The sequence below is a fragment of the Tripterygium wilfordii genome, chromosome 2 (genome assembly GCF_013401445.1).
Source record: "Tripterygium wilfordii isolate XIE 37 chromosome 2, ASM1340144v1, whole genome shotgun sequence".
NCBI classification, from domain to species: domain Eukaryota; kingdom Viridiplantae; phylum Streptophyta; class Magnoliopsida; order Celastrales; family Celastraceae; genus Tripterygium; species Tripterygium wilfordii.
Window position 1 is genome coordinate 2523968 of NC_052233.1, and position 131580 is coordinate 2655547.

Here is a 131580-nt window from a genome sequence, read left to right on the forward strand (position 1 = left end):
GTCTCTGTTCTTTGTCATCATCTGTTTGAGAGTGCAATTCTAAATTGGTTCGTCTAAGTCCATTAGTATTGAAGTGTTGCTTACTAGTGGTTTGCGGAGCGTTGTATCTTGGGAAGAGTCTGTCCGGAGAGCTTGGCACCAGTGCTTGGGACATTTCTCTTTAAGGAGATTCGCGAAAGGCGTACCTCGCTCCCACAATTCCTATTAGCAGTTTACGGTTTTGGTATTTTAATTTAAGCATCAATTTTTGAGTTCATATATGATAATGTTACTGTTTCTGGTTAATGTTACTGTTTTATTTCTGTAGCTTGTTTACTGTTCAGGCAATATAAATATTATCTGGTTTATTGCATGTTATATTCCAACAACTTCAACATCGAGTTTCACACAAGAGGGCAGTGAATTGTATCCGCAAATTCCAATTGAAATCCCTTTTTCAAATTTAAACAAATTAATGGCAATTAACAAATAGTACACAAATTTGGACTCTATTGATTATCTTAATCAATATTCAATCCAATGCAAGATGTGATAGAATATAGTGAATGATCAAATATCAAATAATCAATAATTGCACAAAACAAATTTTCAAACAACACATTGCGCACAGATTTTTCAACTCAGATTTCACCTATCAAATGATGTCGAAATGCAACGAAATTTTATATGCAATGTCAAAACACCTTAATAAACACTATATCAAAATTTCAGATCAAAATTCAAATTTTAAGGTGGCCTGCTAATCTCGGACAGATTAAGGTTTTGAAAATCCTGCAGTTTGAAACAAGTAGTAAATAGAAGCAAGTAAACAAGGAAATCAACACAACGATTTATAGTAGTTCGGAGACCCTTCTCCTACGTCTACCACCTAGATTCACCAACCTAGGATTTTCCTAACTCCACTAAGGTGTGGTTTTAAGAGACCCACAAAGCTCCTTACACCAAGGGTTTCTAAGAACTCCCTCAAACTTCAATGTTTGTAATTTGCCCTAACAAAGGGACTTTCTCAATAGGGTTTTCAGCCAAGGTTCTCACAGCTAGCACTAAGCTATTTAAGTGAAGAACTCTCAATAACAACAATCACACACTCACGGGTACGATTTACAAGTAGGTAAGGTGACGTGATTTTGGGAGAAGTAACACCTTGAGCCTAAGTAGAAGCACCCTCTCTTTGCAGCAGCAAAATAGTGAGAAGGCCTTGAGTAGTGGCTTAGGAAGAAGCTGGGATTTCAGTAGACAATGGATGCTTGAAAGCTTGAAAGCTTTGAACAAAGTTCTCTCTTGATTGCAAATGCTTCTCCAAGTTTAATGAAAGAGAAGACCCCTCCTTTGTGTCAATGCTCTCCCATGCTTGCAGCCATTGGATTAAACTTCAAGATTTGATCTTTACCATTCATTGCAGCTCCTAATCTTGGCCATTGATGATTTGAGCAAACAAATCTCCACCATAGAGCATATAGATGTTGGAAGCTTGAGAGAAAAAGGTAGAAGCTTTCTTCCATATGTGTTGTCACAAGCACAACCCTTGGATAAATGTATGTCTTCAAATCTTGACCATTTAAACTCTCTTTAATTCTCAGCCATGGATGCACATTGTACTATGCCATCTTGTCCCTTCATTTTGGCTCCAAGACTCAAAAAGTGAACCCTAGGCAAGGGCCTTGTTTGGTTGCACCAAACAAAGAATATACCACTTCTAATAGAGAGTACAAGGCTTGTCCCACATGTTTGTATATTTTTGGTAAAAACCTTGTTGGACGAGTCTCCTCCAAGTATTTTCCTTCTCTCCTTCTTTTCTTGACATTCACGAGATGGTACTCCTGCAAATGTTTCAATCGATCGATTTTCCTCTCGGGTATAGAATTTTACACATATTCATTTCATGCCTTTTTTACTCCAATGACTACTTGAATACCTTCCATATGATCTCAATGTTTAGCCCTAAGGCTCGTTTTGATCATCACGTCAAGTCCTTAGTGGTAAGTTGGTGAATTTAGGATTTTTCATAGTTTCCTAATGCTTCAAGCTCATTCTCAGAAATCGACTTCGAAAATCTTGAACATACTCAATTCTAAGTCATATGAGACCACAATGATGATTAACCTACAAGGAAATAGGAGGTAGAACTCCCCAATTGCATGTAAGTTCAAAGAGCTTCATATGAAGCGCATAGGTTAATTAAATTAGAAAAACAATCCAGAAAATTCATATTACTGCGTGATAAATCATTTTATATGTATTAGAATGTTCATATAAAATTTCATAACCATCGGAAATCATTTGGTCACTCAACCTAGCAAATAGGTCACTAATAGTGAAAACAGATATATTCGAAGTGTAAATTCAATGTCATTTTACAAACTCAGTGTAAATGACCTTTTCTCTTAAACTTTACTAATTCAAATATGTTCATAATAATGAAACTAAGATGCACACAAAATTTCATTTAAATCGGAGTTCATTTGGTTCACCACGTTCACAAAGAACACATATGCACAAAATTAGGTAAAACCTAATTTTAACAGAATTTAAGCATATGACCAAATATATATGTGATGCACTTAATTTCTCATGATTATAGTCCTAGAACATATATTAGACCTTTATGTGCATGTGGTTCAAGTTTCAAGTCATTTGGACCTTGGTTAAAATATGATAATTGGAAAATTAGAATAATGCTTGAGACACCCAAAATTTGACCCCCAAAAGATCCCCATTTAATGTGGAGGGTTGGATGTGAAGTGGGCCCTATATGTGTGTTTTTAATCAATGGCTCTTTTAATGCCACATAGATTTGGGGAACTTTTGGGGGTCAAATTTTGGGGGTCTCTAGCATTGTCCATACTCTAACTTAGTCCATTCTAGTTCATTTGCAATTATGAGTTTCCAGCAATATATCAAGCATGAGTAAATGTCAAATCCACATAGTATTAGGCAAAAGCCTCACTTAAATCATGTGATCATGTAAGATAATCAATAAAATATATTCATTTAAATTCTATTCATATAAATCAAATATTGCTTTAATGTTTCAATATCATTTACAAATGATTTAATATCATCAAAATTAGATGTGTAGGACCATAGGTCCAGCACAACCTGCCAAAGGAGCCATGGAGATGGTCACAAAGGACCCTCAAACTCATTTTGTATCAGCTAGCAATTTATAAAAGATATTCATTTTAGTATATACAGGCGAACATTGTTAAACTATTTTCAAAATAATAAAGAATGTTACAATTTGTAGTTACATACCAATGGACACAACTCCTCTCTTACAACTTCTTTTCAACTTCTTTTTTAACTTCTCTTGGACAACTTCTTTTAGGACACGTACAACACTTCCCATAAGGTGTGTTTTTATCTTTAAATAGACTAGTCCAAGAGATTAAAAAAAAAAATCATCTCAAAAACTCTCAAAACTTGGATTGTATCCTTACAAAATAGAATTCCAAGCACTAGCTTGTTAAAACTTTGTTTTTCTTGGTCATTCTTGGTTGTTCTTCCTTTGTGCATAAGGCCGAACATAAAACGTTAAATACGTGATGCTTCATCGTATCTTGGAAGTGTATTTGCTGCTATCTTATGCACACCAATTGGGGGAGGCAAATAACATTGTAAGGAAAAATGTTAATTCGTGCCTTGAAGTAAAATCTGCATAATCCAAATTCTTTCTTAACAATCTTAAAGTGTTATTTATATGGCTGGATCATTGAGAGAATTTACTACAGATTTTGTCAAATTAGAGTGGTTTGATGGCTCTAATTTCCGTTGTTTGACAAAAGAAGATGCATTTCCTTTTGGCAAGTCTCAAAGTTGTGTATGTACTCACCACTACAAAGTCAACGCAAGGAGATGAAGAAACCGTGGAGCAAACTCATGGAAGGCTCAAATGAGAGCAAGACGACTACATATGCAAGGGTCACATTTGCAATGTCCGATGCTCTCTTCGACATCTATCAAAGCAAGGATGCTGCCAATGAATTATGGGACCCATTGAAAACTAGTATCTTAGCGAAGATACTACAAGTAAAAAGTTTTTTGTTGGTAAATTCATGAATTACAAAATGGTAGATGGTAGATCTATTATGGAACAAGTTCATGAGATTATGCATATTCTTAACCAATTCACTCAACACAAAATGAATATGGATGAGTCCATTTTCGTTTCTTTCATCATAGAAAAACTCCTTCCATCATGGAAAGATGTCAAGAAATCTTTAAAACACAAAAAGGATGACATGACTTTGATCAACTTGGACAACATTTCCAAGTTGAGGAGGCATTTAGAAGCAATCAAAGTGGAATTGAAGAACACTCTTCAAAGGTTCATATGACGGAAGAAGGCCAAATCTCAAAGCAAGACACATCACTCAAAGACGATGGAAATAAGAAAAGGAAGAATAATTCTAAGTTCAAAAACAACAAAAAGCCGAAGGGTATATGCTTCCATTGTTAGAAAAGTAGTCATTTCAAGAAGAATTGCTATAGCTTCAAAAAGAAACAAGAAGAAAAGAAGCCAAAAGATAACAACTTCTGGAGCAATAGGCATGTTTGTAAAAACTAGTCTATATTCTCTAAGTATGTGCCAGTAAAAAATAGCAATGTGGTTTATATGGACAACTTTGTGTTGGACCTATGGTCCTATATGTCTAATTTTGATGATATTAAATCATTTATAAATGATAATGAAACATTAAAGCAATATTTGATTTATATGAATTGAATTTAAATGACTATATTTTTGAGATAGTGCTGGAAATTAAGTTTTGAAAACAAACATACATGTACTAAGTTAGAGCATCAATTTTCCAATTATCATATCTTAACCAACTTAGGTCCAAATGACTTGAAACTTGAACCACATGCACATGAAGGTTTAATATATGTTCTATGACTATAATCATGAGAAATTAAGTGCATCACATATATTTGGTCATATGCTTAAATTCCGCCAAAACTAGGTTTTACCTAATTTTGTGCATATGTGTTCTTTGTGAACGTGGTGAACCAAATGAACTCCAATTTAAATGAAATTTCGTGTGCATCTTAGTTTCATCACTATGAACATATTTGATTTAGAAAAGTTCAAGAGAAAAGGTCATTTACACTGAGTTTGCAAAATGACTTTGAATTTACACTTAGAATTTATCGGTTTCACTATTAGTGATCTAATTGCTTGGTTGAGTGACCAAACGATTTCCGATTGTTATGAAATTTTATATGGACATTCTAATACATATAAAATGATTTATCATGCAGTAATATGAATTTTCTGGGTTGTTTTTCTAATGTAATTAACCTATGCGCTCTATATGAAGCTCTCTGAGCTTACAAGCAATTGGGGAGTTCTACCTCCTATTTCCTTGTAGGTTAATCATCATTGTGGTCTCATATGGCTCAGAATTCAGTATGTTCAAGAGTGGTCGAAGTCCTGTTTCTAAGAATGAGCTTGAAGCTCTAGGAAACTATGAAAAATCCTATATTTGCCAACTTTCCACTAAGGCATTTAATCAAGTTGAATGAATCCAACATTGAGGCTATTGGTTGTGGTCTTCATGGAGATACAACTCTTTTCAAACATATGGAACAAACCTTGTCCTCTCTATCATTAGTGATATATTCTTGTTTGACATTTTCACTCAAGACATGTGCTACCAAGAAAGTTAGGTTGGTGCAATCAAACAAGATCATTGACATTTTTACTCAAGACATGTGCTACCAAGAAAGTTAGGATTGGTGCAATCAAACAAGATTCTTGACATTTTCACTCAAGACATGTGCTACCAAGAAAGTTAGGATTGGTGCAATCAAACAAGATCCTTGACATTTTCACTCAAGACATGTGCTACCAAGAAAGTTAGGTTGGTACAATCAAACAAGATCCTTGACTAAGAGATCACTTTTGAAGTCTTTGATTCAAAATGAAGGGACAAGATGGCATAGTACAATCTACATCCATGGTTGAGAATTAAAGAGAGTTTGAATGGTCAAGATTTGAAGACATACATTGATCAAAGGGTTGTGCTTGTGACAACATTTATGGAAGAAAGGTACAACTTGACTTCTCTCAAGCTTCCAACGTCTATATGCTCTATGGTGGAGATTTGTTTGCTCAAATCATCAATGACCAAGATTAGGAGCTGCAATGGATGGTAGAGATCAACTCTTGAAGTTTGATCCAATGGCTGCAAGCATAGGAGAGAATTGCCTTTAAAAGAGGATCTTCCCTTTCATACAACTTGGAGAAGCAAATTGAAAATTATCCTTGAGAGAAACCTCTTGCTATCAAGTTCATCAATCATCAAGCTTTCTTGCTATTTGCTACAACAATCTTCTCCAATACAAGCCTCTACAATCAAGGACTTCTCACTACTCTTGCTTTTGCAAAAGGGAAGTTCCTATATCCTTTAGGCTTTGTTTACTTACAATCTAAAACCTCTCTTGTTCTTAAAATCCTATCTTTGAGAGTGTTGCTGTAATCTTGAGAGTTCCACACCAAATACCTTTGAGGTAACCTGTGAGAACCTTGGCTGAAAATCCCATTGAGAAATTCCCTTTGTTAGGGGAAATTGTAAACATTGAAGTTTGAGGGAGTTCTTAGAAACCCTTGGTGTAAGGAGTTTTGTGGGTCTCTTAAAACCACACCTTAGTGGATTTCTTTGTTTACTTGTTTATATTTACTACTTGTTTCAAACTGCAGGATTTTCAAAACCCTAATCTGTCCGAGATTAGCAGACTGCCTTAAACTTTGAATTTTGATCTGAAATTTTGATATGTGTTTATTAAGGTGTTGTGACATTGCATATAAAATTTCGTTGCATTTCGACATCATTTGATAGGTAAAATCTGAGTTGAAAAATCTGTGTGCAGTGTGTTGCTTGAAAATCTGTTTTGTGCAATTCTTGATTATTTGATATTTGGTCATTCACTATATTGTATCACATCTTGCATTGGATTGAATATTGATTAGGAAAATCATTAGAGTCCAAATTTGTGTGCTACTTGTTAATTGCCATTAATTTGTTTAAATTGAAAAAGGGATTCCAATTGGAATTTGGGGACACAATTCACCTCCCCTTCTTGTGTTAAACTCGATCCGTCACTTTGGTACCACTAAAATCAAAGGTAAGGATGAAGTTATTCTAGAATTCACAAGTGGTGAGACTTTAACCCTTGTCAATGTGTGCCATGTTCCTTCCATTAGGAAGAATCTTGTTTCTGGTAGTTTACATAGCAAGCATGGTTTCAAGCTTGTATTTGAGTTCGACAAGTTTGTCTTTTCTAAGGGTGATGTCTTTGTGGGAAAGGGTTATTTGTATGAGGGGATGTTTAATCTTAATATTAATAAGAATATTGTTTCTCTTTATATGGTTGATTCATTATTTTTATGGCATAATCGATTAGGGCATATAAATGTTACTAAATTAAATAGTATGGCTAACATGGAATTAATTCCTACATGCACTAGTTATATGAATGAAAAGTGTAGTATTTGTATGAAAACAAAAATGACAAGAAAGCCTTTTTTTAAAGTTAATAGAATATCTACTTTACTTGAATTATTGTATAGTGATGTATATGATTTACATGGCAATCCTTGATAGGAATAGTATGTTAAAGGCCATTATTTTATGTAATATTCAAAATCGATTTATTTATTTGAATAAAATATATTTAGCATTTAAAATGAGAAAAGGCATATTGGCATCAGTGTCTTTTATTCTATATGGTATATGAATTGGTGTGTAGAGTCTAAGCTTACACACGGAAGATCAATTCATAAGTTCCTATCTAAAATAAGTAAGCGATCATGGCTAAGACAGAATTGGACAAACCGTCGGCTTGGCTGTGGTATAGTATTTAAGTATACCTATCTTGGTTACGGAGAGCGGCAAAACTTGAACTTACTATACCAGTACACTTGGAGTGTATTGATCAGGACTACGGGTGAGTCAATTTTCCTAGTCTGACTATATGGAAAATTGTACACTTACACAAACGTTATAGAATTGTTCATATTCTTAATTTATTAAAGATTATTGGTACATGTGCATTTAATGTACGGAACTTTCATTTACTAAAGGGTGAGGTCTTTTTGTACAGGCCAACAAACACCAAGTGAGTTGGGCCACCACATTAATTGTACGATGGAAAATAATCTGTTAATAAAATTCACGTCCAATTATGGATTGATGATACCCTCTTGAGAATGCTTATAGGATTTGAGATTGTGTCAAAACCCTGCAGGTGGATTTTAATTAATCCGACACATTCAAATAAGTTAAGCGGTGAGATCAAGAAAATATTTAAAGATGTCAATTAAATATTATATGTCAGTGGCATATTTAATTGACGGATATCTATAACTTAACGTGAGGAATTTATGAACAAGTATAACAAAAGGCTCAGATTTAATTTGAGATAAAACGGGGAGTGCAATTATAATATTTTAGTGGAATATATTATAATTTATGAATTATAATTATGTCCATGGGTTTGGGCTGATAATTAAATTCATAGGAAGCCCATGTTTTATTTTTCCTAGTTGGTCCCCACTGTAGCCCAAAGGCCCAATACTAGAAGATACAGGAAAACCAAAACGGACCGGAATTAGGAGAGGGAGAGGCTTAGGGGCCGGCCCACCTAGGGAGAAAACCCTAGGTGTGGCCAAACCCTATAAATACACACATAGTGTGTGTTTTGTTAAAAAAAAGTTTTGAGACACCATTTGGCCTCTCTACTCTCTAATCGTTTCCACTAGTTTTGGTTTGTGTTCTTCAGGTTCTTGGAGAAAAGAGACCACCCTCTCAATCCAAGTTTGGGAATTGGTGCATACGGTGGAAGATCCGCAGGTTTGAGCTTAGTATCAAACTCGCTGACTCCATCCTTCGTTCCTGATTATTAGAGATCAAATCAGAGAGATCTCAAGGTATATAATCTACTTGCAATTAATTGATATATGGTTTATGCTATGGTGATTAGTATTTGATAAGAAATTTTTGAAACTTGTCTAGCTATCGTTTATGCCTATGAGGTCCTTATATGCTTCCGCTGCGTTGCACGTTTCCTACAATCCTATAAGAGGTGTGTAAAAAAAAGTTGTTACATTTATTGATGATTTTTTCATATATTGCTATGTTTATTTAATGCATACGAAAGATGAAATCCCTGAAAAATTTAAGATTTTTAAGGCAAAAGTTGAGAATCAACTTGACACTAAAATAAAATGTATAAAGTCGGATAAAGGAGGTGAATATCAATTCCCTTCTTATTGTGAATCAATTGGATTGATTCATGAGACTTCCATAGCTCATAACCCACAACAAAATGGTCTAGCCGAAAGGAAAATTTTCGAAAAATAGGACTTTGGTTGAAGTGGTTAATGCCATGTTATCTAATTCGGGACTAAATAATGGCTATTGGGGGAAGCTTTATTAACGGCTTGTCATATTTTAAACAAGGTCCCATTAAAAAGGACTACTACAATCCCTTATGAGCTACGGAAGAAAAGAAAGCCAAATTTAAAATATCTAAAGGTGTTGAACAACTAATTCCACACATATTCCATATGGAACCAAGACAATCCTATTGGATTGCAAGTCTGAAACAATAATAAGAACATCCCCTTCTAAAATGAAATCTTGAAAATGGATAGCGATATCAAGTTCAATGTCAAAAAGAACGCATGCCGCTTCAGAAAATAAGCTTCCTCCCGCCATTGGAATATTCTTATAACTTGAGGCTAAGATTCTGCCCAAGGAATCTCTAATAAGAGCCCCTACTCCAGCTTTGAAATATGAAGGAGAACAGGCAACATCCACATTTACTATCAGCCCGCAAATGGGGGATGGAGCCAGCGACCGATGATAGGTTGACAAGCAATGTAGGAAGCCTTGCTAACGGTAAGATCATATTTGAGCATTGTGACCTTAAGAAAACACTTGAGAGATCGGAAATATTATGATCATTATGTACCAACTTGTTCCTCGCAAGCCAAATAAAATAGTACAGTCTGAAGCAATCTTCAAGAGTTTCTTTAGTAAGAGAGATAGCCATTTGAGCGACACAGGAAAGAGGGGAGAGAGCCAAACCAACCATATACGAACCAATCCTAGATATAATTAAGTTATACATCAATTTATACAATGATTTACTTATACATCAGATAACAAAATTATACTATGCCATGCAAACGAAGGCTTATAGTACAAAAATTAATTGCTTAAATCTATTGGAACATAACTTATGAATTTTGTCCTAGGTGTTAATTAATTAGTCCTATTAAATATTTGAATTATTTTAAAGATATAAAAGAAAAAAAAAAGAGACTTATTAAAAGGGGAAAAAAAAACTAAGATTTAGAGATAGTTTCTCGGAAATCAAAGATGAGAGGGTTTGCCAAAATTTCATGTCCTTCCAATACTCTGTTAGATTTAGAACCCTCACTCAACTTGAACTCTAAAAACTCTCTTTTCCTAATCACTGCCAACTATCTTCCCCCCCTGTTTTTTAATCCAAGACCAATTACACGTGTCACCAAGGGACAGTGAAACGTCATCAAGCCTACGTTTCAAAACTAGAACGGACCTTACCTTTACCTTATTCGTTCTGCTTTGTGGGCTCCACAACCCAACTATAATTTCAATTAAGCCCGGTTGGAATCCGGTCCATCACGAAATTCCCAAAGTTAATCCCTAATAATTTATATTATTCGAAATACTCTGTCTACTTGATAATTCTCTTAAACAAATAGTATATTGACTTGTATAAATTATTAAATAGAAATTCACGAAACCCACGGAATTCAATTGAGAGGCGCAATGGAGGGAGGCGTTGGTGCAGCAGGAGGAGGAGCACAGTACAATCCACGCACAGTGGAAGACGTTTTTAGGGATTTCAATGGCCGCCGAGCCGGCTTGATCAAGGCTCTCACCACCGGTACTCTCCAATTTCGTTGCTTATTGTTTTGAATTTCCTGGCGTGGACTTGTATGGGGTTCTCAGGTTTCGTTTTCTGCCGTTAATTTAGAGGAACTTTGTTTTTTCGAATATCGATTTTAACCGTTTTCGGCTTTGAAGTTGTGCCGTGGAGGAGATCAATTGTGTCGAATGTCAGTTTCTGCCTTTATTTCTGAAACTACTTTTGTAGATTTTGCTACTTCTTTCGGTGTCCCCTTTTTTTTGCTGTTTGTTATTTCTTTTGTGATTCTTTAATGTTTTATTTTCAGAATTGCTTCTGTAGAGTATATGCTGGAGGGCTTTAGCGGTTTTACTATAAATATTTTTGTTTTCTGCTCCTAAATGTGCTCCCCTTTGTTATTTCCCTCTTGTTATATGATTATTCCGGCATTTTTTCTAGGGTTCTTGAGAAACCTTTAGGATGATGGGTATAGAGATTTGTCGTAATTTCTCCCACAGGGGCGGGGACATGCAAGATCTACGCAAACCTTATCCCCACATAATTTGTGGCGAGGCTATTTCAGAACACTTGACCTCTATGTTACACCCTTGCAATGTACAATAGTATGTGTATCATGGAGTGATTTTTGGCTAAAGTCATTTTCTTTTTTTCATTTTGTTTCTCCTCCCCTAATGTTTTCTTCAAATAAAATAGAGCAAAATTCATATATGGGTTATCTAAGTGTAAGTCTTGTTTTCAAAATAAGAGTTCCTTGAGTATGTGGCTTGTTGTTGCAGATGTTGAAGACTTTTATCAGCAGTGTGATCCAGGTGAGATTTACTTTCTGCTTAGACCGATAAATTGCTTTATATATTGTTTTTACTGACTTTTCTTTTATCGTTTATTGATGTATGAAATACATCATTCCTTGAGTTCCTTAAGGAATATTGACATTTTGGCTTTATATATCTTCTGACTGTTTCTTGAAAAATGTATGTTGTTTTTTTTGTGAGTTATCATTTGTCTCATTGATTTATGGCATACATTCTGGTAGAAACATTACGAACAAATCAGGGCATGAAGTGACTTTTCTTTTTTTGGCGTTTGGCTTTGTATTAGATTTAGTAATTGGATTTTGGTTGGAGCTACCATAGTTTTGCAATGCGTATGTTGTCATAGGTTCCCACATCATCAATAGAGATGTGCCCTGCGTACCACCAACAAAGCCCCCAACCCCACAATATATATATATATATATACAGGTTTTCTCTGATACGGGAACAAAGAACGGGACTAATTTACGGGACTATTTTATTGGCCGTTAGATTAATCAAATGGCACACGTTTTTCTTTTATTTTTTTTCCTTCTGGCTCACTTCTCTCTCATATGACAGTCCCTCTCTCATCAAACCCTCTCTCCACTTTTTGTTTCCTTCTGTCTCGCTTCTCTCTCTCCACTAACAGTCCCTCTCTCATCAAACACTCTCTCTACAACCTGCAATATATTGATGGCTTGAACTTGTAATATATTGATGGTTTTATAATGTAATCACTTGAACTTGAAATCAGTTGAATACGTACATGCCCTTATCATATGAATCTTTCTTATTTTGATATAAAAACATACTTCTCTCAAATGTAAGGCTTTTGCAATAACAGATTAATCTTGCTGGTATATATTTTGGGTTACAAAACAGGTTGGAAAACCATAAATGTAGATGTCAACAACACAATCAACCTCTCCAAAGCCAATTATCCAGCAACAAAACAAAAGGATTCCCTAACAACAATCTCCTGCAGGAATAAACCAAATATCTTTTAAATTAGGTACAAATTGAAGAGGGGAAGAATTTATACTATCCTATTTCGGTACAAACAGATAAAGAAAAATTTATACTCTTCCATTTATACACTTTCGATTCCGGCGATTGGGTCATCTGGATAGCTCGATTTGGTCTCCATGATAGAGAGAAATCGCAACTGAGGAGTTGTGATAGGGCCTCTGGGTTGTTCCCTTCTCAAGTCGACCTTATCTTCGACCCAAATCAATCGGAATCGCGAAATGGAGAAATCTGACCCAAATTGACCTAAACTGCATATCACTGTTCGTGTTCAAGAGCTGCTCAATCTTTGCGTATCATAGTTCCAGCGTTTATCTTGATTTTTCAGTATAGCTTCGATTTCTCCGGTGTGCACAAATCAAGGGATGCTCAGGTAGAGAGAGTGTTTGATGAGAGAGGGACTGTTAGAGGAGAGAGAGAAGTGAGACAGAAGGAAACAAAAAGTAGAGAGAGGGTTTGATGAGAGAGGGACTGTCAGAGGAGAGAGAAGTGAGACTAAAGGAAAAGAAATAAAAGAAAAATGTGTTCCGTGTGATTAATCTAACGGTCAATAAAATAGTCCCGTAAATTGGTCCCGTTTTTTGGTCCCGTATCAGAGAAAACCTGAAAATGACGACAAAGGTAAACTAGTGTCGAACATTTGTTTCTTGGTCTTCGAAGCAAATGGATAAAAAAATCTGCTCTTACGGTTTGACCCGTTTCGCTGGCTACCTTATGATTCAACTTTTCTGTAGTATTTTTCTTGTTTCAGTGTTTTGTTTTTTATTCATTCTCTAAGCTTTGCTTACTTGCATGGCATATTAAAATTCCGTATACTAAAATTTATTTTTGAATTTTTTACCAAATATATTGATCAACGAGAAGACATTAATATTGTATCCCCATAACCGCAAGTAGCAGTGGAAGAGGTCTATCACGTCCATCATTAACAAACTATTGCCAGTATGCCAATTTCAAAAGGTGTAACCATATATCCTTTCATGGCATAGAACTTAGCTTCTTTCCCTTAAAAGTAGTTCTTTTTTTTTCTCTCTTTCCACTTGACCCCAAAAAGAGACTATTACTAATATAATGGCATTTGCTGTGTTTTCTGTTTTGCTAATTGACTCACATAAATACTTTTTAAACTTCTTCTTCGTCAACCAAGTTCAACCGCCTAAGAAAAGTCTCACGATTGTAGTAGCCATGAAGTGTGTAAAAACCCACTTACAATGTGAAGGGGTGTGTCTTGTAGTTTCCTCTTCACACTGTTAACACCCATTTGCAAAATGAACTTCCCTTCTTAAGATTGTTAACACTTATGATTCTTTCCTAATAAGCCTTCGTAGCAAGGAAAGTTATGTTGTTGGGATTCTTTTCTTCCTTTGGCTTTCCATGGGTAATCATTCGTTCCAACTCTATCGGAGGAGTTAGAAGAGCCAAATAATTCTCTTTTATGTCAAAAATTTGTGAACTTCACATTTTATCCATATCTGAAAAGGCATTAAATCACCAAATTAATCTACAGGGAATGAGAGCCCGATATAATGGTGGTATGAATCACCTTGGAGGTTGTGTATTATTTCATCACTCTAGACTTTTTGACTTCAATGTCATGGATGGTTGTTGACTGAAATCTACTATTAGAGTTACATAGAACTTAAAGAAATGGATGATTTCTACGCTCAAAGGGTAGCAGGTGTTTATTACCTGTCACTGAAGAATTAAGGAAGATGATGGTTTTCGAAAAGGCGTTTTAATACTAGAGTTAGGTGAAAGGCTCAATTGGGTGAAAGATTGATCTGTAGATGGTTTTTGGGAACAGCTATATGGCTTCTTTTTTTGTGCAATGTACAGTAGAATGAGAGACAAAAAGAATCTAGGGAGCATGCCAGAGAACAGTCCCCCATGAATTCAAGAGATTCATTTATATGCATTTGCTGCTTGATAAACCTAGACAAGGTAGCCTAGTGGTGAGGGAATGGAACTCGACAACCAGTCATAAACTTGGACCCCTTGGATTTGAGTCTAACCTATGCATCTTGGATTTAAAATGACTTGTTGTTTCTGAGTGGCAGCTAGTATCCGGGGTTTACTTTGTTAAGTCGGGTTCAATTTTGTCCCACCTTGGAGAGGTTCCATATTTTGACAAAAACATTTATTGGCTGCTTGACGGTTCCAATTCCACTTTGTCTAATGTTCTTAAATAGAAATTAGTCTGTCTATAAACTTTTGGCAAGACCAAGGTAAAATATTGGTGCGAAGAGACATTCTTGGATGTATTAAATATGAAAGTGATAGGCTAATGCTTGGCAATCAAAATGAAGCCATGTAAACATACGAATTAAACTTAAAGTAAAACCATAACGATCAGAACATACAAGGTAACGTCCCAAGTGGGTCCCATGTAATGACCTTTTTTTGTTCGGTCTTGTCTCTAAAACCTAAACTGTTTATTGTCTAGCCTCATGGAGTGTGGATGGTGATCATTGTAAACCCATCTACACTTACCAAGTGTCATGAGCACAAGCTGAAAAGAGTCCAAATTTTCTTTTGGGTTGTGGTTTTCAGATTTATTAATTTGGCAGTTCCAATGTTCAGACTTTTTAATTTCAGATTTCCAGTTCTTTTTCTGCTAAAGTTAGGCATATGGTGTCTTGGAGAAGATAGTTATGTCTGAACTATTAATTGCTTCAAATTGAAATTCCTTCTCTCTGGATTTTGCTCTCTTCTCTAGTTCTGTTCTCTCTCTATGTGTGTGCGTGTGTGTGTGTTTTTCTACCCTTCAATTCACTGTGCTGAAATTACTGGTGACTCTTTTGCCATAGTACTTCCTGGCACTTTCAGGTCTTCAGTATGCCTTTGTTGTTTTTACTTTTTAATTATGTACGTTTTTTTTTTGTGACAGCATTAATGTTTGTATCTTCATGATTTCCATAATTCCATCTGCCCTTTGCGTCTAGACAAATTGAACCTGAGAAGAAGCATTTAATGTCATTGCCTTTACATAATTATTTTCTACCTGTGAACCCTTTTGTTGGTCTATTTTTACTATATTTGGGGGTATGTTTTGTAATTTGCAGAGAAGGAGAATCTGTGTTTGTATGGCTTTCCTAGTGAACAATGGGAAGTCAATTTGCCCGCTGAAGAAGTTCCTCCTGAGCTCCCGGAGCCTGCATTGGGTATCAACTTCGCTAGAGATGGGATGCAAGAGAAGGACTGGTTATCTTTAGTTGCTGTGCATGGCGATGCATGGTTGCTTGCTGTGGCTTTCTATTTTGGAGCCAGATTTGGATTCGATAAGGCTGACAGGTATTCATAATTTTTCTGTTGAATGCTTCTTCCATATTCCAGCTTGGTATTTCCTCTCATGCATACATCCTCTTATGTCAGTGGTTAATCTGGAGGAAGTCAGAGGAAATCCTTCCCGATTCATCTTCAAACTTGTTTGGTTGCCTCTTTCATTCCAAAAAAAAAAAAAAACAACTTATTTGGTTGCCTCATTATGTTGATGTCATTGTTCATGTTAGTTTTGAATTCAAAATTTATTTTCTTGGTGTGTTGCTGACATGTTGATTTCCTTTCTGATTTTTTTTCCAAATCTTTCTAACCAAACTGGCTTGGTTCCTTTGGTCAAATTGTGACTGCTGTCTGTTTAGTTGATTGATCACGGTCACTATCAATTGAATTACATATAATAATTTCTTCTTTGTTTTGTGGGCTTGATGCAGTTGACATATATTCCTATTCTGGGTAATTTAAAAACACACTGTTGAACTCTGGTGAATTGTGTCACAACAAGTGATGCTTCATCTTCTGATAATTATGTGGACTTAGTCTTGAAGACAGTTAATCAAAGTCATACAAGCATGGATTGCATAGATTTCCGAGTGTAGTTTCTATTTATGAAGAGATCGGTTGTGTCCTCAAGTGGTTAAATATATATTTGAAACTTCTTGCTCATCTAATTTTTGTATAGTAGTTCTCTTTAACTGCCTGAATATGATGCTCTGCACTTAGAATGTGTTGGTCCTGATGCAGGAAGCGATTATTTACAATGATAAATGAACTCCCAACAATTTTTGAAGTTGTGACTGGTAGCGCAAAGAAACAATCAAAGGAAAAGTCATCTGTCTCAAATCACAGCAGCAGCAAATCCAAGTCAAATTCTAAAGTGGTAAAAGAGGACTTTCTGTACTCGAGTTAGCAATATTATTTTGTTTAGTTTCATTAAAGCAAATATTCTGTGATTTTCAAATGTCAAGACTTTGGTATCTCTTTCCTATTATATAATATTTGCTTTTTAAACTCTGTTAATTATAAATCCAACTCACCTGATGGTGGAAATGGAAAATTATGTCATTTCTATGACTGGGCTGCACTAGTACGTGATTAAGGATATTTATTTTATTAAGAAATAGCCATAAAATAACTTACAATCTTCAGATGACCTCAAACTTTCTCGATGATGTTTGTACTTCGTATTTGAAGTAGCCAAGTAGGTTTGTTTTCTAGTGTTGTAAAGGTAGCATAATTAAGCAATGATGTATTTGCTTTTCCAAGTATGACTTTGCCTTTGTTTTTGCTTAGGAATACATCCATTTATTCTCTTTAATCCTAACTGAATGGTCTACTTTTGTTCTATGGGTTATATAAACACAGAAGACATCTGAATCTCAAGCAAAGTATGTAAAAGCATTGCAGCCAAAGGATGAAGACGAGGGCTTTGACGAGGAAGACGAGGATGAACATGGAGAGACATCATGCGGGGCTTGTGGTGAGAGCTATGGGGCAGATGAATTCTGGATATGCTGTGACATATGTGAGAAGTGGTTCCATGGCAAGTGTGTGAAGATCACCCCTGCTAGGGCTGAGCATATCAAGCAATACAAGTGCCCATCGTGCAGCAGCAACAAGAGAGGTCGCAGTTAATATGGCCAAGGGATGTTCTCTTCCTTTGTAGACTTCTTTAGTGGACTGTTATGTTGGGCATGTTAAACTTTCCTAGAACAATTTTTAGCGCAACATGCAAACGGTTGCTTTTAGTACACTAGACCTCAGTTTTCTGCGTGCTTAGTTTTAGTTCTGTGAAGATGTTACTTGTCTTGAGCTAGAAATGTTTAGCTGTTGTCTCTTCTAACTTTTTATCAGAATCAAATTGACGGCCTTTTCCCTTCCGCGTCATGAAGTTATACCTTTTAATTTGTTGGCATTAACTTAATTGAGGCAGTTTTGGTTGTAGGCTAGGTATGATCTGGTTAGCCAAATTTATAAGATTTGCTGGTCTAAGACTCTAGCTTCTTGATTGAGTTTTTGTTGGTGAATGCTGAGGTATATTTCCCAAGAATGGGATCAAAATCAAGTTGGCATGTCCCAGTTGCTGGCTCATTAGAGGAAACTTTGAAGTTATCCAAAATGGATGTTCATCCTAACCATCAACAAATCAGAATTTTCTTGTTCTTACCAGCTTCTTCTGTTTATTGCCCAAACGAAACTAGTGTCGAAATAAGCAATAAAAGCTCAGGTGCAAGGTAAGATGTTAAAAGTGAAAATTATTTATTTATTTATAAGAAAAAACCTGCAAGCACTTGACATGGATTAACATACTTAGCTGCCCAGGCTAACAAGAAACAAACAAAAATTATAAAAACAGATAAGAGATTGTTCATGGTGTCAAAACCTCTTGATTCTTGCTTGAGAGCCCGTTTGAGGAACTCTCGGGTTGTGATCATTGTTGTTGCAGACATTGACATGACAGCACATCTCGGCCACAATATAATAAGTCAATCAACCTTTTGTTGTTGTAGACAACAAATCCTTCGATTTGGGGATTGTAGGAAGATCAACGGAATGCCTTTGAATAACTGAGAGATCTAAAGATCGGAGATTTTCTATAACTTTGGACTAGGCTGCAACTCAGTGGCTCTGCAACTGCATGAGGGAGTTTCGACAACAAGGGCCAAATCTCCTCGGCTTCATAGTCATAAATCAGGAGATAGAAAATGGATTTTTTTGTCTCAATCAAACCAAAAGGGAAAACTATGATCTATTGAGGAAATCGCCGGTAAAAGGACTTGGAAGATCCTCTCCCCGAGGGCCCAAATTGTTTAGGTTGGAAGCAAATGGAAGACTCAATCTTGGATTTGGCTTCTTCGGTTATGATGGTGGCACAAAGAATTGATAAATCTTTGATAAAGGAGCCTCAGAAGGTGGGGTTGTCCAAGTTGTGGGCACTGTTGGCAAAGTGAATTCTCTGGCCAACTTTAGAAAACACAAATACCTTGTCAAAACATGATTCTTGCACGATCGAAAAAATATAGCAGTGGTAAGGGGAACAATGGCTATATTTTCTCTGGAAAAGGCACTAACAAGGGTAAAGGTAAAGCTGTCATGACGGGATTCAAAATTCAAAACAAATCTATGAATGGGCCAGCTCAAGGAGTTCTTGAAAAACACTTCCAAGCCCACAAAAAACTTTGGAAGGCTAAATCTGATAATAATGGCCCCAGTAACACTCTTAAGCCCACCAACACTGGCCCTAGTCATAGCCCAGCCCAAGAAGACCTCTAAATCTCCAGAAGCTACTTCGTCCCTCTTTGTGATATCGACCACGAAGGCCATAACTGTGAGGTTGGGGAGAACACTCTAATAGAGGTGGAAAGGAGTGAGAATGATCTGGTTTATGATTTGGAAGGGGCTAGTGAGGGTTTATATGATGATTTTTCAATGGAGGATGTCCAAAGAAATTCTTCATGTACTTTGCTAGTGGATGACTAAAATTCTTTCTATAGCTGTAACGTCCCGACCCAGGATGCGTTACTTTTGGTATCCTCTTAATCAATCTCCTAATCTCCAAATTAATTCAATCATTAGATCACCCAAAAATTTCGACAGCATCTCCACATAATACGGAGGATGCCAACCTGGAGTAACACGCAGTAATTTCACAAATATATTCTCAACCTAGGCAAGGCCTCCGGCCATCTAACAATTCATATCACAATTTAAATTCTCAATTCTAAGCAGGGCCTCAGACCACCTAACATTCATAGCATCAATCAATTCTCACATCTAAGCAGGGCCTCAGGCCACCTAACAGTCACACATAATTTCTCCACACAACAACATATATAATTCAACATCCAGCCCAAATAGCAATCCAGCATACATAAGAAATCGTCAGGACATGAAGTCCACAAACCCGGTTCGGGAGTCCCGATCACACGGAGTACCCTCCCTACTGTCCATCCCATCATCGAATAGGGATATCACACAATATCTCAACTAAGAAACATAGATACGACAAAATAGTAATAACATATATCAAATTTAGAACTAGCAGTCCTATCACTCTCCAGGGGTCCATCCATGTCACGCACCCTCCTCTAGATCCGCGACCGTGGTACCAGAACTAGACTCACCTACGAGGAGGGAATAGGAGAAAGAAAAGGGTGAGCGAAAGGCCCAGTAGGGAATAATAAAGAGTAAGTGAATAATATAAGGCTGAAATATTAAAGAAAGGCACAAATGCAACAATATGATAGCTAACATCATGTACACCAAACACAAATAGATAACCACACCATACGAGATCCTAACTTGGCCTACCGGCATCCCTACACATATTGGGACCCTGAACAGCCCAACGGCATCATCGCATGGTGTTTCAAGCACATATGGAATCCTGATTCGGCCCACCGGCATTCCCATAGTCATGGGAACCCTGAACAGCCCAATGACATTCCACATTTCACATCAATCACAACTAGGAGATATCCAGGTCCATACCTGACATCTTCCATGCAATTTCAATGCATGTCCAACATGGTTATGCAATAGGGTAAACCTACAACCTACATATATACATATACTACTATATGATGCATGTTCAAGAGTAATTCATGCTCAATGGAAGATTGAACACGTAAGGTATGTAATATAATTCAAATCATATAATAAAGATATCACAAAGTGGGGTTATTCTCCCTCAGGCACAAATTAAGGTGAGAACGCATCATAATGAACAATGGGGAAGGATAAATATTCTCAATAGGAATACACATTCAAGAGAATAACAAAGGGTGGAATTTCCCTACCTCGAACTCCAAAAATTGGCTATGTAAATCAATACTCAACCTTGACTTTTCCCGGCCTCAACCAACCTATTATTCGATAAACCCATCCTCCAATCAATATACAAACAACTTCAATTGCACATATCTAACACAAATTAATCCAATAAATCAAGAACTCATTACCTTCTCTTACCCAAAACTTCCCAAATTCTTGAACTTTACCTACTCAAGCTTGCTACTCCAATCCACAATAGAATCTAGCAATACAACCATAAACAAGTCTAAATCAACCTATTAGATCATTAATTTCATCTAATTTAAAGAATTTCCCCCAAATCTACAAAACCTATGAAACCCTAGAATCTCAAATCACCCAATCTTTAAATACTAGCTTTTAGGTTTAAGAAACTTACCAAGGTTGTAGAAACAAGTAGAGGGAAGGGATTCAAGCTTCCTTTAGGCCTCAAATGATGTAGGAACCCATGGATTTGAGTTTGGGTTCAAACCTTGAAAGATTAGAACAAAGAGAGGAATTTAAGAATATGTAAGCTAGAGAGAGAAGTTAGGAATCCAACTTGAAACAACTTGAAAGAGAGTAATCTTACCTTGGTTGATGATCTTATATTGATGGGAGGGAGGAAATTTGAGAGAAAATGAGGTTTAGGGTTTGTTTTGGTCGGTTATTTTGAAAGAAACCCGAAAATGGGTGTTTAAAACAACTTCTCGGGTGAAAAATTTAAGCAGGTGTCCGGAAACCTATGCTAAAAATTCACCTGTATCAGTTTTTTCTATATCTGTCCGGACGGCTTTTAAAAACTGTCCGGACGGTTACCCCTGTAGTAAAAAATTTCAGTTTTAAAACCACTCGTACACCCCCCAAATCACTCGGTATTAATTTCTAATGATTATATATATATATATATATATATATATATATATATATATATATACTCAACACGTGTTTATCATACCTAATTTCTAAAAGAAATGAAGTTCGCGGTATTACAATAGCCGTGTGAAGGAGACGTTCACTTCTTTGACCCCTACAATCGACCAGATAGTTCCTTTTGATGATTCTTGCTCGTCTCCTATGCCTTTGGCTATTGACACTTCAAATTGCAGAGAAACTGGTAACGATTCAGAGGTGTATTACATCCAAAACGCTTATTTCAGTACCAAATGGCTTGTGCAGAAGTTCTCGCAAATGAAAAAAACCCTTGACATTTCTTGCTATGGTATGGAGAAGGAGGCCTATGTCTTTTTGATGGAATTAGAGAAGCGGAGAAAGAAAGACCAAGAGAGGAAACTGTCGAACCAACTGGCTAGTCCAAGGAAAGTCCTCGATAAGAAGAGAGAATTGAAAAGGCTTGAATGCTTCATCAAATATGAAAAGAATCCTACAAAAAGGGGAGCTGGATTAGAAGGCAGCAAGGGGTAGTAATTTTCTATGTCTACCAAAAGTATCAGTTATAATGTTAGGGGGCTCAATGACCATGTTAAAAGGGCTTCAATTAAGCACTTTCTCAATCATTGGAAGTGTTAGGTACTTTGTCTCCAAGAAACCAAAGTTGAGGTTTTCAATTTGGCTCCGTACCAACAAGTGGGTCAACAAGTGGTGTTGCTATTCTCTGGAGAAGTAATAATGTAAACCTTCAAAGACATCACATAGGAAATTTTCTATCTCTGCTATTTTTACTTATGCTTTTGATAATTTTTGTTGGGCTTTTACTGGTGTTTATGGTCCGACTACTAACATCAGTCATAGTGTTCTTTGGGATGAGATTTCTCAATTTAGAACCACTTGGCAAGGTCCTTGGGTTATTGGTGGGGATTTCAATGATGTGGTCTACACTCATGAGAGATTAGGAGGAGACAACAAAGACTCTTATCAGAATGAGGACTTTTCAGCAACTTATCTTCAACCATAGTTTGAGGAATCCTTCTTTTTTTAATGGTGATTTCACCTGGTCGAATATGAGATCTAATGCTTCTCTTTCTAGGCTGGACATATTCCTGTTCTCTTTGGATTGGGAAGACCACTTTGGTTGCATCAAGCAATCTCTTCTTCCCATACCTCTCTCCGATCATCATCCATCAGTCTTGAATGTTGTACCGTTAAATGGGGTCTTGCGCCTTTTCGATTTCAAAATTTTTGGCTTCAGAACCAGAATCTTGAGGAGTTCATTAGAGAGTGGTGGTCCTCTTGCCAACCCATTGGTTTCCTAGTTTTTAGCTAGCGGCAAAGCTTAAATTCATCAAGGCAAAACTCAAACTGTGGAATCAGAGCACTCATGGCAACATCGGTCTTTAAATTGACTCTTTGATTAGTGAGATTGAGGGCCTTGACATTGCTGAACAACAACTTGGGGATCTCATTGAGTTTTATAGAGCTAAAAGTGAATCCAATACAAGTTAGCTTTCAAGACTTTTACGGTTGAAGGAGCTTTTCTGGAAGCAAAAATCTAGAATCCAATGGTTGCAGACTAGAGATAAGAATACTAAGTTCTTTCACAAAATGGCCACAACCCATAGGAATCGAAATCACATCAAATCTCTTCGTGTGAATGGTGTTACTGTGGAGAATGAAAGTGCCATTAAATTTGGTATTACTGAGTTTTACGAAAATCTGTTTCATGAAAATGTTAGTTGAAGACCTTCCATAGATGAGCTTCCTTTGGAAAAAATTAGTGAGGATGATGCGTCTTGGTTGGAGAGACCTTTTGATAAAGATGAAGTAAAGGCTGCCCTGGATGATTGCAATGGGGAGAAGTCCCTAGGCCCCGATGGGTTACCATGGAGTTTTTCAAGAAGTTTTGATATATTATGAAAGCTGATGTTCTTTTATTCTTCTTTGAATTCCACAACAATGCAGAATTTTTCGAGGTCTTAAATACTACCTTCATCACCTTAATTATTAAAGATTATCGTCCCATTAGCCTTCTGGGCAGCGTTTATTAATGGTTGGCTAAAGTGTTCACCAGAGGGCTTAGAAAGGTCATAGGCAAGGTCAATAACCCAACTCAGCATGCTTATGTGGAGGGTAGACAAATTCTTGACGCATCCTTAATCGTGAACGACCTGGTGGGCTTCTGCTCAAAAGCAAAAAGTGCTGGTCGGATGTGCAAGTTGGATATGGAAAAAGCTTTTGACAACCTGAATTGGGAGTTTCTACTCAAAGTGATGGAGTAGAAAGGCTTCAAGCATAAATGACTCTCTTGGATAAGGAAATGCAATGCTTCGGCCTCCTTTGCTGTTTTAGTGAATAGAGCTGCTTGTAATTTTTTCAGATCTTCAAAAGGTGTCAGACAAGGAAATCCGCTCTCCTCTTTCCTTTTTATTCTTGCCATGGATATTTTAAGTGTGATGCTTGATAGGGCGGTGACCCATGGTTTCTTAGAGGGGGCAAAGATAAGCAATAACAATGGTGAACCTACTCTATACTGACGATACTTTGGTCTTTTGTGGAGCCAGTGAGGACCAAATTCTCAACCTTAGAGTAATTCTTTTGGGTTTTGAGATTGTTTATGGTCTCAAAGTTAACCTTGGAAAAAGTAATATAATTCCTATTGGTTCAGTCACTAATACCGAGGATCTTGCTGCCATCTTGGGTTGTGGTGCCATTAATCTCCCTACTCAGTATCTTGGTCTTACTTTGGGTGCCAAATTTAAAGACTCAAGCATTTGGGAACCAATAATAGGAAATTTTGATTAAAAGCTTGCTGGTTGGAAAGGAAACCTCTTGTTCAAAGCGGGTAGATTGACTTTAATCAAAAGTACCCTTACAAGTCTTCCAATATATCTAATGCCCCTTTTTCCTATGTCGGCTCATGTGGTAAAAAGAATTGATGATATCAATGTAGATTCCTCTGGTGAGACACCATTGAGCATAGAAGATTTCACTTGATTAAGTGGGAAACTATAAAACTTCTTAGGGATAATGGAGGCTTGCGAATTCTCTCCTTGGCTGTTTTGAACAAAGCCCTACTGAGAAAGTGGTTTTGGAGGTTCTGTATCGGTAGAAATCAGTTGTGGAGGCAGGTTGTTGCCATTAAATATGGTCTTTCCAGTAGGGGCTGGATCTCTAATATGCCGGGTGGTGTACATGGTACTGGACTTTGGAAGAACATTATGAAAGGTTGGTCTTATTGGTTTGCTCATACTTGTTTCAAAGCTGGTCACGAGGACTCCATTAGTTTTTGGGAGGATCGTTGGATAGCGAATTCCCTCTTAAAATAGCTCTTCCCTGACATTTTCAATTTGACTATCAACAAGGAAGCAACTGTCAAAGAGTCACTCATTTTATCTGACACTGGCTATAGCTGGGATATCAATTTCATTAGAAACATTCAAGATTGGGAAATGGACACATTGGTGAATTAGCTTCAGAGTTAATACCAGGGTGTGGAAGACAAACTATGCTGGCGGCTTACAAATGACTATTGCTTTACTATTTGTTCTTACTACAAGTATCTTATCTTAGCAAAGCTTCACCTTGGGGACTCTAGCTTCTCTTGGCCTTGTGTTTGGAAGCGCTAGGCTCCTCCAAAAGTGAGTTTCTTTTGTTGGTAAGTGGTTTGGGGTAAATTCTCACTTTAGATAACCTGCAGAAAAAGGGATTTCATATGATTAATCGGTGTATCCTTTGCAGGGAAAATTCTGAATCCATCGATCATCTCTTGTTGCATTGTATCTAGTCCCGAAACATATGGAATATCTTTTGCAAGCTTTCTGGGCTGGTTTGGGTTCCTAAGAGCAGTGTCAGGGCTGAGCTATTAGCTTGGAGCAATTTGTCCACCCTTAATACAAAGAAGAAGAATTTGCAATTGGTTCCTATGGCCATTCTTTGGTGCTTATGGAATGAAAGGAATAGGAGGACCTTTGACGACAATATAAAATCTTTTGTTAATGTTGTTACTGCAACAGCCTTCTTGAGGCTATTTCTATTGCCTCCTCGTAATTGGATGCACTTTCTTGGTGCCTTTGAATAAAATTACTTTGATATGAATATCTCTTGATTTATTCTATGTAATATTCATTGTAATTATCCCTTCATTACCATGATTTAGTTTCCATGTGTGGTAAGGAAACTCTTCACATGTACATGTATATATGATTGACTCATATCATCAATACAATTACATAAGATTCATACGAACCATTGAATTCTTCAGTAAGTTGTTAGGAAAAACATTTATAAAAAATAAAAGACATTGGTTTCAACTCACATATCAAGCGAATCTATTTTGAGACACACTCTCATAGGCTGAATGCGTGGTAATTGGTTTATGTTGAAAAAGAGATATCATTGTGCTAGAGTTTTATCATGTAAGAGGAAGCATAATATTACAGTACGGTGAGTTCCTCATTTATATACAACTTAAAAGCTTATATTTTTTTGGAGTCATCATTTGCCCATACGACATATGAATGTGTTAGAGATTTATCATGTACGACTACTACTATTACAGTGCAATGGATGAGTTCTTAATTTATATACAATGCTTAAAAGCTTATATTTCTTTTTGAGTCATCTCCATGTGCAGGCTCTCTAATTGTCTCAACGTGTTAGAGATGTGCTCGTGTTAGAGATGTGCTAGAGATTTACCATGTAAGGCGAATCTTAATATTATAATCTTCCCCATTTATATACGTATGATATTCAAAATGTTTAAATTTATACCTCAGTTTCCATTTGTTTGTTCTGCCAATCCTTCTGGTTTATTTGTGCAAAAACTCTCTCTCTCATATACGACTGATTGTTCAGGATGAGTGGATATTATACCCTACCGCCACTCCTATCCCTCCTTCAACCACCACCATAGCCACTACCACCGCCAGCGCCATATCCCCCACCACCACCACCACCACCACCACCTTACTCCTACCTTTACCCTCTACCACCTCCGTCTACCTATCCACAACACTACTATGGACATCACCTCCCATACCCCACCTTCCAATACCCTTTACTTTACCAACAACCACTTCACAACCCTTACTTTTATCATCATACCTTCCCTCAGCCTCCACCACCTCCACCTGCCCTACCATTCCCACCACCTTTGTAACACCTGCCCTCACCACAACAGATTTCACCGACACCCCACACCACAAATACCTCTGTCACCACCTATACAACCCTTATCACCTCCACCACCACCACCACCACAACCACTCCCACAACATCTTCCACAAAAGCCATCACTACCAACCCAGCCTAACTCTAACCAATGGTGGTCGTCCCTCTTCCCCCATTGTGTCGATGTAGATGAAGACACCTCCTAAGGCCAACAACTCAAGACTGATAATTGGCCGGGACATTTGTTGCGGAGCAATCAAGGGTCAGTAAAGAGACTTGTTGTTGTAGACAACAAATCCTTCGATTTGGAGATTGTAGGAAGATCAACGGACTGACTTCGAATAATTGAGAAATCTAAAGGTCGGATATTTTCTATAACAATAGACCATGCTGTAACTCAGTGGCTCTGCAACTGCATGAGGGAGTTTCTACAGCAAAGGCCAAATCTCCTCGGCTTCATAATTATAGATCAAGAGATAGAAAATGGATTTTTCTGTCTCAATCAAACCAAAGTGGAAAACTATGGTCTATTGAGGAAATCTCGGGTAAAAGGACTTGGAAGATCCTCATCCCTGAGGGCCCAAATGGTTTAGGTTGGAAGCAAATGGAAGACTCAATCTTGGATTTGGCTTCTTCGGTTATGATGGTGACACAAAGAATTGATAAATCTTTGATGAAGGAGCCTCAGAAGGTGGGGTTGTCCAAGTTGTGGTCACTGCTAGCAAAGTGAATTCTCTGCCAACTTTAGAAAACACAAATACCTTGTTGGAAAATGATTCTTGAACAATCTGAAAAGATAGCAGTGGTAAGGGGAACGATGACTCTGTTTTCTTTGAAAAAGTCACTGACAAGGGTAAAGGTAAAGTTTCCATGACGTACCACGAGATTCAAAATTCAAAACAAATTTATGAATGGGCCAGCCCGAGGAGTTCTTGAAAAACACTTCCAAGCCCACAAAAAAACTCTACAAAGCTAAATCTGATAATAGTAGCCCCAGTAACACTCTTAAGCCCACCAACGCTGGCCGTAGTCATAGCCCAACCCAAGAAAACCTCCAAATCTCCAGAAGTTACTTTGTCCCTCTTTGTGATATTGACCACGAAGGCCACAACGGTGAGGTTGGGAAGAACGCTCTAATAGAGGTGGAAAGGAGTTAGAATGAGTTGGTTTATGATTTAGAAGGGGCTAGTGAGGGTTTATATGATGATTTTTCAATGGAGGATGTCCAAAGAAATCCTTCATGTACTTCATTAGTGGATGACTAAAATTCTTTCTATGGTTGTGCGGAGGAGATGTTCACTTCTTTGACCCTTACAATCGACTAGATAGTTTCTTTTGATGATTCTTGCTCGTCTCTTTTGCCTTTAACTATTGACACTTCAAACTATAGAGAAATAGGTAACGATTCAGAGGCGTATTACATCCAAAACGCTGATTTCAATACCAAATGGCTTGTGCAGAAGTTCTGGCAAATGAAAAAAACCCCTTGACATTTCCTGCTATGGTAATGGAGAAGGAGGCCTATGTCTTTTTGATGGAATTAGAGAAGCGGAGAAAGAAAGACCAGGAGAGGAAATTGTCAGACCAACTGGCTAGTCCAAGGAAAGTCCTCGATAAGAACATAGAATTGAAAAGGCTTGAATACTTTATTTAATATGGAAAGAATCCTGCAAAAAGGGGAGCTGGATTAGGAGGCAGCAAGGGGTAGTAATTTTCTATGTCTACCAAAATTATCAGTTGGAATGTTAGGGGGCTCAATGACCATGTTAAAAGGGCTTCAATTGAGCACTTTCTTAATAATTGGAAGTGTCAGGTTCTTTGTCTCCAAGAAACCAAAGTTGAGGTTTTCAATTTGGCTCCTTACCAGCAAGTGGGACAGCAGGAGGTGTTGCTATTCTCTGGAAAAGTAATCATGTCAACCTTCAAAGACATCACATAGGGAAGTTTTCTATCTCTGCTATTTTTACTTCTATTTCTGATAATTTTTGTTGGGCTTTTATTGGTGTTTATGGTCCGATTATTAACATCAGCCATAGTGTTCTTTTGGATGAGATTTCTCAATTTAGAACCACTTGGCAAGGTCCTTGGATTATTGGTGGGGATTTCAATGATGTGGTCTACACTCATAAGAGTTCAGGAGGAGACAACAGAGATTCTATCATAATGAGGACTTTTCAATGACTTATCTTCAACCATAGTTTGAGGAATCCTTCTCTTTCTAATGGTGATTTCACCTAGTCGAATATGAGATCTAATGCTTCTCTTTCTAGGCTGGACATATTCCTGTTCTCTTTGGATTGGGAAGACCATTTTGGTTGCAATCTCTTCTTCCCAGACCTCTCTCAGATCATCATCCTATCATTCTTGAATGTGGTACCATTAAATGGGGTCTTGCACCTTTTCGATTTCAAAATTTTTGGCTCTAGAACCAAAATCTTGAGGAGTTAATTAGAGAGTGGTGGTCCTCTTGTCAACCCATTGGTTTCGCTAGTTTTTAGCTAGCGGCAAAGCTTAAATTCATCAAGACAAAACTTAAACAGTGGAATCAACGTACTTATGGCAACATCGGTCTTCAAATTGACTCTTTGGTTAGTGAGATTGAGGGCCTTGACATTGCTGAACAACAAACTTGGGAATCTCATTGAGTTTTATAGAGCTAAAAGTGAGTCCAATAAAAGTTAGCTTTCAAGACTTTTATGGATGGAGGAACTTTCCTGGAAGCAAAAGTCTAGAATCCAATGGTTGTAGCCTAGAGGTAAGAATACTAAGTTCTTTCACAAAATGGCCAACGCCCTTAGGAATCAAATCACATCAAATGTCTTCGTGTGAATGGTGTTACTGTGGAGAATGAAAGTGCCATTAAATTTGGTATTACTAAGTTTTACAAAAATTTGTTTCATGAAAATGTTAGTTGGAGACCTTCCATAGATGAGCTTCCTTTGGACAAAATTAGTGAGGATGATGTGTCTTGGTTGGAGAGACCTTTTGATAAAGATGAAGTAAAGGTTTCCCTGGATGATTGCAATGGGGAGAAGTCCCAAGGCCCCGATGGGCTACCATGAAGTTTTTCAAGAAGTTTTGGCATATTGTGAAAACTGATGTTCTTTTATTCTTCTTTGAATTCCACAACAATGCATAATTTTTTGAGGTCTTAAATACTACCTTTGTCACCCTAATTATTAAAGATTATCGTCCCATTAGCCTTCTGGGCAACGTTTATAAATGGCTGGCTAATGTGTTCACCAGAGGGCTTAGAAAGGTCATTGGCAAGGTCAATAACCCAGCTCAACATGCTTATGTGGAGGGTAGACAAATTCTCGATGCATCCTTAATCGTGAATGAGTTGGTGGACTTCTGCTCAAAAACAAAAAGTGATGGTCGGATGTGTAAGTTGGATATGGAAAAAGCTTTTGACAACCTGAATTGGGAGTTTCTACTCAAAGTGATGGAGAAGAAAGGCTTCAAGCATAAATGGCTCCTTTGGATAAGGAAATGCAATGCTTCAGCCTCCTTTGCTGTTTTAGTGAATGGAGCTGCTTCTGATTTTTTCATTTCCTAAGGTGTCAAACAAGGAAATCCACTCTCCTCTTTCCTTTTTATTCTTGCCATGGATATTTTAAGTGTGATGCTTGATAGGACGGTGAGCAATGGTTTCTTAGAAGGGGCAAAGATAAGCAATAATAGTGGTGAAGTTTGCATTTCAAACCTACTCTATGATGACGATACTTTGGTCTTAAGTCTACCAACGCTGGCCCTAGTCATAGCCCAACCCAAGAATACCTGTTAATCTCGAGAAGCTACTTCGTCCCTCTTTGTGAGATCGACCACGAAGGCCATAAAGGTGAGGTTGGGGAGAATGCTCTAATAGAGGTGTAAAGGAGTGAGAATGATCTGGTTTATGATTTGGAAGATGCTAGTGAGGGTTTATATGATAATTTTTCAATGGAGGATGTCCAATGAAATCCTTCATGTACTTCATCAGTGGATGACTAAAATTCTTTCTATAGCCGTGTGGAGGAGACGTTCACTTCTTTGACCTCTGTAATTGACCAGATAGTTCCTTTTGATGATTCTTACTCGTCTTCTATGCCTTTAGCTGTTGACACTTCAAATTGTAGAGAAACTGGTAACGATTCAGAGGTGTATTACATCCAAAATGCTTATTTCAGTACCAAATGGCTTGTGCAGAAGTTCTCGCAAATGAAAAAAACCCTAGACATTTCCTACCATGGTATGGAGAAGGATGCCTATGTCTTTTTGATGGAATAAAAGAAGCGGAGAAAGAAAGACCAGGAGAGGAAACAGTCGGACCAACTGGCTAGTCCAAGGAAAGTTTCCAATGAGAAAAGAGAATTGAAAATGCTTGAATGCTTTATCAAATATGGAAAGAATCCCGCAAAAAGGGGAGCTGGATTAGAAGGCAGCAAAGGGCAATAATTTTCTATGTCTACCAAAATTATCAGTTGGAATGTTAGGGGGCTCAACGACCAGGTTAAAAGGGCTTCAATTAATCATTTTCTCAATAATTGAAAGTGTCAGGTTCTTTGTCTCCAAGAAACCAAAGTTGAGGTTTTCAATTTGGCTCGATTTAGATCTATATGGGGTTGGAAAGATGGTAGTTATATCTCCTTACTAGCAAGTGGGACAGCAGGTGGTGTTGCTATTCTCTGGAGAAGTAATCATGTCAACCTTCAAAGACATCACATAGGGAAGTTTTCTATCTCTGTTATTTTTACTTCTATTTTCGATAATTTTTGTTGGGCTTTTATTGGTGTTTATGGTCCGACTACTAACATCAGCCATAGTGTTCTTTGGGATGAGATTTCTCAATTTAGAACCACTTGGCAAGGTCCTTGGGTTGTTGATGGGGATTTCAATGATGTGGTCTACATTCATGAGAGATCAATAGGAGACAACAAAGATTCTATCAGAATGAGGACATTTCAATAGTTTATCTTCAACCGTAGTTTGAGGAATCCTTCTCTTTCTAATGGTGATTTCACCTGGTTGAATATGAGATCTAATGCTTCTCATTCTAGGCTAGACATATTCCTATTCTCTTTGGATTGGGAAGACCACTTTGGTTGCATCAAGCAATCTCTTCTTCCCAGACCTCTCTCAGATCATCATCCTATCAGTCTTGAATGTGGTACCATTAAATTAGGTATTGCGCCTTTTCGATTTCAAAATTTTGGCTCCAGAACCAAAATCTTGAGGAGTTAATTAGAGAGTAGTGGTCCTCTTGCCAACCCATTGGTTTCGTTAGTTTTTAGCTAGCGGAAAAACTTAAATTCATCAAGGCAAAACTCAAACAGTGAAATCAGAGTACTTATGGCAACATCGATCTTCAAATTGACTCTCTGGTTAGTGAGATTGAGGGCCTTAACATTGCTGAACAACAACTTGGGTATCTCATTGAGTTTTATAGAGCTAAAAGAGAGTCCAATAAAAGTTACCTTTCAAGACTTTTATGGCAGGAGGAACTTTGCTGGATGCAAAAATCTAGAATCCAATGGCTGGCAGTTAGAGATAAGAATACTAAATTCTTACACATAATGGCCACTGCCCCTAGGAATCGAAATCACATCAAATCTCTTCGTATGAATGGTGTTACTGTGGAGAATGAAAGTGCCATTAAATTTGGTATTACTGAGTTTTACAAAAATCTGTTTCATGAAAATGTTAGTTGAAGACCTTCCATAGATGAGCTTCCTTTGGACAAAATTAGTGGGGATGATGCGTCTTGGTTGGAGAGACCCTTTGATAAAGATGAAGTAAAGGCTGCACTGGATGATTGCAATGGGGAGAGGTCTCAAGGCCCCAATGGGTTACCATGGAGTTTTTCAAGAAGTTTTGACATATTGTGAAAGCTTATGTTCTTTTATTCTTCTCTGAATTCCACAACAATGCAGAATTTGTCGAGGTTTTAAATACTACCTTCATCACCCTCATTATTAAAGATTATCGTCCCATTAGCCTTCTGGGCAGCGTTTATAAATGGTTGGCGAAAGTGGTATTGTGAAAATTCACAAGCGTACGATTCGCACAATAGTAATAATGATAAGTAAGATCGTTTCCCACAGAGATTGATTGAAATTCACTAAGTACGAATTATGATTGACCCTAAATTCTATTTGAATAATTGAAAACTGATTTTCTAATTAAACTATAACTAGAAATTAAAACCTGAGCAATTAAAAGTCGGTAACTTGAAATCAAGAGAAAGAGTGCTAGGGCATCTAATTTCACCATCACCAATCCTACTCTACTCCTTTGGTAAACTAATTCTAATTATTATCCATGTTGACAGTCGATTTTCCTAACATATTCAACACTCCATTCTTGGTTATATTGAAGTACCTTTACTAGCAATTCCTGTTATTCCTAACACTCGAATTCAACTAATAAAAATCCATTAAGCTCTAGGGACAATCATGTAGCAACCACATAGGCCGTGCCCCTATATTCCTGTGGTTCATGTAACCTATGGTATCTATTATCAGAAGCATAAATCTAAACATCTCCTTCCAATCTCAGTTCAGAATATCAAATCATTCAAATATTGATAAGGTATTTGAAAGTATTAAACACACCAATAGATACTCAACATGAAAATAATAACTATTAATTAGCATAACCAAAATTATAGAATATTCATGGCTCGGTTACATTAGAGCTCTAGCAAAAGAGTTTAGCCACTCATGCTGTAAGAAACAAGAAAACTAAATAATAACAATTCATGAAACTAAGAACACAAGAGAACAAAGAAAAGCTAGAGAGAATTGTGGCTCTCCCACCTCCCCAAACTGCTGCACGTGCACCTCCTTTTATACTCAATACAAGCTTCCTTCAATTCTCACTTCTAGTTGAATTTTGATTTCCTAATTCAGTTACAAAGCAAACTTCCTTCTTTATAATTTCTAATGCCAATCGGACACACTTGTTTGACTTCTCTTTGGTTTCCTTCTTTTGCTTTGTCTCACGTGCACTTTTCTTATTTCCTCAAATTCATATTCTTTCCTTGTCTTTCTAGCCGCCTATAACTCCCCTTCTACTATGAGTGGCTTCTTTGGTGGGCTTCAATGATCAAACATGAAATAAGTCATTTTCAACATTTTGCATAGCTTAGCCTGCCAAACAAACCCACAATTCTTTATGCAATAATCATCTTAATTCCAATGAAAAAGAGACAAAACTAGTGTAAGGTGAGGTATAAAAATAGATAAAATATGATGTTAACAGGATTTTCTACTCAAAGTGAAGGAGAAGAAAGGCTTCAAGCATAAATGGCTCTCTTGGATAAGGAAATGCAATGCTTCAGCCTGCTTTGCTGTTTTAGTGAATGGATCTGGTTCTGATTTTTTCGTATCTTCAAAAGGTGTTAAACAAGGAAATCTGCTCTCCTCTTTCCTTTTTATTCTTGCCATGGATATTTTAAGTGTGATGCTTGATAGGACGGTGAACCATGGTTTCTTAGAAGGGGCAAAGATAAGCAATAATAGTGGTGAAGTTTGCATTTCAAACCTACTCTATGCTGACGATACTTTGGTATTTTGTGGAGCCAATGAGGATCAAATTCTCAACCTTAGAGTAATTCTTTTGGGTTTTGAGTCTGTTTCTGGTCTCAAAGTTAACCTTGGAAAAAGTAATATAATTCCTATTGGTTCGTTCACTAATACTGAGGATCTTGCTAGCATCTTGGCATGAGGTACCATTAACCTCCCTACTCAGTATCTTGGCCTTACTTTAGGTGCCAAATTTAAAGACTCAAGCATTTGGGAACCAATAATAGGAAATTTTGACCAAAAGCTTGTTGGTTGGAAAGGAAACCTCTTGTTCAAAGCGGGTAGATTGACTTTAATCAAAAGTACTCTTACAAGTCTTCCAATATATCTAATGTCCCTTTTTCCTATGCCGGCTCATGTGGTAAAAAGAATTGACGATAGCCAATGTAGATTCCTTTGGAGAGACACCATTGAGCATAAAAGATTTCACTTGATTAAGTGGGATACAATAAAATTTCCTAGGGACAATGGAAGCTTGCGAATTCTCTCCTTGGTTGTTTTGAACCAAGCGCTACTGGGAAAGTGGTTTTGGAGGTTCTGTATTGGTAGAAATCAGTTGTGGAGGCAGGTTATTGCCATTAAATATAGCCTTTCCAGTAGGGGATGGATGGATCTCTAATATGCCAAGCGGTTTACATGGTACTGGACTTTGGAAGAACATTATGAAGGGTTGGTCTTATTGGTTTGCTCATACTTGTTTCAAAGCTGGTCACGAGGACTCCATTAGTTTTTGGGAGGATCGTTGGATAGTGAATTCCCTCTTAAACCAACTCTTCCCTGACATTTTCAATTTGACTATCAACAAGGAAGCAACTGTCAAAGAGTCGCTCATTTTATCTGACTCTGGCTATAGCTGGGATATCAATTTCATTAGAAACATTCAAGATTGGGAAATGGACACAATGCTAAATTTCTGGGACTTGATTTATAGCTTCAGAGTCAATACCAGGGTGTGGAAGACAAACTATGCTGGCAGCTTACAAATGACTATTGCTTTACTATTAGTTCTTACTACAAGTATCTTATCTTAGCAAAGCTTCACCTTGGGGACTCTAGCTTCTCTTGGCCTTGTGTTTGGAAGCCCTAGGCTCCTCCAAAAGTCATTTTATTTTGTAGGGTAGTGGTTTGGGGTAAAATTCTCACTTTAGATAACCTGTAGAAAAAGAGGTTTCTTATGATTAATCGGTGTATCCTTCGCAGGGAAAATTCTGAACCCATTGATCATCTCTTGTTGTATTGTATTTGGTCCCGAAATATATGAAATATCTTTTGCAAGTTTGCTGGGCTGGCTTGGGTTCCATAGCAACGTTAGGGCTGAGCTATTAGCTTGGAGCAATCTGTCCACCCTTAATACAAAGAAGAAGAATTTGCAACTGGTTCCTATGACCATTCTTTGGTGCTTATGGAATGAAAGGAATAGGAGGACCTTTGACGACAATATAAAATCTTTTGTTAATGTTGTTACTGCAACAGCCTTCTTGAGGCTATTTCTATTGCCTCCTCGTAATTTGGTGCCCTTTCTTGGTGCCTTTGAATAAAATTATTTTCCTTTCAAAAAAAATAAATTTTATAGCCCATGTCACGTTGGTGGTAATCAATAAAAAATAAAAATCTATTTGTATGGTAGTTTTTTTAACTCTTAAAACATATATATGGTAATACTAACTTGATTATAATAATTTTATTAGTGTGTATATAGATGATTAGATCCTTATCCTTACTTTAGACCCTATGTAAGAATTCTTGTATATATATGAGAGAGAGAGGAATTTTTCTATGCGCACTTAAAATACACATTACTTTTTAAGGGTGTAGATGAGTGAAATGATAAGTGAGACCGATGATTTTGGGTCCCACATGTTTTAAAACATAAATACGTCTTTTAAGTGCGCATAGAAAAATTCTTATATATTTTACATTAAAAAAAACTTATCAAAATAATAGACTCTTTTAAAGTCTTTACTTAATATAGGAATTCTTATATGCGCACTTAAATGACGCACTTAAAATACGTACATATATTTTCACCATTGATTTGAAACATATGATACTCAAAGCAGTGGAACTGACTCGCCATTTCACTCATCTACACCTTAAAAAGTGGTGTGTATTTTAAGTGCGCAAGATAGATGTTCATAGGAGAATTCCTCATTGGTTAATTATTTAAAATATAAACATCCAAAACTAGAAATTAAAACTTCGAACTACAAAATAATTTTGCAATTTAAATCTAAATCTAAATGTTAAGATAATTTTATTATTTTTTATTCTATTTAATTCACTCAAATAAGATTGATGGTTCCAACACCATCGAATTGAAATACCTTATTTGATCCGTTTGAAAAATCAGTGAGGAGAGATTAAAACTACCATTATTTTTCATTGACCAAATATATAATTTACGTTTCATTTTTTTAATGTATTTCCAATTGAAGCTAGATTATCCTTTAACAAATTACAAATTATACTACAAACGTAGATACAAGTTAACAACATTCTCCAGAAATTTGTCCTAAGCTATTTTTGAGACTGACAAATATAATAACTTCCTCAAAAGTAATGATGTCTACAATCAATTTCATTTTTTGAGATAAAAAATAACTTACCAATCGATCGGTTATTGACAATTTCATCAGTTATTTCGGGATTTCAATGGATTTTTCGATCAATCCTCACTAACAATATCTTTGACGATAACCGATCAATCGGTTCGATTCGAACGGTTAATTTGGACAGCGCTACTTAAAACTATTTATATAAACTTTTGATCCGCAAACAATCGGAAGGCTTTTATTTTGTATCCATTTCCTTTCTTCCTCATCAAATCTTCATCAGCTCCATCCCCAAACAATCGGTTTTGGATGATTGCATCTTCACCCACTTGTCTAACTCAACAAAAAACAATCCGACTATTCCGGCTGCTTCCCCTGTGAGTTCCCATTAGGAGGGCTCAGCGTCTAGCGATGCATGGAAGAAGCATTTTTAAGACGGCAGCCAACCACAATGGTTCTCTATATCAACTCATATATAACAAGATATGATAAAGACCGAAAATACCAAACAAAAGTTAAGTATCTTATGCCATACAGGAAAAATAAAAATTTCAACAGAATCCCACCAAACCAAGTTAAATTTACTCCGTCAATCTACAGACCTCAAACTATGGACTGAACTCACCTTTAAAAGATGATAAATTCCTGACCGCGTTCCCCAAATCAAATAGTCATAATCATGGAGTAAAAGATAATTTAGTTGGTCCTCCTGCATAAACTCCTCAACTAATATGCACATCTGTGATACTTGCCCTAGATACCGATTCTTTTCGCATTTCCACTAAAGCTTTTGCTACGGTTAGTCCAGCCTGTAAAACAGCAAGGCAGCCAGAGGTAGCATGAGATGAAGAGATAACAGCCCTCTTATGAGACAGATAGGATGAGGCAATCAAACGAAATTCAAAAGGCGCCCAAGGAGGGTGTTTGAACCATACCCAAAAATGCACGGTAAGGAAACTGTGACTTTCACTGCTATATTCTGCATTTAGCGGGAAAAAAAAAAGTTTGCACTAACCCAAAAGAAAAATCTTTGAACCCATACCCCAAAAACCTAAAATATGCTCCACAGACAAGCTTATTGTTTTACAGGGACATAAAGGATAAAAATGAAAATGGAAATTTATTACATGAAATGAATTTTAGAACTAAGCCGATAAGCTCAAGTGAAATCAAGATCGCCTATGTAACAATCTTGGAATTAGACATGGACTAGGACTGCAGATGCAAATGAACCTTCTCATATTACAATCTACGAAAGCATTTTTACACCATGTGACCCATAAGAAATCAAATAACAAGTATGTCCTTTTTTCCCCTCTTTCTTTCTTTGAATGTAATTTTTTTTTATTGTAGACAAACAAGGTAAAAACCAGAGAGCTCCAAATAGGTGATGTTGGGAGGCTCAAGAACATAATTACTGTGGAAAGTATACCAAAGCTTAAGACACAGTAAAGATATCAAAATTTAGACTCCTCCGAGTTGAAATCCTGCTTCCAAATCATAATAAGTAGGTGGATAATTCAAACATTAGCAATATCTTTTCTCAATGTTAAAAGCAATTTAATGGCCTAGTAAAAAAAAAAGGAAAAGCAGAAAAAACATTGTCTGAAAGCTTGAGTGCTTACATTGAGTCCAGATGGTTCTAACCAACCAGCTCATCAAAACCGCGTTATCTGCTGTGGCATGTGAGAAGCAGTTGTCTGTGAAGCCAACTGTTCAGAACTGGCCGGTCTTATCAGGTGGTTAGCAACAACTGGATTGCTCGGTCCCTGTCTGATAATCTCTTTAGGATTATTTGTATTCATTTCTGAGGGTGAAGATCCCATGAGTGCATGTACCTGGACTCAACATTTTGCACATTGAGGAAAAGGCTTTAGCAGCCTTTGACCAAAGTATACAAATTAAACCAAGGTAGCGGCAGTTAATTTTACCATAGCAAGACGCTTCTTGTGAAGATCACTTGATACCTGCATATTGAATCCAACTAGTCAGAATATATCTCTAAGTACATCAATACAACTCAATTATAAGAATTTTTTCTTGTTTTATAAACATTAAAAACATACCCTATAGACCTGATGTGACGAGAGAGGGGGAGAGAGGGGGAGAGAGAGAGAGAGAGATTAACAGGCATTAAGAGTTGAGACTTTGTTGTGTGTTAAAATTGAATAGAGATATTATTAAAAATATGGACAAGCTCGAAGAGATATATAAACTTAGCTATCGCTACATGGAACATGTTCATACCATCTTAAACGGTTTCCTCGCAACTTATCTTCAATTGGTGTTACTCCTACCTTAGATCTCTTAATCTCATTTTCTATTCTATATTTCCTAGTGTGACCACACATCCAATAAAACATTCGTGTTTCTACCACATGCATTTTTTGGATATATTCTCTTAATAGCCCAAAACTCAAAACCATAGATCATCACAGGTTGTATAGTTTGAGCTATAGAATTTTTACTTCAATCTTAAATGAATCATTCAGTCGCATAAAACCCCAAATGCATTCCTCCACTTCATCCACCAGTTTTTAATCCTACTAACTATATCCTCACTCACTAATGTCTCCATCATCTTGAAAATCGAGCCAAGATATTTACGTTACTTTTTGTTACTTCTCTCCCATCTAATTCGATTTTTTGTTCGTTCCCTTGTTTGCTTTTACTAAACTTACATTTCATAAATTCACTTTTAGTTTTATTTAATTTAAATCATTTGGACTCTGAGGCTTACCTCTATATTTCGAGTTTTGAGTTTAACTCTTAATATTGTCTCATCCACTAGAACTATATCATCCGCAAACAACATGCACCAAAATACCTAGCCTTAGTGTCGACCCTTGGGGCAAACCTATTGTGATGGTAAATTCCCCTGTAACTCCTCCATTAGTCTTAACACTAGCTACGGCTCCTTCATACATATCCTCGATCACAGTAATATAACTAATTGCTCTTTTCTCTAAAACCCACCACATTACTTCCTAGGCACCTATCATGTCTTCTCCGAGTCTAAAATTACTAAAGGAGGTCTTTTTCTTTGTCTATATTTTCTTAAGTCCACTTAATAAAAATATTGCCTCCATTGTGGATTGTCCCAAACTCCCAGCGTAAAACCAAATTGGTTTTCAGAATATCGTAGATACCGATCTCAAACTTCGTTCCAAAACTCTTTTCCAAAATTTCAATATGTGGCTTATAAGCTTGGTACCCCTATAATTAGTACAACTTTGGATATCACATTTGTTCTTGTATATAAGTACTATAGTGTTTCTCCTCCATTCATCAGGCATCCTACAAGTTTTAATAACTTGAATAAATAGCTTAGTTAGTCATACTAATATATTATACCTATATCACCTACGTATTTCCACACTTCAATTGGAATTCCATCAGATCTCTAGGCTTTACCCCTTTCATCTCCCAAGTAATTTTATGTGCATAAAAAAATGATAAACCAATATTTGAAACTTCAAGAAAAGAAGTCAAGTGCTTACTGGTTTTCTTTGGTACTTCTGCTCCTCAGTCGAATATCCTGGGATGCTCAACTTCCAATTTTTCTCTGCACAAAGGGTATCCTTAATCAGGGTAAGGCTTCATCGGCAACAAATGAATTAAGATAAGCAAATGTACTGATACCATTCTGATTTGAACTCAAGCACTAATATATCTTGCAATCCTAAGCTATAAAAGTAAAGCACCAAGAAAAGGGATATGCACTTCGGCCACCTTTCATTCTAGGAAACTGCTTTCCATATAAGTAAAACAAATTACTCAGTACTTTTTTATTTTTCGAATTGAAAGAACAAGAATTCTCAATAAAAATAAAATGAAATTAGCACTAAGCCTTGCTCGTCCCTTTTGAGCTCATATGGGAATCATTACCCCATCCATTTATTCTAGAGGAGGAGCTGCAAAAGAAGCATAACAGAAGTAGATTTATCAAAGGAACTCATGCTAGGATTTTGTAACTGACACTTGGAGCTGAGAGCAGCGAATCTCATAGTCAAATCAGCTATGCGAACTGAGAAATTTAGAAAGTCAAATTTCTCGTAAGGAAACCATCTGATGATAGAACCAAATACACAGGATAGCACTTCAACATAGCAGCACAGATATAATTGACTTTTTCTAATGATTCCTAGGCTCGCCTTTTAGTTCCTTGATTTGATCCAACAATTATAATTGTAAACATAAATATGAATACAATTCTCATTCCTTCCCACAATGTCGTAAAAGTGTGATAGTTCTGCTAGTCCAAGTCCTTAGAGTGTGATAGTTCTGTTAATCCAAGCCCAAACTTACACCACCACAAACATTTAATTCTCAGGATTCACAACCAAGTCATATTTATGCAGATCGAGAAAATCACGTTCGGATACTCTCCCTGCCATAGATGCATGTCACCCGCGCTCGATGAACATGCACATCAAGCGAGAGTTCACGCGGTCCTAAATTAAGTCTAAGAGTATAAAGTTGTAGTATTCACAACCAATACATATTTCAGCAGATAAGCAAATTTGGTCCACCTAGAGGAAAAGCACAATGCCCTGATAGTTCTTTAATTGTTCTATTTGCCTGCCAGAAGCACACAGATATAATCACATCACTAAGAGTTAAGAGTTAAGAATTAAAATTTACCCTAACTGAGGAGTCATCATTGACAAGAGTTCATAATCAATGTGCACCTAATAACTGCAAGACATGAGCTCCAACAATTGCATTCTAAAGAGCTAGAGTTTGTTTCTTGTGTAAAGAAAATGAAGGCTTCTCTCCGCTGGAAGGAATATGGAGTACAAAATGGCAGAAAACCTACTTTAACCTAAGCAAGGTGTAACTAGGCCACTGTCAGTACAATAACAAGACAACAAGGTTTCTTCTCATAACTCATTGCAGTGGTTGCCAAACCCAAGGAAAATTTTTCAATAGTCCCAGAGCAACAGCTCACTTTTATCAAATACATGTAGGATCCACTAGCCAATCCCATCAATGCAACTCACATGAATCTGAACAGAGGGAATATTGCACGAGGATTACCAACAAGTTCCTGGATCACAAGACCCCTTGCATACTTAGCTATATTTGTGGAGACAAAAATTTGCTCTAAAATCTCCATGTGAACACATCACCATCCAAAACAACTATTGGCTATGGCAGGGACCAGGATCGGGATCATTTGTCAAGCATGAGTTCTACTAAATAACAAATACTTTCTACATATCAAATCATATATTTCTAATTTACTTTTCTGCCATAAAACAAAGCAATACTGAGGGATTTTATGCTCCTTAGTTACATGTTTCCAGCTTTTTGCTTTTCAGATCGTCCAATTTGTAAAATTTAATAAAGTATCCCACCAATGCTGTACCCACATTTCTATCCATGCTAAATACATATTTACTAATCAGAAAAAAGAAAATAAAAATAAACAAATAGATAGATAAGAAAAATCAAATTTGCCTTCTATAACATATTGGATGAGTCTCTTATCTGTCACATTAGAGTTTATCTGTTACATTAGAGTTCATTAACAGATCCGTGCCTTTACTTCTTTTTAATTGCCATTCACACAAGTATATTCACAAATTCACTTCCAATATATGCGTATGTGTGTGAGTGTGTATTCCAATTGATAACTACGTAGCCCAAATCCAAAATAGTTAAACCAGTGATGAGCAACGAGTCAATGACCCTTATCATATTCTTATACAAATGTATATCATTTACTCAAGCGATGTATTGCAACGCAGTACCAACCTAAGTGTAGCAATAAATCCTTGGACTCAATAGTTGAAGAGTTTCTGTGCTTAGCCAAAGTGCAAGCGAAGGTGGTCACCTGCAATTAAAAAAAGAAAAAGAATATTTTTCTTGTGAAAGAATATCTTACTCTTAGCAAAACTGACTGTATGGTTAGCAAAAAAGGGATGAAATATGAATCTATGTATGTCCAATCTCTCTTAAAATTTTCTGATGTCTAAATGATAAAAGTTAATTTACACCAACAAGAGAAACAATTCCCTGGATAATTAAGCAAGTAACCACAAAACAACAGCACAAAATAATCCTAAAAATGCACTACATAAATGGCAGTGACAGATTGTTTTCAATATTGATCACATCGACTACAAAAGTTTGCTGGATGAAGACATATCAGATAAGCTTACTATCTCTCAACTTGGATGGCAACCTAGGCCAAATAAGTTATCTGTTGTCACTTGTCAGTGGTTTATGATCAATCTTAATCTCAAAAATAAGATATCATGTCTGTTGCCATATGAAATACTATCTAACTTGTTAGGCAATTCTATCACGGTAGAATATTCAAAATATGCGGTGCACTTCCAATCACCAAAAAAAAGGAGCACGTCTATATATTATTTATGCTTTTTTGTTAGGCACTGACAAATAATAAATATTCTACAAGGAAAAATGTCAGATATGTTAGCAATCCTCACAGAGTCGATGAAGTCATCAGCAATTTCCAAAAGACGATCTTCAACTTCGGGATCCAGCTTTCCCTGTGGATCCACCTGACCATAACCGAAGAACCATTAATTACCATAGTGATGATATGAAAGGAAAAAGGACCCTAACCAAAAATTATATTTTAAAAAACCAATAAGAATAAAGTAGAATGCAAAATATACCTGTGAAACCAAATCCTGTATCTTTCTCTTCCCAACGAGTTGATTTGTTGCTTCTGTGCCATGACTTGAACTCCCTCCAGGTGTAGTCGTGCCAGACGCAGTAGCATCTGGCTGTGATCCCGTCAAACTAAGAGACTTCTGTCCCGCAGGTCCTTGCATCCTTGGAGACTGCTGCTGATGCATGGGCATTTGTTGTTGAATCTGTTGCTGTAATTGAATTTGTTGTTGCTGTTGTTGATGTTGAATTTGTTGCTGTTGCTGTTGCTGCTGCTGCTGCAGTTGTAGTTGCTGCTGCTGACTGAGCTGCAGGTGCCCCATTGGTGACTGCTGTTGCACTAGCTGGGATAATTGCTGTGCGTTCAAGGACATTGAATTTGGGTGTAACTGCGAAGATGAAGCCAATTGCTGCTGCAAGAGAACCTGTGACTGCCTCTGGTGTTGTTGAAGACGGAATGAAGGTGATCCAGGACCAGAAATTGCTGGCATTTGCTTCAACCATTGCTGGTGTGACAAAGAGTTCTGCATCAAAGCTGGCTGTCCATTCTGAGCCAGCCCAGACAGTTGGGAGTTCATGAAAGCCAGTGATGATGTCCTTGGTAAGTTTTGAAGCTACAATTATTGAATATGAATTCCCAGTTAATTATAAAGGTGGATTCACTAAAAACACTAACAGGGAGGGGGAAAAAAGCAAACAAAGCAAAGCAAAAACTTACGACACAGGTTTTAGGCATTAAATAGTCTGAACTATAATTTCACACTGATGTTAAATGCTGCAGCTCAAATATCACCTTTGAGCAAAAAAGGGCAAATTATTTTTTTTTCCGTAAAGAAACTTTATTGGAAACAAAGAAACATATCACGACGAATAAAATATGTTATGATCACAAAACGTAACAAAGATCAACTCACAAAGTGATCAATTTTTGGGTTGATTGAGGTGATCCAACCTCATATTAGGGTTAATTCAAGGAAATCTGGCCTCCTTAATATTTTTATTCATAAAGGTAATGCCTTATATAGTGGTCATCACCAACCAAAGTACAACAGGAAATAAATTAGCAAATCATACAAATATGTCGATCCCAATTTAGAGGTCCTAGGAAAGGGAAAAATAGCAAGGTCATTGATTCTTTATTCATGGCCTAGAATCACCTATAATCCCAACTCACATTCCTTCCCTCTTCAAAAACATTATCCTCGAGGTTTGTGTTTGGAGATTCAAATATTCAACACCTGAAAACTAGGCAAAACCAAACCAATGCCTTGGATAATTTCAATTCATCCCAATAAGCACTCATCAAGACAGACTTTGGATACCCTTCTTGATGCTAAGAACACATATTCAACAAATTTCTTGACAATTCAAAAACAAGATCATCATATTCCACTACATAAGATAGGGTTATTTTCTTCCTTTTACTTGAAATTGAGTTGTTTTTTTTTTTTTTCCGTGGACTCGTCTCCTACCATTGGTGTCACATTTCTCTCCTTTTCTTTTTCCACCATTAATATTGGCGTGAAGGTATTCTCCTCAACTTTCACCTTCTCAATCTTTGACATCGACTTGTTTGGCAATCCATTTTCTCTATCTGTTCCTGTAAGGTAGAGATTTTGCTTACCAATACTTCTTGTTTTTTGAATCGAGATATCAGGATCCGCAAGGAAAGATTCATTGGTTTCATGACCGATTTTTGTTGATATCTTATTGATCTTGATGCTCATCTTCTCGTCCGGCCTCCTAGATGAACTATCGACTTTGGCCTTTGTTTCTTTTTCTTGCACACACTTTTCCACTATCGTCTTTATCATCTTATCTAGCAAGCTTGTGATTCTGGCTAACTTATGGTTGATCTGATCCCACTGTTGATCGGCTATGCCTCGCTCCAACACCAATTGTTACCACAAAAAATTCTAACGCGCGATCAGCTCGAAAGTTTTATCAATTTTTGGGTTGTTTGAGGTGACCCAACCTCCTATTAGGGTTCATTCGAGGAAACCTAGCCTCCTTCAAACATACGTTTGATTAAACGATTCCTCCATATTTTTATTCATAAAGGTAATGCCTTATATATAGGTCATCACCAACCACATTACAATTCGAACCCAATTAAAGCTCCGAGGAAGAAAGCAAAATAAATCACTAATACTATTAATTAACCAAACAAATAGCTACTCAATTAATTCGTTATTCAAAGTTTAGAATGACCCATAATCCCAACTTGGAACAAAAAACAAGGACCAAAACAAGAGAGTTCCCAACAAGAACACCCAACGACCTAGGACTATGCCCCTTTAAACTAAAGTTATGAAAGAAATTATTACAATATCCAGATAACCATAGTTTTACACTAGCAAGCCAATTTTCTATGAAATGGTTTTGTGAAGCTTTTTTGTCAGAAAATATATGTTGTTCCTTTTAAGCCAGAAGGCGGTCATCTGCAAGCTCAGAAGAAATCTTCTTTTAGTTCTTTTCATACCAAGCCAGCCCAAGCTATAAACTCAGACACCAAGCTACACTAGAGAGCCAATTGATCCAAATCAGGTGCCACTTAGTGCTCCAGATCTGTCTTGTCCAAAGTAATGAAGAAAGATGTGGCTAAGTGACTGTCCATTTTACACAAATAGCATCTGTTGGTGAGGGTGACCTCTTTCTATATATAATTTATGGTCAGAATTTTTTTTCCATACGGCTACCCACATGAAGGAAGACACTCTGGGAGAGAATTCGATATCCAACTCCAACGGATATCTGGCCTGCCCACATTGTGTTTATCTCTAGCAAGCTCGTCATAAGAAGATTTAACTGCAAATCGTACCTAATTCCCAGTCACGCACAAATCTAGAGAAGCTGATATTTCAACAAATAACTAGATCCAGCGGAAGAGAGGGTGGTCACTGATTAGAGTCCTTTTCTATAGCAAGATTGAAAAGAGTTGGCAATTTAGATTTAAGAGAGGAAGTGCCAACCCAAACATCAAACCAGAGCCTGACTTTGTTCCCCCTATGTACCTTAAGGTAATACATTTTCCCAACCATTCCCCTGCCTACCTTTAAGTCCCTATTGGAGAGCAATGGATATATTATACAAGCAGTAATATGTTTGTGGTTTATCAATAACATTGTCAAGGAAACATATTTAACCAAAAATCACCCACACTGCATCAAAAGACAGCATGAGAATGCGAACTTAAAAACCAAGATTCTAAAAGAGATTTTTCTTTTATACATTGTTGATGCTGCTAAAGTATTGGGCATTTCTATCAATGAAATAAGTGCGCAAACAATGTAGGAGTGCTTCTGTATAACTATGCACAATGAAACATTATTAACTCAAGCCAAAATTACCAAATAATGCTTATGGTAATTGAGAGGCTTTAGAACTTAAGAAGTTGAGCATAGAGGATCTACTATTCTTAATATAAGTACGAATTTTGCAAGTTCTATGTATGTGAATTGATTACAAGCAAAAAATGTAAGGATATATGGGTAATCCAAGGCAGATAAAGCGCATCAAAATTTACCAAGCATTTGTCACTTTGGTATCTGAGAAATTCAAAAATATGAATATAAGTAGACTTGCACGCCAATGGGATATCCTAAAGAAACCATTCCACGACAAGAGTAAGACGAGATTGAACAGCAAAATGTAGTTTCCTGCAGGAGAGAGAGGGGGAGGATATATAGATGCACAAGCATATGCACTCACATACACACCCACACATGTTTCTTCATCGTAATGAGAGTATACTTATACCTGAGAAGATGTGGGCAGATTTTGTTGTGACAGTTGCTGCCTCATTTGTCCAGGGTTCATCCGCTGTTGAGAATATGGAAGAGTACCATTAGGTCTTAGTTGTGAGGTCAAATTGAGTGAACCCATCATTCCCATTGCTTGCATTCCCTGTGATGGCTGGCCAGCAGAATTACCAAGAAGAAATTGAGACCCTTGGACTAACCCAGCTTTCTGCCTCGGCTACAATCAGAAGCTTAAGTTTCCTTAGAGACCATAATCCTTTGCATTATGAAACAATATATGTATAAAGTGCTAATTATTGCAAAGTCAACCACCCCAATACATTATTCAATTAAAAAAGTATGGCATGTCAACAACAATCCATTACACAATAATGATGATGATGATGATGATGATGATCAAAGAATTCATCAGTGATAGAAAATCTTGGTTCACTTGGATTAAAATTTCCTATGTAGTTGATTATACTTGCATTATATAGAAAGGCACATATACGAGTGATTAAAATACATAAAGCAGCCTTGAAATATTCCATCAATTCATGGATAACACTTGGATAACAAAAATCTGGTCCAAAACTCACATTGTTGTAATCAGTATTATTAACTGTTAGTGTATTCCTGTTTGCACATCATTCACTTGGCTAGAAGCCTAGAACTATAACCTTGTAGGTATTAGATTGCTAAACACAAAATAAGACCCCAGCATAGCTTCCAAACACAAATCACCCACTGGAAAACCAGAAACTCTATGCTAAACAAGATAGCACACATATGCATACGATTACCAACTACAAATATTTCTTCACGCATTCACAGCTGAGCCAAATTTCTCTTCCGAAAGGCAAAAACAATTACTTCAAAACCACAAAACATCAAATGCAAAGATATCATAATGCACCAATAAGAAAATTCAAAGTATTCTCTGACTCTCTAACAACTAAGATATATCACAATATCTATCCTAAAATCAACTACTATTTCCGAATCAAAATTACAAAACCAAATAATTCTTCCGACTAGCATTGGCTATCAAAAATTTCACAAGGTAGGATGAGAAAAAGTGGTAAGAACTCAATTGATTACCGAGGCTAGTAGCTGGGGCTGCAAGTTCAATTGAGCAGCAGCAGCACCTGTGAGCATTGGCAGGTGCCCGTTCTGGCCCATAAGTGCTGACCGTTGCAAATTGGACCCACCCATCTGCTGATTCTGTTGTTGAACAGTAGGAGAGCCACCAAAATTCATTTGCCCATATATCCCCTGTTGTTGCTGCTGTCTCAGAATGGTGCCTAATTGTGCCTGCTGCTGCTGTGCGTTCATCTCCTGGTTTAAGCGAGACATTGATGGTGATCGCTGGAGGGATTGCGCAATTTGGTAGCTATTGGCGTTCCGGGATTGCACAATTTGGGGTTGTTGCTGCTGCTGTTGTTGTTGTTGAGAGAGAGGAGGGAGAGCTGGAGAGGATATTTGTTGTTGCTGTTGCGCTTGTTGTTGTTGTTGGACGTCGAGGGAGGGAGAAGGGATTTGTGGGTTTTGAGGGATATTTGCGACATTTGTCACGTTTGATGCGGCTGGTTGTTGTTGCGGTGGCGGCGTCGGCGCTGGTGCTTGAGACGGTGTTTGCGGTTGTGGTGGTGGTGGTGGCGTGGATGCTGTGGATGGGTCCATTGATTTGGGGGATAAGGTTGAATTTTCCTCCATCACAATCCTTCTTCCCTAAATTTGACTTTCTAGGCCTTGCCTTCTCTGCTAATCAATTATGATCTCGCGAGTTTATTTTCTTCTATGAACAGTGTGTTCTTCGACGGAAAGCTTAGACTTTGAGGTTTGACGAAGAAAGAGGAGTGAGGGAGGGAAGATAATATCTGGGCCGTACATGTCAGCGATTGGACCAGGTGGCACGTGGAATGGTGGGGTCACAGGATCAAGTTGAAGTCAAATAATAAGTTGGAAATCACTAGGCTTTTATTGGTACGGTTACCGTTACCAAACACGGAATATCGTTACCATATTGATTCTTTCGGTAACTCAAAAAATGTAACCATTACCATTACCGATGGTCGGTATACCGATCGATCGGTAACGGTAAGTCGATAATTGGTAAATTTACCAATTCTTAAAACCTATTTAAAAAGGAGAAAAAAAAAATGCATCAAGTAGCATTGTGCTTAATAGTCATTGTATGAGATTACAACACTTTCATCTTGCCTACAATATCAATAATAAAATTGATAGATTAATGAGAAGGATCATTGTGCTACATGTAAATCAGAGAAAATACCTATCAATTGGAGAAAAAAAGAAAGGAGAATTCACATAACTTTATTCCAACAATCTATAACAGAAAATCTTTTATTTCATTAATTTTTAATATTTTTAGTATCCGAAGTGTTTTAAACTCCATAGCAGAAAAGTTAGAAGAAACAAGATAAATAAAAGATAAAAGACCATAACGGAAAGGGAGAAGAAAAGCCAGTAATCAAAACCAACAAAGCATTTTATTATGTAACAAACACTGCTTTAAAGTTAATGAAATTGCTACGAGTGATATATAAATGATAACCCTAAAAATAATCAATGGTCTAGATTAAATTAGATCAATCTAATGGTCATAATTAAATAAAACTAAAACTAAAATTAAAACTAACAATAATATTAATATATATTTAATATATATGTCGGTAATCGGGAAATTTACAGGTTTTGAACTTTGCTTACCGTTACCGTTACCGAAGTCATCGGTAAATTTACTGTACCGAACAATTGGTAACGGTATACCAGTCTTCTGCTATTTTTGGTAACCAATACGTCGGTAATGGTATACCAATGGATAATTTACCATACCAATAACAGCCCTAGAAATCACATAGGACTCCAATCCTTGCTCCAATTAGGAATTAGGGTTTAAAATTTAGAATTTAAAATTTAAATAAATTGTTTGCTGATAGGGTACTTGCCCTCCATCAGTTATCATTACCTTGAATTCTGCAGTTTTTTCCAATTGTCATCCCATTTGCTTAACTAATTTTGAACTCACAAAATTATGAGTAATACCTGAATCTATTAAAACTATGACTGGATGAGTCTTTACAGTTCCTTCAACCTTCATAGTTTTAACTTCCTGGAAATCAGCTATTCCATAATAGGCACAAACACTGAGTTCCATTTGCATAGCAGTAGGCTGTGACTCCTCAACTACATTTGTCTCCCTGTCATCATTTTCATCTTCAAAATTAACTTCCAACAACAACAATTGTTTCTTAGCACACTGATGCCCTCTGTCATATTTTTCATTACAATAGAAACAAAGACCTTTCAACCTCTTCTCCTGATATTCTTCTGAAGATAATTTTTTAACAGAACTATCTGGATTGAATCTCTTAAGTGGCACATCGGCATGTTTTGGTAAAACAGTAGATATTGTTTGATTTCTTGAATGTACTGTTTTAGGCAACAAATTGCGACTATTACTATTCAACTTAGAATCAATCTGTAATGCAATAGCAATAGCATCATGAACAGACTCTGGTTTCCACAATTTCACATCATATCTAAGCTCATCCTTCAAACCACCCAAGAAACAATTCTTCAACATTTCAGGACTTAGACCAACAGCTCTAGTAGCTAACCTCCTAAATTCTCTCACATAATCTTTTAAACTACCAGTTTGTTGCAGTTTGAACAATGCTTCCATACTATTATCAAATTCAGTAGGACCATACTCTCTACAAAAAATTTTTGTAAAATCTTCCCACCGAGGAGTAGTATGTATGTAGTCAACCCAATGAAACCACTGAAGCACCTCATTTTCAAGATTAAAAGAGCATACCAGTACCTTCTGTTGTTCAGGAGTCCCATAGAAATTGAAATATTGCTCAGCTTTGTAGATCCACACAACTGGGTCATCTCCTTCTGAAAAACGAGGGAAATCAAGTTTGTGCCAATTTCCTCTCGGTTGAACTCCTCGTAGTTCTTGGATTTCACCCTTCTTGTTAGCACGTGCCAACCCTAACTCACTGCGTTCGTCATCTTCAACAAGAAGTGAATCTTGTTTGTTCAAATCCATCTTTCCTTTTGGCTCCTTGACTGGCAATCGCGCATCCAGCTTTGCATCGACCATGGCCGAAAACTTAGCGATGTCTCCAAGAATGGTATCCAAAGTTGCTGATAATTTCTCCATATTAGCTTCCATTGTAGACATGCGATTATCCATTGTTGATCTGGTATTCTTACGAGTCATATACAGGCAGGGAATTCGAGGATCAACGGCTTCGATACCAATTGATACACTCTTGCATCCTGGACCTTGTATAACAAGAAATGGTGAAGAGGGAAGAAGAAGAGAAAGAACAATTGTCTATTATCAAGTCTGTTCATACAAAACTAACTTCCCGCTAATATACTTCCTAAACCCACTTAACTATCCTGGACAGGTGGCACCACAACCACCTTTGGATGATAGACCCCATACAGTATACGTGTCAACATCCTATATACTGGATCCTATCACATCGTCGTCGGAATCACAAAATCACTGTCAAACCCGTTTAAGAGAGAGAAAGAGGAGAGAGAGAAAAAATCGTGAAAACAAGAGGGTGTTTTTGAAAAATTTAAAAAGTTTTGGTATTTAATTAATTAATTCATCTTTTCACTGTAGTCCCTACAGTTTTTACAGAAATGCCATTGTACCTTTATAAGACATATACACGTATTAAACTTAAAAAAAACGTAACTAATTCCATTTAACTCCGATTAAGGTGATTCTTGTCCCAAAAATTTTCTTTTTAAATCCCCCACTTATGAAAAATATTTTCAGATTTTTATCTTAATTTAATTTTGATTTTCCTCAAATCCCGGTTCACAATCATCGAGGTTCACTCCACCTCGATCAACGCGTCAAAAAACTATGAATAGTGTAAAAATCAGGTCAGGATATTACAAAAGGTAACCTAGTTGCATATTCATTTAGCAAGGAGAGTAGTACTCTAGCATGTGTGGAGATGGTTATAATTGAAGAGCTCCCATTTAGGTTTGTGGAAGGGATAGGATTTAAACGATTTATGAAAGAGGTCTAACCTAAATTTGATCCACCATCTCATTCAACTGTTGCTAGGAAAGTTTGGAGTGTTTATCTAGATCGTAAGGCTACCTTCAAAAGTATCCTCTCTGCCAACAACCAAAGAGTCTCTCTTACTACTGATACGTGGACTTCGATTCAAAACATCAACTATATGGCTCTAACGGCCCATTTCATTGATGACGATTGGAAGTTGCATAAAAAAATTCTGAACTTTTGTCAAATTACCAACCACAAAGGTGATGCCATTGTGAAACCTATTGAGAAGTGTTGGAGTCACAGTTGACAATGCATCAGCTAACGACGATGCTATTAGGTATGTTGCAAGACAATTGAGGCATTGGAAAACTTTACAATTTGAGGGGGATCTTTTACACATGAGGTGTTGTGCACATATCATCAATCTAATTGTTTTAGATGGATTGAGTGAAATGCATAGCTCAATTAAGAGTATTTGCAAAGATTTTAAGTTTACAAGATCCTCTCCATTGAGGTTGGAAAAGTTTCGACAATGTTTAGTGTTGGAGAAAATTGATAGCAAAGGTCTTATGCCTTTGGAGTGCAAAACTAGGTGGAATTCAATTTATATGATGTTAGAGGCAGCGTTGAAGGTGCAAAGGGCCTTTGAGAGATTGGAGGAGGAGTCCACTGATTATGTGTGCTATTTTGATAGTAATGATAATGATGATGAGAATCAGCTTAGTAAGAGAAGAAGGGTTGATGATGTAAGAAGGAAACTCATGCCTCCTAGTGCCTCAGATTGGTCTTTTGCTAGGGCTTTTGTGAAGTTTCCAAAATTCTATGATGCAACTTTGAAGCTTAGTTCCTACAAAATGGTGATAGCTAATGTGCCTTTCCATGAGATTTATATGATGACTGATGCATTGAAAAAAGCAATGAGAAGTGATGATGAATTCTTAAAGAAGGTTGCAACTTCAATGAAAGCAAAGTTTGACAAGTATTGAGATAATATCAAAGATATCAACCAAGTTGTGGTTTTGGCAATAGTTCTTGATCCTCATTACAAAATGGACCTAGTCCAATGGGGATTTAAATTCTTTGAAGATGAACCAACAATGGTTGAAGGGTTGGTGTGTAGAGTGAAAACTCTCTTATTCAACATGTATGAAGATTATAAAGAGGATACTTCGGGAGTTGCTCAATGGAATATGGAGGCTACTAATGAGAATGAGAGAAATGTAAATGAAGAGGAGGGAGATGCAAATTTGGAGTTGTTTATGAGAAGAAGAAAACAGAGAGATAGGGTTCAAATTAGAAATGAAGTTGATAAGTATTTATTGGAGGCGGCCAAGAACCCTAAAAATCTTGGATTTAATTTATTGGATTGGTAGAAAGAAAACCAGTTAAGGTATCCAATCCTATCCAAGATTGCTAGGGATATATTTGCTGCTCCGTTGTCAAGTGTGCCTTCAGAATCAGTATTTAGTGTTGGGAAGCGAGTTGTGAATCCTTTTCGGGCTTGTTTGACTCCCAAAACAGTGGAGAACCTCATTTGCTGCAATGATTGGATCTGATGTGAACCTTTTGACTTCTACAAAGAACCCACTGAAGATGCAATTGAATTATATGAATGGTGCAAGCAAATAGAAAAAGGTTTGTCCTTAACTGCTATTGTCTACTAATTATAGTCTTCTAATGTTCTATTAATTATAATCATATATGTCAAAAACTAGTAAAACCAACAATATTGAATTTTCAAAACTATTACCAGTACTGATGTTAGCGATAAAAATATCATACCGAAGAATTAATAACGGTATACCACCGTATTGTCTTGCTCGGTAACCAAAGGCTTGGTAATGATACAATATTTCAGTAAATACTGTTACAATAATACCCCTACTTAGACCAATAAAACAATCCGGATCGATTCAAAATCGCAAAATTGGTAAGATAGTACAATCTTAGTTTCTAATTTTACAATCTTACAATCCAATTTTACAACATAATTATTGTGCTTTAGGTTTTGCATCTCGCTTTTCATAGTTCTTTGAAGGTCTTAGAAAATTACACTTTTGTGTCATATTAACATGTCCATAAGTAGCATTGGCTCGATAGCTCGAGTTTAGGCCTATACCAGATGTCCAAAGAACATGCTTGTAGGATGTCCTTGTCGATTAACAAAAAAAAATGTCCATAAATAAATAATAACCATATTTTAATTTTTATTATCTTTTGAATATTATATTATGCTAATTATTTGTATAGAAATAAGATTTTGTATTTATTCTTTTTTCAAATTTTATAAAATCTTGTAATTTAACGATTATATTTTGGTGGCCTTCCATCGATCTTATATATATATTGTAAATACATATTAGTTGGTTAAAACAATTTTTGTTAGTTGTAATTGCTTTTGTTGAGCTGGCACATTAGCTTACGTGGCTTAGTTAAGTCAGTGCATTATAGTATATTAGTCTGTAAAACCTGGTCATTGGCAATTATGAATATACATGAGTAAAGTTCTTCTTCAAGTTTCCTTCCCTGTTCTCTATATTCTTCTTCCTTGTTTCTCCATCTTCTTTGCTAAGGTTTATGTTAGAATAGGGGTTTAAAAATTGGTATCAGAGGTTTCGATCCAATTTTTGACCTAGTTTTCCCTACCTGTGCATGCCGCGCCATCAAACTCGTCTTGCTACCATGAATACTCGATTTGCAACAATTGAAATTGCGTTGGAACAATTATCTGTGATTGTCTAGAAAATTCATCCAAAATGGATGAAGATCCATTGTAGTCTAGGATCGATAATCTGCGAAGGGATCTTCTTAAGCAGAATGAGGAGCATATTGAATTGGTATATGATAAGTTGCATCGTGATCTATTGAAGCAAAAAGAAGTTGAATTAGGTTATGTGGATGAAGAGAATAGATCCGAATCTAGTCTGAAGTGTCTAGTCAAGAGAATGGAAGGGCAAGATTGATAGGTATGATAATATCTAGTGTTTTGGTAGAAATATTCCCCTCTTAAGCTTCCTTTAAATAAATAATGAGTGTATTTATGTTTTGATTTGTATTTTTGATAGGTTGATTGCGGTTTGGATGAAAAGTGATGAAAAAAGGGCTGAACTGAAGAAAATGTCCACCGACCTTCGTGTGTTCAAATACTTGTAACTTTTTGTCACGTTATCGGAATCAAGCGAAATAAAAGGAATTGGAAACTAGACATCTCAAGCTTTCCGTAGACGCTAAAATCGTGCAAATCGGACATCGTATGGAGATTTTGGAATCATTCCACGCCTAGGCGCAATATTTGTGCACGCCCAGTATCACTCCTGCACGCCCAGTCCAGCGAGTTGGGGCGTGAATTTGAAGTTGTGCACGCCTAGGATTGCGCCTAGGATTGCGCCTAGGCGTGCGCCTAGGCGTGGTGCACCTAGGCGTGAATACAACGCGCCTAGGCGCAAAAGACAGTTTTTGAGATGTTTTAATTCGCGAACTTGCTGAGCCGGACGACACTTTTAGACCTAGAACTGATTTTCTGGGGAGCGAAACCAGAGGGGGAAGGCGACTCTTGGAGCTAGGAGAAGAGATTCTTCAGCTCAACTTGGATCTACTCAACTAATTGGGTTTATTCATGATTTTCTCATCTCTCCTTTTGTGTTTTTCTCTCATTATGTGTAACTAAATCTCTTGTGCCAAGGCTAGGTTGAAGCCTTGGGTTTGATGACTTTGTTTATGACTTGATTTACATATATATGAGTTGATTTGGGTATAAATCTTGTGTTTCTATGTTTGATTGCAATTTCTTCATGCTTGTGGTGTTTGGCCAACACCTAGGTTTTTTGGATGAAATTGTTTGGAGAATTTGCTTAGACAATAATATGTCAAGTAGATTATGCTTCTTGAAACACTTGATTATGAATGTGTCTCCCTTTAATTAGGTGATAATTTGTATGAATCATAATCTCCATAGAACTTCATGAATTCCTATGCATGTTTAGACCAATAGGATGGCTAGAATGTATTTAGGAATATCCGACCTAGACCAATAAGATGGCTAGTAATCGATTTTAGGGAGATTCGGCTTAAGTGCGCTAAAACCGACTTAGGTACGGATTCGTTATGCCCGAATTAGCAAATATGTGTGTGAATTTATGTCATTCCAAGTCATTTCCCAAGGGGGATTCCGAAGCCTTGGTGTTCATCTCATATTCGTTAAATCATCTCATTTGCATTAGTTGCATCCTCATTCTAAGAAAATACCAAAAACACTTTGCTCTTTGCTTGTTTTAGTTTAATTACCAAACCAAACAATCTTGAGTTGAACTTTACTTTTGTTTGCATTGTCCATACGTACATACAAATATACATTTGGATTAGATATAACACCGTCCCTGTGGATTCGACCCTTGCTTATCATTGTGCTGTAGTCGCCGACTAGTACACTTGCTAGTAAGGTTAATTTAGACCCAACAAGTTTATGGCGCCGTTGCCGGGGACGGTTGCTTATATTTGATCCATTCTTGTTTATATACATAGATACTTACATACTTAGTTTAGCTCTTTCTTACTTGATAATTAGTGATCCTTATACTTTTCTTTCTTGTTTGTAGTTCATGCAAGGAAGGCGTTCTCAAGATACAGAAATTCTTCCTTTCGATCTAGACTTGGAACGTGCACGAAGGAACAAGAGAGACAAGGATTTTCTTGAGGAGAAATCTTCCACTCGTTCTATCTCTCCTCCTATATCCAGCTCTAGTTCATCTAGTGACAACATTTTGGGAGAACATTCTGAACAAGAGAGCATGGCTGAAAATCGTGAGGAAGTTGGCAATAATGCCAACAATGCAAATGCTCCGGTCACCATCATGGACTACTCTATGCCACAATTCTCTACTAGACAATCTTGCATCATATTACCAACCATTCCGCCAAATCTATCTTATGAGCTTAAATGTCATGTGATTAACATGCTCCCATCATTCTCAGGAGTGGAAAATCAAGATGCTAGTGATCACATTGATAATTTTCTAGAAATTTGTGGCACTCAAAAAATTCAAGGCATATCTGAAGAGTTCATACGGTTGAAGTTATTCCCTTTTTCTCTTAAGGAAAGTGCTAAGATCTGGTTCAAGACTTTGCCACCAAATTCTATCACTTCTTGGGATCAACTTTCTGCTAAGTTTATTCAGAAGTTCTATACTCAGTCAAGGACACAGAGGCTTCGGGATCAGATTTTTCATTTCAGGCAGAACAAGGGAGAACCACTTTTTAAGGCTTGGGAGCGATATAAAACTTTATTGATTGGTTGCCCACATCATCAATTCTTGCCATGGCAGATTATATCATACTTTTACCAACATCTGGTTGATGAATGCCGCCATAGGTTAGATGCAGCTGCTGGAGGAAATATTATGGCTAAGGAACCGACTGAAGCCAATGAAATTATTGAGACTGTGGTGGCAAATTCCTCACAATGGGATAATCGTGATCTTGATGCTCCTAGACACATGGTTTATGAGGCTAGTGCTTCAAATTCAGAGATGACATCTGTGGCTAGGAAATTGGATGCGGTAGTGACTTTGCTGACCAGAAATCTGGAGCCTTGTGGAATTTGTGGAGGCACCGATCATCCTACTCATGTATGTTCTAGAAGTGGGACATTTCTTGAAGCGGAAGTTAATGCAGTTCAACCTTTTCATAGGCAGCAGAATGATCCCTTTTCTCACACATATAACCCAGGATGGAAGAATCATCCCAATTTCTCCTATGCTTCACCCCAGAATTTCAATCAAGGGCCCAGACCTTGGCAAGCTCCACGACAAGAACCACCTTCTCAAGATGCAAGGAAGTTTACTATGGAGGACCTTATTTCCCAGCTTGCTCAATCACAAGTCACAATGCAACATTCCCAAGCAGAGATGAGCAAGTCAATGACTCAGTTGTAACAAACTGTTTCCAGTAATACTCAATCTATCGCAAAGCTTGAAATGCAAGTAGGACAACTTGCTCATGCCTTGAGTGAAAGACAGCCAGGAAAGCTGCCGAGTCAACCTGAGGTAAATCCTAAGCAGTATGAGGATGCTAATGCTATTACTGTTTTGCGAAGTGGGAAAAATGTGGATAACAAGATTGAGTATAAAAAGCTTGAAGGTGAGAATCATGATGAGCCTATAGTGGTGGAGCCAAGTGCTTCCAAAATACCTCATGTTGAGAAGGAAAAGCCGGAAGTAGAAGAGTATGTTCCAAAAGTGTCTTTTCCATCTCGTCTTGCCCCAGCTAAGAAAAGCAAGTATAATCGGGATATTTTTGAAGTTTTGAAGAAAGTGGAGATTAATATTCCACTCATTGAGGCAATTAAGTCTATTCCCGCATATGCAAAATTTTTGAAGGAGTTGTGCACTAACAAAAGGAAGATAGGTGATCATGAAGAAGTATTTCTCTCCGAAGAAACGAGTGCTATTTTACAAAAGAAGCTCCCGCCCAAATTAAAAGATCCGGGTAGCTTTACCATTCCTTGTATTATTGGAGAGAAAGAAATTGAAAAGGCCTTGATGAATCTTGGTGCAAGTGTAAATATCATGCCTTATTCTGTTTACACTACTTTGAAGATAGGTGAGTTGAAACCAACTTCAGTCACTCTCCAACTAGCTGATCGCTCTTTAGTGCATCCTTTTGGGTTAGTTGAAGATGTTTTAGTAAAGGTGGGTTATTTTGTTATTCCGGTGGATTTTCTGGTGCTTGATATGGAGGGTGAACCTAATCCGACAAGAGATGTACCACTCATTCTAGGCCGCGGTTTTATGGCTACCACAAAGACCATTATAGATGTGGAAAAGGGCATGCTCACAATGACAGTCTTTGACAAGACCATTGAGTTCAAAATCTTTAAGGCTATGAAGAGTCCGGATGTCATTAGAGAATGCCTTCATGTTGATATGGTAGGCCATGAGAGAGTGAATTTATTGACAAAAACGGCTTCAAGTGATGAGGTTGTGGAATATGTGGTTGGTGATAGCATTGAAAGCAAAAGGACCCCATCATCGCCAATATCCAACGAGCTCGTGGCTACTTCCCTTGTTACTAGCAAGCTATCTCCAACTTTCAAAGGCGTGCGGACAAGAGCAAGGAAGTTGAAAAAGGCACGGTCCAAAACAATGTTGAGAGGTAAAGCAAGTGCTCCTTTTGAGACATTGAAATTGTCTATCCATGGTACTTTCACGATAACGAATTCTAAGATAGAGAAAGGGTGGAAATTTGTGGCTCGCCAACTTGAATTCTGTGGGCCAAATGTTTCGCGGATTCTGAATGGAAAGTATCCTATGCACCATCCTCCTTGATTTGTTTTCCAAGAATTGTTGTGAAGGTGTTGAGGCTTGTGGTGATTTCTCCAAATCAGGTTGTCTCTCTCCTTATCTAAAACAAGTGTTGTGCTTAAGCTTTCTCCCTCCCTTTATTTATTTCCATTGACGACCATGCATGTTCTTAAAGTTTGGGGTGAGAGTTTGCTTAAATTGTTAAGTGTTGATGCATTCTTGATTGATTTTGTAGGTACAACTACGTCTGGCTGAAGACATTAAACTTAGCGCTACTTGGGAGGCAACCCAATGAAGAAAGTTTAAATTTCTGGGCATTATGTTTATAGCCAGACCACGCCTAGGCGCGTATTGTGCACGCCTAGGCGCGTATTGTGCACGCCTAGGCGCGTATTGTGCACGCCTAGGCGCACCTTATACACGCCTAGGCGTGTGTGTTTAAAAAAAAAAAAAAAAAAAAAGGTTCATATGCAAAAGAGGGTGCGTGAAGATGTTGAAGAATTGTGGCCAGGCCAGTACCCCAATCCACTCGATGCATGACTCTAACCCCCAGGTTGTATTGTTTCAGCTTGTCCTCTTTTTAGTGCATTATTACATTGTTATGTTTTGCATTGAGGACAATGCATTCTTTAAAGTGTGGGGTGGTGGACTGCATATGGATTATCTTGTGCGAAATTTCACATGATTTTTGTAGTAGCTGAATTTTAAAAAAAAAATGAAAAATTTGAAAATTTTCAGTGCTTGAATTTTGCATATTGATGGGAGTTTTCTATTGAATTGAGTGCTATACTGAAATGCAGCTGATCTTGGTTTGTGGAACCCATCTTATCCTTCTATATGCTTGTCGTCTACTCTATTGGATAATCACTTGAATTCACTTGCACGAGAATGTGTGCTTGTGGGGTATGACTTGGTGAATAGATGTTAAATGTGGACTTTCTCTAAGATGATCTAGAACACCATGTTAGTGATATTCTTGGCATTAGTTAATTACATGCATGTTAAAAAAAAAAAAAAAATAAATAAATAATAAAATGATGATGATTAAAAGCATGTTCCGCTCTTGTGATCTTGCTGAGTAACCGGGGCTCTTGTCTAACCAACTTGAGTTTCGTGTAAAAAGGTGAGGCAATCATGATGAACATACTAGGCTAGCTTAACTTCGAAGCCTTTTCAACTCGAGTGATTGATCCGAGGTGTGCTTTATCACATAATGCCCTAAACCAACTGGTTGGGAGTCATTGGTTGAGAACTCGTTACATGGGTTGACTAGAAAGCTTAAAGGAGTGAGCATTGCACAGTCCTAGTAAGATGAAAACAAAAAAAAAAATATATATATATATATATATAAAAAAAAAAAGAAGAAGAAGAAGAAGAGAAGTATGTATATAAATAAAAGTGCCTTGGTATTACTAATTGACTGTTCTTGGAATTCTTGGAATGTGACTATGTTTTGTGCCTATGAACTCTTGGAAGCCAAATATTTATACATTTCTTCTTTGCACGCACTTAATGTAGTTGAAGTAATAGAGTAGAAGGATAATCTTCACTGAGTATATGGTTTGGATGAAGTGTGGGGTCTCCACATCTTTTTGATTGGATGGCATTGATGTATGTTGTTTCGATTCGAGAGATTTCTCTCCCATATGTTTGATTTGAGTTATCTTGAAATGTTTGTGGGTGTCGTTCTTGTAAGCCCTCAGGAGACAAAACTCCTCCACTAGGGACACCTAGGGGTTTAAAGGCTTGTTGCATATGCTAAATGCAATCGCGATTCCTGCGTTAGTGAGTTAGGATGTTAGTTGGTAGATGTACTTTGTTTAGTTTTACTTGAGGACAAGTAAGGTTTAAGTGTGGGGTGTTTGATAGGTATGATAATATCTAGTGTTTTGGTAGAAATATTCCCCTCTTAAGCTTCCTTTAAATAAATAATGAGTGTATTCATGTTTTGATTTGTATTTTTGATAGGTTGATTGCGGTTTGGATGAAAAGTGATGAAAAAAGGGCTGAACTGAAGAAAATGTCCACCGACTTTCGTGTGTTCAAATACTTGTAACTTTTTGTAACGTTATCGGAATCAAGCGAAATAAAAGGCATTGGAAACTAGACATCTCAAGCTTTCCGTAGACGCTAAAATCGTGCAAATCGGACGTCGTATGGAGATTTTGGAATCATTCCACGCCTAGGCGCAATATTTGTGCACGCCCAGTATCACTCCTGCACGCCCAGTCCAGCGAGTTGGGGCGTGAATTTGAAGTTGTGCACGCCTAGGATTGCGCCTAGGCGTGCGCCTAGGCGTGGTGCGCCTAGGCGTGAATACAACGCGCCTAGGCGCAAAAGACAGTTTTTGAGATGTTTTAATTCGTGAACTTGCTGAGCCGGACGACACTTTTAGACCTAGAACTGATTTTCTGGGGAGCGAAACCAGAGGGGGAAGGCGACTCTTGGAGCTAGGAGAAGAGATTCTTCAGCTCAACTTGGATCTACTCAACTAATTGGGTTTATTCATGATTTTCTCATCTCTCCTTTTGTGTTTTTCTCTCATTATGTGTAACTAAATCTCTTGTGCCAAGGCTAGGTTGAAGCCTTGGGTTTGATGACTTTGTTTATGACTTGATTTACATATATATGAGTTGATTTGGGTATAAATCTTGTGTTTCTATGTTTGATTGCAATTTCTTCATGCTTGTGGTGTTTGGCCAACACCTAGGTTTTTTGGATGAAATTGTTTGGAGAATTTGCTTAGACAATAATATGTCAAGTAGATTATGCTTCTTGAAACACTTGATTATGAATGTGTCTCCCTTTAATTAGGTGATAATTTGTATGAATCCTAATCTCCATAGAACTTCATGAATTCCTATGCATGTTTAGACCAATAGGATGGCTAGAATGTATTTAGGAATATCCGACCTAGACCAATAAGATGGCTAGTAATCGATTTTAGGGAGATTCGGCTTAAGTGCGCTAAAACCGACTTAGGTACGGATTCGTTATGCCCGAATTAGCAAATATGTGTGTGAATTTATGTCATTCCAAGTCATTTCCCAAGGGGGATTCCGAAGCCTTGGTGTTCATCTCATATTCGTTAAATCAACTCATTTGCATTAGTTGCATCCTCATTCTAAGAAAATACCAAAAACACTTTGCTCTTTGCTTGTTTTAGTTTAATTACCAAACCAAACAATCTTGAGTTGAACTTTACTTTTGTTTGCGTTGTCCATACGTACATACAAATATACATTTGGATTAGATATAACACCGTCCCTGTGGATTCGACCCTTGCTTATCATTGTGCTGTAGTCGCCGACTAGTACACTTGCTAGTAAGGTTAATTTAGACCCAACAAAGATTCTCGAGGTTCTTTTCAAAAACCCCCTTGGCAGAAGGTGGATTTTCCTCGATTTCTTGAAGGCAATGATCCATTAGCCTGGATCCATAAAGCAAATCAATATTTCTTATTCTATGGACTTCCTGCTAATCAAAAAGTGGTTATGGTATCCTTAAATATGGAAAATGAAGCATTGCAATGGTTTAGATGGATGGATTGTTTGCGATCCACTCCAAAATGAGAGGATTTCACTGTTGCGTTTCGCAAGGAATTTGATCCTACTGAGTACAAAGATTGTGCAGACTCTTTATTCAAACTTAAACAGATTGGTAGTCTGAAGGAATATGCAGCAGAATGTCATAGATTGGCTACTCGAACAACTAGTATTTCTCCAAGCTTACCGAAGAGCCGTTTCTTGGGAGGTTTAAAGCCTGAACTCAGGTATGATGTCAAATTATTGAAACCTGAAAATATTCATGAAGCCATAGCTTTTGCAATTCAATTAGATAACAAGCTTCATCATTTCAAAGTTGCATTATCTGTTTCAAAGTCTCTGCCTATCAAGTCTAATAGTAGCACTATGATGTCTTCTGTACCTTCTAGAAGTGTCAGTTCTATTGATAATGTGAGTTTTGTTGGTATTACAAATTCTAAGATTGGACAGAATGAACTTCCCACAAAAAGAATTACCCCAGAAGAAGTACGAGAAAAGAAACAAAAGTGATTTTGTTTCTATTATGATGAAATATATGTGAGAGGCCATAAATGTTCTAGGAAACAATTATTGTTTTTGGAAGTGACTCTGGAGGATGAATATGATGATGAACCGCTAATACAAAATATGGAGGAAAAGAGTGCTCCAATTGCATTTCACCAAATGGAGCTAAGTACTTGTGCTTATTAATTATGGCATTACAACTGTTCAAAATGTTAAAACAATGAAGGTGAGAGGATTTATTAAATCTGTACCAGTATTAATATTGTTGGCTTCTGGTAGTACAATCAATTTCATGGATTCTAGGCTTTTGAAGCAGTGGGTTTGACAGTTGGATAGAACTAGAGAATTCAATGTGATGGTAGTTTATGGTGGGAAAGTTAAGATTATGTTTGGTATCACTTTCAAAAATTTTGAAAACAAAAATAAAAAACAAAAACATAAAACATAAAACGTAAAACATAAAATTGAAACTTGTTTGGTTGAATACTTAAAACTGAAAACAAAAACTGAAAGTATAAAACTGAAATAAAAAATGTGTGTTTATGCTTTTATTTTCATAATAATGGAATATATCCACACCACTATATTTTTCATAACTGCAGCCTTTGCCGTGTCTATTGCAACGTAATTCACCATTGAAAACATCAGCAGAAAGAAAAAAAGATAAGAAATAAAACAAAAACCCAAAGTATATTTGATCATTGTCTTCATATCTCTATGCAATATACAATCAGAAATTTTAAAGAAAGTGCAATCTATAATAAGTGTAACTAGTTATATTTCTAAAACTTTTAAAAGCCATTTTTTCTTGTTTTCAAAAATTTTGAAAACCTGTCTTTGGTTTTCATAAAAACCAAAACAGAAAATACAAACAAACAATATTTTTTGTTTTTATTTTCTATTTTTTGAAAACTAAAACAAAAAACAAGAAACAAAAGTGATACCAAACAGACCCTAAGGGTATGGTTGTTGTTTGAATCAACCTCTTAGTTTAGGTAACTATAAGTTTGCTGCCAACTTTTATGTGTTGCCTTTGGGAGATTGTGATATAGTCTTGGGTGTTCAATGGTTAATGGTTATCATTGATTAGTCCTGTTCTTTGGAATTTTCAAATTTTGACTATGAAATTCACTATGAATGAAAAGGAATATCATTTGGAGGGTGATACACAAACTTATACTGTCATTCAAGAAGGATCATTACATCAGATAGAGAAGGATCTAGCTGGTTCAGGCTTAGGCATGTTACTATTTTCATAATAAATAGTTAGTCCAACTTCATAAACTCATTTGACAAAGGCTCAGTCTGCAGCATTGAGTTTACTTTTGGATACTTACAGTTCAATCTTCTTAGAGCCTCAGACCTTACCTCCAATTAGATGGAATGATCATAGAATTCCTTTGGTGAATGGAGCTAAGCCACCAAGCAGGAGACATTACCGTTATGGGCCTTTGCAAAAAGATGAGATAGAAAAGACGGTTCATGAATTGTTACAGGCTGGCTTCATTAGACCTAGTCACAGTCCCTTTTCAAGTCCAGTCTCCTCTTGGTTAAGAAGAAAGAAGGCATTTGGAGGATGTGCATGGACTATAGAGAGTTGAATCAATTGATAGTGAAAGACAAATACCCAATTCCATTAATTGATGATTTACTGCATGAGTTTTTTGGATCACAATATTTCTCTAAGTTGGATCTAAGGTCAGCATACCATCATATTAGAATGCACAATGATGACATTGAGAAAACAACATTTAGTACACATGATGGGCATTATGAGTTTCTAGTAATACCCTTTGGTTTGACAAATGCTCCTGCAACCTTTCAGGGATTAATGAATGAGATCTTTAAACCATTTTTAAGGAAATCAATTTTGGTTTTCTTGGATGACATTTTAGTATACAGCCACAGTTGGGAAGCTCATCTACAGGATTTGCATAATGCATTTGATATTCTCTGTCAAAATCAGTTCTTGGTCAAGAAATCTAAATGTTCATTTGGTCAAGACAAAGTTGAGTACTTGGGCAATGTAGTGTCTAGAGGAGTAGTAGCAGATCCAGCAAAATTGGAAGCTATAGTCAATTGGCCAGCTCCTAATTCTGTGAAAGAACTTAGGGGATTTCTAGGGTTGTCAGGCTACTGTAGAAAATTTGTTTAAATTTTTTATTTTAAACAAGTTAAAATATTGGGATGGGAAATGAAATAAAGAAGAAAATCATAAATAAAGTAACTAAAATGATATATGTCCATAATTCCATCTTTTTCTTCCTATTGACAAATATGTATTTCACGACTCACGAGAAACATAGTGGTAAAAGGGAGTCTGGGCTGATATGTTCTTATCAATTTTCTTGATCAAAATCTATTGTCTTTCTGCTTCTATAGTTCCCTCCAGATTTGCACAAATGGTGAAAGAGAATGAAGGCATTTTAAGTTGATATGTACAGATCTATTTTCATGATTTTCAAATTTTTTGGGTTAATCGAAATCGAAAAAAAAAAAAGTTTAGTTGTGCCAGCAAAAGAGATGATTTCTTCCATTTTGTTTTAGGTGGTGAGAAAAGTGGGGTCCGTGAGGATATGAGCAAATGCGATCCTATACAACTAGCGTTGAGACTTACCGTATCTAAAGCTTTTGGGTGAACTCATGAAGCATGATGTGTTTGAGTGGACCAAGGCGATAATCAAATTTTCTTAGACTTGTTTATTACATTGATACTGTAATTAATTACATTCAAAGTGTAATAAGACCCTGCTAAGATAACTAAGCCACCAACGTCAAGTTTAATCACAAGTGTTTTATTACATTGACAGAGTAACATTTATATATAAAGTGTAATAAGCCTCTGCCAAACTAAATAAGCCAACACTGTCAAGTTTACTCACCAAGTGGCTTATTACATTATAGTGTAATTAAATACATTGACAGTGTAACTAATTATATTGACAGTGTAATAAGAACCAACCAAATTTTACAAGCCACTACTATATGTTTAATAAGGACCTGCCAAATTTAAATTGGTGTAACTTGTTATTTACATTACATTAACAACTAGTTATGAAGCAACGATATTCATGAACCTAATTACATTGTCCCACACCCTAATTACATTGCGCACTGACAGTGTATTTAACTCTGTGCATACGCATGATCAAAATTAACACCAATCCCCTAAATCACAGAAGAAACAAGCCCAAAACCCATAGTATACCCACCGCATAGCCACTGACAACTCCCATATTAGCTCCAACAAGCCGCAAACCCATATTACCATAAATAAAATCCCTAACCCACACAACAATGATAATAACCCAATACCCAAAGATCATGAAATTGAAGAGAAGCTTCTTAGGCGATGGCCATAGTTTGAGAATTTACAACCAGAACCCAAATCATAAAATTGGAGAGAAGCTTCTTGACGACTTTGTGGGATTTTGCTGATAGATCTGGTGACCAATGACGGTTGAGAGCGTTTGGGGTTTGATCCAAGTGGTACGACGAATTCTTTTGGGAGTGACGGGAGTCTGATTTCGTCATTGGACGACAAATGGAGAGTTGCGTGGAGAGGGAGAGAGAGGAGAGAGAATGAAATTTGGAATTTCAAGAGATAAGAAGGCTAGGTATAGTTCTGGCTCTCCGATATTTGCCATGCTGGAAAGTCTATTTGGCATGCCACATGTTTATATAAGTTTATGAATGTTTATATTATGTATGTGTAATGCTTCCAATAAAGTAATTCAAATTGAAAAAAATAAATACTTTTTATCCTGATATCACATGGTTGACCAAGACCAGTGCACCACCCCAATTAAAACAGAGCCCTATTACTTGAATACACCAATAATTGGTGAACTCAGTATAATCAACATCTTTACAAAGGTCCTACAAATGTTCCTTGGTAGGCCAATTTCATGATCTACAGAATAAACAAACTCTACTCAAGGAGAGGCTATTAGGATAAATATTTTATTTAAGAGTAAATCATTCTTTACAATAATGATATACTTACGGGGTTAGCAAAGAAATGTTTCTGATAAATTGAGTCTGATGATCCTATGAAGCCACTTCCAATGAGGCTACCCAATATGGTAGGGACTCCACTGGATGTACTTTGTCTCTGATTCCGCACAATCAGGTGTTTGTCAAGAACCATTGCCTCTAGAAGCTTTCTAGTGATCTGCCATCCATTTAGAACATGCATCAGCATTCACCAATCCGTAGAAACAAAAAAAAAACTTACAATTTACATTTGATGAAAATTATGTCAAAGATCAAGGTATTAATAAAACCATGTATGATATTATTTCCTGTGAGCTACGAAACACGAAAACAGAAAGGTGCTCTTTCATCTGTTAACATCATTGAAAAAGTGCAGAAGTGAACTTTGACAGATAATCCTGGATGGGTGAAAACAAGCTAGATTATGGATTCAGACAACCTGTTGCTGATGTATAAAATCTACAATTGATTTATTTCACTCGACCTTGTGGATCATCAATTAAACGACAAAGCTCTTTTAAGTTTACTTCCAGCCCAGCACTTTTATATTACATTTTCATCTTCAACCACATACACAACATTATATTCATACCTGGGGATTCAATTTGTCCATCCGGCGGATAATATCATCCTGCACAATATAGAAAAGCTCAACACTTCAAAAAATTTGGCTCAAATAGTTACAATAAAAAAGATAAACATGTTCAAAGGTACATATGAGGTTGGGAAAGCTGTTCGAGTAGAAATAGAATGTGATAACATAAAAGAAAAGCACAACTGAGACAGCATCTACCTCTTTTGCGCCAGGATTTTGCATAACAATTCCAAGAATATGACTTGCGAGTGTCTTGTATGCAGGCCAGTTCATGGTCCCATCTGCAGAAGAGAATGCGCAACATCCATCCATGTCCGTTGCTTCCGGTACATTAACATTGTCCCGTAGACAACTTTCATTCATGTTGTTGTCTTGATTTATATCCAAGGGTCGAGCAGCCTCCTTGGAATGATTCAGAATAGTGACTCTGTGAGCACCATGAAGACACATTCCTAACTTTGCATCTGATTTCTCACTAGCTATATCATCTAAAGAATAGCCTGCCAAGGCTTCCAGAGGCGACCTGCCAGAATCCCCTGCCATGGGGACATTGCTAACAAGATTGGCATTTTCATTCATATGGACATGTGATGGGCCGTTGCCGGTATAATGGCCTGAAGTGGCATGGAACTCATAGGCCTTATTGAGAAGTTCGCTGATGCTGTCCTTCCCATTCTTGAACAATTCTACAGCTTTCGCTCTTGAAGTCGTTGCACGATCCACCAATAACATGATGCCAGGAAAGCCTTTTTCTCGGCGACCATCACAAGATTCGAAATTATCAATGCTCTGTTGCAAGCTTTTCAAGCCTTCAGGTTCTCCAACACCTTCCTCTGGCAACAATGGTAAAATAGATAATTCGCCTGAAGAAACTAAAGCAAACAAATGAAAAATGTCCCCACCCTGTAAATCTGCAGTGAGTTTCACCCGTTTAACCATGAGATCGTCTTCATTTTCTTGAAGCCAATTAGAAAATTTATCAGCACGTTTTCCAGTATGAAATGGAAATTGAGATCTAGAGAAACATCCAGCTCTTCTGGATGCCTCTATCGCAGCCATATTCTTGCAACAGAGAACCTTTTCAAAGGCTACTTTAATCTTTTCATCTGCGAAATCATCCCACAATTCTTCCTTTAAACTTGTGCCATGCTTGTGTTCAATATCATTCAACAAATTCCTCTTAAGACCTATTCCCGAGGAACATTGCATGTATTGTCCACAATCAACATTTACTGACCTGTTATGGATCTTCTCCAGGTACTTCTCATATCTTTTGGAAACAATGTTACAGAGCCTCATTAGAGCTTTTCTAAATTTCATGTCTTGCTTCAGTAATGCCATTCTTCTTCGGCAAAAACTTGGTGGTGCAGGAAGGTGGCTAAGTGATGCCCAACATATGCGGTTATATTTTGCTCCAAGAGCTACTCGGTGTCTTACATATTGGATGATCAGTTGCCTGAAAAAAGATGATCGCTTAAGCAAAGAGAAATAACACAAAAGAACTGATAAGAATACAAATCTCTTTACACAGTTAAAAGGAATCAAATGCATAAGCCTCATGCTCTGAAAGTTTCTAAATGAAGATGATTAAAACTATCACTATGGAATGTGAGCCTCTTCAGTATGATAAATTTTTACTTGGAATTCCTGCAGTTGCAAACCTTGACAGATCATCATCACCTAAGCCTTTTCCACAAATAGGTTTGCCATTCGTTCCTATTCCACAAATAGTTTTGCCATTCATTCCTATCTAGAGCTTACACTCTCCATGATCCGACAAAGTCGAAATCCTTCCTGATTACTTTCATCTGTCTCTTTTGGTTTCCCTCCTCTTTTTACCGTCTCCTATTTTAATTTTTTCAATGGTCACCCGCACTGCTATCTCGACTTTGTATGTGCACGAGCTATCTTAAACAATTTTCTCACATCTCATTTCTTATTCACAAAATATATAGCCCAATGGTAGAGTTGCAAGGTGCAACCTAGAGGTCATAGGTTCAATTCTTCCAAAAAGCCATATTATATGGGGTAAGGACTGCGTACATCCAGTTTGTCCCAGACCCCGGAGCCTTGTGTCCGGGAGTTGTTTACCTTTACCTTTTTCTTGTTTGCATTATCCCTACCCTATATTAAAAAGTCTAATTTGTTATCCAATAATTCCTTGTGTTCACACAACTAAACATTTGTCATGAAATTGACACTAATGACATACTTTTGGCAGTTTATCACAGTGGTCAAAGTGCTGATGCATTTTTTTCTTCTCATTCCTTACCTATCGGCTTCAGCTGTCCAAGAGAACCTTTTTTCAGGTGTTTGCTTCATCTTCGAGGCAGCATAGTGGCTGACAGAGGAAGGACAATTCTCATTCTTGTCATTTAACTGTTCATTTTCAGAAATTTGTATAGTCTCACTCTCATGAGATGCTTGCAAATGAGATATGCACTTTGCAGGAGAAGCTGCAGAAAAGTTTTGTTCGTCAATGAATTGGCTAGCATTATCTTGTTGTCCAGAAAGTCCTACCTTGCCCAACTGTGCACTTAGATCAACTCTGGTATGCTTAAGCGACCTTTTTTCTGCATCCTTCTTCCGTTTCCGAGAAGATGAACCACATTTGTTTTGAGCTAGTTGGTACTGGTCGTTGGAAATTAGACCAAATTGACATCGTCTATCACGTTTTCGATTCTTGGCACTATAGATGCGAAGCACCTGCAAATAACAATTGGACAGACAGGAAATTTTTTTTAATATATATATATATATAGTTTTAAAATAAAACAGGGCTATAAGGGGAAGGAAAACAAGGAGAATCATGCTAAGAATATAGAAATGCAATCTAACCTGCTCTAAGGTAAGATTAAGACTTTTTGCAATCTCCTGGCATTTTTCATATGGAGGCTTTTCATTTGGACTGCCATCTTTTATATGCTTCAGGACTTCAGTTCGCTGATCAGCGGTCATACCCCAGACCGAAGCCCATGAACGGTGAGAAGAAACCTGTGGATGTCAATCATGATTATCTTCACTATAATTGATGTCAAACAAGACTGCCATTGACTAAGAAACTATACATTAATATTGCATTGCAAAAATTGTGAAATTATCCATTAGGCAAACCTTAGAAAGTACTGCAAAACAGCCTGGTAGAAAACTATTTGTGACTGCTCCTAGAATAGGAAAAAGAAAACTTGGAAAATAACAGGAGAAAATCGAATAAATCAAAGTGAAAAATGAGAAGAAAAATGGAAAGGATAAAAGAAGAAAGCAAATGAAAACATTAAATGATAAAAGAGAAGGAAAAATTGGGAAAAAAAGAGAGGAGGAAATCAAAGAATGCAGAGATAGGATGGGAGATGAGCTCGTTAGATTGATGTAAAGGGATAACCAAAAGAGGTTCGATGAGAGGATGCATAATCATCTCCAGGTTTCTCTGTAGCTAGGAAAAAGTATAATTGGTCCATAACGAGCTAAAAGGTGCAGAGATAATGGAGAGACACAGAAAACAGAGGAAGACAACACATGGTTCAACAAATGATTGGAAACTGATAACCTTGACCTGGGAAACAATCAGCATTAACACAGAGAGCTAAAGGAGTGCTAACATTCCACTATTTCAGAAGATGTGAAAAGAAGAGTGCAACAGGAAAGTGAAGAAGAGATGAATGTAAGAGACCAACAAGATTGGAAAGATAGCAAGTGAAGCAAGAACAGATTTATAATCCAGGAAGCTTTGCAACATGGAGGGTACTACAGGGACTGCTAACCAGAACTATTTCACACGATACAGGAATTGCAATAGACCAATTGGAATAACCAAACCAGACATGCAACTATTCAGCAGAATACTGCAAAATATGTGGAGCATCAACGCAAATCATATTGAATGGGCAATGTATTTATAACCTATGCACTACTTTGTTCCTGATATATACTCAGATGAAGCAAAATATACAGAAAGAAAAGAAAAGAGAGAGAGAGAGAGAGGAAACTATACACAAGATCGTGGGAGAAAAATAGAGAGAGAAAATGAGTGAGGGGGAGAGGAGAAAAATAGAAGAGAATGGCTGGAAAATGGTGTGATCTAGACAGTGATATGAGGAGACTTAAAGAGAGTATACCGTGTATATCATATAAGGGTGGGGAAGGTGATAAGAGGGAGGGCTTTTGCAACTTTAACAAGAAGAAAATAAATATGACCAAGAGAAAATGCATAAACTGCTGAAAAACTACGAGCCAATGTGAGCAGATCAGTAGGAAAAGAGAGTAAAAAGAATACTAGTGAAGAAAGGAGATGGGTGTTCTTCTATGGGAAGAAAAGTTTATTATTCAACACAATCTGTTGTTAGCAATGAGGGTGGAGAGTGGGATTGAATGACAGGAAGCGGCAATGCATGACGAATGAAAGAGGGCTTTTCAAGATATGGCAGAGTGCTGGAATGACAGATCTGACACAACCAAGTTGAATTGAGGGAAGCAATACCACAAACAATAGGGGAATTCTGGAACCTAATGGCCTAAATTATTTGCAGGACTTGCTGAAACACAAGCGCCCATTCATCGATAGAGACATTAAACTTGTGTTGCAATACCAACAAAGATTGCAAATGCTAACAAAATCAAGGCTTGCATTGAATGGTTCCTTCAAGAGCTTGTACTATCATTCACTAAGCATCGTGGTCAACAAATGTATATCTCATAGACACAATAGTGGATTCAAGCCAAACCTCATTGGGGATATAGCGCTGAGGCAATGATAAATAGTAAAGCTCACTGTATTAAATAATCTTGTATCTTTAGGGGAGGTGACTCATTGTGATTAGTCGCAAAAGATGTGGGCATATAGGTCATATTGCCCAGTACATTGCACAGATTTTTATTGCTATTAACCCAAATTTCTTTATAAAAAAGGGCAAACATACACATTAAATGTTCAGTGCAAACCTCGCGAACAGCAGATCCAGGGAATGTGCGTGAAGCAGCTCTTCGATCAGCAGCTACATAGCAGTATTCTAAAATTTCCCAATACTGATCAATTGTTTCTCTGTTCGAAAAGATAAAATCATGTCTGATTCGAGGGCAAAGATCAAGAAATCTATAATTTGAAGACATTGAAAATAATGCTGGTGGTTCCTCTATAAAAGCCTTAAGCTCCATGGAATATACAGTAGTGGTATGTGGGACCTTGACTGCATCATCTGAATGTCCATCTGCCACTAGCCCGATCAACTATATCACAGTAATCAGTATCATCCGTTAGGTCTGATAGCAGTGATATATAATGTAATAGATAACATAGAGACTAGCTAGAGCATAAAAACAAAGGAAAATGTCCATTGGAAAAGAATTCGATGGTAATATGTCTATGACAGGCAAGACATTAAGTCATTATCACCCACAACTCTTTTGTAGTAATTCTAGCTGTTAGATCGTGGCACAGTAAATTATCAGTGCATGATTTATTGTACTTTAGTGGATGAAAATATTGAATTTTTTAGTGTAGTTTTGTAGTTACAAGATAAATTATATAAACACAAATAGAGAAACAAGGGCTTGGTTTTCAGGTTTTTTTTTTTTTTTCAAATTTAGGAGTATGACCTTAGATAGGAACTAGGAAGCATTGACACGAACACGGACACAGGACACGACACTCCAACAAGGGAATTTTAAAATTTACTGGACACGACTAGGACACGTATACATAAATATATATATATATATATATATATAAGATATAAATATATATGTATATAAGATATAAATATATATGTATATGTCATATATAAAAAATTAACAAAAACAAATATTTTTGAATAGGGTAATGTTTGATTTGAATAAATATACTTTTGAATTCAATTTGGCTATATAGTTTCTAGTTTTATGTGTTTTTTCAAATTATAACCAAATATAAAATAAAAAATTCAGGAGTGGGCCCAACAGTAGTGCTTTCTTATACTGCTGTTGTACATATGGTACTTTCAAGAAGCAATGGCAAGTAGTGAGTCCAATAATGTTTTACTAAATTCTGACAGAAGAAAAAGCATGGGCCCAGACCAATAGTGTTTTATTGAACTCTGACATAAAAAGAAAGCTCAAGACAAGAGAAAAGAAGGGACACGGCTGGGACGGTGTGTCCAGGCCGTGTCCTTTAATTAAAAAAAAAAAAAACATGACACCCGTGTCCATGCCGTGTCGGTGTCCGACACCGGGACGGGCTTCATTTGAGAAGTGTCTGTGCTTCCTAGGATAGGCATGACGGGTGGAAAAAAATTGACACAGTGGATGCTCATTGATTTCTCCCATATATTCATGTAGCCGACCATAAATAATTTGGGATGAGTCTTGGATGATAATGAAATTTGCATAAAATCATTAAAAAGGCTTAATGATCATATTTCAAAATTGATCTTATTGTGGAGGTATATCAAGAAAGTATACCTTTAGTCGTTGCAAGATGTTAACAAGGATGGACACTCTTCCAGTCGTCCGAGTATCATGCAAATGTTTATACTCCTGAAAATGAGGATCAGACAGACATAAACCAATCTTATCCTTCTCTGTCATACTGTCAACTTTTTTAGTGGAACCCACAACTTGCAGAAAAAGCTCAAGAGGAATAGCCTTAATAGCTGCTTCTAGGTTAATCAAACAACTTGTAGAGGTATCCTTTAAATCATCATCCCAACCAGGCGTACTAGTTAAGTAATCCCAGAGAAAGCAATGCAGCAGCTTTGCGCGAACCATTTTTCCCAATATGAAGCCATTGTCAAACATCTTGTCTAATCTAACAGCTAGGGCATTGGATGGTCCAACTTCCTGATTTCTTTGCACAACATCGACTAAAGAAACTGATTCATTGTCCTTCATCTTACAAGAGGCCTCAGCACGAACTTGTCTCTCAAAAGACCTCCACCTATCATGAATTTCACCATGCAGTTTGGGAGTTAAAGTTTTAACAGATGGATGCAGAACTACCTCAATGATACGGTTACTATCATAGTTCCTGACAGCTGGTACAGCTAAAGATATGCATCTACAGTATCCTTCTTCCTCAAGCTTGTTTAGAATTCGGTACATGGACTTCCTGCACATCTTTGTGCCCTTGCTTTTCTCAAGACTCACAAGCCACTTGTATAGCTCAACTTTCAAAATGAATGTTTGATCCTGCATGCATTCAAAGACACAGAAGAAATATTATATTTACTAACCAAATTGTCGGTGATGCCAGGAGCTGTTTTTCCTAGCAAACATATAGCAAAGCGTTTGTTGTCAAAGACCTGTAAGTGTTCAAGTATTCTCTGCTTCCTTCGTGCACCATCAGCAGTCAAAGGCGGATATGAACGTTTATTATTTGATCTATTTCTAGTTGAGTTCAACGAAGAAAGTCTTATTTCTACAGAAGCATCATTTTCTTCCATTGTTGCAGTAACTGGACCAACATCTGCATCTGGAACTGTGCCCCCTAATTGAGGGACTAACCTTTTTGTGTCGTCATTAGAGAGAAGCATATGCTTAGCTTCACCACCACTTAAGGGTCCATCGGAAATTTTTTTATCAACTTCCCTGTTATCAATGTTTTCTGCAGTAGCAAAACCATCTTCTGCAGTTGAAGCACCACACTTGATAAGTGTTTGAGCTGATCTGCCTGGAACACTGAGATTGTCAACATCCAGATCACAATTTTTTATGAGCGAAATTTCAGAGCTACTTGTAAGTGCGTAGGGTAGTTCAAGATTGAAGTTTTTACAGGTCCACACTCGATTTGCAATGGCAGTATTAAGGATTTCCTTCTGCTTACATACCCCAAATCTTTTTTCCAGATTATCAAGATGAGAGCTATTCTTTTTATTATCAATTCCAAGCCTCTCACACACCTGTATACAAAAGACATAAAAAATAATCAAGTGTACAAAAGCTCCAGCAGTAGGCAGGGTCGGGGATAGGTAAGACATATGCAGTCTTCCCCTACATAATATGATGAGAGGCTGTTCCTGGGGTTTGAACCTGTGACCTTTAACCACTGGGCCACATGTATACAAATGAACTTCAATGCAATAAATACTCAGAAGTTGGAATTCAACATGAATTTTGAAGAAAGCCTTATGCAAACCATGCTAAGTAAAGCACCAGCATAAGTTACTTTTGGAATTAAAAGAAACATTATTGACTACAACCTTAACACATACAATCCATCGAATGAACAATGGTTTATTTACTTAATACAATTTAGAAAAGATGGAAAGATTAATGAATAATTAAGACATTCATGTGGCATTGGGAGCGTCCTTGATTCTAAGCGAGCCTAGATCTGCCGTTGAGGAAAAACAAAGTATGCATGTTTGGTTAATTTATGAATCTAATGCCGAATTCAATGAATCCCTCACATCTAGAGAGTCATGTTTGCTGATGAATATGACAAATTAATAATCACCTTCATGAAGTTTTCAAATTAATCAAAACTGTTCCAGTTTTTCAGAAAATTCTCATATAACATATTTATCTTTTTTGTAAGTATAGATAGACTCAACAGTAGGAAACTTCCTCTTTTGCTAATTCAAGAAAGCCATGTCCTGATTTACCAAAGGGGCCTAACTCATCCGCCAAAAATCCTAGAAGAAAATTTGCACACAAGTCCACAAAGACTCGAAAGTTCGCAAGGGACAAGAGCGAGTCAGAAGATTCCCCTTCAAAGTTAAAAAAAGGAAATGAATAGGTAGTTAGCCTAGGTGATTAGTAATTGTTAAGTAATAATGCTGCGCATGCCCAGCGTATATAGGCATCCTAAATGTAAACACACTAGATACAAACAATCAAGTATATAGATTACTAACTTAAAGCCCCAAAAAAGAAGGTTTTCCGTTTTCATGTAGTAACTACAGCCATATCATAGTTATGGTAAGACTACTTAAAAGACAAAGAAAGAATTTTTTTTTGTTTTGAACAGAAAAGACAATCATCGATATAAAGACAAAGAGAAAGTTGTAGGTCGAAATTACTAATTTCTGTGACAATTACTTATCCAAGATCCAAGACAAGGCAAGGAAATGGGCTTTGGACCCAACTTTAAACCACTCCAAAGCCCATATAACCGTGAAGGAAGGAGTTTTGTAGCCAAACCCATGTATGCTGCCCCAGTAGATATTAGATAAGTTCGCAGAGTTTCAAAACTGGAATATGTTCAGTTTTTTTTTCTCTCTAAAGAGATCTCAAACACGAACAAGATGTACACACCTCTAATGGGTGTTTCAACCAAAATAAAAAAGGGAAACAGAAGACATTCTTCAAGGTGTTGTGAAAAGGGAAAGTGCAGTATAATTATGAGCGACACCAAAAGAGATAAAGTAAAACAATAAACATAAATATACTAGTGTACCTTCACGAAAAGCAACCCTTCTGATCCTGCAGCATCTATCATCTCATAAATTTGATGGTCAATGGGAAGCTCTACAAGATGGTCAGAGATTTGACTTTTCCTTCCAAACTTCACAATCTGTCCTTTACTTAAAACTTCATCTCCATATATGTGAGCTTCTGACTTATTCTTCGGAGTAAACTTTTTCAGCAAACGTAAACAAGGGACTACCTGTCAGAATATATGCAAAACAGGATATCAACTAAACAAAAAAAGTCTTCTCACCAATTATTTCGAATATGGTTTATTTCATAAAGCACATCTCAACGCAGTATTTGTTATGATTCATTTAAAGACATTTTTGAATGAAAAAATAAATTTATTGAAGCACCGAGAAGGTGCCCAAAGAAAAGCAAGTACAACATATGAAACAAAGAAAAGAGACCAAAGGATACATCAATAATGAGAAGCAAGAGTAATGGTCTCTAAGAAGTTTATACAATGACTTGACCTGCAAAACTTAAAAAGTGCTCAGCCAATGATCTAAAAAGAAGTGAAATCCGACTCTTTGCCTTCAAAAACTCTCCTACTTCTCTCCACCCAAAGCAGCCCGCAAGTTATCAATGGGATGAATTGAATGATCTTCCCCTTGTCTAGTATTTGCTTAGAATCTTCCATGTAATTATATCTGTGGCTAAATTGCAGCTCATCAGTCATCACCCAATTGACACCCATCAGAATGAATATTGCAGCTCAAATTCTCTACGTCCAACAACAATGAAGGAGAATATGTCTTAACAGATTCAGCTCGTTCCTTGCAGAGAGGGCATCTGTTTGTAAGACATTCCTCTTAAGACATTACTAACTTCAAACTTCTGAACTGTCTGCTTACTTGTCTCAGCACATTACCCATAAGTGTTCTATTTAGGTTTCTCAATATTTTCTCAACAGCTTCTTGGTGCCCCCTTTATAAAGTTCTTTTGCATTCAAAAATAAAAAAGATTTGCTCACTTTTCTGAAATGTGTACTTGCTATTCTGAAATGCTTCTGACTTTTGGTAGATATTTGCTTTACTCAGAGTTTGAAAATTTTAAGTTCTAAAATGTTACCAGGACACTTTCTTACAGTTGCCATGAAAAGTTATCAATTCGTTCCTTAGAGGCATCATGAACAAAAACCGCAGTAAATGGGTTGAGTAGTCAGAGGTAATGCTGGGGTGGAAGCAGATTAAATCAAAAGGCATTGACTCATCCAGCGAAATATTGTGAAAGTTTTGGTGGTGCCGAAGGCTTGGCTCCACGTTGCTAGATACAGAGGCATCTGAGACTTTTCACATATTAAGTACTATCTCGGACCTCAATAGGTGTTGGAAATTAAAGATATTTTAACATATAAGGAGTTAATTTCACTTCTCTTAACAATAGAACCAGTTGATTTGTCTCCTGCCTATAAAAGTATACTACCAAACATGTAAAAAAACTGTGCGCTTCTGAACCGATATTGCTTTCAGCATTGATCTTTTATATTCTCTGTTGCCTAGAAAACGAATTCCGCTAATTGCCTGTCTGTTTTTCGTAAGTTCAGCTAAAAGTACGACAGTTTTTTAAAGGCCACTAATTTTAGCATTGGAATTCCAGCTTTGAACACAAAATATTCCTCACTAAAGAACATGCAAGGAGCAGCATACTTAATAAATTCAGTACGTGTTAAATGCAAATCCAAAAAACCTAGGGCACATTATACTTTCAGATGCGAACACACTCACTTGCAGGTTCAAGTCTCAAGGGAAAGAAACCATCACAAGCAAGTTATCACACTCGCCGAAAGGATGCCCTTACATATTCTAATAAAAAAAACTCCCGTACATAAGGCTCTCGCGGTGGGCGGGGTCGGGAGGACATGTAGGATGTATGCAAACCTTTTTTTTTTGGTAGTAAGAAATTGCATTAAACTAAAAGAAAGATACAAAATACGAGGGGCATACCCCAAGAAAAGTCATCCGACACTAAGGGCTGAAGAAACCCAAATGCATATGAAAATCTAATCATCAAAAAGGTAGTGCACAGGCACAACCACTACAACACCAACCGTCCAGCATATAGGGACAGCTCTAGCAAGAAAACATGTCCAGTTGGAAGAAAACAGCCCTTCCACATATTATATGGGGACCTTACCTCCATATAATATGTGGAAAGGTTGTTTTCAGGAATTGAACATATGACCTCTACGTTGCACCCATGCAACCTACGACTGACCCACATGTTCGCATGTCCATTGCATATTCTAATACTTAATTATTATTTTTTCTATTAACAGACTCAGAAATAATAGCATGAACTACTATTAAAGAAAAAAATAGGAAGAACTTTTATGTCATGTTTATTAAAAAGGCAATGCAATATACGACAAGGAGGTCAAGAAGGACTATAATTTGAACATAAATTTTAAACTCACCTTTCCTCTGGCTTTAGCATTAATCTCCTCCACAATACAATCATCTTTCAACCTGCCACAGATCTGAGACCTTTTGTTCAGGAACCGGTCTATGAAAAAGAGCAGTAAAAATTTCCAGGAAAAAAAAAGTGTATTTTGAAATGTAGAGTGCGTGAATGTGGTCACAAGAACTTACATTTTTCCAAGCCTTGTGGCTCGAACTTGCTCCATTATAACCAAGACATCGTTTAATTTCTGAGATGTCAAGAACCTTCAACAAAAAAGTTATAAATGAAAAGAAAAAGAAATCAGAACATGTTGGCAGTTTAACAATAACCAATATCAATTATTTCTTTAAATATGATTGACCTGGTTAGTCTCTTCTTCAAGTTTATCACAGATAGCCTTCATTGCTGGTACATAATCTTTTATGAGAACATTTTCTTTAGGACATTTTGCAGAAGAACCATCTCTACTTGTATCACCTTCAGTTGCATTATGAAGAGCATGCAAATCATGTTCTTCCCTAGTAATATCAAATTTTTGTTGGGATCCCAAATGATCTGCATAGCGACGCAAGTGAACTAAATTGGTGCAAACACTTGAACTGTTTTTTACTTTCCCTTCACTGCAAGCTTGTTTAGTTCTCTCAACTGCAGATTGCCTCGTAATCAGCCCTTGGCACTCAAGGTTCCTCACTGGGTTAAAGAAATTCTTCCCTTTAGTGCCAAATTCCTTAACAAGTTGACTCTGTGTTATTCCATTTTTTCTGCAAGATACAAGGTGTTAAGATCCCCATTAATAAAACGTATCAGCCTATCAACATTGATTCCTCCTTTCAGTGGAAGCATAATTTTAGAGATCAGTCAACAGTTTATTAAAACGCCAGGCTAATATAACCAGAATAAGACACCAGAAACAGACACATTTTGCAATCTCTATGCCAAGCTAGTATGCCAAGATTGTCCTCTCATTTCCAAGAACCTACTCTAATTTAAAGTAATAATTTCTAGAGTCTACAAGGATTAACCAGCACTTAAATTTAAATAAGAAATAAAGCTGTCAAAACCACAATGCGGACTCCTGTCATTTACTAAATTTTGCACTAATGGATGTAGAAGCATCATCTTTCCTTCATTCCAATTTAAAAAATTTGAATCCATCGTTTTGACCTGTTCAGACAAGATTAAAAATTATGTAACAAACTAGTTCAATATATTAGACCAAAGAAAAAGTCGGTTGCATGTTTTAGGGGGACCACACAAATCCAGTAATAATTAAAATTAGATTTTGCAACCATTGAACCAGTAATAATTTAAAATTAGATTTTGCAACAACAGCAATAGAAGAGTCATCTTTGATCCGCCTAAAACAAGCAACCAACATTTTTTCTGTCAAGTATATCAAACTTACTTCTTTTTCTTTTTAATTTTCTGGTTTGAGAATTTAGTGTAGACTTAGTATTTTCTAATTCACTATATAAATATTTTTTTATTTTTTATTTTTGGTTAAGGGTTTATATGTGATTCTAAACAAGGATATATATGTAAAAGAAAAAAAATAAAAATGGTGTAAACTTAGTAGTTTGATGTCGTGCAAATAAAATTTCTCCAAAAAGAAAAGCAGAGGAAGAAATTATGAATCGAAGGTGAAGCTGAATTTTTGTAGTTATTTCAACATGAAAGCCTGGGGTGAAAATATACTTCTCAAACTGATCACATAGGTTAGAATTAAAGCCTAAAACAGCAAATTATATTCTTTTAATATCTTTTTTAAGACTCCAACCTATATATCAATGTGTGGCCCTAAAACAAAGTCAATTGTCATCAATTCCTAATAACATCTGCTATGATCAATCCATATGGCACACATAGACATACACCAGAATTTGTTCTTTTCACATACGAATTTGCATTTGCCAATCATTAACTGGGATATATACAATATTGCAGAATTATTAGACTGGCACACACAACAAACGGGAGGCAAATATTTAATCAGATATTGTTTCACACACAATCATTAGATACAAACCTTGCGAGGGCAATCCGCTCAAGGGCCTGGCGTTGCATGTTAGGCATATTCGCATTGGCGGTAGAGGTATTGTAAAGGCCCAAGAAGCTATCCCATAATTGCTGATTAGCAATAATCTTCAAACCTAATTTTTGTGCATCCTCAAAACACTGAATTGAAGGATCAGTGCGGCTATACGCGACCTTGTCGGCATGGAATTGGATGGTTGGGACGGCTAGGAGATTCGCCCATAAGGCTTTCTTTTGTCCTGGAGAGAGTCCGTGATCATTGTCGAGCCTCGACCACAGAGTGGAGAGGGAGATACCGTCGGTGCGTTGCACACAGATCTCTTCAAGAGCTGAGTTAATTATCTGTTCCATAGGTGTGGATTATTTGAAGATCAAACTCTTGTTCCCAATGGAAAATTGAAAATTGAGAATTTCTGTGATTTCCTTATGGTGGGAAAAACCGAAGAAGAGTGTGTATTTGAAGAGGCTAGGAGGATAGTTGCCGAGTTGGTTTGAAACGGAGTAGTAGGTTTAGGGTTCGAATCCTGTAAACTGTAAAAGAGAAGGAAACACGTTTAGAGAGTGCTAGTCAAACGGGACCGTTTTGTGAAATAAGGATATTGACTTTTTTTAAAAAAAATAAAACGAAAACTTACCTTGCGTACACACGAACAACCGACCCCCAGCAAAGCAGAGCAGCCAACTGTGCAGTGGTCGAGATCCGGCGAGTTTCGTAAGGTTTCACCCATTCATCAATTCAGAGTTTCAGTTCTATTTGTTGAAACGGAGAAATTTTATTTACACATCATAAATGTGTTAAGTTTATACTATTTTTAGAATTTTTTTTGTTTACATCTATATTTCTATATGAAATGTCTAATATATCCTTAAATGAAAATAAATCAACACAATCATCCAGATTTTATTCTCAACAATTAGTAGACTGTCCGATTTTGTTATAAATAATCAACAGCATCATCCCGATTTTTGTAACCAAAAACCACATGACTGTACCTTTTTTTTCTATATGAAATGTCTAATATATCCTTAAATGAAAATAAATCAACACAATCATCCAGATTTTATTCTCAACAATTAGTAGACCGTCCGATTTTGATATCAATAATCAACAGCATCATCCCGATTTTTGTAACCAAAAACCACATGACTGTACCTTTTTTTTCTATATGAAATGTCTAATATATCCTTAAATGAAAATAAATCAACACAATCATCCAGATTTTATTCTCAACAATTAGTAGACCGTCCGATTTTGTTATCAATAATCAACAGCATCATCCCGATTTTTGTAACCAAAAACCACATGACTGTACCTTTTTTTTAAACAAAAAATGGACATGGTTAGTTGATTTACGTCAATTACCGAATTTAACACAAAAACCACAAATCAAGCTCTCAGCAAATTCAATAGCAGGTGATAAGATCCAATTAGGTCAATTCATTCATGTTGAGAGACTTGAATCTGCCTCACCAGTCCCGATTCTTGGGAGAATCACTTGGGGAATAACACTCCGTCTTTGAGTAGATTAAAGTCTCAGTTGTTGAAACATGGGTTGAATTTAGATGAGAAGAATTTGGATGTGAAGAAGGAATCCCTTGGAAAATTGAAGACAACAACTTAAAAGGAAAGAATTTATATTTTGTATTTTACAAGTAAAGGGTATTTTGGGCTACTCATTAAATGTTGGATGTAAACTTATAGTGCCACTTTGGCAAATGATGTGAGCATATTTGTGCATGTTTATATCAGTGATATTCTGTCACTTTAATCATTTTCTTGGTTGATGAGGTTGATTTGTGATGAGATTTTATGAAGATAACTTCAAGGGGATGATGTTAAGAAACTGTGCTTTAAATTGGAAATTACAGAATTTTGGTACTTAAGACCTTCTTGTATATTTTGCAGGACATTCGACATAAGGAGCTGACAGAATAAATTGCAGTCTTCAACGGACTTTTAGAGGACATTTCAAGCTGTTCGGGAAGTGCTGGTTCACATTAATTGGAGTACGATGGAACTCTGAACATTACCCAAAGGCAGGGCTGGAAATCTTATGAGAAGCAGGATTTTATGCTGCGGACCGGGTCTTTAGAAGCTCAGAACTGGAGCATATGAGGTCCAAATCGAGTGATTCAAAAGCCCATAAATAAGTACACGTTCAGAGCTACGACTTTGATGAAGAAGTTCACGTCTGAATATGCTCAGAATCTCCCAGAATCCAGTTGCAAGATCGTGACAGATTTCTGTTTCCTAAAGTAATTAAGGAAACAGAGTGATTTTAGGAGTCTTAAACTAGAGTTTCTTGGGAGACGTGAGAGGTAACTAATTCTATATAATGGGACGGCAGAACTAAGAGGGACACACAGGGAGAGAGAGCCATACGCAAAGAATAGAACGTAGGTTTCTCTCCACACCATGAGCGGCTAGTTTATTTCTTTGGTTCAAGGGATTTGACTCCAATTCATGAGATTTTGAGACTTGGTTTGTTATATTTAAATTCATTCTGGATTCGAACATCTGTAGTTCTTTACTATATTCGTGAATGATTACATGAATTAATTGATTGAGATGCATATTGATTGATATTTCGTGTGATTAAATGCTATATTGAGTACATGATACGTAATTGTTGTGTTGCTTGATTAAAAGTAGCGATTGGGCGACATGATTATGATCCAAGTTTTCGTCGTTTGCACAAGGGAATTACAGGATGAATTAAATAGTTTCCGCTTGTTAAACTATTGTTCAGTCTTAGTTTCTTCCAAAAATCCAATGCTGTTATTGATAGGAAGAGGATTGCTTAATACCACTTCAGTTGATAACAAGAATTAACTTGAGTGCTGAGCTCATGTTAATAACAGAAGGAAGGTAAGGATTTATCTGTCATACAAATAGATTTAGCTCGGTGTTCGATAAAGATTGTGAACCTTAGAAGTCTATGATAAATCCATGAATTGGTTGCTCAATATCCTTTGATCCGAAGTTTGTTAATTCTTATTTCCCGTAAGTATTGTTGTGTTTACATTCTAGTTTAGTTGAATTAAAATCAAATCTTCCCCTATTTCAATTAGTGCGTTAAGAACTGTGAATTAATCACTTGGTCCCTGAGGATCGACCCTTATTCATCACTTTTACCAGTTAAGGTTTCAGAGTAAGGTAATTATTTTTGCTTGCGCTCGGCACGCATCAGCAAACAATTTTTGAAGGCAATATATTACCCAAGTACAATTCCCGAACAATATATGCTACTTGTGAAACAAATAACAATTTTTGGGTACATATTTTGAGGCATTTTTTGTACAATATTATTGTCTTTTCGGAATTGTTCCAATTTGAACAATTTTGAGACAATATTGCATCTACATTACCGAAATACCCTCATTTTAAATCGTTATCTCGAAAACACCCTTAGGGCTACTGATACCTCTCACTCGGAGCACTACCACGAATTTCTTATTTCATTCGTACACCCTCGTTCTAGCAAAACACCCTTGCTGCACAAATCCGTTCCTGCTCCGACACCGACGACCTGCATCTTGATCTTCCTCTTGCATCCGTTCCTGTGCAAATCCGTTGCACGACCTGCATCTTGATTTTCCTCTTGCATCTGGGTTAATCTTTTGATGAAGACTAATTACTCGGTCATGGCAGAGATTTATGGAGTTTTAATTGTCCAAAAAAAATTTAATGAAAAGGAGGGCGTTCCAATGGAGAAACATATCATCATTACTTTATTCTATTCTTGAGTTTTTTGGGGCTTTCTCCCGGCAAGTTCCCAACATTTTTCATACTCTCGCGTGTGTGGATGTATTCATCTTCATACAGACCGATTCCTATCACTCTTCTTTCATCCTGACCGTACACGACGATACATGCACTTGAAATCACGAGCTCTGTCTTCTTCTTCACGTTCACGTTTCACGATTCAATCCCAACTTTTGTCCTTGTTCGGTTTTGCCTCTCCAATGCTAATTTTTGCTATGCTCTATCCTTTCTCTAATTTCCATTCAGGTTAGGGTCTTCTCTCTGTTCGTCTTCTTCCTTCTTGTGGGGATATAGGTGATGGCTTTCCACATTTTTTTCTTCTCCCTTCGGTAATAAATTACTTAATTTCAACGTATCTGCTTCAGTTTTAGTTTCTATTTTTGTTCTTTCTTTGCTTGATTAAAACCTTTTAATTTAACTGCTTTTAGTATGTTATTTGATTGAGAAATATCACGGGCTATTGAGGTAGTTCACTTTGGTGCATACCAGTGTGAGGTTTTTGGCAAACCATAAATCTCAGCAGTTGTAGTTTACGAATACAATGCATCTACTTGGTAAAAATTTATGGGAGTCCAGCATATTGTTAGTAGCTTGGTCGCAACAACTTCGTTGGATGTTAACATTAATCGCTATAATGATGCATTAAAGTTATATCTTGGTCTTTATGCAGAATTGCTCTTATTTAGTGTCTATTACAAGTCTTGCCTTGCTGTCCATTATGTTTCTCATAGAATGGTATGTAAACTTCTTAAAGGTATTTACTTTGATATGGTATGACAAATGGTCGCTTTGCTTTTCCCTGACTGTAAACATAGTGTATCAATATCTGAGATGGATTGTTAATTACATATTTGTCGAAGCATTGATGATTATAAATTCCCAATTTGATATGGTTCTATGCGTAAACATGTGATGGATTTTATCAATATATGTAGATGACACTAAATCAGCCACACGCAAGGCACAGAGAGGAATCCCTACTTCAGTTTACATATATAGTGTTAGCAAAACGACATTAAGAGGTCAAAGCCTTCAAATTCTTATCTATATATTCTAATTGATTGCTTCAAAGTTAAAACTTTTTGCCAAACTATTTTCACCCACCTTCATATGTTTTAAACAAGATGTCTTCTCGGAGTTGCAGCGGCATCGTTAGTCCAAGTTGGTATTGAAATCTACCGATGCTTCTTTTTCGTTATTTAAATAATCTATAGTGGATTCTGTGATATAGTGCGATTTATATGGTTTAAGAATTTTGATTTGAGTTTCTTGGATTTCTCAATTTTAAGGTCGGGAGTACCTTTGATTCATACTTCCTCGCGTACACCTTTTGGTTTGAAGTTTGTATGCTTACATCAACTTTTGGGTATGAGATGCTATAGCCTGCTGATATTATCTTCTTTTACACAGGTTTCTGCTTAAGCTTACAACTTCAGGGGGTCTCTTGTTGAGGTAAATTTAGAATTGTAATACTCATTTGGCACTTTTTTTAGCATATTGCGGATTGAATTCTCAAGTTATTAATGTAAATGAACTTCAAATGAGTTAAATGATTGAGAGTATGAATATATATTTTTTGTATTCAACTTGATTTTTAAAGTTTGGATTTAAATAGTACACACTAATAGAGTGTGTGGATAATGACTTGCATAATACTGAGTTTGAATGTGTAAATTCACTAGGAGATAATAGTTGTCGAGCTCTGCAAAGAAAATTATTCTAATATATCAATCATTGATTTTCGGCTATATCATTCACTGATTTTATATGATTTTCCTTGTGTCTGAAACTAAAAATGCAGGGAACTCAACTTGGAAGTTCTTATCCAAAGGGATGTTTCAATAAGTAACTTTCATTGTTCATTGGATTTTGAATGCCACATGCTTGCAGTTAATCAGATGTTTCAGTAAGTAACTTTCATTTTTCATTGGATTTTGAAAGTCATGTGCTTACAAGTAATATTATATTTACCAGTAGCTATGGAAAGTCACTTGATTTGAAATGCCTGCTCAACTTTGCTTTTGAAAATAAGATAGTTTGTTGTTTGCTTAACAATTTCTTATCCTTGATGCATTTGTGTTTTCAATTCAGTTTTAATTTTTTGGTGAGAGCAAGGACAACCTTTTTCCATTTTTTAGTGATTTGTTTTTTACTCCAGCTGAGGTTGTGGACTTCATTAAATTAATTCAAAAAATTATTAGTTTCATTGATGAAATAGAAGTCAAGGACAAACACTTGAGAAGGTGGGTTTGTATATTCCAAGACCGGTGTTCACCCGTGGACAATTATATGTGGCTGCATCAAGGTCACCACATATAAAGAACTACAACTAATGTTGGGTTCTAGCAATGAAGACAAAAACAGATACACAAAAAACATTGTGTATCACGAAATCTTTGATGAACTATAAACAAGTAAGTCTATAATATTACTGTCTCTATCACTTTGAATTTCAATTATAATGAAGTTCAAGAGAAAGAAAGGTTGACCTGAAACAATTCTTATTCATAATTTCAGCATATCGATTTGTTTTGTATGACTGAAGTTGAGTTCACTAATCAAAGTTCTTGAACCTCATGCCACTCTATATCCTGTCAGTCTAAACTAAAACCAATGCTATTGTCTCTGCCTTATTTTCCAGAGATGATATATTCTTTTAAGCTCTGTCCATCGCCAAACAACAATTAACATTAACTTTATCTATTAATCAATGTCATTCTTTCTATTTGTTTTCTATTGTGTTATTGCCCTTACCTTCTTCTCTAATTAGTTTCTCACGTTGTAATTGCTTTTCTTCGCAGTGGCAAAGGAAGACAATGGTAATGGTCGTCTGTTGTTAGCAATTCTACTCACAGCTGGGCAAATTGTGAGTTATTAAATTGTCTTATTTGCTCCTGGACTTTTGTAATTTTTTTTGGAGCAATGTAAGGGATTCATGTTGAGGTTGCATTGGTATGCATCAAAATTCTTCTGTATTGTTTCATATCTACAAATCTGTGTAAAATTTCAACTATGACATGCCATCAATCTGTTTTGTGCATATTACTTGCTCAATCAGTTTGGATGTTGGTTTTTTTTTTATTTGTCATACCCTATTGATCTTCTGTATCTTGAAACCATTCATTAAGGGGTTCATGTTATATTATGTTATAATCCTTCTGTCGATTACCTCAGGTTGTTCTATGCGTACTGGGTTGCCTGTGTTGCTTGTTGTTCCAGCTCGAAATTAGGTCGTCTCTCATATTTGTTCTGAGGTGAGCTGAGTCGCGCTGCAGGTTATGCTCTTTCCATTGTTTTCAGGTAAGGTGAATAGCATCTCTCCTTGGTTTTGATCAACGTTTTGTTTGTTGATTTCATTGTCAATTTAATTGACACTCTCAAGTTCAGCTCTGCGTGTTATAACTGAATTTTTATCTCAACTCATTTAGGAGGCAGGAAGTCAAGAATCGTGAAAAGATAATTTCCGACACCTAAAGTGCAGCCAAATAAGGGCAGGTTACTACCCTCACCATTCTTATCTATATAGTATTTATTGTTGGATGCTATGCAATTGATAAACTCAACTCTGTCTTGGTCCAGAATCTTAAGAATTTCGTAATTATTGGTAGATGAATATCCATTGGTTATTTGTATGCCCTTAGATTCCTCTGCATAACTTGGTAAAATAACCAATAGGTTCAATTTTAGTGAGTTGAGGGAAAAAAAGATTAGAAATCATTCTTTGTAGTTTATATGTTGAAGAATATAACAAAAATGATTGGATTGAACTGATAATTTCCAAAATATACTGTTCAAATGCCACCTATAGCAGCTTCATGATGATTAGCTCTGGAAACACACATCTTCATCCGGAAAAAAAAAAGAAAGAAAAAGCATGACAGGACCAACTGAAGCACAAAATTGTGTCTTTTCCATGTGTATCATTAATAATTTGGCACTTCGGTGGTATTGGGTTCTCATTCCATGAAAGGTTTTATTGCAACAGGATGCTTATAACATCTTCTGCTTGATTTGGTGTGGGTGGGTGCGGTGCTAAATATATATTGCGGAACATAGATTGTTTGATGAGAATGTTCTTTAACAACATGTCACCTTCTTTGATCGGAATCACAATGGCTTAGTTTATCCATGGGAGACCTATGAAGGTTTTTTTTTTGCCTAATTTTTTGTTCTCATTTGTTCTTCTCCTTTTTTTTTTATCTTACTAAATATTAGATGGGTTTTGATTATGAGTACTTTGAGGATGAGACAACAAAAATAGTTGCTACAAATATTCAACGTATGCTTCGTTTCTTGCAAATTATTATTGTGCAGATTTTGGGAGTTTCAAATTATAGTCATATTTATATTTGTCCAATATGAATTTTCTTTGGAAAATTAAGTACTCAATGCCATCGTCTTTTGTTCAAGGCCAACGGGCCAAAAGCATGCGTGTTGTTTACTAAAAAGAAACAGAGCTAATAAACAAAAGCATGCATGTTGTTTAGACGGAATTTTGGGGCGAGTTTCGGCATGCATTTTGTACTCACGCGATTGATTTTTTCATTCTTGAATTGATGGCGCAAAACGATGACGTTTTTCTGTTGTCCATAGTCTTCTTTGCATGCAGATGAAGCGAAAGCAAATGTGGACAAAATCAATGTTTTCGTTTCGTGTGGGCGTTGCTTTTGACCCGCGTGACCTTTGCCAAGTTCTTTTCAAAGCGATGATTTAACTACGTAGCACATTCATCAGCCGGCCGCAAATTCACCAACCCCACCGCAACGTGCGAGCTCCTGCCTAGTACCTGATAGAGTGGAAGAGATAAAGGGAAGTGGAGGAGATAATTTTTTTTTGAAAGGAAGTACTGGAGGACATAATGTGACTTTATTTTTAATAAAATATTATTTATATGTATATTTGTAATACTTATATATTTTTAATAAAAATTAAATTTAATAATGAATTATGAATTATGAATTTTTTTAGTTTGAATTGAATAATAAAGTGAACGAAATTTTCAAAACAATGGGCAGGTTGTAAATGGACAAACACAAGTGATGGCAAAAAGGTGAGGAAAATAGTTCTTAAAGACAAGACTTTTTGGCCTAATGTGAGTTATGAACTTAAAACAACAGAGCCGTTAGTGAAAGTGTTGAGACTTGTTGATTCTGAGAAGAAACTTGCTATGGGTTATATTTATAATGCTATAGATAAAGCAAAGGAAGAAATAGCGAAAAACTTGGGTGGAGAACTAGCATATTACAAGGAGATTTGGGACATTATTGATGAAAAATGGGAGTTCCAATTGCATCATCCTTTGCATGTTGCTGCTTATTTCTTGAATCCCGAGTTTCAGTATCAAGAGAACTTCCTTTTTGATGCAGAAGTGAAGGCGGGATTGTACAGTTCAATGAAAAAGATCATCCCTAATTCAAATGATTTCCTCACAGTTGATCTATAGATGGATGATTTCCGAAAGAAACAAGGGCTTTTTGAGTATGAAAATGCTAAGAGATCTGTCTCAAAGCGTTCTCCAACTAACACTATGTCACTAAAAGTTTCAAAATTAATTGAATTTACATTAACTACTAAAATTTATATGCTGAATTTTGTTTTTGTTTTTCTAGTTGATTGGTGGATCAACTTTGGAGATGAAGTACCAAAATTGCAAACGTTTGCAATTAAAGTTTTGGGATTCACTTGTTCATCATCCGCATGTGAATGAAATTGGAGCACGTTCAATCAAGTGCACACAAAAAAGAGGAATCGATTAACCGCGAAGAAGATGAATGACTTGGTATATATTTTGTATAACAAGAAGTTGAAAGATCGACATTTAAAGCTTCAAGAGGTTACCGAAGATCCTTTGGTTCTTTATGACATACCTTCGAATGATGAGTGGGTTGCTAATCCTCCTAATCCAAATGATATTAGAGATGAAATTGAAACTTCGACATTGGATCAAGAAGAGCATAATGTTATTGGTGATTCTCAAGCATTGGAAGGAGGAAGTGGTGATGGAGGTGGAGGAGCGAGTGGTGGTGGAGATGGTGGAAGTGGTGGAGCAAGCAAAAGCAAAAGGAAAATGAGTAAAGGTTAAAAAGTAGAAACTTAGAACTAAGATATTAGTGTCAAAAATAAATTATATATTTTTTTATTAATGTTTGGGAAGGATAAAGAAAAAGGGTTTGTCATCCATGACGAAGAAGAAGAAGAGGAAACAAGACCAATGAAAAAGAGTAAAGGTTAGAAACTTAGAAGTTAGAATTAATATGTTAGTGTCAAAAAAATATATATTTATTTTACTAATGTTATATTCATTTTATTAATGTTAGGGAATGATAAAGGAAAATGACTTCTCATCCGTGAGGAAGAAGAGTTGGATTAATGTTAGTAGTGATGATTTGGATGAGTTGGATGGTCTACCTATTCGATTTGAGGATGACTCTTTAGATGATGAAGCAAGTGATGAAGATGATATCATGGATGATGATGACTATTAATTTGGAGAGAATATGAAAACTATGAACTTTATGTTTATTTGTATGCTTTGATTTGTTTTTTACTTTGGTTTGTACTTTGTATTAAACTTCTAAATATTGTTTGATGGTTGCTTTGCTTAGAGCCTTGGACTTGAATTGATGATGGTTATTACTTATTAGTTATTACTTAAGACTTGAATTGATGATATTATTTCGTAATTTTTGATGACATTATTATTGTTATTTAGAGATTTGATCACTTGAATTGACGATGGATGAAGTTATGTCAAAAAATTGATAAATTGATATGATTATATTATTTAAATGTGTACATGTACATTTTAGATTAAGATATAGGTTTTTTTGTTGATTCTTATTGAGGCTTACGCCTCGCCTCAAATAAGGCGAGTGTCTCGGTTCCCGAACCCACCTTTTAAAACATTGGGAGTAGGTAGTGTAAACTTAGTTCTTTGATGATGTACAAATAAAATTTCTCATCAAAGGAAAAAGAGATGAAGGCATCATCCAACACTCTTGTAGCATCAGTACTCACAGTAGCCACTCGGCCTTCTCATTCAAATGCCGCGACATCGTCGTCTACAATACCTCCAATGAACAATTCTCTACTAGAGCGGGGAAAATGACATCTGATGAGGAGATATTTGTGCTGAGATTTAAGGTTTACGGAGACCTTGGTTATTGCTCACTGATAACTCTTGAGTCATGAGCCCCGCCACTATATGAAAAAATCATGCGCACGCACTTAACTAATGTTGTAAAAATAGGATTGGTAATTGAACCAAACAAATTATTGGTCAATGGTTCAATCGGATTTGAATCGATTCAACGTTATTATGGTTAAATATATTTATTTAATATAAATAATAGTTAAAGAAAATATCATACTTCGTAATACCTACAATACTATAAAAATACATCAATAGCACGACTCAATTGTAAAATTGCTTGATCCTTTTTGCATTGGACAAGAAATCGATTGCTTCTGATTGTAGGGAATAGATGTGTTTGGGTTGGGTTATTGATGATGATAATGTGTGAGGGACATAATGCCTTACTTACATTAAAGTGTACTTTCAATGCATTACCTGTATGACAATTTTAAACAGTTAAAAAACAATAATAAACAATTTTTTACAATTACCAACTTGCTGCAAGAACATGTAAGAGCATCAACGTTGTTTTAACTCAACAACATACCAAGTTAATTGACGACATTTTAATACTGTAAACAATAATGCTAGTTAGCCCAACTCAACCCAAGTATATGTGGCAATGTTGACTCATCATGTGACAAGGCAAATTTGAAATATGATTTTTGAGACAAAGATACCCTTTTTTTTTAAAACTACACGTTCAAATCTCATGATGATATCATTGTTTTTCTAAATTTTTTTAAAAAATAAAATTTTAAAACATTTTAACTCTCAAAATACATGTTAGATTTAGAGAAAAAAATTTACATATTCGGAATCAATGCATAAAGCTTTTTTCAACAACATTTATTGTCGATGGGTTTTACCTAATTATTCTTAAAAACATTGGAATTTCAAAACAATGAATTATGGACTAAAAACAATGGATTATGGATTGTGTTTTAAAAAAAAAGATTCTAGACTAAAAACAATGGATTCTAGACTGTGCTTTTAAAAAACAATAGATTCTAAACCGTGCTTTCAAAACATAATTGAATATGGACTAAAAACAATGGATTCTTGAATAAAAATAATGGATTTCTGAACTGTGCTTTTAAAAAACAATGGACTCTAGAATGTGCTTTCAAAAAACAATGGATTTTGAACTAAAAATAATGGATCATAGATCGTGATTTCATAAAAAATGAATTTTGAAATAAAAAAATGTAATTGAAGTTTCAACTTTAAATCATTGTGTTTTATGCATTCGTGAACAAATTCCATTGTTTTTTAAAGGAAAAATTAAAGATTAGTCCATTATTGAAGAGTTTTGTTCCAAGAAGGACACTCTTAAAAGTCTTATTTCAAAAAGTCCATTTAGTTTGAACTAATATTCCAAAAAAGACAAACGGTTAAAATATATGATTTTATTGTCGAAAATACCCTCATCTTCATCATCAAACATAGCACATGCCTCCTGCACATGATTCATCTCTGACCTTCACCGGAAGCTTCGTCTCCGCCCCTCATGGCTGATTCGAGAGTTCTATGACATTTTTTAGTGTTTTTTCATCTCGATTTTTGTTGTATTCAAACTAGATCTACTCATACTCACCACGGGACCTATAGATCTTGTTGTTTTCCTTTAATTTATCATCACATCATTATTTTCGGCATTTTCTGTAGTGATTTTTGTGGTTTTTTGGGATCTACAGACTGCAGGTGATATGCTATCTGTTTCGATTAATTTGATATCTGTCATAATGTTATATGTCTTGCTAAATGTTATCTGTCTTTTTAAAATGTTATTTATCTTTAATGAAATGGTATATGTTTGAAGTTTTGAAACAGATAACATATCAGAACAGATCTGAAACAGATATAATATCTACAGATTCAGATCTGATTTCAGAAGAAGAAAAAAAGAGTTTGAAAAAACAATAAAACCTCATAGGTGATGCTCCTTGGTCCGTGGAGTTGATTGGGGGCGTTGATAGTCGTTGGCATTGGTCATATTGGACGGATCCAGCTCTTTTTCAAACGGTTAATGTATTTCATGAAGCTTTTTCGACGACTCAAGCGATAATCGACCGTCGGTGATGGTTGGGCTGACCTAGAGCTTCATTTCGGTAGTTGATTCGTCGAAAACGGTGGCCGGACGGCGAACTTCCGATATGGTGGAGCAAGGAAGAGGAAGAAGAAGAAAAAGAAAGAAGGAGGGAGGGTATTTTAGTAAGTTGATAGGTTTTGTCTTTTTTTCTAAAGTTTTTTTTAAGTTGTCCTTGTTGTAGTAACTTTTAGTTTTTGTCCTTATGGGTAAAAACTCATTTTTTAAATCAATGGAATAGTTTTTTTTTTGATGTCTAATTTCATTGTAATGAGATATTAGAACATATTTGTAGCTGAATAAAACAAGGGGATTTGAAGTTTCAACTCTGAACCAGAGTGTTTTATTGGTTCAGAGTGTTTTATCCATTAATGAAGTAATTTCATTGTTTTTGAAAACAATGGAATAACAATATAGACTATGAAATTGACATTTTTGAGATCCAATTCCATTGAAATGAGATATTAGAACATATTTGTAGTCGGTTAAAATAATTGAATTGAGGTTTAAAATCTAAACCAAAGTGTTTTATCCATCCATGAAGTAATGCCATTGTTTTGAAAAACAAAGGAATAACAATATAGGCAGCAATATGTATCCGGTTCATTTAATCTAAAGTAATTGATAAGGCCGAAATGGTTAAAACCTCAATGCAGAATATATCTCTAAATTTTTCAGTACTTCCACCAGCTTACAAATCAAAGTAAAGGACTCTCCCTCCATGCTTCCCTGCTCAATTGTGGGCTTTTCCTTGAAAAAATAACGTTAAGAAAACATAATATATTTCTATGCTCCCAAAATAATAACAACAGGTTCTAACAGATCAATTGTATCATTGCTAGTATATAAAGACCAAAAATTTCAAAATATGAAATCATGGGCAGATGCAACTAGGGAAGCAAAAGCTTAACAGAAGTAATGGATCAAGTGCAGAAGTTTTAAATGAACTTCCTAGCGGAAAGCTAAGAGGATCACAGCAAAATATCATATCTTCAACGTAATGAAGCAAACTTACAAATATCTAATGACTTGTAAATCGAAAGAAAAAAACTGCTAATCTGTAAGCTACCTGCAAGCTATAGAAAACAAACGATAATATTCAGGTAAACCTAAGTTATAGAGTCAAAAATGACCAAACTTCCACTAACAAAATGCTTAACCCAAAATTGTGATGCATACAATAAAAATAACGATCAGTCAAAACATTATCAACTGCAGGAAACATTAATGTGATCCACAGGCCACATCAATACAAGTATGCAAGGCTTGCGAGGTATCAGAAAGTCATGATTACATATTCGATCTAGGCATGATCGTAATGATGCAACTTGTACAACAAAACTTTTCCAGCAGCATTTCCCACAGCCATAAAGCCTCCACCAGGACTGAAATCCAAACAACGGGGATAATGCAGTAGCCTATTTGGTGGAGGCCAATTGGAGAATACAGTGCATGACGTGATGTGTATCAACTTCATACTATTTTTCTTCATGGTTGAACACATGGCCAATATTTGAGCATCATTGTTAAACCTTAAAAAGTCCACTTTCGTAGTCAAGTTCTCAATAGCTTTGATCGGCTTTCTCTTTCCACCTAAAAACTCCTCTCTGTTGTAAATATTTACTATTCCACTATCTGAACCAGCTGCAAACAAAGCTCCATTTGGGGAAGTGCAGAGAGCAGTACCATTTATGCAGCCTTCATCCACACCCTTGTGGAAGCAAGCTCTTGTTCTTAAATCCCAATGGTAGACCTGACCATCACCTCCAGTGCTTAATAATTGCAGGCCATCGTTAGCAAAAGCTAAAGAACGAGCAGTACCATTCATCTTCAAAGTTCCAATCAGTTCCTTCGTTTTGGAGGAAACCAATAATATATAACCTTCATTGCCAACAAAAGCAATCGTCCTAGAATCAGGGGATACCTCAAAAACTTCGAGGCTTTTCTCCTCCCTACCAACCAGGGGGCCTATCTTGTCAACTTTTGCTTGCACCAAATCAAAACTGTAAAAGAACTTTCTCCTTCCAGCCACAATAACCTGAGATCCATCGGGAACAAAAGAGGCCTTTCGAATAGGGCAATCATCAAGGAAGATGCTTTGAATTTTGTTGTTACGTTTTCCGTCAATCTGAAAGAATCTAAGTCTTCGATCCAATCCAGCTGTAAGTAGCAACTGAGCATTTCGATGGAATTGAACCGAATTTATGGGACCATTAGAAGGATCCTCAGCATTTGCATCCACAAGTCTCGAGTGCTCGAGGATTCCAGGCAACAATCTTGAACTGCTCTTAACAACAAGGTCTTCATTTGTTCGCAGAATGTCATCCAAAGCTTCGAGCTCCTCAAACCCACGGGCTACAACTGCACCATCTTTTTCATCCGATGATTCATCATCATATCCGCTGACATTTCTAACACGTGAATCAGGTAGGGCCCAATCTGTGCCGGGGTTCAGCTTTACATGCTGGGCTCTCAATCTTGATACATACTCCGAGCCAGAAATCAGACTCTCATCTTCCTCCTTCATCAGTTTCCTCAATCTGTTGGTTTTAGCTATGTGTACATTAGTTTTCTCCTCTTCATCATCCACCCACACAGCTTTCCTCTGCTCAGTTGCTCCCTCATCACTACTTTCCTCATCAGTTTCAGCATCCTCTTCATCAAAAGACAAATCATTTGCTGAACGATCAACATAAAACAAAGCAGATCCCTTCTCAGCCTCATCTTGGACTTTTTCCTTCCCAAATTCAATAGGCGAATACAAGGAACCAAACAGAAAGCTCTCTAGTTTCGTCATTTGCTGTTCTTGCTCAACTCCCAATTTCCCTTCCTTTTCTTTCTTCCTCCTCTTCTTTGTTGGGATATCCAATTCAGGCTCCAATAAATCATCATTATTTTTGTTCTCTTCAAGAAATGTAGGCTCATCAACAGTCTCCTCCCTTCTAGCCTTGACTCTGTTTTTAGAGAGAGCATTCTGAGAAATTAAACTCATTTTCACCTAGCAGAAATTCCTGCCTCTGCAAAAACCAAACAAAAGAAAAAAGAAAAAAAGAAAAAAAGAAGAAGAAGAGATTTCATCAATTTGACCTATCCATACATACATACATACATATATATATTCTTCTTAGCTTTGAAAATTAAATACAAACGAATAAAGAGGAAATAATTCAATCTACTATTACATATCTTGGAACACTAGTTAAACATTCTGCGTTCATCAAAAGCTGCAACTACGAATACTAATCTAAATTAAAGTCGTTAATATCTAAAACTCATGACTTCGCGCACTTTTAGAAAATGTCACAGAAGAGCCAAACTTGCGCACCAAATAAAAGGGAGAGCAAGCATTAACTTCTATTTTCCAGTATATGGAGAAGATATACCCAGAGGCAGATGGCTATCTGACATGAAGGAGGATACTCCTTGACCACCAAACACCACTTTGCCTACTCCTCCAAATTTCACCAACACAAAAGAGTGTTTTTCATAAACAAAATATGAAGTAATAAATTGTAGGATCATTTTTTTGGTTAAACTAAAATTGGGAATATATGTAGCACTTACAGAAACAAGGCAATACCACTTGAGGTCTATTTTTGTGAGCATATAAGAAACAAAGGTGTGAAAGGCAATGCAATATGGTACTTAGGGATACTACTATGAACAATTGACAAATCTCATAAAAACCATCAAATCTATCACCTAACAGCACCATCGCACACTGAATAATAACCTCAAAAGAACACAAAAACACAAACTTAAAACTGTTTACGAAAATAAGAATCAAACACAACAAAAGTAGGAAAGCAATATCTTGCCTGCTATGTATGTTTTCAAGAAATGATATGAAAATAATCCACATTCCCGAAATTAGCATCAACCATTTGTCTATATTTGATTCAATTCCCAAAAATTAAGCTTTATCTACGAACATCGAACAACAAAGTACTGGATCTTCTAATCCAATACTGGCACCAAACTTTAAAAAGCAAATGAATGAAAATAATAAACTATAACAGCAATAAATAAGGCAGAAAAAAAAAGACCACATCTTAAAAATCTAAGGAAAAAACATAGATACATCGGAAAAAAAAAAACCTCGAAAAATCACATCCGACCAACACAATAATGTAAAAGAAGACACAGATGGAAGAGGAATGAAGAAAACCTTACAGTGATAGACTTTCTCACGAGAGCAAGAGTGTTGGTTTCTGCGTTTTCAGAGAGCGGAAGCAAAACTAGGGTTTGTATGCCAAACTCCTCCAATCTGCACCATGAGGCGTTGAAGGAGACAGGGTTATATTCGACTGTGACTGCTTAGGTAGTTAGGTTTACCACTTTGTTCAGTGTTTTAAAATACGGGATCCGCTTCGACCCGGATGGGCTTCCGGGTTGAGGATCCACCGGTCAACAATAAAAAGAGAGACGCATTACGGTTCGATTAATCGGAATATAATTTTTAAAATCGTACCGTATATCAAATTGTCTAGGTTAAAAGTTTAAGATTTTCGAAGTTCAGACAGTATGATAAAAGTTGAATTGTTGATTTATAATACACAATAAATTAATAAATATATAGTATATAGTATTTAATATCTATTATAAATTATAGGTATTATATGATATATGATAAAATCATCACAATTGAAATTCCCAATCAAACTCTAATAATTATCAATTAAGGAGCAGTTATTACGTGTTTTCACTATGGGTTTATCGTTCATGGTGTTGTCGGTTGTCATTTTCCTATGGATCGCCTAATCCATAAGATTGCCAGAGCGGACAAAGTTCTCTCTTCGTTCAAAATCTTTGGCCAATCAATGACGATCATCCCCCGACAACCATGTCAATGGTGGTTCCGGTCCCCCTTGAGGAATGTGCAGTGATGGTGGTTTTCAAATCAATTACAAAATCTCTAACCGCCTATCCAAAACTGCCAGAGGGAGACAAAGAAAAATGCCTTGAAGAGGTAGTTATTACACACTCAAACTCTATATTCCTGTTTAACAAATTTTCAGGACACTGATTCCCTTTCAAAAAAAAATTAAGGAGAATATTTAATTCAAAGTAATTATTTGAAATTTGAACTTATGTTGACTTAATAAAAAAAAGCAAAATAATTATCCAAACCCGTATAACACTATTGATCAACAAATATGAAAAATATTTTTTTCTTAAAAACGAAAAAAAAGAACAAACGAAGGAAGCCTATCAAAGCGAGATTGAGCTTTGTCGAGAGATGGAATCAGAGAAGCATACAAAAGAGAGAGAATCGGAGAGAGTATGGAGAGAGTGATGAAAATTGAAAAGGGATTTGTTTTGAATTAAAAATGACTTGTCATATATACATAATCATTTCGGCTAAAATTATATTTTCCACACACTAAAAAAAACCTGTCGGTTTTTAAGGTATGAACGATTCACGATACGATAAGGGTTTGACGGTATACCGGCAGTTTGAGTGCTTAAATGGTATTTTGGATGAATCATACATTGAACCGTCGGTATGATACGAGTTTAAAAACTATGAACCGGACCATTAAGTCCAAACCGGTAACCTAGCAGTTGGATGACACCAATAGTGAGCTATCTTCAAGATGATAGTCAACCTAACGATCACAACGAGAGGCGCAACGACTTTAAGCAAAGGCTACAAGATTCAATCTCTACAAGGGACAACTCTATAGAATATCGTATTACGACTCTCTAGTATGACGTATCATCCTAGGCAAAGCTGACTATATCTCCTCATAACTTCCTGAAGGGAGATGTGGGAACCGTTCTAGAGGATGGAACCTTGCCAATCGGGCTCTTTCCACTGGCTACTTTTGCCCTACGTTGCAAGCCGACTCACTAAACTTTGCCCTCCACCTAGATTTAACTCCGCGATGCGACTCGATTTGGCAAGGAAGAAGTACCATGACTCATTTGGGGGCAATCTACGAGTGTAAACAAGAAAACGAGATTTTTTTTGTGATTGTTAAATTAAGTTTTAATCTCAACCGTTAGTTAGATTCAATGACTAAGATCAAACCGTCTGTAAACGTGAGTTCTTATGGACGTCCATATGTGAGAACACCTCTTACTATAATACTTCATAAGTGATTTTGTTATAGGGCATTCTAACGAGGCATTAACTCGTCAAAAGCAATCTTTACCATGTCGCAAACAATGCATTTGTATATATTTACTACCTCTTACAAGCTGCAACTCTCAATCAGTCAATCTCATGTATAGTTATAGTATACATACATACAACAGCCTTAATGCTTTGTGTGTGATGATTCCAACTTCTCAGCCAAACCCCTCACAAAATAAATAGACTGAGAAATGAATCAAAAAAAGGACCATGGTATAAATTGAAAACTGGCCAAAAAACCCTAAAAAAAAATTCTCATAACAAACCGGAAACAATGGACACTACTTCATTAGGACTTACGACGAGCAATTTTGGACAACTATGCTTGACTGCTTCTTCTGCAGTCTCCCTCTCAAGTGTCTGATCTTCGCGTCTACCCTAGCTGTGAACCCAATCTTGGTCTCTTGCCTTGCCTTGGATGACTCTCGAGTCCACATACGGTAATCCTCAACGTCCTTCCTGTAGTACTTAATTTCTTGGATAATGTGATGATCCAATGGGTTGAGACATCTCTGGTAAGATATATGGGCCAGATATGGGATATTGCAAGCAACTGTTACCAAGAGTGTGGTTATCCAATAGATGGGTGCAGGAGCCAGGACTTCAACAAGGATTTTGTAGGCATACCCAGTAGCCACAATCCCATAGAGTGCAAGAAACAAATACCACGAGGCGATGCTTCCCCATATAAAGACGTGCTGGATCCATGTGAAGTGGCTCATTGTAAGTGCAATCTGGCAGTTGACCGTCCAGACGATGCAAGTGAACATAGTTGCACCCACCACAGCCATATCAGAAGTTTGGCCTCCAGCTAAGAAGGATTGATTATCGAAAACGATAATATTGAGGAAGAAAATTATGAGAGAGGTATAGAGACCATTGACCATCCACCCAAGTATCCTATACCAGTCAAAAAACAAATTTCTAGGCCCTTGTTGATAAAGTGCAGGGAACTGCAAGAGAAATGTTATACTCTTCAGTTTCGTGGATTTGACTAATTAGAGTAAGGAATGCTGTCTATGCAAGCCTTGCATTATAGCTAACCACAACGAGGGTAAAGCATTCCAGAAGTAATGATGGGACCTACCTGTAAGCAGACCTCAGAAGAAACATCTTGCTCGAAAACTCCTAGAGAGATGACCGGCAATGAGGTAAGAACGACATTAAACAATAGCATGTACCAGTCATCATAAACTGCTTGCCCAGAGAAGCCCGTGAATGCCTCGAAGTAGAACAAAGTAAGACCAAATGCTATATTTTTGTAGAAGAAATAGCAAATCTGAAAGCAAAACATCCTGATTAAAATCATAATGACTAGAAATGAATCCATACACATGCATCTTCTTTTGATTCTCGTATGGACACGGTGCAGTGGATGCAACCTTATAATGTATGGAAGGAAAAAGAAAGAATTGAACAAGGGTTTTTGACATTACCATCTGAGCAATTCTCTTGTAGCACCAGTGACCATGAACCACCAGTAATCTTTCCAGAAATCGGAACTGAGCGATAGCAAAGTCACTAGCCATCACAGCCTGAAACAGATATGTGAGTTCTGTGAGTTGCAGAGATTATCAGAAGTAAGCACCTAAAAAGAAACATGGCTGCAGTTCTCAAGCCATCTCAAGATTTAAATAACAAGAAGAAAACTACGAACTGGTCCATACTATAGTCATCAAAAAGAAAAAAGTAACAAAAAACAATGCAGTCAGGCGCAAAACTGGACATTGAACATCACAGTCACTGATCTCTGCATCGTATAGCAATAGCTCACACTGAAGCCCTGTCAGGCTGTCACATCTCTCTTGCTTAAAGAATGCTAAGTTTCATGCTATGAAAATCTAAAGAGAGAAGAAATCGGTACGGTTATTACATACTAACTAGGTGTGATTCTGTACATACAATCAGGAAAAGTAAAATACATACTGAAAAATAACCAAAAGAAAAAAACCTGGTCTGAAATCTGGTACTCTAGTGTAATACAATGGAAAGTTAGAAGTTAATTCAAGTTTTACACAATATTCTAGTCTAACCCGAGAAAGGTTTCAAAACCAAAATTCCCATCAGCTCCTTTTCAAGCAAACTAGGGTAAAAAGGAAGTTTTTTGTCCCTTTTTCCAAATCAATCAAGATATGCAACTCATGAGGTTTCCGGCACTTTGACAACTAAGTTTTCCAAGTGATATCATAATTTTAAAAAAATGGTTTACTAAGAAACATCTGTAAACAAATAAATGCAACAATGCTTTTTTGTAAGATTTTATGCTGAAAGGGACAGCCAGGAATGTCCAACCTGCATACCCTCGACCCCACTGATGCCAACACCAATGTCAGCTTCTTGAATCATTCCAACATCATTTGCTCCATCACCTACTGCTAAGGTGGTTTTCCCAGTTCCTTCTTTTACCAGCCTTGTAACCTGGTGCATCAGAGTTGAAGAGATGAACACAGGTCAATATCGGAAACAAACAGATAATGCAACACATGAATAGAAAACTTTGAAGCTCAAGCAAATGGAAAGATAGAAAAATATATAGGTTTTACACTATAGGTAAACAACTCCCGTGCACAAGGCTTCCGTAGTGAGCGGGGTCGGGAACATGCAGGATGTAAACTAAATTTATATACAGTATTCGTGCATGTCCTACCAGTGCCTTCTGCTTGGGAGAGACACGACAGCATATGACAGAAGCACATTCAACCGCTAATCCCAAAAACTGATGCTTCACATCATCCTCCAAAGCATATGTTAGAGTTTTGCCATCAATAATTAATGCAAAAGCAGCATGTGGATCTTTTTCTAGCTTGATCATTTGCGAGCCATTGTCGATTTGATTCAAAATATTCTCTTTTACGGCCTGTTCGGTAACAAAAAGAAATGCAGTCTAACATCAAGTGAAATCGATTTCCTGAAAACCAAGTACTAACCTTCACAAAAATAATATACCTCTTTAGAGTCTGAATTCATTGCTGTTATGAAAATCTGCTTCATGCCTTGTCGAAGCAAACTACATGAGAATCTGCATGATGCGAAAAAAAAAACGGGGTTCAATCAGAATGTTTGACATAGTATCTTTAAAAAAGTTTGGACAAACTTCTCAAACTGACCCTATGTTGATTGCAGTTTCCATCTTATCTCCTGTCAAAACCCAAATCTTGAGACCAGCTTGTGCAAGTTTATCTATGCACTGGGGTACCTAAAAATAAGAGAAATGAAAAAGTTCACATAATCTAAAAGGACAGTGTGCTCATTAACAGCTTTAAGACAGTGGCAATATATACCCCTTTTTGTAATTTGTCCTCAACAGCAGTAGCACCGACAAGAATCAAATCTCTTTCCATCATATCTGATACACGTTCAAGCATTGCCTCTCGATCTGCCCCAATTGAAGTTTTTGCTTTATGGAACTCATTGTTCCAAGCAGCATATTCAGTCCCATCAAGCTTCCGGTAAGCTAGGACTAATGTACGCAACCCAGCTTCTCCATATTCATTCAAATGCCTTGTAGTAGGCTCCTCATACATTCTTCCATTCTTTGATAGCCGATCAAAAATGATGCTGCAAATTCAATAATGGTTACAAAGTGATGACCTATAAAAGGCATTAAGAAATATTTTTAAATGCAAATGTTAATATTGTCAGGGTTGATAAGTTCTGATCAATAATACAATCACACATAAATGGCTAGCCCTCATAAGAATTTCAGTGAACACATAAAAGATCCTCAACATTACATGGTCTAAATATTCTATTTCCACATAGATTATCATATGTTCAACCATCACTATGCCTAAATGTTTAAATTGGAAAGATTCTTCAGAGGCATTACCTGTCAGCGCCTTTGCACAGGAGAAGAATCTGTCCATCCTCATCCTGCACAATTACAGACATTCGCTTTCTTTTGCTAGTAAAATCCAATAAATTTAGAATTTTGAACTCTCTGCAAGAATCGCACGAGGCAATAAGATGCAAAAACATTGAGAGCACTACATCAGCAAATGCTTAGCAAAGGTTTCACTGATAACTTTACCTTTCAACTGGCTTTCCTGAATGAGCATATTTTTCACGGACAAAAACACTTGATTGAGTTCTTTTGAAAAACTCAAAACCAAATTCCCTGGCTGCAACAAGAAAAGCACCTTCATCGGGTGACTCTGCTTCGTAAGTTAAGCTGCCATTTGCTTCATTCAGCTCAGGAATTGCAGTGTGACAAAGTGCCAATATCCGAAAAAATAATGTAAGTACATCCACATTGGGCTCCTTCAACCAATTTCCATCCATAACACGGCTGTCTTCAAAACTAAAGCCTTTTATGGCCATTTTCCGATCCTTTTCATCCTTAGAAGTGATGACAGTCTCCAACTCAATTTCTGATGCTCCTCCGTTTTCCCACGAATCTTTTCGGCCTCCTCTATTCCTAGTGACATTGGATACTTCAGGTTCTTGCTCTTCCATAGCCATCTGTTTTGCTGCCGCGAGTTCAACTTCACTGGAGCGCATGCCGTATTGCTTACCAGCAATGGAACACTTCAAAAAGTCCATCTGATTGCATGTCAGAGTGCCAGTTTTATCAGATAGGATCGTATCAACTTGGCCCAACTCCTCATTCAAGTTTGAAGTCCGTGCTTGAGCAGGTGTCCCAGTCTCTTCATCGTACATATGTATGTCTTGGTTTATAAAAGTGGCTTGCAAAACTTTTACGACCTCAATTGAGACATAGAGTGAGATAGGTATCAGATACCCATAAAGGATGAGAGCGGTGACCAGATGTGCAATTCCAGACAAGGCAGGCTTTTGGGGATTAAATGTATAGTCAGTAGCCTGAGGTTGTAAGTACCACCAATCTGGTGCACCAAATTTTATCTTTGCAGTATAGCCTATAGAACTGATCACTGAAATAAACAGGAGGAGGGTGAAAAGGACATAAATTATATAATCCATTTTTCTTTCTATTCTGCTACGTTTTGAAGGTGATTTTGTTGAATTCTGCATGACTTTGCTATCATGGCCAGTGAATATTACCACTCCATACACAAAACCAGTATTCCTGAGCTTGGAATCTCTTAGGAGGATCTGACCAGGATCAAGAGGATAAATCTGACGATCATACTCAAAATTCCCAACGAATGTATATAGACTAGGGTTTGGGTCTTCACATTTTATTGTCCCCGTGAAATTCTTGAAAGATTCATCTTCATCCAAAGGTAAGGTAACCTCCAAAGATCTTTTTACCTTCAAATTCGTCTCCCCATCCAAGTTCATCGTCTCCACATAGCAGATTCCATCCTCATAACTTGAAGACAGAAGAAGCAAGTCTGCTGGAAAAAATTGATCCTTTTCCACTTTTACCACATCACCTACCCGAAGTTGCTTCCATGGCTTATAACCAAAGACACCATCCCCTTTATGAATAAGAACTTTCTGAGCATTAATGTTAACATCCTGCATGAACCTACGCCAATCTTCCAAAGCTTCCTTTGCCATACTAAGGCCTACAACAAATGCCAGAGGAGCGACCATGCTGACATAGTTGAAAGGCGAAACAGGAGTAACTGAAAGTATCGCAGCTAATAGGAAATACAAATTTGCTACCCGACGGAATTGCTCAAAGAGAGCCTTTGGCAAGAATGTGATGACATTGTACTTGGTGGTGGATATATAGTTTGAGCGATACTTCAAAGGCTTTCTCCGGTGCATACGAGGCTGGTTGCAATGGACAATTCGTGAGTACCCAGGGCCATTGATTGAATGTGGCTCTGCAGTCTCAAATGTACTCGGTCTAAGGCACGAAAATGTATACAGATGACTCCGCCGCAGCCTTGCCCTTATCCTACCTCCAGCCATCTCTTAAGTTTCAAACCCAAATATTATAAATGGCCAATAACCGGCAGTGGTCAACACCAAACATTATCGGTGTCCCCTTATCTGATATCTCCTATTGTAAGACCTAACAAAAGGCACAAACGCAAAGTGGAAGATTAATACAAAGAAATAATACATTTTACGAGTTTCAGCATGTAATAACATTATTATGATTGAAAAACCAATATCCTGATACCCAATTTACACTAAAAGGGGATCATTTCAAATCCGCATTCAAAAATTATGGCGCACCCATAGTCAAAATTTGCGTGAAACCATTAGATTTAGAGAAAATAAACAGAACTAAAAAAAAAAGTGACAAAGATACGACAAATCTACATTGATTGCTTCGAAATTTAGCAGAAGATCCACATATTTAGCAAGAAAAGAAAAATTCAACCTCAAACAAATTCGCATTCACCTCAGAATCTATAAATAAAATCAAAACTTATTTTAAAAAAATAAAAGCGCACAATTAGCAGCTGAAAAATACCAAATAATCTGCGCATAAAAAAGCAAGCACTCCCCGTAAGAATCAAGAAAAGAGTCCTCGGAATCGACAAAACCAAGAAGAAAAGTAATTAAAAAGACAAAAGAAGAATACCTGGAATCAGGAGTCTAGTCCATCTTAGGCACAAATGAACAAGAAACCATTGCCGGAGTGTGAAGGAGAGCTGGAGCGAGTACCAGATCGACAAAAGAGGAACAACGACGGCAAGGACGGAAGAAAGGAGAGAGAAAAGAAACAAATTTAGAGAGAGAAAAGAGAAGGGCAAGCCGGCAGGGGTTTTAGGAAAAACAGAGATGTGAAAACATTCTCTCTCTGTGAATGAAATCAGAGCCAATGCCAGGAATTCCCGGGGGACCCTCTTTCTCTTCTCTATATTTATAATTTTTTGTTTTCCTAAAATAAATAAATACAAGCAAAACAAGTATTGTGTGTTACCTCAATTTTTTGGATTTGCATTATTATACCGATGATGACCAGCCACGAGACCTCCAGTCGTTGGGTCCAACTATCCCAGCGTGTGGGGTCCTGTGGGTCCCACAGCAACTTGTGAGTTGTAACTTGAATGAACTATTCAACGCTTTTCCATTTCCATTAAAGTCCTCAAAGATACTTTACTTGTAGCATGTGGACACCCGCATCCAATTCCAAATAAGATGGGTACGCCCTCTTAGTTGACGATCGAGGATGATTATGAGTATTTTTATGGAGGATGATTATGAGTATGGGGATGGATTTGTCAAAATTCAATCCGTGTCATACAAGTCGTACAATAGATCAATTAGAAACTTAAAATGATATAGGCAATTTCACCAGTTGTAATTCTTTTCCCCAACAAGGAGTCTGTGATAAAATATTTTATAAAATTTGAAAAATCATCAATCAAAATTTGTATAATTTTAATGGTTGGATTATATTTTCGATTGTTGGATATGAAAATAGAAGAAGATATGTTATACAATTTGCATCTAAACATCCGAGTTACTTATTGGATTGATAAAAATAGTGTGTATAATTCTGGTGATCAGAGTTCGAATCTCCTTCCCCCGTTTCACAAGTTTGCATCTAAATGGTTTAAAGCTGTTCAAATTTGTTATGTATTTTTTTTTTGGATGAATTGAATTTTTGAACTACTAAAAAAACACCATTAGATTCAGAATAGACAAACTTTCTACTTATGATTTTTCTTTAATTTTTTAAAATATTTTCTTGACCAAAATTGAAAAAAAAAATGATGGAAGAAATTTGAAAGTGATGGAATTTGTGCTTCACAACCGTTAGATGTAGGGAAAAATGTAAGATGAAATGGAATTGAGAGTCAACCAGCAAATTGAGAAATTGTGGGATCCACGTTATGGTCTCCCACTCAATCCTCCAATGTCAATCAAGATGTAAGTTTAACAACTCTCTCTTTTTTTAAGTAAATAAATAATATTATGGTGTTACAGCTATACACATTTGTTTTATATAAATCTTTTGAGTATACTTTGGGCGATGCTATTTGGAAATCAACTAATTTATAGTCCCAGAAAAAAAAACTAATTTATAGTCACAATTATGGATTTTGTATATCTATACATTAGTTCACTTTTTTGGAGTATGATGTGCTTGTTACGGCTAGTGGCGGATTGAGGAATTTAAATCAATGGGGGCACAAAAGTGGTGTGGGACAGTGCATCCGAAATTCTTTTTGGGGTTCTATATGCATCGATTTCTCGAGATCGTGTTAGGGGCCCAGGGCTCTGTTAACTATTGGGAGAGGGAGAGGGAGAGGGAGAGGGATGGGTTGAAAGATTGAGGAGATTTGAGGGGTTTGGGCTTGGTAGATGGGCTTGAGAACTTATGAGTGTTAATTAGTGGGTGTATGTGTCAAAAATCGTTGGTCCAAAATACTTGAGCACATGATGAAGGTCCAACGGAGGCCCGAATTGGATCGGCCCAAATATATGTCCGGAGGCGCACCTGGCCCAAGTACAAACGAAGCCTAAAGCTCGTGGTTTAAATATGTACATGAATAGGCATATGAGGCCCAAGGCCCACGATACCATATAAGTACTAGATTGGGCCACAGACCCAATCACGGCCCAATGAAGAAGCTCGTCTGTACAGTCAACATCGAAAGAGGTATCTTTTGTTGCAAAGTTATGCATTTTGGTTCGAAAAATGCAGGATCGACGTACCAAAGGTTGGTCAATAAAATGTTATCCGATATGTTGGGGAAGACCATGGAGGTTTACATTGATGACATGCTAGTAAAATCTTTGAAAGCTGAGCAACATTTGGAGCACCTGCAAGGGGCATTCGATGTTCTTTGGAAGTATAACATGAAGCTCAATCCTACCAAATGTTCTTTTGGAGTGTCGACTGGAAAGTTCCTTGGATACATGGTGACTCAAAGGGGAATAGAAGCAAATCTGGAGCAAATTCGGTCGGTTCTCAATATTCCGTCTCGAGGAGTAGGAAAAAAGTGCAGAGGCTGACTGGAAGAGTTGCGGCCTTTAGCAGATTCATTTCTCGCTTGTCCGGCCGATGCCATAGTTTCTTTAACATTCTTCGAAGTCCAAGGACTTTGAATGGTCAGTCGAATAAGAGGAAGCTTTACAACAGCTAAAGCATTACTTGGTATCAGCGCCACTACTATCCAAACCAAAGCAGGGTGAGTCACTTTTATTGTATCTTGTAGTTTCTAAAATAGCCGTTAGTGTTGTGCTAGTCAGGGAAGAAGACGGCCAACAACTGCCAATTTACTACGTCAGTAAAAGTTTGCTCGAAGCAGAAACGAGGTACCCTAACTTGAGAAGTTAGCCTTGGCACTGGTGGTTGCTCGAAAGTTACAGTCGTACTTCCAATGTCATTCGATTGTCATTATAACAATCTTCCCTCTGCGTAACATACTTCACAAGCCCGAGTTGTCTAGCCGATTGACGAAGTGGGCTGTGGAACTCAGTGAACATGACATTTGGTTCCAGCCCTGAACGGCGATGAAGTCTCAAGTGCTGGCCGATTTCGTTGCCAACTTTACTTCACCAATAGAAACTTATGCGAAACACGAATTGCTATGTCTGACAGAACATCTAGAAGGAACGTGGTCCCTTTCAATCGATGGTTCCATCAATATGAACGGAAGTGGACTTGGAGTGGTACTCATTTCACCATCGGTCGACATAACACAACAATCAATTCATTATAGGTTCAGGCTACTAACAACGAAGCTGAGTATGAAGCTCTTATTGCGGGATTAGAGCTCGCAAAGGAACTTAATGTGAGGAAATTTTCGTTCAATCTGATTCACAGTTGGTCGTTAATCAACTGCTCGAAACTTACCAGGCTCGCGGAACCAATATGATGACATACTTAGAATTGACAAAGAAGCTTCGAGACGCGTCCTAAGAATTCGTCATAACACAAGTGCCACGTCTCGAAAACTCACATGCAGATGTGTTGGCTAACCTAGGACTTGCATTACAGTCGAGCGAACCCCAAATGATACCAGTGGTACACTTGGAGATCCCAGCAACCCAAGATGTTGACAAAGTCCTAACAATTTCCATTGAAGAAATTTGGATGACCCCGTTGATAAAATACATTGATAATGGAGAATTGTCGCTCGACAAGAACGTCACCCGACGACACAAGGCAGGAGTAGTATGATTCACCCTTTACGAAGGCCAACTCTACAGGAAGTTGTACTCAGGTCCGTTGCTCCGTTGCATAACGACCAGGCAAGGCAGAAACATTCTCTCAGAACTACACCAGGGAGAATGTGGAAACCATTTAGGAGGGACGAGTCTGGCCAATCGAGCTTTAATGAGCGGCTACTTCTGGCCTATGATGCGAGCAGATGCTGCCAACTTCGTTCGACTTTGTGATAAATGTCAATGCTTCGCCCAATTCTCTCACCTTCCCCTGAAAAACTTCACCCCACGCTCTCGCACCTTGGCCCTTCATACATTGGGGGATGGATATCGTGGGCAAATTGCCAGTCGCCTTAGGGCAAAGTGTATATGTCCTCGTCTTAACGGACTACTTTACAAAGTGGGTCAAAGCAGAGGCCTTCAAGCAAATCCAGGATCATGAAGTGAAGACTTTTATATGGAAGAACATCATTTGTAGGTTTGGCATCCCTAAAAAAATCAAGACCCATAATGGTTCCCAATTCCTCGGCCATCAATTTTAAGTATTCTGTAACAAGTATGGGATCAAACTACACTACTCCATTCCATGCAACCCCCAGTTGAACGGACAAGCTGAATCATCTAATAAAACCATCATGAACACTCTGAAGAAAAGATTGGAAGATGTTAAAGGCAAATGGGCAAAAGAATTACCAGGTGTACTATGGTCTTATCGGATGATGGCTAAGACTCCAATAGGCGAAACTCCATTTTCGTTAGTATATGGGTCGGAAGCAGTAATTACTATCGAAGTCAGACTTTCCTTGGCAAGATGCCAATGGATCAACAAAGACATGAATGATCAGATGCTACAGAAAAACCAAGAACCCGTAAGCACGATGGAAGAGGAAAGCTCTGAAGTGCAAGGAAGTGAAGTGAGGAAAAAAGAAGATGAGATAACCTTTATAAACACAAACACGATAAACAAAAGTCATTAAATACTTCATGATGATTGCTTAGGGAAACGAAATGACAACATACCCATTATGAACCCTCTAAAGAAACGTGTACAGGGGGCAACATTTAATGAGGAAACCCTAAAGGTCTCACCTTAGAATACCAAACGACAGCTGAGCAGATGGCCTGGATTTACTAACAAGATCTCTTTAGATGCAGAGGACACGTGGAACCAGAAGAATGGATTTTTGCTTGACCACACACACTAGACTTGTGAGAGTTCGTCCGACCAAACCGTAGACCCATGAGAGTCTAAAGTTCAAGCCCAAGTGGCCAAGGATTTTCGTCCGAACGAACACTGGACCCATGAGAGTCTAAAATTCAAGCCCAAGTGGCTGAGGAGTTTCGTCCGAACGAACATTAGACCCATGAGAGACTAAAATTCAAGCCCAATTGGCCAAGGATTTTCATTCGACCGAACAACTAGACCCACGAGAGTCTAAAGTTCACGACCAAGTGGCCAAGGATCTTTGTGTGACCGAACAGTAGACCCATGAGAGTCTGAACGTTCCCAGTCGACCTGACTACTCTCAAAGTCAAGAAACTTGACTTCGAGAGTGGGGGACAGACTGTATGGACCAAAAATCGTTGGTTCGAAATACTTGAGCACGTGATGAAAGGTCCAATAGAGGCTTGGATTGGACCGACCCAAATATATGTCTAGAGGTGCACCTGGCCTAAGTACAAATGAAGCCCGAAGCTCACGGTTGAAATATGTACATGAATAGGCATTTGAGGCCCAAGGCCCACGATACCATATAAGTACGAGATTGGGCCACAGACCCAATCACGGCCCAACGAAGAAGCCCGTCCGTACGGTCAGCACGTGATCTAGAATAATATAAATAGAGGAGGACCCCCCTCATTTACTCTCTCAACTAGCTGGTACCTCTCTCTCTATCTCTCTCTAAAAGCAATTCATGTCTCTCACTTAAATATCTCCCGCTGTTGTCTAACTTGACCGTCGGAGCTTGTTCGGCCGACACCACACCGGTGTCCAAGTTAGACGGTCAACCTTTCTTTGATCTTACAGGATTGGCATAGGCCTCGATCGTCGATAACAAGTTGATTACAGATTTTAGGATCTACAGTGGGCTGGGTTAGAATTAATGCATTAGGCGACTTTTTTTTATTGGAAGCCTTAGGGTCAATTTATCATAAGCATCTAATATACTTATTGTAAAAAAAATCAAAAAAATGACATATTAGTGCCCACTTTATGAAAGTTGGACACTTAGGTCAAAGAAAAAAAATACTTTGCCATATAAGTACTTCTTTTCCACATAAGTATCTACTTTAAAAATTAATAAGTACATAATCTCACATTTACCCTTCTTCTCCAATAGGCATGAATCTAAAAAATACCTAGACGATAATTTCATGTGTACTTTTATGTTCATGTGTTTTTTTGTTGAACCTAGATGTTCAAAAATACACTAATAGGTATCGAATTGGCATTTTCTCAAAAACAATTTTGATTGGGGGCCTATGGCCCCAATGCTAAAGGGCTGATCCACCACTGGTTGCGGCCCACATTACATTTTTTTTTATTCTCTTGATAGCTTTAGGTTTTCTAATTTTCTCTTTGTTTTTATGATAATTGGTTAGGTTTTTTTTTGCTCTAGTATATTCTTTCAACAGATTTCTAGAGTAATAAGATAAAGTAAAATATAACCAAACACAAGAATTGAAGAGAAAGAAAGGTGTAGAACAAAGTTGCAAACTACAAGTACAAGGCAAACTTGAAATATAAGGCAAATGGTACAAATTGGGCACAAAGTAAATCAAAGGGAAGCTTATTATATGGAGATTTCTAAGTGATAACAGACAAACTTGAAATATAAGTCAAATTGTACATATTGGACACAAAGTAAACCAAAGGGAAATTTATTATATGGAAATTTCTAAGTGAGAAAATGGAAGACTTTGAAGACTTTGTTGCAAGTGAAAGACTAAGTACAAACTTGAAAGACTTCTCTCAATTTTTTTGGATGTTTTCTCTCCTAATGAGAGACCCCTTGTAAAGAAAATAAATCAAGAAACAGACACAACACAATAATGCAGCACTCAAAATAATGATTAAATTTTTGAAAGCCATTTTAGAAAAGGCGCCTTTCACATAGGGCTGCATCGCCACTTTTTTAAAGGAAGATTTCAAAAATTATAAACCGACAAAATATTTTAATAAAATTTCAAACCGATAAAGATATTTTAATAATTTTGTCTACTGGTAAGACATGATGATGGTGTCATGTTGTCAATCCCCTAGGTGACTCTAGAAGTCTTGCATGTAGGTATCATCGTCGAGAGTCATAGTAGGATCTTGCGAGTCTTGAAAATATCTAATGGAGACACTATTGGAGTAGAGTCCTCATTCAAGACTTCCAGCAGGGTTGGTAGGACATCTTCTTTAGACGTAGTAGTCGGCAAGTCTTTACAGAGATCCTTTAGAGATACTTTTGGAGGAATTTTCTCCTTTTGAATTAAGTGCTCTTTCTTGAACTTGTCACACCATCTTACTATATGTAAATACGGACGTACAGAGAAGGTTTTTCTTTTGCGCTGAGCTTGCCGCATCAGCCTCAACTACACATCATGTGTTGACATGTGTAAACTTTTGTGTAAACATGAAATAATGCTTTCATTCATGTCTCATGAATGTTGTGGACTCTTAAATTCATTGATACTCCCTCCGTCCCTATTTGATAGGCCACCTTTCTATTTTGGGATGTCCCAAATTATAGACCACTTCTCTTATTAGGAGAAAGTAAAATTCAATAGTTTACTAATATACCCTTATTTAATATGCAATTTAATCAAAAAATACACTTTTCCATAATCTCAATAATCTAACTACTCTATTATTTTCAAGAATATAAATGCTCTCATATTACTAAAAGTCCCTCTACAATTAACTATGACTAAGAAATCAACAGTCACTCTACAATTAACTATAACTAAGAAATCATTCACATAAAACAACCACCATGGATCATGATTTAAACAAGATGGATCATGATTTGAACAAGAAGGGGAGGTTATTGAACAAGAAGGCGAGGCCATGGCTTGACTTGAATCTTCTACCGAAAGAAGACAGTTATGTCTCTGAAGCTCAAGAACACCAATTTGTTGTTTCTCAAATGTTGAAATTTTTTTTACCCAAGTTCTACTGATTTAAAATGGCAAACTTGTTCTCTTGTTGTAAGTTTCATTTTCTTTTCAAATTTATAATTTGATATATGGATTTAATCTTGTTATCATTTCATGTTATTTTCTGAATGTGATTTTAATATTATCATTGCTAGATAACGTATAGAACCGTGATTAAAGTTAATTCCAAGAGCCGTATGACAGAGAAACTTGTAAATGAATGGAATTGTTGTTCTCATTTGCAAAGAACCTGTATGAAAGCAAATTTTTTTTAAAAAAAAATTGGCCATTAATAAATAGGAAAGAAACAAAAACTCCTTACAAAATGACTAGCAACATAATCTTTGCAATAAAGCTTTTAAAAATAGCCTTCATTCTTGAGTTTCTTGAGTTCCTTGTATTTCACGAGTAGCTTCCATTGCATCATTCAAAATTTGAGAGTCACACTCAATGCAAATTGATAATTGCCCATTTCTAATTAATTTTTTCTTGCTCATATGTGGAATCTTATAGTTATTCCCACCAAAATTTCTTAAAATCTCAACCATGCATGATTGTAATGTCAAAGAGACATTGTTTAAATCTTCTTCGGGGAACATGTAAAAAGCATTCTCCACGGCTAAAACAAATTCATCCATTGTACTTGGAGCCTCTTGGTGTTGAAGTGAATCAATAGCTCTAAAAAATCCAAGATCCAAGACATTCAAATCAGGACTATTTAGAGGTTGACAACATAAATGAGTAACCCATATCTTCCCACAGCTTCAAGAAACTCAACATCATTAGCATCTATATGTGGCCTTGCGTTATCTTATTGAATGAAGATGGTGCTAGAGCTATCGAATGGCCATTTTTCTTTGATGGAAGGCAACAATTTTTCGATCAAACATGAATGAATAACATCTTTAGTAACTGATAAAATTGGCTTTGTCTCCAAAGTCCCCGCTAAACGATTTTTGCTACTCCGCTTGGCTGGTTCCTTAAACACAAATGGCCATATCCCAAATTTTCCATTGAATTCTTTATTGGAGATATCATCAAATCTTGGACGAGCCACCGCAGCTAAGAACATAATCTTTGCAATAAATCGTATACTTTTGCATGTGCGATAAGGCTTCATTTCATCCGGATGGAGATAATACTTGTGTGAAGTCTTAGATATATAAAACCATTTTTCATCAATATGAATTCGATCATACATGTTAATAAAAAATGGTTTGGATTTGAGTGTACCTTCATCGATCATTGATATCGTCCGATAAATATGGCTGCACGGGGTTTGAATGCGGTCGAAGACTTCCTTCTTTGATTCTTCTATGTACGGTTGATTTTCCTAAACCCAAAGCATTTGCCAATGATCTTATATTTGTTCGACGACGGAAAGGGATAGATTTCATTTCTTTTAAATGAACTTGCATTCTCGCGACCAACCCTTTCCACAAGCTTTGAAGATAAATCATGTACATTTGCATTTGCAATATAAGCTTTTGTATCATGCCAAATTCGAGAAACTGATCTTATAGATATAGAAAAATGATTGGCAACTTTGGAAATGACTCCTTTTGCTAGTACTCCATGTTGACTCTCTTGGAATAACATTTGTACAATTGCTCTCTTTTGATCAAAAGTGAGGTTTTTCTTCTTATTTGAGTGATGAATATCTTCCGGTGGTGGTGGCATGCTCACATTGGTATTGGCGGGAGAGGAGACATTTTTCGGATAGTGATTCAAATCAATAAGCTCATTGGGTGAGAGGATATCTTATGGGTATTGATTCAAATCAAAAAGAATATTTTGTGAAGAATTACTCATTTTTGCTTATGATTATATCTAACTACATATGTCCATATTTATAGAAATCAATTTGAAAATTTGAAAGCAATTTGGCAAAATATTTGGAGGTTTATAATGGCTCCAAATTGAGAATTTTCATGGAGCAAAATGGTGACTTCAAATTGAAAATTTTGCAAAATATTTGAAGGCTTAATGGCTCCAAATCGAATTGCCGGTTTCACAGTTTCAAAAAACTTTATCGCTCCAAATTGTAATTTTTCATGGCTCCAAATTGAATTGCACAATTTCAATAGTTGAGGTGTGAGTGGCGTGTGAGTTCATGGCTCCAAATTTAATTGAACAATTTCAATAGTTGAGGTGTGAGTGGCGTGTGAGTTCATGGCTCCAAATTGAATTGTACAATTAAAATAGTGGGAGTTTTAGTAGCATGTGAGTGGAGGTGGAGGTGTAATTATAATTTTTCATGGCTCAAAGTTTCAAATGATATTAATTGTAACTAGAATGGTGTGTGAGTGAAGGTGTGTTAATTAAGGGTAAATTAGGAAGTTTATTGATTGAATTTATTATTTTAACTTTATTAATTATGTTCCCTTATTTTGTTGGGAAAAAGTGAAGCAGCCTATCAAATAGGAAAGGAGGGAGTATTAATTAATGGTTTTTGGAACTTTGAAGCGATTCCAAGCGTAGATAGCATTTTTTATTGTGTCTCTTAAATGGGTGTGGTTATTTCAATGTTTCTTTTCGACTTTCGATTGTTTTTATAAAGAGATGATTTATAATTTTAGACTATTAAATGGTGTGGTCTCTTTAGTTTTGGTTGCCCATCATCCATCATGCATCTTATAAATGGTGTGTTTCTACGAATCAACTGTGCAGACATTGCTATTCTTGATAACGTTAGGTGTTAGTGCTGAAAAGGTATGGCCATAACTTTCCTAATGAAAAATTCCATTGTTTAAAATTAGAGGACCAGTATGAGTTGGGCGTGAATATTGTCAATGTGTTGAGTTTATAGTGTGGATTAATGCTTTCTTGTCTCCGTGTTGAACTTTGATTTTCATTAATGAAGGATTGGGCTTAAGCAAATTCTTAGGACTCAGGGCACTTACATACATTTCTGGTCTTGTCGATTCTCTTTTCGCAGGCTGATTACGTAGCTTCACTGAATCATGAGGACACAAGATTAGTGGTCGCCTATTGCAGGATTTGCTTGCAAACATGAGGATGAGAACTACGCAAACATGAGGATGGGATCTGCATATTCAAAGAGTTGGTTGCGATCCCTGATGAGACCAGCAGTATGTTTCGGCTTAACCCACTTAATTCTGATCTTCATTATCCATTTCATTCCCATTATCAACTTCTTATAGTCTTATTTATGGAGTATTTTTTTGGTTGGGGACAATCTTTCTAGAGAAGGCGTTGTTATGCTCTCGAAGATATGGATTTTTATGAGAAAGGAAGGATGCTGGGAAGATACTTCTTTCAAGGGCAAGTCCTGGTTTCTTCTGTTGTTGGATACGTTAACAGAACGGTTGTACCGATGAGTCCATTAGTCTTTATTTGCTAATTTTTGTTGTATCCTAAGAAAAGTATTTTTTTCCTTTCTTGATTTCTTTTAAAAAGTGAATCAATAAGTTCCATGGCTAACCTAAAGAAGAGATTAGGTCCTCGCATGAGTTGTATCGCTACGTACTAATCAAGAATCCAATTTTTCCTCTCAGTGTGAGTCCCTTTTTTTTTTAAATTGCTGAAAAAAAGAGTAAAAATGCTTATGGAAAGGGAAAGAGGAGACCAGACATGACATAGAACGAGTGGTGATCACGCTTGAGGAAGGAATTGATTGGAATCAAGAAGAAATTGAGAAGGGAAAACTTAAAAGAGCTGTAGAGAAAAAACAGTCGTAACTTTTGACTCGATTGGCAGATTTCCTAATATAATATATTTTCGAAGACTGATTTTCGTCCTCCAAAGCAATCAAGGCATGCCCAGTTGAGATCTTTTTTAAGTTTAAATTGCCTGTTTAGGACAGGGTGGCGAGTGGTCAAAGTTTTATTATTTTGATCAACTTTTCATTTTAGTTTGTTTGGTTTTAGTTAATGTCCTTGTTGGTCTTTTTACTTAATTAGGGTTTCCTAGTGACTATTTAAGCTGCTGGTCGGTTGTTATTTGGATTATTATTGAAGTTAATAAACTCTTTGGTTTACAACCAGTTTTCCTTGGTGGATTCCAAAATTATTCTTGAGGATTTACGCTTGTATTTCCGTTAATTGTTTTGTGCTACGTCAAGTGGTATCGGAGCCTAGGATTTGCCCAATTTGACACCCTTGATTTTACCTATGGCTGATCGTAATGCTACCAGGAATGGTGAACCAGTTACTCGAGCAGATCTCGATGTCCAGAATGAAAGAATAGCCGATTTGACTACTCAAATTGGTGAGTTGCGAGAATTGTTGTTGCAAGCCCTAAACCCTAATCAACCAAGGGCTATTGGTGGGAATGCAAACCATGGAGAACAGAGGCAATGGCCTAAAGGAAGAGAGCACGATCAGGATAGCGAATCAGAATTTGAAGAAGAGGTCGAAGACCCAACTCAAGTCAATAATCGGAATCATGATTTTCATCTCAAGGCAGATATTCCATCTTTTACGGGAAACCTGAATGTTGAAGGCTTCTTGGACTGGATTATGGAGGTGGAGAGGTTTTTCGATGTTATGGAAATACTAGATTCGAAGAAGGTAAAGATGGTGGCTTATTCTCTTAAGGAAACTGCTGTAGTTTGGTGGGATCAACTGCAGAGTACACGACGGAGACAAGGAGAGAAAAAGGTGGCGACTTAGAGGAGAATGAAGTCATTGCTGATGGGTTGTTTCTTGCCTGCAGATTATGAACAGATGCTATATCGATTGTATATCAACTATGTACAAGGCAATCGTTCAGTAATGGAGTACACAGATGAATTTATACGTTTGTGTGAATGGAACCAGTTGAGCGAGACTGAAAAATCAGAAGGTAGCAAGATATGTGTCGGGATTACGGTAGAAAATTCAAGATCGAATCAGGTTACAAAATTTATGGAGTTTACAGGAAGCTATCAACATGGCTCTTAAGGCAGAAATAATGGACAAGGACAAGCGGCAAATATCCTACCGAAGAGGAGTGAATGAATAGTCTGATTATTCAACCTAATCTTCCGTAGCTAGGGGACAGCTAGTAGCCCAAAGTTTTGGAGGTGTTAAAGCTGCGATTGTGACTGGAGATGGAGGTAGCAAGGTGCCAAACAGAGGGCAAAATCGTAGTCAACTTCATAAAGAAAATCCTTATGCGAAGCCTACTGGAATTATTTGTTACTGGTGCAATAAACCGGGTCATAGATCCAATGTTTGCCCCGAGAGGAAGAAAGCTAATTTATTGGAAACCAAGGCTATGGCGATGAGGATGATAATGAAGAGTCGGGGAAGGAGGATTATGAAGGAATTGAGTTTGCCATTGAGAAAGGGTTGGATCGTCTCGCTTTGGTGATGCAACGTGTTCTTTTGACACCAAAGGTTCAGGGGTAGAGAAATAGTATCCCTATGTTCGATTAACGACAAAGTTTGTGAAGTTATTGTGGATAATGATAGTTGTGATAACTTCTTATCCAAGAAAGTAGTAGAGGCTTTGAAGTTGTCGACAAAACCACATGTGAGTCCTTATTCTCTTGGGTGGGTGAAGAAGGGATCTTCTGTTCATGTTGTAGAGACTTACTATGTGCCACTATCCATTGGAAAATATTATAAAGATGTTGTGGTTTGTGATGTTATCGACATGGACGCTTGTCATATACTACTAGGGCGTTCGTGGCAGTTTGATGTTGATTTGACTTTAAAGAGATGATATAACATTGTATTATTCACTTGGAATAATAGAAAAATTGCTATGGCTCCTATTTCAGATTCCAAGTCGTCAAAGGCAAATAATACTAGTTTCCTAATCCTGACTAGTAATGAGAGGGAGATGATTGAAGGTATAAGAGAGGCAAATTCATTGTTTCCTGTAGTAGTGAAGGGATTGTTGACAGCAACCCAGGGGGAGGAACATGTTCCTCTGAATGTTCAACAATTATTGGAGGATTTTCAGGAACCTATTGCTGACGATTTACTAGAAGAACTACCTCCTATGAAGAATATACAACATCATATTGATCTAGTTCCTGGGGCTAGTTTGCCGAATTTGCCACATTATCGCATGAGCCCAGTTGATAATGAAATTTTATGAGAACAGATTGAAGACTTATTGAAAAAAGGATCTATTAGGGAAAGTATGAGTCCTTGTGCGGTACCAGTCCTTTTAGTTCCAAAGAAAGCGAAGGAGGGGTAGAAATCCTGGCGTATGTGTGTAGACAGTCAGGCACTTAATCGAATCACTGTTAAATACAGATTTCCTATTCCGCGATTGGATGATATGTTGGATGTCCTTGAAGGTTCGAAATTGTTTTCAAAAATTGATCTGCGAAGTGGGTACCATCAAATTCGAATCAGGCCAGAGGATGAGTGGAAGACAGCTTTCAAGAGTAGAGATGGGTTATATGAGTGGTTGGTGATGCCTTTTGGGTTGTCTAATGCGTCGAGCACGTTTATACTACTCATGATTTAGGTTCTTCATCCTTTTATTGGCTCTTTTGTTGTAGTTTATTTTGATGATATACTAATCTACAGCAAAATGAGGGAAGAGCACTTGAGACAGTTGGAGCAGGTTCTTTGTGCATTGAGAGAGAACAAGCTGTACATGAATATGAAAAAGTGTACGTTCTATACAAATAAGTTACTATTTTTGGGATATGTAGTAGGCAAGGATGGGATACAAGTGGACGAGGAGAAAACCCGAGCCATCCGTGAATGGCCGACGCTAAAGAGTGTTTCAGATGTGCGAAGCTTCCATGGGTTGGCCACTTTTTATAAGAGATTTGTGAGAGATTTCGGTACCATCACTGTACATATTACAGTGTCTGAAGAGGGGTAAATTTCAGTGGAGGTGGATACAGCAACCCAGGGGGAGGAACAGGTTCCTCCGAATGTTCAACAATTATTGGAGGATTTTCAGGAACTTACTGCTGACGATTTACCAGAAGAACTACCTCCTATGAGGAATATACAACATCATATTGATCTAATTCCTAGGGCTAGTTTACTAAATCCGCCACATTATCGGATGAGCCCAGCTGATAATGAAATTTTACGAGAACAGATTGAAGACTTATTGAAAAAGGATTTATTAGGGAAAGTATGAGTCCTTGTGCGGTGCCAATCCTTTTAATTCAGAAGAAAGCAAAGGAGGGGCAGAAATCCTGGCGTATGTGTGTAGACAGTCGGGCAATTAATCGAATCACCGTTAAATACAGATTTCCTATTCTACGACTGGATGATATGTTGGATGTCCTTGAAGGTTCGAAATTGTTTTCAAAAATTGATCTGCGAAGTGGGTACCATCATATTCGAATCAGGTTAGGGGATGAGTGGAAGACAGCTTTCAAGAGTAAAGATGGGTTATATGAGTGGTTGGTGATGCCTTTTGGGTTGTCTAACGCGCCGAGCACATTTATGCGACTCATGAATCAGGTTCTTCATCCTTTTATTGGCTCTTTTGTTGTAGTTTATTTTGATGATATACTAATCTACAGTAAAACGAGGGAAAAGCACCTGAGACAGTTGGAGCAGGTTCTTTGTGCATTGAGAGAGAACAAGTTGTACATGAATCTGAAAAAGTGTACGTTCTGTACAAATAAGTTACTATTTTTGGGATATGTAGTAGGCAAGGATGGTATACAGGTGGACGAGGAGAAAAACCGAGCCATCTGTGAATGGCCGACGCCAAAGAATGTTTCAGATGTGCGAAGCTTCCATGGGTTGGCCGCTTTTTGTAGGAGATTTGTGAGAGATTTCAGTACCATCACTGCACCTATTACAGAGTATCTGAAGAGGGGCAAATTTCAGTGGGGAGAAGCTCAAGAATTCAGTTTCACTTTAATTAAAGAGAAACTCTGTGCTACACCAGTTTTAGCTCTTCCAAACTTTGAGCGAGTATTCAAGCTCAAATGCGATGCTAGTGGGGTAGGAGTGGGAGTTGTTCTTTCACAAGAAAAGAGGCCTATTGCTTTCTTTTCTAAAAGTTTTTTGAGGCCTGACAAAAGTGGAGTACATATGATCAAGAATTTTATGCAGCTGTCAGAGCTTTGAAGCAATGGGAGCATTATCTAATTCAAAAGGAGTTTGTGTTGTACACGGATCATCAAGCGTTGAAATTTATTAATAGTCAAAAACAGGTTAATAAAATGCATATTAGATGGGTGACATTCCTACAAAAATTCCCGTTTATCATCAAGCATAAATTTGGAGCTTTGAATCGAGTTGCTGATGCTCTTAGTAGGAGGGCCTTGTTGTTGATCACTCTTTCCCAAGAAATCGAGGGGTTTGAGTGCTTGAAAGAATTATATGAGATAGATTCAAATTTTCAAGAAATATGGAGGAAATGTGTTAACAAAGAAGCTGCCACAGATCACTACATCAACAATGGGTTTTTATTCAAAGGAGACAGACTGTGTATTCCTGTTTCTTTTTGCATGAGAAACTTATTCAAGATCTGCATAGTGGAGGCTTGAGTGGCCACTTGGAGCATGACAAAACAATTGAAGGGTTGGAGGAGAAGTATTTTTGGCCTCAGCTGAAGCGAATACAGGAACAATTGTGAGCAATTGTTATATCTATTAGACCTTGAAGGGTCAAGTACAGAATACGGGTTTGTACACACCACTCCCTGTTCCTGATGATGTCTGGCAGGATGTCTCCATGGATTTTGTGCTTGGGTTACTGCGTACACAGTGAGGTGTGGATTCGATTTTTGTGGTGGTGGACAGATTGTAACGCCCCGACCCGGAATGCGCTACTTTTGGAACTCTATAAATTGAACTACAATAAATTCAATCATCAAACCACCAAAACAACAGTTCGACCGCACCTCCCCATAATATAGAGGATGCCAACCTGGAGTAACACGCAACAATTTCACAAACATATTCACAACCTAGGCAGGGCCTCCGACCATCTAACAAGAACATCACAATTTAAATTCTCAATTCTAAGCAGGGCCTCAGGCCACCTAGCAATCATAGCATCAAGAAAATTCTCACATCTAAGCAGGGCCTCAGGCCACCTAACAGTCACATATAATTTCTCCGCACAACAACATATATAGTCAATATCCAGCACAAATAGCAATTCTGAAAACATAAGAATCGTCAGGACTCGAAGTCCACAAACCCGGTTCGGGAGTCCCGATCACACGGAGTACCCTCCCTACCGTCCATCCCGTCATCGAACAGGGACATCACACAATGTCTCGACAAGGTAACATAATTACGACAAAATAATAACATATATCAAGTTTAGAACTATTTAGTCCTATCACCCTCCAGGGGTCCATCCATTTCACGCACCCTCCTCCTGATCCGCGACCCTGGTACCGGCACTAGACTCACCTGCGAGGAGGGAATAGGAGAAAGAAAAGGGTGAGCGAAAGGTCCAGTAGGGAATAATAAGGAGTAATTGAATAAATAAGGCTGAAATATTAAATAGAGGCACAAATGTAACAATATGATAGCTAACATCATGTACATCAAACACAAGTAGATAACTACACCATATGAGATCCTAACTTGGCCCACCGACATCCCTACACATATTGGGACCCTGAACAGCCCAACGGCATCATCACATGGTGTTCAAGCACATATGAAATCCTGATCCGGCCCACCGGCATTCCCGTAGTCATGGGAACCCTGAACGGCCCAACGGCATTCCACATTTCACATCAATCACAACTATGAGATATATGGGTCCAAAGCCGACATCTTCCATGCAATTACAATGTATGTCCAACATGGTTATGCAATAGGTAACCTACAACCTATATATATACATATACTACTACATGATGCATGTTCAAGAGTAATTCATGCTCAATGGAAGATTGAACAAACGGGGTATGCATTATAATTAAATCATATAATAAATAAATCACAAAGTGGGGTTATTATCCCTTAGGCACAATTAAGGCGAGAATGCATCATAATGAGCAATGGAGAAAAATAAATGTTCCCAATAGGAATACATATTCAAAGAGAATAACAAAGGATGGAATTTCCCTACCTCGCACTCCAAAAATTAGCTATGTAAATCAATACTCAACCTTGACTTTTCCCGGCCTCAACCAACCTATTATTCGGTAAACCCATCCTCCAATCAATATAAAAACAACTTCAATTGCACATATCCAATACAATTTAATTCAATAAATCAAGAACTCCTTACCTTCTCTTACCCAAAACTTCCCAAATTCTTGAACTTCACCTACTCAAGCTTACTACTCCAATCGACAATAGGATCTAGCAATACAACCATAAACAAGTCTAAATCAACTTATTATATCACTAATTTCATCTAGTTTAGATAATTTCCCCCAAATCCACAAAACCCATAAACCCTAGAATCCCAAATCCCCCAATCTTTAGATACTAACCTTTAGGTTTAAGAAACTTAACAAGGTTGTAGAAACAAGTAGAGAGAAGGGATTTAAACTTCCTTTAGGCCTCAAATGATGTAGGAACCCATGGGTTTGAGTTTGGGTTCAAACCTTGAAAGATTAGAACAAAGAGAGAAATTTAAGAATGTGTAAGCTAGAGAGAGAAGTTAGGAATCCAACTTGAAACAACTTGAAAGGGAGTAATCTTACCTTGATTGATGATCTTAGATTGATGGGAGGGAGGAAATTTGAGAGAAAATGGGGTTTAGGGTTTGTTTAGGTCGGGTATTTTGAAAGAAATCGCGAAAATGAGTGTTTTTAAACAATCTCGGGTTGTAGATTTTAGGATAGGTGTCCGGACACTTATGCCTAAAAACCCCTCTGTTCAGTTTTCTTCTATATCTGTCCGGACGGTTTTGAAAACTGTCCGGACGGTTACCCTTGTAATAAAAAAATTTCAGTTTTAAACCCCTCGTACACCCCCCAAATCACTCGGTATTAATTTCTAATGATTTTATACATATCTCTATACTCAACACATGATGATTCTACTTATTTTCTAAAAGAAAAAGAAGTTTGGGGTATTACACAGATTTTCGAAGATGGCTCATTTTATACCTTGTAAAAAGACTCTTGATGTGTCCAACATAGCCAAGCTTTATTTCAGGGAGGTGGTTCGGTTGCATGGTGTCCTAAAACCATCACGTTTGATCGGGATACTAAATTTCTAAGTCACTTTTGGATCACTCTATGGTGGATGTTTGGAACCAAATTAAATAGGAGTACTACAGCTCACCCGTAAACTGATGGCCAAACCGAGGTCACTAATCGAACTCTCGGTAACATGGTGCGTAGCGTGTGTGGAGACGCCGAAACATTGAGATTATGCACTACCTCAATTCAGGGGCGAAGCTACGTTAGCTGACCCCCCTCAAAATTTTTCTTATAACCCTTATTATATGCAAATTTTCATAAAGACCCCCCTAAAAATAAAATAAACTACAAAAAGACCCTTCTGAATTTTTCTCATCCTATCTTCATGGCCTTTGGATCTCTAAAGACTCTTATACACCATTGGATTTGCCTACCAAAACAAGGTTATTATCAAGAAAAAGTTTATTGCAATCAAAAACAATTATTCTCTCTTGCACGTAAATCCTCCTCTCCGTTCTGACTTCTGCAATGAGCGTTCGCCCACTCTTCCAAATCGACATGATCGGCACGTTGTCAGTCTCTGGTTCTCTTCTTCCGTGCTTCGTCTACCTCATCTAGTCTTCTTTGTCTACCTGGTTCTATTTTTCTCACAATCTCACTGTAAGTTGAGCTAAGCACTTGAGCCTCTGCCTCTAGGTCATCGACTCATCGTTCGTGAATCGTAGAGGGGCAAAAATCTGAAAACCATGGTAATTCCTTGGTTTCTTTTTCTATGATATCATTAGATTTTGATAGCTTCAATTTCTAAATTCGAACATATTGTCTATCATTCAATTAATAATTGTAGTTTGTTCCGTTATTCGGTTTCTGTAATTGTTCCGTTGTTTGGTTTCTGCAACTGCAATTGTTCAATTAGTATTTAGTAATTGAAGTTTGTCTATTGAAATTAAAGTCTAGTTTCTAAACCATGATAACTAGCTAAGTATGTACTGTACAATTGTAATTGAATATTGTAAATATAGAAGTTTGTCTTTCTTTTACAGATTTGAGTCTTTGACTATTTCAATTTGAGTCTGATTATCAATATATATTTGGGTAATTGGCAATTGAATTCATTGATACAAACAACTAAGCAAGGAGACAATAACTGCAGTAAGGCACAAATCCATCTATTTTGCTAGTTTGCTTTTATCGTGTTCTTATTGTAAATATTGAACTTTGTCTTTCTTTTGCAGATTTGAGTCTTTGACTATTTCAATCTGATCAGTCTAATTATCATTATATATCTGGGCAATTGGCCAATTGAATTCATTGATACAAGCAACTAAGCAAGGAGCCAATAACAGTAAGGCACAAATTTCCTAGTTCTCTTCTCTAAAGTACTTTTAAGTGTTGTGATTTGTAATTGTGAACTATGTTTTTTCTTTGCCAGGATTGAATTGATATGTTAGTCTCTATCAATGGATAAATTTGTCACCAAAGTTAAGCGTACAATAGTGGATTCATCTTCACCCATGACATCAAAGAAAGATCGTGCAGAGATCGATTATGAAAATCTTCTTGCAGACCTGGGGTTACGATGTTCAATATGGGATTATGGCCCTCATGATATAGATCGCGTTAGGCGTTCATACTTACAGAAGGGTCCTTGTCAACCTATTTGCCATGAATTTCCACAAACCCTTATGGTGGATGAATTAAGAAGGTTCAATAAAGATTGGTTTGATCAATACTCTGATTGGTTGGAGTATAGTGTAGCAAAGGATGTAGCATATTGCCTCTATTGTTATCTTTTCAAACCCAAAAGCAATCAAGGTGGTGGAGATGTATTTGTCGGTGTTGGGTTTAGCTCTTGGAGGAAGAAAGAGAAGTTTGACCAACATGTTGGGAAACATAATAGTGCTCATAATCAAGCAAGAAGAAAGTGTCAGGATCTCATGAGTCAGAGACTTACTGTAAGTATTTCTACTTTGTTCACTAGTAACACAAATAAATGCAGAATTGACTATCGAACTCGCTTGAGTGTGGCTACTAATTGTGTATGATTTCTCTTACGACAACGTTTATCATTTCGAGGTCATGATGAATCTGAATTGTCAACAAATAGAGGAAACTACTTGGAGCTATTTCACTGGTTTGGTAATCACAATCAGAAAATCAATAGTTCCTCTTTTGAAAATGCTTCTAAAAACTCTCAGTTGGTTTCATCTGATATTCAGAAGGATCTTTGTATTGCTGCTGCTATTGAGGTCACCAATGCCATTATCAAGGATATTGGAGAATCACCAATTACTCTTTTGGTTGATGAATCTCGAGACATATCAACCAAGGAACAAATGGCAATTGCTTTGAGGTATGTTAACAAAAAAGAAATGATAGTAGAGCGTTGCATTGGTATTGAGCATGTTGCTAACACCACGACTATCTCACTCAAGGCTTCTATTCAAAAATTATTCTCTCAACACAAGTTAAGCTTATCAAGCTTGATTGGTCAAGGGTATGATGGAGCGAGTAACATGCAAGGTGAATTTCGTGGTTTGAAAGCACTTATATTAAATGAGAATCCTTGTGCTTTTTATATTCATTGCTTCGCTCATCAACTTCAATTGACTCTTGTTGCCATGTCAAAAAATCATGCTCAAGTGGAGTTTCTTTTTGAAATAACTTCAAAAATCATGAATATTGTTGGAGCATCTTGCAAAAGAAAAGACATTCTCTTAGCTAAGCAGAATGACAGAGTACTTGAAGCATTAAAGAAAGGAGAGATTCTTAGTGGAAGAGACTTGAATCAAGAAATTAATTTGCAGCGACCGGGTGACTCGTTGGGGCTCACATTATGGTACATTAATTAGACTCATTTCTATGTTTTCTTCTGTGAGTGAGGTACTTGAAATCATAATGGATGATGGAATAAGTTCTGAACAAAAAGTCGATGCTGAAGTTTTGTTGGAGATAATGCACTCATATGACTTTGTGTTCACTACGCATTTGATGAAGAGTATATTGGGAATTACTAATGATTTGTCACTAGCGTTGCAAAGAAAAGAGCAGGATATTGAAAATGCATTAAACTTAGTGAAAATATTTAGAAAGCAGCTACAAGAGTTGAGATCTAGTGATGATAAATGGGAGTATTTGTTAGGGGAAGTGTCTTCATTTTGTTCTTTACATGGAATTGTTGTGCCCAGCATGGATGATGTGTTTGTAGCTCGTAGACGTTCAAGACGTAGAGCAGAAAAAGTGACAAACTCACATCATATTTGTGTTGAAGTTTGCAACACTATTATAGATTTACAACTTTCAGAGCTAGACAATCGTTTCTCAAAACAAAGTTGTGAGGTGCTTTCTTGTGTGGGATGTCTCAGTCCAACCAACTCATTTTCTGCTTTCAATGTTACAAAGCTGCTTGACTTTGCTAGATTATATCCGAAAGATTTCTCTGACTATGATCTTGTGCTACTTGAAGATCAACTTCAAACTTATATTGTTGATATGCAAACAAGTGAAGAGTTTTTAGCTATTGAGGGTATTATCGGTCCTGCAAGAAAAATGATTGAAACAGGAAGGCATGTTATTTATCCACTTGTCTTCATGCTCATCGCATTGACATTAACTCTACCTGTAGCAACTACAATTGTGGAGAGAGCATCTTCTGGAATGAAGATTATTAAGAATCGGTTACGCAGTTGTATGGGAGATGATTGGCTCAATGCTTGTTTGATTTCAAACATTGAGAAAGATGTCCTTAATGAAATTGAAAATGAAGCTATCATGCAACGTTTTCAATCTATGAAGTCTCATAGGAAGCAACTGTAAATGAACTTTCACAGGTAATTTGTAATCCATAACTAAATTTTTTTATAGCTTATTGTCTTGTGAGTTGTGACCCCCTCACATTTTATCCTGGCCTCGCCCCTACCTCAATTGGAGTTTGCTTATAATAGTGCAGTTCACAGTGCCACAGGTAAATCCCCATTCGTTGTCGTATATACTGTCGTTCCTAACCATGTGGTGGATTTGGTGAAGCTGCCTAAAGGTCCGGGAGTCAGTGTTGCTGCAGAGGGGATGGCTGAAAATGTTATGGCAATTCGCGAGGAGGTAAGGAAGCGCTTGGAGCTAACGAATGCCAAATATATAGCTGCAGCTGATAAGCGTCGTAGGGTGAAGGTGTTTAATGAAGGGGATACAATCATGGTGTTCCTTAGGAAAAAGCGTTTTCCTGCCGGTACATACAACAAGTTGAAGCCCCGGAAATATGGCCAATACAAGGTGCTGAAGCGGATTAGTGACAATGCCTATGTGATTGATCTGCCTGAGTTTATGGGGATCTCAAATTCTTTTAATGTTGCTGACTTGTTTGCTTTCAAAGATGATGAACCCATCTATCTTGACGATAACTCAGAGTCGAGTTCTTTTGAAGTAGGAGGGACTAACGTAGAACGAGTGTTGATCGCGTTTGAGGAAGGAATTGATGGGAATCAAGAAGAAATTGAGAAGGGAAAACTTAAAAGAGCTGCAGAGAAGAAACAGTCGTAACTTTTGAGTCGGTTGGTAGATTTGGTATTATAATATGTTTCCGAAGATTGATTTTCGTCCTCCATTGCGTTCTTACTTGGGCATGCCCGGTTGAGATCTTTTTCAAGCTTAAATTACCTGTTTAAGACAGGCTGGCGGGTGGTCAAAGTTTTATTATTTTGGTCAACATTTCGTTTTAGTTTGTTTTGTTTTAGTTAATGTCCTTGTTGGTCTTTTTACTTAATTAGGGGTTCCTAGTGACTATTTAAGATGCTGGTTGGTTTTTATTTGGATTATTATTGAAGTTAATAAACTCTTTGGTTTACAATCAGTTTTCCTTGGTAGATTCCAAGATTGTTCTTGAGAATTTACGCTTGTATTTTCTTTGATTGTTTTGTGCTGCATCAAGACATGCAGGACTGCTATGTGAAATCTGCTATCTGAAATCATGGAAATAATCCAATTTGTTTACATCATTACACTATGCCAGGTTGGTTGGATTGTCAAATAATCTAAGGACACTCATTTTTACACCCTCCCTTTTACTTGTTGCACAACCTTTGTCGGAGG

General features: G+C 36.9%; 9 protein-coding genes and 1 non-coding gene across 33 annotated transcripts; 4 read left to right on the forward strand and 6 right to left on the reverse strand.

Annotated features, from left to right (window-relative positions):
* Positions 1 to 10778: 10778 nt before the first annotated feature.
* On the forward strand, positions 10779 to 17906 carry LOC119981024 (PHD finger protein ALFIN-LIKE 4-like). 2 transcript variants are annotated; one of them, XM_038823983.1, is made up of 5 exons: positions 10779 to 10941; positions 11700 to 11732; positions 15806 to 16034; positions 16764 to 16899; positions 17388 to 17906. In XM_038823983.1, the coding sequence occupies exons 1-5, from the start codon at positions 10824 to 10826 to the stop codon at positions 17652 to 17654; spliced, it is 783 nt and encodes a 260-aa protein (XP_038679911.1). In that variant the 5' UTR covers positions 10779 to 10823; the 3' UTR covers positions 17655 to 17906. The 2 variants fall into 2 exon arrangements, with proteins under 2 accessions (XP_038679911.1, XP_038679902.1); XM_038823974.1 differs by having other exon boundaries at positions 10783 to 10941; positions 17385 to 17906.
* Positions 17907 to 30007: 12101 nt separating this feature from the next.
* LOC120009418 lies at positions 30008 to 30435 on the forward strand. The gene is made up of 2 exons (XM_038860016.1): positions 30008 to 30024; positions 30123 to 30435. The coding sequence occupies exons 1-2, from the start codon at positions 30008 to 30010 to the stop codon at positions 30433 to 30435; spliced, it is 330 nt and encodes a 109-aa protein (XP_038715944.1).
* A 6785-nt stretch (positions 30436 to 37220) lies between these two features.
* LOC120014147 (transcription initiation factor TFIID subunit 12b) lies at positions 37221 to 49220 on the reverse strand. 5 transcript variants are annotated; one of them, XR_005471546.1, is made up of 10 exons: positions 48483 to 49219; positions 47398 to 47616; positions 43644 to 44252; positions 43452 to 43526; positions 42754 to 42832; positions 40494 to 40558; positions 38925 to 38960; positions 38619 to 38831; positions 37619 to 37802; positions 37221 to 37368 (listed from the first exon to the last, which is right to left on the reverse strand). XR_005471546.1 is itself a non-coding variant. In XM_038866072.1 (9 exons), the coding sequence occupies exons 1-8, from the start codon at positions 49095 to 49097 to the stop codon at positions 38652 to 38654; spliced, it is 1878 nt and encodes a 625-aa protein (XP_038722000.1). In that variant the 5' UTR covers positions 49098 to 49219; the 3' UTR covers positions 37446 to 37802; positions 38619 to 38651. The 5 variants fall into 5 exon arrangements, 3 of the variants coding, with proteins under 3 accessions (XP_038722000.1, XP_038722009.1, XP_038722004.1); XR_005471545.1 differs by having other exon boundaries at positions 37221 to 37398; XM_038866072.1 differs by lacking the exon at positions 37221 to 37368 and having other exon boundaries at positions 37446 to 37802.
* An 8433-nt stretch (positions 49221 to 57653) lies between these two features.
* LOC119983966 lies at positions 57654 to 57760 on the reverse strand. Its single transcript, XR_005464814.1, has one exon. It is a non-coding gene; the product is annotated as a small nucleolar RNA R71 (small nucleolar RNA).
* Positions 57761 to 67606: 9846 nt separating this feature from the next.
* LOC120016650 lies at positions 67607 to 82950 on the reverse strand. 2 transcript variants are annotated; one of them, XM_038869524.1, is made up of 14 exons: positions 82847 to 82950; positions 82204 to 82742; positions 80539 to 80938; positions 80366 to 80440; positions 80191 to 80253; positions 77758 to 77967; positions 75662 to 76258; positions 74823 to 75548; positions 73329 to 73613; positions 71229 to 71384; positions 70663 to 71096; positions 68589 to 69846; positions 68388 to 68426; positions 67607 to 67973 (listed from the first exon to the last, which is right to left on the reverse strand). In XM_038869524.1, exons 2-14 carry the CDS (start codon positions 82560 to 82562, stop codon positions 67785 to 67787), a joined length of 4791 nt encoding a protein of 1596 aa, XP_038725452.1. In that variant the 5' UTR covers positions 82563 to 82742; positions 82847 to 82950; the 3' UTR covers positions 67607 to 67784. The 2 variants fall into 2 exon arrangements, with proteins under 2 accessions (XP_038725452.1, XP_038725461.1); XM_038869533.1 differs by lacking the exons at positions 82204 to 82742; positions 82847 to 82950 and having other exon boundaries at positions 80191 to 80242; positions 80539 to 80680.
* A 3221-nt stretch (positions 82951 to 86171) lies between these two features.
* LOC120007674 lies at positions 86172 to 90922 on the forward strand. Of its 16 annotated transcripts, none has more exons than XR_005470233.1 (9): positions 86172 to 86223; positions 86913 to 86999; positions 87122 to 87142; positions 87267 to 87429; positions 87779 to 87883; positions 88779 to 88843; positions 89152 to 89277; positions 89406 to 89472; positions 90571 to 90922. XR_005470233.1 is itself a non-coding variant. In XM_038858063.1 (5 exons), exons 1-4 carry the CDS (start codon positions 86542 to 86544, stop codon positions 87357 to 87359), a joined length of 387 nt encoding a protein of 128 aa, XP_038713991.1. In that variant the 5' UTR covers positions 86231 to 86541; the 3' UTR covers positions 87360 to 87429; positions 87779 to 88008. The 16 variants fall into 16 exon arrangements, 1 of the variants encoding a protein (XP_038713991.1); XR_005470235.1 differs by having other exon boundaries at positions 87122 to 87138; XR_005470232.1 differs by lacking the exon at positions 86172 to 86223 and adding an exon at positions 86231 to 86731.
* A 5377-nt stretch (positions 90923 to 96299) lies between these two features.
* Positions 96300 to 99509, reverse strand: LOC120016832 (U3 small nucleolar RNA-associated protein 18 homolog). Of its 2 annotated transcripts, none has more exons than XM_038869768.1 (2): positions 99375 to 99509; positions 96300 to 98218 (listed from the first exon to the last, which is right to left on the reverse strand). In XM_038869768.1, the coding sequence occupies exon 2, from the start codon at positions 98191 to 98193 to the stop codon at positions 96505 to 96507; it is 1689 nt and encodes a 562-aa protein (XP_038725696.1). In that variant the 5' UTR covers positions 98194 to 98218; positions 99375 to 99509; the 3' UTR covers positions 96300 to 96504. The 2 variants fall into 2 exon arrangements, with proteins under 2 accessions (XP_038725696.1, XP_038725704.1); XM_038869776.1 differs by having other exon boundaries at positions 99370 to 99503.
* Positions 99510 to 101361: 1852 nt separating this feature from the next.
* LOC120012388 (probable phospholipid-transporting ATPase 4) lies at positions 101362 to 108045 on the reverse strand. 2 transcript variants are annotated; one of them, XM_038863810.1, is made up of 11 exons: positions 107807 to 108045; positions 105371 to 107287; positions 105170 to 105280; positions 104622 to 104898; positions 104448 to 104536; positions 104287 to 104359; positions 103988 to 104197; positions 103633 to 103758; positions 102777 to 102875; positions 102428 to 102619; positions 101362 to 102293 (listed from the first exon to the last, which is right to left on the reverse strand). In XM_038863810.1, the coding sequence occupies exons 2-11, from the start codon at positions 107182 to 107184 to the stop codon at positions 101637 to 101639; spliced, it is 3648 nt and encodes a 1215-aa protein (XP_038719738.1). In that variant the 5' UTR covers positions 107185 to 107287; positions 107807 to 108045; the 3' UTR covers positions 101362 to 101636. The 2 variants fall into 2 exon arrangements, with proteins under 2 accessions (XP_038719738.1, XP_038719731.1); XM_038863803.1 differs by having other exon boundaries at positions 103988 to 104224.
* A 7817-nt stretch (positions 108046 to 115862) lies between these two features.
* On the reverse strand, positions 115863 to 117171 carry LOC120009425. Its single transcript, XM_038860029.1, has 3 exons — positions 116923 to 117171; positions 116364 to 116824; positions 115863 to 116253 (listed from the first exon to the last, which is right to left on the reverse strand). Exons 1-3 carry the CDS (start codon positions 117169 to 117171, stop codon positions 115863 to 115865), a joined length of 1101 nt encoding a protein of 366 aa, XP_038715957.1.
* A 10784-nt stretch (positions 117172 to 127955) lies between these two features.
* Positions 127956 to 129347, forward strand: LOC120009433 (zinc finger MYM-type protein 1-like). Its single transcript, XM_038860040.1, has 2 exons — positions 127956 to 128534; positions 128649 to 129347. Exons 1-2 carry the CDS (start codon positions 127956 to 127958, stop codon positions 129345 to 129347), a joined length of 1278 nt encoding a protein of 425 aa, XP_038715968.1.
* The last annotated feature ends 2233 nt before the right edge of the window (positions 129348 to 131580 follow it).

Excerpts from the sequence above, each read along its gene's own strand:
- LOC119981024 (XM_038823974.1), top strand. The coding sequence starts at position 10,824 with ATGGAGGGAGGCGTTGGTGCAGCAGGAGGAGGAGCACAGTACAATCCA. Across the intron at positions 11,733-15,805 it reads TTATCAGCAGTGTGATCCAG|AGAAGGAGAATCTGTGTTTG; the intron begins GTGAGATTTACT and ends TGTAATTTGCAG. Across the intron at positions 16,900-17,384 it reads CCAAGTCAAATTCTAAAGTG|AAGACATCTGAATCTCAAGC; the intron begins GTAAAAGAGGAC and ends ATATAAACACAG.
- LOC120014147 (XM_038866072.1), bottom strand. The coding sequence starts at position 49,097 with ATGGAGGAAAATTCAACCTTATCCCCCAAATCAATGGACCCATCCACA. Across the intron at positions 43,527-43,643 it reads TACAGGATTTGGTTTCACAG|GTGGATCCACAGGGAAAGCT; the intron begins GTATATTTTGCA and ends GGTTATGGTCAG. Across the intron at positions 42,833-43,451 it reads CTGATGACTTCATCGACTCT|GTGACCACCTTCGCTTGCAC; the intron begins GTGAGGATTGCT and ends TTTTAATTGCAG.
- LOC120016650 (XM_038869524.1), bottom strand. The coding sequence starts at position 82,562 with ATGGAACAGATAATTAACTCAGCTCTTGAAGAGATCTGTGTGCAACGC. Across the intron at positions 80,254-80,365 it reads GCCACAAGGCTTGGAAAAAT|ATCTGTGGCAGGTTGAAAGA; the intron begins GTAAGTTCTTGT and ends AAAAGGTCTCAG. Across the intron at positions 67,974-68,387 it reads TGGACAAATTGAATCCCCAG|ATCACTAGAAAGCTTCTAGA; the intron begins GTATGAATATAA and ends AATGGATGGCAG.
- LOC120007674 (XM_038858063.1), top strand. The coding sequence starts at position 86,542 with ATGGGAGTCCAGCATATTGTTAGTAGCTTGGTCGCAACAACTTCGTTG. Across the intron at positions 86,732-86,912 it reads GGTATGTAAACTTCTTAAAG|ATGACACTAAATCAGCCACA; the intron begins GTATTTACTTTG and ends CAATATATGTAG.
- LOC120016832 (XM_038869768.1), bottom strand. The coding sequence starts at position 98,193 with ATGAGTTTAATTTCTCAGAATGCTCTCTCTAAAAACAGAGTCAAGGCT.
- LOC120012388 (XM_038863803.1), bottom strand. The coding sequence starts at position 107,184 with ATGGCTGGAGGTAGGATAAGGGCAAGGCTGCGGCGGAGTCATCTGTAT. Across the intron at positions 104,360-104,447 it reads GAAACTGCAATCAACATAGG|ATTCTCATGTAGTTTGCTTC; the intron begins GTCAGTTTGAGA and ends CGCATCATGCAG. Across the intron at positions 104,225-104,286 it reads TGAATTCAGACTCTAAAGAG|ACTGCATTTCTTTTTGTTAC; the intron begins GTATATTATTTT and ends ACTTGATGTTAG.
- LOC120009425 (XM_038860029.1), bottom strand. The coding sequence starts at position 117,171 with ATGCCACCACCACCGGAAGATATTCATCACTCAAATAAGAAGAAAAAC. Across the intron at positions 116,825-116,922 it reads CTTCAAAGCTTGTGGAAAGG|GAAAATCAACCGTACATAGA; the intron begins GTTGGTCGCGAG and ends CTTTGGGTTTAG. Across the intron at positions 116,254-116,363 it reads TCATGTTTGATCGAAAAATT|CTGTGGGAAGATATGGGTTA; the intron begins GTTGCCTTCCAT and ends AGTTTCTTGAAG.
- LOC120009433 (XM_038860040.1), top strand. The coding sequence starts at position 127,956 with ATGGATAAATTTGTCACCAAAGTTAAGCGTACAATAGTGGATTCATCT. Across the intron at positions 128,535-128,648 it reads TGAGTGTGGCTACTAATTGT|AAAATCAATAGTTCCTCTTT; the intron begins GTATGATTTCTC and ends AATCACAATCAG.